At 38.8% G+C, this 144179-nt stretch overlaps 1 protein-coding gene across 1 annotated transcript; it reads right to left on the reverse strand.

The window, feature by feature from the left end:
• Positions 1-8595: 8595 nt before the first annotated feature.
• On the reverse strand, positions 8596-89126 carry LOC149203313 (uncharacterized). The gene is made up of 8 exons (XM_089403388.1): positions 88937-89126; positions 88414-88850; positions 86706-86926; positions 86218-86376; positions 85793-85823; positions 9460-9595; positions 9258-9341; positions 8596-9078 (listed from the first exon to the last, which is right to left on the reverse strand). Exons 1-8 carry the CDS (start codon positions 89044-89046, stop codon positions 9012-9014), a joined length of 1245 nt encoding a protein of 414 aa, XP_089259514.1. The 5' UTR covers positions 89047-89126; the 3' UTR covers positions 8596-9011.
• Positions 89127-144179: the final 55053 nt, after the last annotated feature.

A 144179-nucleotide genomic window follows, 5' to 3' on the forward strand; every position in this document is an offset into this window, starting at 1 on the left:
GTAGTTCCTTTGACACTTCAATGATTTAGAGGAATATGAAGGAATTTAGTGTGAGCGTTAAATGAACAACAATTATTAATGCCTGAGAAATAAATAAATAAAAATGAGCATAAAATATGAATCCCAATCTCATACTTTGTTTTCCAGACATGAGGAAATATAAAACAAAGCAAAAACAGACAAGGAAATATAGCACAAGAATTTCTGCAAATGCTCATAAAGATTGTTTTCATTAATGATCTACTCAAAAATACACAATGATGCTATATCTCAAATAAACACCAACCCTTTCTTCTTCTACAGTCTTTGCTTATATAAACAATACAATAACTAAAACATGTTTGTAGCTCAAAAATAATTACAGTGGTCCAATAATAGAATTATAAACCTCTAGGTACATGCATATGAAACTTTCCAAAGCTATCTGCATCTAAAGATCATGTTGTTTATGTAGTCATGGCTGGAGATAAGGATTAGCAAGTCAAATTTGGTGAGTTGGCATCCAAGTCAACAACTGTTCATGAGCTTTTTCCTCACGAAATCCTGAAAAGTAAGATCCAATGATCCCTTCGAAAATCCAAAACCGTGATCGCTGTTAGAAAACCGAGAGAATTTTTTTAAATGGGTTCGTTGCGGACAAAAACCTCTTCCAGTTTCGAAAATTTCATTCTCATTTGTTTGGAAAACATGCCCAAAATTAATGTGTTGTACAAGAAAAAACAAAGTTTTAACTTACCATTTTTACATAAATGTGTTGCTACTCTCGTTGTCACCGCATTTTCCTTTTTTGATTTTCAAACACATGATAATGCTAACACTCCTGTTGTCAGTGCAATTTTAAATTTACTAAACTCACAAAAGTGTTGATAGTTCACTTATCAACAAATACCGGATAACGCTGACACTCCCATTGTCAGCGTATTCCTCAAATAATTTTTTGAACTCAAAAAGCGTTGATAGTCCCATTATTAGCAATTTTTTCCTATTATTACAAATATTTCATTGACACTGTAACTGTTAGCATTAAAAAAAAAACAAACTTAAATAAATGTGATAACATGATCTTTAAGCTCTCTTTGATGAGCTTGCTCCAATTGTCGGTGCATACTCTATAGAACAAGCATGGCTTGATGGATCTCCATCTTGGAATATTTAATGATACTCTTGTTTTTCGTGATCTTCATATCCCTTTTGGCTTTATTTGATAAAATGGACTTCCAATTCACCGAGATGCAATGGATTTGTCTATTGCTAGAACCACCAAAATCTTATGGAGTGTTTGGTTGATGAGCAGATTTTTGGTTTTTACATTGGTTTCCGATATTGAAATTTTACTTTAATAAAGTATTCTCCTTACGAGCTTGCTCCTCTTTTATGTCACCCCACATTAGTTGAAAAATTGATCATATTTTAAGATTCATGGGAATTCTACTTGTCTAGTTGGATTTTGAAAACAAGAGGGAAGTTTTCTACAAGATTGAACTTCTCCCAAATAGTGGTCTTGCGTTTATTTGAAACAACACCTTTGAAATTCATCAAATTGCCATCACTAATACATATTTAGGATCAAAGTTCAAATTTGAAGAAAAAAAATCAATTTAAGCTTTAGTTTTCAATTACTTTTTGTGAAATCTCCCCAACACAACTCCACCCCGCCCTCAAATAAACCTTAAAAACAAAACAATAGACATTGCCTAAGTAGTTGTACATGGAACATTAATTAATCAACGTCATCAATATCTATTAATTGACAATTTTGTGTGGCTAATCAATTTTATAGCCGACTAATATTAAGGTTGTTAGATGGATCCCCGTAAAAGGGTGTGTAACATTGCGTTTTGTACGTGGGCGGCTTGGTGGGTTGGCGCGTGGCTTATTACCACCGCCATCCGGCCTCGCATGATGCCATTCTTTAAGTCTTCTACTAACATCTTCAATGTTGTGTTAATGCAGCTCGTCCCTCCACACCAGCCTGCAAGTTCATCTGTCATGGCTCTCCTCCAAGAATTCATTCATGCTCCTCCCCTGCACTCGTGTTGTTACCTTGCTGCCGCAGAGCCTCGCTCTTGGACCAGCCCAGGGAAACGTTGTGCTCTGGAATGCTGTGTTGATTTATCGTCGGGATTTCATGTTTCACAAAGCCCATTCTGCAAATTCAGTTATTGCTCATCCTCAGTCTTTCCCAGTGCTCCTCTGCGAGCTAAAGCTAGGCCCCTTTCAGTCCCCCCCTGCCTTCACAGTACTGCTGCCTGTTTAGCACCTCCTACTCTTTTCATTATGCCTAGATTGCGCCAGAGAATGCGCTACAGGAGGGGAAGTTCCCGTGGGCGAGTTATCCTCCAGCCCTCCTCCTCTACTTTGGACTCCTCGTCTTATTCCTCGGACTTCTGCTCTGACCGCTATCCCATTACCAGGAGTGGTCGTGGGCGGGGTCGAGGGCAGCATAATTCAACAGCGCGCTCTCATAATTCTCAATCTCACACCGCTCGTTTTCAGTTCCCCTATACACTTGGTAATTTCTCCTTCATAGCTTCAGTCACCATTGAGCTTCAAGACGATACTTCTGGTCTGGTTGCTGTGACACCAGGGGTGACTCTAGAGACAAGGGCGGAAGATAAGCATGGCACTTCTCAGATTGACAACAAGTAGAGTAAGGATCCTAGTGGCACTGCAACCCAGGGCATGAACATTCAAGTTGGTCCGAGCGCCCCTATTGGTGGCGATTCTTCAGGCAAAGAGGGCCATCCCTCTGAGGATGAAGATCCCTACAAATATGGGTGTCGCATCATTGAAGAGTCGCCTTCTACCTCTCATGAAACTTAATCAAGTCTGCGTTCAATAGTTTTTGATTCTCTGTTGCTCGAAGGTGCTCAATTCCTTCATGTTTTATAGTCATTATATGCTCTACAGTTCTCATGCATAGACCTTTTTTCTAAAGTTAAATTGTCGGTTTCCCCTACGTGGGCGGCATTCTTCTGACTGTGTCTTTGGGTCTCAGTTACGGTTACAGTTGTTTAATGGGTCAGATTTCAGTTTTGAATTGGGCAGCGCTTCCCTGTTTATTTGTATGGGCCCAGTGAACTTGTTTTGGTCTTTGAATTACCTCTGGTCAGTCTTCAGTTTCGATATTGGCATATTCTATTTCTATGAACTAGTCATGGTCATGGTCCTAGAAGCTCTTCTTGTCAATCTTCAGCAAGTCTTTTTGGTCAGTGTTCAGTTATGTAATGTGAGCATGCCGCATCTCTGGGCTAGATTTCTCGAGGGCACTGCCTCTTTGTAAAAATATTTTTGTATCAATATAGTAGACAATTCAGCAAAAAAAAAAAAGAGGAAAAAAAGGTTGTTAGATGGATCATGTTCAAATTGCTCAATGGTTTAAAGTTATGGTATATCAATGCATGTTTTATTTTAATGAGCACCAACCCTATGTAGCAGTGATGCCTTGTCTTTCAAATGTCAATTCCATCAAAATATTTGAAAGGGGTTTTTTAAGAAAAGATAAGTTGAGAAAAGTGAAAGATGTTATAATTATCATATCCATACAACTATTATTAACTTTGATTGATACCTCAATCAATACTTATTCCTTTACTTAAATATTGAAGGTCTTCCATTTATACATTGCAAAGAATCTTGATTTGATAAAAATATGGATAGAATAATGTGAATAAGTTAACCATAATTATTCATGCATGGGGTGGTAGATTTGATTAGAAAAAGCATATGTGAATAATGATATTAATCTTACATAAAAGGAAATTATTTATATATACTGCAAAAGATAAACAAACCAGCATTATCTATTGCTTTTTGGATATTATTTTCTCATTATTATGTTTGTGCATTTGTCCCTTTAATCAACTTGTATATACCATTATTAATTAGCAATGCTTGTTTAACATGCCAAATATGCAAGTGAAACATAACAAAGCTATGTGGTGTAATTATTTATTTCCATTTACATCACGTAGTCCACTTAACCAAAACCAATTACAAAATTGTTTTTTCATCATGACATAAGGATACTTCTCAAGGTTCAAAACATGTTTTGTTATTTATTTTTCTTGCTTAACATTAATATTTTTTATATATAAATCGTTTTTATATATAAATCGAATTATAATCAATGATGTTACGCATCTCATTAATATTTAAATTGATTTTTAAATATTATATTCAATATAATTAAAACATGTGTCATATAATTGTTAATTTAAAAATATATATTACACATTTCTCACACCTCGGACTCTAAAATTCATCAACTCTGAACTATAAAATACACCTCATTTCTCACACCTCGGACTCTAAAATTCATCAACTCTGAACTATAAAATACACCTCATTTCTCCCAGTAGAATTAACTTTTAAAAATAAACAATACCACTACCAAGTACAAAACCAAGTGACAAGGACCAATTACGAAACCAACATTTCATTATATGACATATTCTCAAGGTTCAAAACAAATTCATAAAACTATAACATAACAGTATGACTGGTGAGGTGTAGACTAGTTGGTTTTTGTGGGGTTGTCTCCAAATCTTATAGTTCAAATGTCATGGGAGGTGTTAAGAGTGGAAGCCAGTCGTTAGTGTTACATTGTTGCAAATGTCATGGGCAATGTTTAAAAACCTGAACCGGTGACTGGACCGATCCACCTAATGAACCAAGTAACTGACCGGAACCGGTCGAACCAAGACTGGTTAGGTCTAAACGAACTGGTTTTAGAAAAAATACATTAAATAATTAATTTTTAATGAAACAAAACTATTTTTAAGATTTAAAACCATGATTCCAAGCCAATAGAGACAAAATATGCAAAGTTTGCTCATTTATATAGCATGAAAAGGTGAATATATCAAAATGGCACCGAATGCAATACATATCATCGACAAAATACATAAGAAATGAAGCTCTAAATGGCCTCCAGAGTGCAAAAAAAAAGCATACAAACTATGGGGTCAATGGCCTACTACAAGACTCAAGTCTACATATATGATAATAGTAATCAACATTATCACTTGAAACTTCTCACGAGTCATCATGATCAAACTCAGTTGGTTGAGTCTTGACTCCCAAACTTTGCAGTCACAAACTTTTCTATTGGTTCAGTGACTTGAGTCTCAAACTTCTGAATATATTCTGCCCTAATATGCCCTATTACTTCATTTGGTGCTCCACATGGCTTTACATGGCCTCCTATCCCTAGTGAAGTGTTGCTTGACCCTGTTAATATCCCCTCCTTCAATGGATTTTTGGCAATATTTGCAAATCATTTTGCCATCAATCACATCACAATGAGCCATGCAGTATCTTTGGCTTTTTGGAGGCATGATGACTACTACTTAGCTTAAACTCTATGTTGTTCCACTACTTCAACAAAAACTCAACACTCTCCAAGCTCCCAATCAAACTCACAAATACTCCAAATGAGATGTGTGAGACAAATGACAGGGAGAAGGGCCTCTTAAAAGCTTGGAGAGGGTGTTTTTGGAGGGAAAGGACCCTTACTTTCCCTCCAAAACCCCTAAACCACCTTGGCTATGCCGCTGCGTGGGTCCTCCGCGGGCATGGCAGGTAATCGGCCAGTTTAAAACGGAACTGGCCAGTTTGACTACAAATCGGCCGGTTCCATCTTAAACCAGCCGGTTAGGGCCAAAGAGCCTTTCTGGCCGGGTTTTTCAGCCGGTTCTATCCTAAACCAGCCGGTTAGGGCCAAAGCGCCTTTCTGGCTGGCTTTTTCAGCTGGTTCCAACCAGTGGCCTTGCTGACCAGCCGGTTTTAAAAACACTAGTCATGGGAGGAGTTAAGAGTGGAAGCCAATTGTTATGGTTACATTGTTCCAAGGGGCATCTAGACTCGACCAACACTCACACAATTCTGGTAACAACACCCATGTTTGAGCAAATCGTTCTTCCATCCAACATGTGGACTAGCCTGAACCTAAACACAATTGTGTTTAGTAATGTTTTGTAATGGAATAAAAAAACAAATATGTAACAACACAATCTAGTAATGAAATAAAAAACAAATCATGTTATAGAGCCAAATTCATAATATTATCATGTATATTCTAAACTTACGACTTTCTTCACCCGGCAGGATTTCTGATTCTGTTCAGTTAACAGTTATAACGAACAAAATATGTGATACTTGAAAGTGGAATGATGAGTGCAGCCTCCAAAAATAACAGCAAACTCTGCACTAATGAGAGAATTTGCCCTTTAAACACCAAATTGTGGGTTCCAAACAGATTGCTGAAGCTCCAAATAGCAATAAACTGTGTACTCCAAACAGACTGCTGAAGCTCCAAATAGCAATGGCACTCCAAACACCACTCTGTACTCCAAACAGATTGCTAAAGCTCCAAATAGCAATGGCGAAGTCCACAAATTGGAGAAATCCTACCTTAAAATAACTGGTTCTCGGGGTACGTTTCATCCAAAAGAAACTCAGGAGCCAGGTTCTAAAAAGATAAAATCAGTTTTATTTACGGAACAGTCGCGAAGTAAATCTAGGGTCCATTTCCTTGGACACTCTAGAAACGAGCAAGAAATTTGCGGGGGACATTTAGCAGAAGACGAAAGATCTTGTTACTTCCCCCACAAAAGAAACACCGCTGAAATAACAGAAAATGAAACGCAATTGAGCGCATGGAAGCAGAGATGTGAAACGACACTTTTTCAAAAGGAGGATTAGGAAAGCAAATCATGATCATCATAAGATTGTTTATAAAGCAAAGGTGATTCTCGTCATAAAATTTTTTATTAATATTAAAAAAAGAGGGAGAGAGAGATAAAGATAACGACTTATCAGCATTTTAGACAAAATCCAAAATCAATACACATATCTCAATAATTGTTCCAAAAAAAATTCAAAATTTGAAAGTTTGGAGTCTGAACCAAACAGAGTGGACCAAAGTGTTTGACAGAAGGAAGATTAGGAAAATACATCATGACTCGTCATAAAGAAAAGTCAATACTCATTACTGGAAATTTATAAGGGGTGGCAAGTTGGGTTCAGGGGGGGGAGTTCTTCTCAATGCTAAAGGAAAACATGAAGTTAGCTTTAGCTTTGAATGAGCCCTATATAGTTCATATAACAACCAAGCTGTGGCATTAGTGCTTTACCAAGGGATGAAGCTAATATAGATGAAAGTGAATCAAAAGTCTAGACTCTAAAATGTCATCAGTGATTCAGCTATCATTATCAATCTGATGCATAGACCCTCATGTCCAACTGATGGTAAACCAATAAGGCTTATCAGGCAAATTCAGAAGGAAACCAGCAAATCCAGATCAATAGAATATTAACGCGTGTTAAGGAACTTAATCAACAGGTAGATCAATTGGCCAATATGGCCTCATCCGGATGGTATAGTTCTTAGAAACAAGAATGAGGTAACCTCTTCCAATACCTTAATTAATCAATCTTAGTTAAGACCAAATATTATCATGTGTTAAGGAACTTAATCCACAGGCAGATCAATTGGCTAATATGGCCTCATCTGGATGGTATAGTTCTTAGAAACAAGAATGAGGTAACCTCTTCCAATACCTTAATTAATCAATCTTAGTTATGACCAAACATTGCATGCAAGGCACAAGTGGGATTCAAGGTTCCAGAGCAGATTAAATATGGGATATCAGCATTCGAGGTTCATGGTTCCTACAGTACTTTCAAACATATGCAGTTTACTGTTGTTGTGAGTATATCAAATGCAAAGTGACATGGTCACAGATGCAAATGGGATAACGGTGCAGGATCGTGAGGTCACCAGTTTATTTGATGGTGGGTCTCGATGTTCCTGTTCTGGTTTGTAGTGAGTAGAGTTCTGACCAGCTAGGTTCTGTCTTTCTGGGTTATGAGGCTTATCTCTTGTATTGTGCCATCCCTTCAGCTTTGAATTTGAGATCCTGGTGCCTGGTGTTCTTGGATAAGGGAGTCTCTCTGGTGGAGGGTGAGTTTTGGCTTCATGATTCTAAACACCCTCCTAGTCTCTATGAAGATCCTCGGGAAATTCTCTTCATTGTGTCAAACACAAAATCCAAATCAATACATAACTTTGAATCTCACTACTTATATCCAAAATTTATCTACAAAACTTGAATGTCTGGAGACTTAAACAAACTCAAAATTTCTTCACTGAATTACTATGTTTTAGTTAAAAATGAGCTTTGAAGCAGTACCACAAAAGGTTTTCATTGTACCCTGTAACAATGGTGTAAAGCCTAAAAACTATCTGATCTACATGAAAATGGGATTCCAACAAATATAAAGTAATCGAATTTTGAAAAATTTAACATAAAGCATTGTAAAGAATTGAGAAAATTATTCCTAATTAAATAATTTTAACAATCTTCAAAAGCATTGTTCATAAATGGGTATGAAAATTCTTGCATTATACCCACTTTATAACATTATACCTGGTACATAGCACCAAATCTTAGAAATATTTTTTACATTAATTTACTCCTACAATGAAGCTCTTGACTACTTTGAACTTTGAACAACTAATTGACTTTCACTGTGCAGAGTTGCATTTCGGCCCTGGGTTTCACCAGCACAAAATTTGGAAAAAAAAACCAGTAAATTTTAAATGACTTTGATTAGCTCAATAACACCTACATGACAGAAAGAAGCAACTAGAAATGTGCCCTTTACCATGTCAAAACTACCGAATAATGACAGGTTTTTCAAGTAATAGCCAGAGCAGAAAACAATGGTTTCTTCAGTTGATACCTGCACCTGAAGTGCATCAGAGTTGCTTGCCGGCATCCCGAGGAACAAATAATATTTGCACAGATATGTGATGTCCAAAAAATTCCTTAAGTACTAAATCTGCCAATCAATCGGCATCAAACCTGATCATTCCAGAATTTTGTTTGCTTGTGACAAATGTCTGTCACACAACATCACAATGATTATTTGTTCCCGGTATCCCGAGGAACAAATAATATTTGCACAGATATGTAATGTCCAAAAAATTCTGTTCAAGCACAGATCTAAATCTGCCAATCAATCGGCATCAAACCTGATCGTTCCAGAATTTTGTTTGCTTGTGAAAAATGTCTGTCACACAACATCACAATGATTAAGAGCAAGACAGTAAAAAAGAAATAAGAAAGCATTTATATATGAACATTGAATATACAAGTTAAACAAACTAACCCCCACCATCGAGCCATTGTCTAAAAGATTCCACCCCTTGAAATGTAAAAGAACTATTATTTTCAAGGAATGCAACTAACCTGCACTGGAAGAATCCTCTGTGAGCAGAAAGTCCTGAAGGGTGTGCCGCTTTCAGTATGTGGTGCTTGTTTGTATCAATTATCCTTCATAGAAAGAAAGCACAGAACCAAAAACATAACAGATGTGCTTATGAGTTAAGCACAAAGTGGAGACTGCAAGGACTTCTTCGTGTGCATAAGATGGATAAAAGGCAAACACTACCTTATTTTTTCTTGAGCTGAGTTTCCCCAAAGAATGAAAATAACTCCAGATTTTTTCACAGAAAGGGCACGAATAACAGCATCAGTGAATACTTCCCACCCTCTTTTTGCATGTGAGTTTGCCTGATGTTCCCGCACTAAAGAGAACAGATTTCAGGAGTCAAAAGTTCTAAATGTTAGCAAATATGTTAGAAGCTAAGCCTGACAGTGTCATTAAATCATCTATACAAAATCATATTTTGTATATCCACAATAACATTCAATTAATTTTCTTCCAACATAATGCAAAGACCTCTAAATTGGTGATATAGGCTGCAATTTCAAAATTCATTCTCGACATATAGTCAGAAAAAAGTCAGATATATCATCCAGAAGTTCTTTTTTTCTTTCTCAGAAAAATCCACTATTCAAGGCCAAAATGATTCAATACGAGAAATTCTCTAAAGGAAAGAGACTGGTTATCGAGAAAGGGAGTTGTATTTACACATATAGGGAGGCAGCTGAAACAAAAAGGCATTCTGCAGGATAAAATGGCAGCTAAAAAGCAACATAGAAAGAGAAAATGCAAAAGGTCCTTCCAGTTGTTTAATTGCATATCTTAAACAATCTAACAAGATCATCTAAGTTTGAAACGTGTATTGTATGCTTTTCATCTCATTATATATCATAATCTACTACAGTCTTAAAATAAGCATGAAACATTTCTATACCAGTCTAATATTGCTATCTTCTGTAAAAGAATAGGTTGAAATCACAGGAATGTGGAGGAAAACCATCGCAAGTCCCTGTGAGTAGAGGAGAAGATGACCAAAAATTAATCGGTGCAGCGAGCTATGTAATCCATGGACTTGGAGATGATACATTCTTTGTTTAAGGCATGTATGTGTGTTTTCCTATGCAGATAAACCACTAACATCATCCAACAAAGCTTGAATATAGTATCATTTGCAATGCTTTAGTTGCCTCAGCCATGAGCACTGGCTTCTGAGAGAAACAAACAAATATTTAGATTGAAATATAAAATATCTAGTTCTTTGTAACTCTTATCTAGCTTCTAAGCTCCCAAGACACTTTTGTAACTGACAAATGTCAACATGAATGTTCTTTCACTTGGTTGTCAAAGTGGATGTTGGTCATTGAATTCGATGTCAATCATTGATGTTGATGTTGATATCAGTCACCACCATTGATGTCTCTTAGTCAGTTACTTCTACAATTGACAGGCATTGACATGACTGTTCTTCCAGTTGGTTGCGGAAGTTGAAGTCATTATTGAAGTGGATATCAGTCATTATGGTGGAGCCCAGTTGTCGAGTCAATGTAAATCACCAATGTTAGTGTATCTGATTGTTGATACCTCAACTGATCAATTTATCACCCATCAGGCCACTGCTCCCCCCTTTTAAGGATTATGGCCCTCCATTGTCTTAACCATCAAATATGGGAACTCTTTAAAGTCGGTTTTTAGTAGATCACTTGCCTCATCAAGCTGTTAGTCCTTGCCGCTTAACTTTGCACATTTTGTGTTTGCTTCTTGTTGTCTACTTCTCCTCGACTTGCCATATGGTCCCCTTCTCCAATGGTTTATCAGTCTTTAAAATCTAGTCTGTCATGATTTCTGGTTGATCCTGTTGGAAAATCTAACTATGTTCGGTCTTCAATAATGTACTTGAGTCATCATGTAATGTACATGTCAAAAGAATAAAGAAAATATTTTATTATTATTATTATTGTGACGTATTAAAGCATGTGTTTCATGCTTGGGTCACCATGTTTTAGGTCAAAGTCCCAAAATTATTCTGAGTCTATAAAATTATTGTACATTTAAAGAGACCCTTCTTGGGCTTTTGAATCGTGTAAGAAGGTTAAGTATTGAGTCAAATACGAATTATGGAACCTCCACACCATGTCGGCCTAAGGGAAGGTCAAGTCGGCCTGAGACCCTATTCGACCCCACAAGAAGCCCCATAAAAGGAGGACATCGAATTCATTTGGAGCATCACTACTCATCAAGTTCGAATTCTATCTACTGGGCAGAAGTGCGAAAAGCTCTTGTTGCTGGGCAGAAGTGTGAAGTTCTCTTGTTGCTGGGAAAATCTGTTGCCGGGAAGCTGAAGTGAATGCAAGTTTGGGTGAGTCTAAGGAGACAAGGAAAATCGAAATTTTGGTGGGGGTCTCTCTCTCTTTCGTGCTCTGGATTAGGAGATCGAAGTCTTCCAAGTTGAACTATTGTCGGACGTTGTTAGTTGGTGCATAGTCGAAGTTGTTGGGAAGAGGTCAAACTTCTAGACGCTGACTTGGTGTGGAGGGAAGGTCTAGTCTTGGTCTAGGGTGAAGAGTCTCAAAAAATACTATTGAAAGGAAGAATTACTTTGACTGGGTTTTCCCCTCGAAGGGGGTTTTGCCCTGGCATGTGCCTACATCTTGTGTTCATTGTTTTATGCAATACTGCTTTTGGTAATTGCTTGATGAACTAAAGAAAAAAGACATAAAGAATCGTAATAATAAGAAACATCACAAGTAATTATCAAGATCAAGAAAATCTTTACTGCCTTTTTGATTTTCCAACGTGGTGTCAAAGCTTTGGTGAAGAAAGAAGAAAAAGGCAGATCCATTCATAGGCACTATCTCAGGGAAAGAGTATTATATTCAAGGAAGATGCCTAACTCAATCAAGGGTGAGAACAAACTTGAAGGAGCATCTAACTTCAGATCTTGGAAGAAGAGGATTGACCTAATCCTTGAGAATAACAAGGTGTTGGATTTGGTAAAAGGAAATGTAAAGAAGCCTACAAAAGAAGCCAGTGATGCTGACAAAGCAAAACTCTGGGATATAGAATTGGCGGCTATGACTCTGATGGTGGAAGGGAAAAAAGACAATCTTGTCCCATTCATAGCTAACATCGAGATGTATGAAGCCTTGTCGAAGTTGTTTACTATTAAGAATATTGTTCAAGTAGCAAGTCTGAAGAATGAGCTAAGAACTAGAAGATCATACTGTGGCAACCTTCTTTGTGGAGATAACTTGACTCAAGGATGATCCCTTGGCCATTAATGAGATTGTTTCGAACAAAGAACTTGTCATCACTGCTCTATTAAGATTGCCACCCTCGTGGGGTGCATTTGCAACAAGTCTCAACAGTTGGAGGAAGCCCCCAACAACTCCCAAAGATAAGTATCTCATGTCTTTTCAGTTTTGGATTCATGTACTCATTTAGTTTTGATTATATTAAATACTAATCACCTTTCTCCCTCTGTTGTCTTGACAAGGGAAAACATATAAAAGGAGGAGGATCTCTCAAGACAAGGGAAAACATATGAAAGGTGGGGGATCTCTCAAGACAAGGGAAAACATCTGAAAGAAGGGGGATCTCTCAAGACAAGGTTAGTCAAGAAACAAAGGTATGCTTTGAATACATTGTTTCAAAGGATTATTCATTTGATGTCTATTACTAACTTTGCTATGACTAGCTATACTTTAAAAATTGGCAACTAGGGCAAACTCCATATGGGTCACCTTATTTATGATAGCTGATATTTTTCTTGGATTCCTCTCTCCGAGAGGTGTAGGATTGGTCTAAAGATCATCCGATTTCGTCATGTAAAAATGAAGATATGAATTTATTTGTATTATTGGCAAATTGTCAAGGTCGGCCAGCAATCAAAACAGGGATTTTTACCCCAATTCATCATCAACATTGCATATAAAAAGAGGAGACCTCAAGGCATCATTTCATCATCTCATCTCATCACATCTCTCTATCCTCACTTGATTGGGTACGCATATCTCACAGCTTTCTCTCATACGTGCGAAGGAAGGAGGATGTTTTCTGTTTTGAATGTTTGACTGCGTTTTTCTGGAGCTGCATTGACCAGCGTTGACCTCTCTTTGACTGCATTTTGGGTGAGGCATCTTTTCCTTGGCAGGCCGCAGATTTGGGCACGAAAACCAAGGTGATCTGACCTCTAGTTTGACCAGCATTGACTGCACTAGTTGCTGTCTGCAGTTTGACTTCAGTTGACCAAACTTTGACTGAGTTTTTTCGAACTGTTTTGGACTGTTTGGGTTTGTTGTTGGAGGCCAAAGTTGACTGGGTTTGACCAAGCCGCTTGAAGGAAGAATTCTGCCCTGTTTGACCAACGTTGACTTTTCTGGTTAGGGATTTACTGCTGCTGTCATAAATTATCAGATTTGTAAATTTGTACTATCTCTCTCTACTGAACTATTGAAGAATATATGAAGAATTGATCAAGGGTTCCCCCACATTGGGGTTTGTCCCTGGCTGATGCCACATCTTGTGTCCTCTTGTCTTAGCTTGTCTTCTACTGTTTATGTTTATGTTCTATCTATGTTTTACTATCATGCCGATGTGATTGCTAAACTGGATATTAATATTGGGCTAATAAAGAAATTGAAGTAAATTGCTCTTAACAATAGAACATACCAAAAATTAACATGGTATCAGAGGTGAGGTGAAGACAAAGCCCAAATAAGAGTTAAAGAGCAACACCGAAGACAGTTGGACAAGGACAAATGGCTCAATGGGTTCCACATCCCACTTCTTGGTTGAAGACAAGCTCCGTGAAAAGTCTGACTATCATGGATGGAGGATGTCTCTCGATCTAACCTTAGAAGAACAAGAAGTGTTGGATTATGTGAGGGGTAAAATCCCTTAGCCTCCCTTAAATGCATCAGCTGCTACAAAGAACAAGTATAACAAGGCTGAAGTCAAAGCGAAGAAGATTATCAGAGATTCCATTGACAAGCGTCTGGTGGCCTGCATCTTCGACCTAAACACCTCCAAGGAGATCTACGACAAGTTGGTCAGCATGTTCAAGAGTGATGCAAATCAAATTTTATTTCTCAAAAATAAGTTGAAGGATATTAAGAAGGGCAAGAGCAAGGATATTCAATCCTACTTCTTAAGGATCACTGAGATCAAGAATGATCTACTTTCGATTGGAGAGGTCATTCCTAACAGGGAACTTACTATCACTACCCTTGGAAGACTCCCACCCGCTTGGTATATATTTAGAACCACTATTCTCAATAATGATCGAATTCCAGGGTTTGAAGAATTGATGTCGAGATGCATTCAAGAAGAAACAAGAATGGTGGAGCAAGAAATGCCTTCCAATAGAGGAAACCCCACTGCTTTCTCCGCTCATGCCAAAAGGGGAAATAATGCAGGGTCTAAAGGTCATTTCAATGGAAAGCCCAGATCTAGGGGTGGAAGGAAGGGCAGGTGCTTTGTTTGCAATAAGTTTGGGGTCACTATGCAAGGGAGTGTCCAAATAGAAGGGACACATCACATGATAATGATCACAACCATTCCAAGGGCAATTTCAACAACAACAATCAAAGGAATAGCAGGTTCAATGGCAAAGGAAAAAGGAATGCGGGACATCAAGGAAATGGTCAACCCTCCAAGAAAGCAAGGAACTCCAGGTATGAAGAATCTAATGTTAACAATAAACAAAAGGAATACTATCTTATATCAGCCCTCTCCACTACCTCTCCTCCAGACTCTTTGGGGAATTGGCTAATTGATAGTGTGCCTCAAGGCACTTCACTAGATACAAGGAAGCTCTCTCTTATCTGATAGAGAAGGAGACAAACATGGAGATTATTCTTGGAGACGATGCCACTTATCCCATGAAGGGAATATGGAATGTTAGCCTTCAATTGAATCAAGGTAACACGATACAACGAGTTCTATATGTACCTAATCTCAGGAAGAACCTGGTGTCCATTTCGGCAATGGAAGACAAAGGATACAAGGTGGCATTCATTGATGGAAAGGTACGTATTTGGAAAAGGAATGTTAAAGATGCTTTTACTCTTGGGTTCTGGGTTGACACTTTGTATCAAGTTGGAGGAAGTCCATTGGGAGCCATGTTTTGCGACATGTCTCTTCAATCCAAGCTATGGCACCGGAGGTTTGCCCATCTTCATTATAAGGCTCTACCTGATGTGAGACAAATGGTGACAGGGATGCTCGAATTCAAAGTAGAGCATGAAGGTGTATATCTGGGATGTGCCAAAGGAAAACTTAGAAGGGGACCATTCCCCTCAAGTAATAGCAAGACCACAGATATATTGTAGTTGATCCACTTTGACATATCTGGTATGATGCCTGTAAACTCTTTGGGAGGATACTTGTATTATCTCACCTTTACAGATGATTATTCTCGCAAGACTTGGATCTACTACTTGAAAAAGAAGGATGAAGTGTTCACCTGGTTCTATCACTTCAAAGCCATGATCGAAAATCAATCCGAGAAAAGAATCAAGATATTGAGGACTGATAATGGGACCGAGTATGAATCCAATGAATTCCATGATTATTGCAGAGAAGCTGACATTAAGAGGGAGACTACAACACCATACACTCCCGAGCAAAATGGTGTTACTAAAAAGAAGAATCGTACTATTATAGAAGTTGTGCATGCCATGCTTCATGATCAAGGGCTTCCAAAGTTTCTATGGGCCGAAGCTGCGAATACCGCCATGTATGTTCAAAACTGATGCCCTCATCAAGCATTCACTGGTAAGAAACCCGATGTCTCCCATTTTAGAATTTTTGGAAGTCTCGTATATTTTCATGTGCCGAAAGAGAAGAGAAGCAAATTGGGTGCATCTACAAAGAAAGGAATCTTTGTGGGCTATAACGAAAATTCTAAGGGCTATAGAATTTATGTGGTTGGTCAAAGGAAAGTTGAGATAAGTCATGATGTCACTTTTGATGAAGATATGGCCCTCAGCAAGATCAGCAACCTTCCTATTCCAAGAAAGGGCAAAGAAGTTGTCATCAGAAAACAGGGTGAAAAAGAGGACGAGACAATGTCGGATGTTGATGAACCTATGGATCCTATTGATCCTCCTCCCCAAGAGCCCTCCTCCTCCAAGAGGAGACCCTCATGGCTTAGGGAGACTCTCGAAGATGCCGAGAGACATATTACACCAAGGGGGACTTTCTGTGAGAGCAAGAAACCGAACAAGTATCAAAGATACTTGACCGTCATGAGCACTATCATACAAAATAAACCTTCATCATTTGAAGAAGTTGTGAAGCAACAAGTATGGAAGATGTTATGAATGAAGAGTACGAGTCTATTATAAAGAATGATGTCTGGGATGTGGTTACTAGACCCCAGGACAAATCGGTTGTCACCTCTAAGTGGCTCTACAAAATCAAGCATGGAGCTGATGGAAGTGTAGTAAAGTTCAAAGCTCGCTTTGTTGCCCAAGGCTTCTCTCAAAAGGAAGGTGTAGATTACGATTAGATATTTGCACCTATTGCCCGATACACCACCATCCGCTCGATCATAGCCCTTGCTGCCTTGCAAGGATGGAACCTACATCAAATGGATGTCAATACCGCTTTCTTGCATGGTTCGATCAAAGAGGAAGTCGATGTGGAACACCTCGAGAGGTTTGAGGTTCATGACCGGGAATCTCATGTATGCAGGTTGAAGAAATCTCTCTATGGCTTGAAGCAAGCACCCCGAGCTTGGTATGAGAGGATTGATAGCTATCTGATGAAGGTGAAATTCACTAGAAGTGAAGCCAATCCGAACCTTTACTTTAAGGTTGAAGATGATAAACCTCTCATACTGGTACTTTATGTGGACAACCTCTTTCTAACAGGTGTAGACCCTCTCATTCACAAATGTAAGAGGCAGTTGGCTTCTGAAGAACAGCTGGCCTGGTTGTTACCGAGCCAATCATTGACTCGGTCGACTCGGTAACAACTCGGCCGACTTGGTAATGACTCGGCCAGCTCGGTAACAACTCAATCGGCTCGGCTCTTTGACAAAAATCCTGAAGCACATTTGTCAAAAGTTGTTCCGCCTCCTACATATCAATTATTGGGTTGTTGTTTATTGCATATTTATAGCCCTAAAGTAATCTATCACTGTGAGAAAGTTTTGAAAATTACAAGGCTGAAGTATGGTTATCCTAGTGGCATGAATTAGAAAACTGAAACAATGCATTGAGCCATACAATGTTTTTAAAAAAGCAAACGTTTTGGCAATGGACTAATTAATACATATTTACCTCTGATTGTTCTGGAGCTTGACCAAAATTAAATAAAGGGTTTCGAGACTTCATTAGGGGCAGAGAATTGGTATTATTTGAAAGAATAACTTCGACGAAAATCACATGTAGACAGACATTTGTCGACGCGTTTCGAACCAACTAGTGTTGTTCATCGTCAGAACAAGTTGAAGAAACAGATCCAGCTTAGCATGATAAATAGTCTAAGCAGAGTCTCCAACGGCTAAATTGACTAACGGCTAGTTTTGACCTTAGGACCCAGGTCAACTTATTATTTATTAATTTAATATTATTATTAATTTTATTATTATTATTATTATTTAAGTTAAATTAGGTAAAAATGGTTGGTTTTTAAAAAAGGAATTTATTTATTTATTTAAATTAAAATTAGTATATATATATAAAAAAGGAATTTATTTATTTATTTAAATTAAAATTAGTATATATATATATATATATATATATATATAATATATTAGGTTATTAAGATAAAAGTTAGGATTAATAATTTCAATGGTTAGTTTGAAAGGTAATCTATTTATTTATTCAAATTATTTAATAATCATTATTGATACTATATATATATATATATATATATATATATATATTAATTAAAATCATAATATTAGGTTGTTAAGTGACGAGTATTTTATTCAATAATAATTTAATGGTTAGTTTATTTTTATTATTATTATTTATGGAAAAATTAAAATAATTTTAAAGGTAGGTTAAAGAAGTAATTTATTTATTTATTTATTATAATATATATATATATATATTTAATTAAAGTTATAATATTAGGTTATTAAGATAAAAGTTAGGGTTAATAAGTAAAATAATTTTACTGGTTAGATTAAAAAGATAATTTATTTATTTATTTAAATTATTTAATAATTATTCTTATTATTATATATAAATTAATCCTAATATTAGGTTGAGAATAATAATTGTTAATGGTTAGTTTAAAAAAAGTAATTTCATAATATATTATTAAATTATTTATTTAATTGAACACTTGGATCTCCCATGTCTTAGGTCGGCCGCATGTTCACTCCATCCATCAAAGGATTTGCGAGCATGCGGCCGACCTAAGACATGGGAGATCCAAGTCTTCAGCATTAGCTAAGCATATGTGGAAAAGACCAAGCATCAGGTGTGGATTGAGGAGGCCAAGGTTGTTGCCAAAGTTGCTCAGTTCCACCATCGTAAATTGAGGGAAGCTATTGAGATTGAGAAGAGGCCGAGCAATCTCAATAGAGATGATGGTTGGAAAATCAGTAGGTGCTGGATTCCATCACTCTCTTCTTAGTCAGTTTTTCTGCCCCCTCCTTGTCTTTTGTGCTCTTTTTATATATATAGAATTTTTATTATTATTATTATTCTCTCTCATTTTATTTTTTTTAACATCCTAATATTCGAGGATGAAAACCACTTCCTCTTAGAGTGCCCCGCGTACAACCACATTAGATCTCAATTTCACAATCTTTGTAACAATACTGACCTTCCTAGTCTTTTACAATGTCAAAATTATAGTGAGCTTGGGAGGCTTCTCTCCAAGCTTTTTGAGCATAGGAATAAAATCTTAAATCAAAATAAATAATTTGTTTATTTAGGTCCGATAGATCATTGTTTGGTCTCAGCGGACGTTAACCACCACCATCATCATCATCATCATCATTATAATATATATGATATTAACAATATTTAATAAATAATTTAATTAAATAAATAAATTACCTTTTTAAACTAACCATAGATTAATTTATTTATTTTATCCTAACCTTAAAAATATATATATATTTTGATTATTAATAAATAAATTATGAAATTACTTTTTTAAAACTAACCATTAACCATTATTATTCTCAACCTAATATTAGGATTAATTTATATATATATATATATATATATATATATATATAAATAATTTAAATAAATAAATAAATTATCTTTTTAATTTAACCAGTAAAATTATTTTACTTATTAATCCTAACTTTTATCTTAATAACCTAATATTATAACTTTAATTAAAAAAAATATATATATATATATATATATATATAATTTAAATAAATAAATAAATAAATTACTTCTTTAACCTACCTTTAAAATTATTTTAATTTTTCCATAAATAATAATAATAAAAATAAACTAACCATTAAATTATTATTGAATAAAATACTCGTCACTTAACAACCTAATATTATGATTTTAATTAAAATATATATATATATATATATATATATATAATATCAATAATTATTAAATAATTTGAATAAATAAATAGATTACCTTTCAAACTAACCATTGAAATTATTAATCCTAACTTTTATCTTAATAACCTAATATTATAATTATATATATATATATATATATATACTAATTTTAATTTAAATAAATTCCTTTTTTAAAAACCAACCATTTTTACCTAATTTAACTTATTTCCAAAAAAAAAAATAATAATAATAATATTAATAAATAATTTATTATTTATTTATTTAATTGAAGACTTGGATCTCCCATGTCTTAGGTCGGCCGCATGTTCGCTCCATCCATCAAAGGATCTGCGAACATGCGGCCGACCTAAGACATGGGAGATCCAAGTCTTCAACATTAGCGGAGCATGTGGAAAAGACCAAGCATCAAGTGTGGATTGAGGAGGCCAAGGTTGTTGCCAAAGTTGCTCAGTTCCACCATCGTAAATTGAGGGAAGCTATTGAGATTGAGAAGAGGCCGAGCAATCTCAATAGAGATGATGGTTGGAAAATCAGTAGGTGCTGGATTCCAGCACTCTCTTCTTAGTCGGTTTTTCTGCCCCCTCCTTGTTTTTTGTGCTCTTTTTATATATATAGAATTTTTATTATTATTATTATTCTCTCTCATTTTTTTTTAACATCCTAATATTATAATATATATAATATTAACAATATTTAATAAATAATTTAATTGAATAAATAAATTACCTTTTTAAACTAACCATAGATTAATTTATTTATTTTATCCTAACCTTAAAAAAAATTATATATATATATATATATTTGATTATTAATAAATAAATTATGAATTTCTTTTTTAAAACTAACCATTAACAATTATTATTCTCAACCTAATATTAGGATTAATTTATATATATATATAATAATTATTAAATAATTTAAATAAATAAATAAATTATCTTTTTAATTTAACCAGTAAAATTATTTTACTTATTAATCCTAACTTTTATCTTAATAACCTAATATTATAACTTTAATTAAATATATATATATATATATATATATATAATTTAAATAAATAAATAAATTACTTCTTTAACCTAACTTTAAAATTATTTTAATTCTTCCATAAATAATAATAATAAAAATAAACTAACCATTAAATTATTATTGAATAAAATAATCGTCACTTAACAACCTAATATTATGATTTTAATTAAAATATATATATATAATATCAATAATAATTATGAAATAATTTGAATAAATAAATAGATTACCTTTCAAACTAACCATTGAAATTATTAATCCTAACTTTTATCTTAATAGCCTAATATTATAATTTTATATATATATATATATGCTAATTTTAATTTAAATAAATTCCTTTTTTAAAAACCAACCATTTTTACCTAATTTAACTTATTTCCAAAAAAAAAAATTAATAATAATAATAATAATATTAAATTAATAAATAATAAGTTGACCTGGGTCCTAAGGTCAAAACTAGCCGTTAGTCAATTTAGCCGTTGAAGACTCTGCTCAGACTATTTATCATGCTAAGCTGGATCTGTTTCTTCAACTTGTCCTGACGATGAACCACACTAGTTGGTTCGAAACGCGTCGACAAATGTCTGTCTACATGTGATTTTCGTCGAAGTTATTCTTTCAAATATTATGGATCACAGAAGCCTCAATTCAACAATTGGTATTATTGTTGTTGTAGTCTAGTGATTGTCGTTAGGCTGAGGCAGAATAGAATCCTGGCATTGGTGGCTAAGTATGAACTTTGTATTGGACATTGCACTGGGTGCCATTTTGATATAATGGAGATATTCATGAGCCTACTTTGATCATATGTTGTCTTCTCTCTATATTCTAAAGCTTTGTGTTTGGAAACATGAATGAAAATCTTTAAAATTATGTTTTTTATAAATAAATAAAATATTTAATGTATTTTTTACAACGACCGAGTCATTGAAATCAAACCAGCCGAGTCGATATCGAGTCGGAGTTGGAGTCGGAGTCGACCCTCGGCCATTTCTGAGTCGAAGTCGGAGTTTTAAAACATTGCTTCCTAGGGTTGGAGGTCTAGCAAAAGTAAGGAGAAATTTTCCCATCTCAAGGAAAATATGTTGTGAAGATATTGGAAAGATTTGGGATGGTGGACTGCAAACCTGTGACTACCTCGATGGAACTTAACTTCAAGAAGTTATGTGGTAGTGCTGTCAGACCTGAATTGGGAAACGCCTCTAAGTATCGTCAACTCATAGGAGCACTTATGTTCTTGGTGAACTCCCGTCCGGATATATGTTTTGCAGTTAATATGTTGAGCCAATATATGGTTAAACCTCATCATATACATTGGATTGGTGCCACGAATCTTCTGAGATATCTTCGAGGCACAATCACTCATGGACTGAGATACATTGCCGGGGATGTAAGACTGCATGGTTATTCAGATGTTGATTGGGTCGACAGTGTGGTGGATCGCAAGAGCACTTCTAGGTGTTGTTTCTCTTTGGGTTCTGCTTCGATATCCTAGATGAGAAGGAAGCAAAAGTCAGTTGCCTTGAGCACCGCTGAGGCCAAATACATCGCTGCAAGTATGGCCTCCTGTGAAGCTGTCTGGTTGAGGAAGCTCTTCAGTGAGTTATTTGGACATGTGTTGGATACCACCGTGATCCTCTCCGACAACCAGAGTGGGATTTGATTATCAAAGAATCTCGTATTTCATGATCGCTCCAAGCACATAGATATCAGGTACCACTTTATCCGGGATATGGTACAATGAGGAGCAATAAGGCTCCATCACATTGGGACTGATGAGCAAGTCGCCGACACTCTGACAAAGCCCCTGGTAAAGGTCAAATTCTTGACTTTCCGAGAACGACTATGAGTAGTGGAGAGACCCTCTTCTGAGGGTTCTGTATGATATGGACATTGAGCTCTGGGAGACCGGGGGGCTTGGGGTACTTCTTGGAGCGATGAGCAACCATAGGGTGAGTGGTTCAACATTCCCCTAGTGGTTTGTTGTGTACAAGGTGAGTGGTTCAGCCTTCCCTGTGATACCCTGTGTCAACATGTAGGCAGAATGAGTGGTTCATCCTTCTCCTGCTGAGACATCCTACCCATGCAGTCTGGGACTCATGGGAAGTACCTCGCATCTGGCCAATGAGTAGGGAAATGAGGATAGGGGCCATAGTACTACCGATGGACGCATCGTGTACTACCGTAATCCCTATGCAAGGATGATATTGATCTGGGATCAATTGGAACTAACTTCGGGTCAGTAAGAGTGGTATGACACACTCTCTTTTGATTGGAACTGACTTCGGGTCAGTAAGAGTGGTATGAGACACTCTCTTTTATCTGGGACTGACTTCGGGTCAATAGAGAATGGTATGATACATTCTCGATCACTTCTTCTTCTTCATAATTCAACATAGTAGAGCGGTGCAAAGCAGTGCATTGATGGCAGAGATAGTACCCACTGGCAGATGGATTAGCAGATGGAGTTCTCCCTAGTTGAGAGGGAGTGTTGAAATTGGCAACTAGGGCCAAACTCCATATCGATCACCTTATTTATGACAACTGATATTTTTCTTGGACTCCTCTCTCCGAGAGGTGTAGGATTGATCTAAAGATCATCCGATTTCGACATGTAAAAATGAAGATATGAATTTATTTGTATTATTGACAAATTGTCAAGGTCAACCAGCAATCAAAACATGCATTTTTACCCCCGGTCCATCCTCAACGTTGTATATAAAAGGAGGAGACCTCAAGGCATTATTTCATCATCTCATCTCATGACATCTCTCTCTCCTCACTTGATTGGGTACGCATATCTGGTAGCTTTCTCTCACACATGCGAAGGAAGGAAGACGTTTTCTGTTTTGACTGCGTTGACCAATATTGACCGAATTTCTGGCGTTGCATTTTGGGCTACATTGACCTCCCTTTGACTGCACTTTGGGTGAGGCATCTTCTCCTTGGTAAGCCGCATATTTGGGCATGAAAATTGAGGTGATCTGACCTCTGGTTTGACCAACGTTGACTACTCTAGTTGCTAGCTGCAGTTTAACTTCAGTTGACCAGAGTTTGACTGAGTTTTTTCGAACTGTTTTGCACTGTTTGGGTTTGTTGTTGGAGGCCGAAGTTGACTGGGTTTGACCAAGCTGCTTGAAGGAAGGATTCTGCCCTATTTGACCAGCGTTGACTTTTCTGGTTAGGGCTTTACTGCAGCTGTCATAAATTATCAGATTTGTAAATTTGCACTATCTCCCTCTGTTGAACTATTGAAGAATATATGAAGAATTGATCAAGGGTTCCCCACATTGGGGTTTGTCCCTGGCTGGTGCCACATCTTGTGTCCTCTTGTCTTGGCTTGTCTTCTATTTTTTATGTTTATGTTATATCTGCATTTTACTATCATGTTGATGTGATTGTTAAACTGGATATTGATATTGGGCTAATAAAGAAATTGAAGTAAATTGCTCTTAAGCATAGAACATACCAAAAATTAACATATATTTAATCCTAGTGATTCTTGTTTGGGTGATTCATCTCTTGATAAATCTACCCACCCCACTCATATAATTGATAGACTATGTAGAACCCTAGACAAGTTCTAGAAAACCCTAACCGACGGGTATGCTATTGTGAATGTCTGAAATCCTAAAAGCTAATTAGGGATATTGTGAAATGCTAGTTGGAAATTTTATTGATGATGTCATGTTTAGTATTTTGGTATGATCGAAAATCCTAACTTGTTAGGGTTGAGTGATAAGGTCTAAAATCCCAAAACCTTTGAAGTTTTGGTAATATAGGGTTTGTTATGTTTCTACCTTGGAACCCTAGCACATTAAGGTTTGGTGGAATGTGTGTTCTACATTGGAACCCTAGCTCATTAGGGTTTAGTGGAATGTGTGAGCAAGACCCTTACATTGTCTAAGAAATGGCTTTCTTGGTAAGAATGTGTTTGTTGGATCAAACCCTAGTATAATCAAAATCATTGTGTGTCTATCTCTTATTTGATATTGTTGTGAAGTTGGGTTTGATAAATACATGATATGAAATGTATTTTTCATGATGATAAAATCCAAGCATATATGTAGATATGTCCTTTTGGTTGAAGTCCTAGGTTGATCTAGGTCAAATGTATTTATGGACATATGATATGCTTATGTATGGTTAGAATTCCTAGATATGAGTGTTGACCTAGTCATTGATGGTCATGTGTCTTAGGATTTAATAAAAGTCCTTGCCTGAAATTCTAAGATGATGACCTCTGGAATTCTGGGGTTTTGGAGTTAAACCTTAGTCAAAGTAAAATCTCTAGAATATGTTGATTTGAGATTTGTATAAGATTATTCAATTTGTGAAAATGGAACTCTAGGGTTTTGGAATTGAACCATAGTCGAAGTAGAAATCTCTGATGAATGTTGACTATATGATTTGTGAAGAAATTGTTGAAATTTTGAATTTTTGGTTGAGTATGATGATTACTCGGAAATCTAGGGTTTGCAAATTAATCCTAGTAGTAGTTGGTCATGTTAGTGACTGATTGATGGTTGATTGAAAAAACTAGGGGTTTGGAACTAACCCTAGTGAAAGTTGGTCAGGTTAACAACTAAGCTGTGATTGACTTTGATTGATTCTTTTGTATGAAATCTAGGATTTGTAGAATCCCTAGTGAGAAGTATGACATATGTATTTTGAAAGAATGATAGATGTTTTGTAGATCTATATGTATTTTGAATTGCTTCTAGGGTTTTCTGTATGTTGTGGTAAGGTATGACATACCTCTGGAAGACACATTGAAACCCTAGATGGAATGAATGTTTTATGTAGTCTAGGGTGTATAAAGTCCCTAGCAAGATGTTGAAGAGTATATATTTATGGGTATCTGATATGAATAAAGTTTAAATGCTTCCGTGTTTTTGATATGGCTAACATCATGCTTCTATAGATTTGGTTGTACTTGCTATCTAAGCTATGCAGGTGCACAATCTTCAACTTGGTGAAGATGCTCGATGTGACAAGCATGATGAGGGTGATAATAACTCTGATAAAATGGCTGGAAGCCACGAAAGATTCTTCGATGACAAAAAGAAGTAGAACTCCCTAAGTTAAGGGGAAGCTCGAATGGAAGGAATCTCCCTAGGATACGAAGATGGTTGAGAATATTCATTATACAGGAATGATTAGATCCTTTTTGTTCAAGAGGGAGTGACAGATATGATTCTCTACTCCATGTGTCATGCACTAGACCAGTACTAACAGCGATAAGTCTTAGTGAGGACCATGAGTAGGAGAAGGAAATTGGAGAATGCATTTTGAGGTGTTGTTGAAAGAAGGAAAGAAAGATCTGATTGAAGAATATGTTGTTGCATATGAAGTAGGAAGAATAATGTATGATTGAGGAATCTTCTGTCAAAGATTCGGTTGATAGTCCTACTATGGAAAGTTGAGAAGCAACATTTGTTGCCTAAAAGACCCCAGAGGTTTGTATTTGATTATGTACTTATGAAAGTATATTATTGATTGGGGTTGTGTTTGTACAGGTGAATCTCTCGAAGGATTTGATAGCATTCTGGATACTAATCAGTTTGATTGGGAGAGAATGGTCATTCTTGATCTGCTGGATCAAGGGGTGTTGAGGCTTTGCAAGTGAAGCATTGCCTGGGGAGACATCAGGCCGGCACTCTGTGTTGATGTCCGGAATCCCGAAATTGAAAAGGTGGTGTTGTTTATTGAGCTCTGTTTTGGATACACACCAGTATGTTTGGGTTGGTGGTTAGCAAGTAAACCTGATGGTACCTAGAGGGGCTGAAAGCTGGCGTCCACCTTAGTCCCACTTGGATAGATTGCCCTGGTCAAGAATCTAGTCCATGGCATTGCAGTGCCTAAACTATTGAATGATTGTTTGGATAGATTGCCCTAGTCAGGAATCTAGTCCATTGTATAAGTACATTATGAATACCTCCCTAGTTAAAAGGGAGTGTTGGAAAATGTAACTATGTCCAGTCTTCAATAATGTACTTGAGTCATCATGTAATGTACTTGTCAAAAGAATAAACAAAAGAATTTTTATTATTATTATTGTGACTTATTAAAGCATGGGTTTCATGCTTGGGTCACCATGTTTTAGGTCAAAATCCCCATTGAGGACTTCTAAGAATTATTCTGAGTCTATAAAATTATTGTACATTTAAAGAGACCCTTCTTGGGCTTTTGAATCATGTAAAAAGGTTAAGTATTGAGTCAAATATGAATTATGGAACCTCGACACCATGTTGGCCTAAGGGAAGATCAAGTCGGCCTAAGACCCTATTTGACCCCACAAGAAGCCTATAAAAGGAAGGACATCAAATTCATTTGGAGCATCACTACTCATCAAGTTCAAATTTTATCTACTAGGCAGAAGTGCAAAAATCTCTTATTGTTGGGCAGAAGTGCAAAGTTCTCTTGTTGCTGGGAAAGTCTATTGTTGGAAAGCCGAAGTGAATGCGAGTTTGGGTGAGTCTAAGGAGACAAGGAAAATTGAAATTTTGGTGGTGGTCTCTCTCTGTTTCGTGCTCTGGATTGGGAGATCGAAGTCTTCCAAGTTGAACTGCTGCCAGAAGTTGTTAGTTGTTGCAAGTTGTTGGGAAGAGGTCAAACTTCTAGAGGCTAACTTGGTATGGAGGGAAGGTCTAGTCTTGGTCTAGGGTGACGAGTCTCAAAGAATACTATTGAAAGGAAGAATTACTTTGACTAGGTTTTCCCCTCGAAGGGGGTTTTGCCTTGGCATGTGCCTACATATTGTGTTCATTGTTTTATGTATTGTTGCTTTTGGTAATTGCTTGAAGAACTAAAGAAAGAAGATACAAAGAATCATAATAATAAGAAACATCACAAGTAATTATCAAGATCAAGATAATCTTTACTGCCTCTGATTTTCCAACAAATCCAACGATCTTCCTCATATAGCATTGATGGCTCATAGAGCTTGAGCTTATCCATATTAGATACTAGATAGATATCTAAAGTAAAATGGCAAATCTAATTTTATGACATTACTATCAACCTCTTCTCCACAATATTGAATGGCACATATCCAATGTCGCAGCAAGTTTAGAGGGGAGAACAGAAATGAGGAAACAACTTTCATGGACGACTAGAAGGTACCCCCAATATCTAGGGGAAGGGGGCGCAGCAATAGCAAAAAGTGTTTTAAAAAAAAAAAATCTATTTTTTAAAGCAACCTTGGAGATCAAAATAATTGCTTTTTGAGAAAGTGGTAATATTCCTCAATGGAATAGAATAAATGTCCATGAAGCCAGTTGGTCTATGGGACAAAAAACTTCCATCTCATTGCAGCATTCCTCTACAAAAGTACAATAGCTGGAATGTCAAAGCTTCCATCTCATTGCTGCATTGCTATACAAAAGTAAGATTGTAAGAGAGTTGGAATGTGAAACAAGAGATGGTTGCAAGAATGGAGACCACTTAAGGCCCACTTTATTATGAATGTATCTTGCCCGAAAAATCAAAGTTGTTTGAATGTGGAAACTTTTACCTGGCCTCAAAGGTGGGGATGGGCTAGATTGTTTGGTGGGAAGTCATCATATCAACCATTTATTAAAGGGATATGGGTGACAGATTGCCACAAAGAACACAACCCAAGGAGAAGCTGACATAAACAAGTCTCATATGTTAGGGCATAGGGGTAATCAAACTCAACAATGATGTGGGCAGAGATGAAGGGGGGAGGGGTTGCTTGTGCAGGACAAAGATTGGAAAGGTCAAACACCATGTACACATGATCTGCAATGGGGAGGCAACCAAAGACCCTAAAAAGTTATGAATGGATAGGATGAAGAAAAGAGTGCCCAAAACATAGTCAATCACACTAGTACCCCCTTTCTATAGGAAATGAGTAAATTTAACAAAATCTGGAAAACAAGAGATCCCATTTAAGATTTAAAGGTCGTTTGACTCACTCAATTCCAATAATGCCTTCCATATGCAAAAGAAAAATCAAACTATCAGTTGAAGTCCATAATCGGCAAGGTCCAACTCATGAATGTGTAGTTTGTCTTTAGTGATATCATAGACTAGGAACCATCAAGCCCTAATATATAGATTGAAGTCTCCCAAGGTAATCGCGTCCCCAAAGGAAGAGTATTTGAAAAATCTTGTGATAGAGGTCATGGTAGAGATCCTTCTCAACTTGCATGACAAATTCTAAAGAAGTGGAGGAGAAGTGGTAAACAACCACAAATATGACTTAAGAAGGAGATTCTCTCTTGATTCAAAGCCACAATGATCCGGATTGGATTGTCATATTATTTTCCATCCATCTGGATGCTATTAGAGTCAAAAAATTGGAGAAATAAGCTTGCAAGATCATTTTTATTGATGGTCCTAGTTTAGACATTTTGGGGTGAAAAACTTTAGGAGCCATTTTGAGGTTTTAAAAGATCACCATTTTTGTGGTTCTAATATTACTATGGACCTAGATTCCACAATCTGCACACCAATACCTGTCCAACGACACAAGAATTGCCTCAATCAGAATTCGTATGAGGAAGTTATGCCTCCCAAAATTTGAATTATCATGCTTGACCACCATAATACGAGAGGATGCAACATTAGCCCTTGTTACTCATGGAAAATGGGCTAGCCACATGGGGATTGTTGCCACAAAATCTAGCATGCCTAGTGCAAAGCCACACTAGGCAAATCCAGACCTTAGGGCAACAAGAGATTAACTACCATTGTCACCTTAGCGACCTTTCTCCAACTATGGAGGCTTCCCTGTAAATCACCTAAAGGGGGTATTCAATAAGCAAGGTTCAAGGTGATCGATATGGTCTAATGATTGGGATAAAGTACTGATGAAGCCTAGAGAGCCAATGTAATATTCACCAAAGTTCAAGCACTCTATCCTTAGACCAATTAAGTAAATTATAGGGTTGTTATAAGTTAAGGCTATTATAAGCAAGTGTCAAATGGGTTAATGAGCACTCCATACTCCAAGAAGTAACTCCAGGATCATGGACATGCCTCCAAAGTGCCTCCATACCAAGATGTCATCACCATAATGACCTATGTCACCCTCTAAAGGGCAAGAAGGGTGATGTGGCACCAATCTACTCAAGCATTGGGGTCAAAAAGTGATGTACAAGGCCTCCCCTATCATCTTAAGGATAACCATCATCATCCGAGCTTTGGAACAAACAACACCCATCAAACAGTGTCCAGGGAAACCTTGGGGTGTCTTGGGTCCACTAAGCACATCATAAATATATCCAACACCAAGCTTCATGGACTCAGCATTTTAGAGTATGGGGATACCTCAGAGTGTCAAGTGCCATGCAAAAACATCAAGTAGCCCAACACTCTGCTCTAAGTGGGCAACGCTACATCAACAATGTCATGTCCACTTTTTGGAATGTGTAAAATGGCCTCTGTAATGCTACTAACGAGGAGCATAATCGTGTCTCTGAAGGCCTTTGCTATTGCGACAATACCACCTGAAAAAACCTTATACAAAATCAAGTAAAATCACCACTCATTAGGGATGTAAAATTTTCTGTTTTCCCACCCCGGTTTTCAGTTTCTCCTTATTTCTCCCATGTAGTTAAATGCCCATTCCCATAACCATATATTTAACAGACTGAAAGAACAAAGAAAATAAAATAAAATAAAATAAAAAAATATATATATATATATATATTGCTGAGAATACAAATTCTGGAAATTTTTCAGAATGCTGGAAATTGCAGAATTAAAAATCAGCAATCAAAAACAGCCATTAAAACCAATGTTGTTAAAAGCGCGATCGGGATTAAATCGGCGCCGGGAATAAAGCGGAAAAAATCGGCAAAAGCGGGAAAAAAGCGGAAAAAAGCGTTTGGCACAAAAATATTCATTTTTTTTCAATTTTTTTAATATCTAAACCATCTACAACATAAAATAAATACATTGACACATAAATATGATAAAAAAACTAATATATAAGATGTTTAATATCATTTCTAGCGCTAAAATCACACATAACATTGAATCATGTCCTGAATAGTAAGTCCTGAGTCCCAACTCAGCCTCAAAATATCAACAAAAAATATGATAATGTATCTCATCATGTCATAATGTCATATACAATAAAATGAAAGTCTAATCCTATTGATTTCCTCTGCCCCTCTTGCGAGAAAATGGCACAACTTTCTCTTTCCCTCTAGATGTAGAAGTTGGTGCCTGTGCTGGTGGAAATGGCAGTGGAGTCTGACGTGCTCTAGAAGCTGAAGAACTAGTAGTAGCAGCTACAGGAGGCTGAGGTAGACGGAGACCACGTCCTCTACTGGTGGTAGTGGTAGCCCGGGTAGGCGGTGTCACCTCCTCCTCCTGCTCCTGCTCCTCCTCCTCCCCCTCATCCTGCACTAACCAATCATCAGTGGGATCCATGAGAGGCCTCTCGGTCTCAACCCTCCATTCAGCAGTGGTGTCAATCCATCCAATGAGATGGCTTCCGTATCAGGTGTCCTCTCTAGTTGTCTCACCCACAATCGAAGATTGTAGTAGACATAGACCATGTCATTAAGTCTATGGGACTCCAACCTGTACAAAGTTCATGAAATAATAATTAATAATTAATATTATAAAAAAAATATTGTTTAAAACTTTAATGAATTCAAAAATTTATTTGGAAATTTGCAATATTTTAAATGTTTAAGTGTTAACCTATTGCGCTTCTTGTTGTGTATTTTTTCAAATACACTCCAATTGCGCTCACATCCTGAGGAGCTGCATGTTTGGCTGAGGATGCGTACGGCAAGCTTTTGCAAAAGGGGTACTCTGCCACCATACATCTTCCACCATGCGTCTACAACAAAATTACAAATAAAATTTTAAATAAACATAAGAAAAAAATGGAATTTGAAGAGACAATGAAATTTGAAACAAAGTTACAAAGTACAAACTAAAAAATACCTGGCATTTGAATCGTCCTATCAGTGACAGCCATCTCAAAGCCAAATGTGCCACCTGACATCTTATATGTCTCAATTTGTCTAGAGATCTCTATACGTTGTTCTGGAGATCTCGCCATCTTCTGGACACAGTTTAATAATCCTTCCACGACCTCAGCATCAAAATCAAACCCACATGCATAAGAAAATGCAGGGTTCAGGAAAAGCCCAGCAGCATGAATGGGACGATGGAGTGTGTTGTTCCATCGCTCATCAATCACTTCCCATAGAAGGAGTTGTTTCTGAAACCCATCATCTCCCTTATCATCATAGTAGGACCGAATGGCTTCTTTGGCCCTGTCCATGGCTTCATACAAATAGCCCATTGCGGGCTTCTCACCATCAACCAACCGAAGAACCTTTACCAAAGGTTCAGTAACGGCGCACACCTCCTGCACTCCCGCCCAGAAGTCTTCCTGGTATGAAACTAGTCTGCATACCGCCTCTCCTTCTGGTTTGCGGCTCATTGACGAAGCACGCCACTCCTCTGAAAGAAACATTCTCTTCAAATCCCACATAGAATTCAAAAGGGATTGAAGAGATATGAAACTCGTCGCAAACCGTGTAATGGCGGGGCGCACCAACTCTTTGTTGTTGGTGCATCTTCTCATCAAGCTAAGCACAGATGTATGATTGTAAATAAATTTTGTGATGCTTTTTGATGAGTCAACAATATCTTTGACAAAAGGAATTTTCCCTATGTCCTCTAACATCAAATCAATACAATGGGCAGCACAAGGTGTCCAAAATAAAGTAGGATGCCTGTCCATAAGCATTCTACCAGCAGCAACATAATTTGCAGCATTGTCCGTTATGACTTGGACAACATTTTCTGCACCCACCTCCAAAATAAACACATCCAGCAAATCACATAAAGTTCTTGCATCTTTGATTTGATGAGTTGCATCAATAGATTTGATAAACATAGTCCCCTTGGGACAACTAACCAAGAAGTTTATAAGGGTTCTCCCCTTTTGGTCAGTGCAACCATCTGACATAACAGTGCATCCTGTTTGTGCCCATGATGCCCTAAAATCCTCCAATCTTTGGGTGCAGTCACGCTTTTCCTCTTGAAGAATCCGGCCTCTGAAATCATGATAAGAAGGGATTTTGTACCCCGGGCCAACACTGGCAATAGCATCAACAGCAGGTTGGAAAAATGGATTATTCCTTACAACGCTGAAAGGAATATCACTCCAGAGGAGAAATTTTGCCATCAACCTATCAGCTTGTTCTTTTTCAGTTCTTTTTAGCATTGAACCGATAGTTGGTTGTGAACCAGGTGTGGTTCGAGGAACAAAAAATGATGATGCAGCTACCGGATTGACTGACGCTGCAGTAGAACCAGTGCCACTTGGTCCACTTCCTTCAGCTGACCTTCTTAGTTGCCTTTTGAGTTCTTCTTTGGCCTCTCTAGTTTGCTCTAATTCTCCCAATGCTCTCATGGCTCTTTGGATAAATTCAGGATTTGTATTTATACAGGGCCCCACATCACGTCCAGGGATTTGTGCAAGGTGGTACTTCAACCTGTACACCCCCCCGCTTATCTCCTTTCCACACAACTTGCAATTCAAGTTTTGTCTATCATTCGGAGCTTTAGGTTCACCATATTCCCAGAAAGGATCCAATTTCCTTGGCATGTTTGTTTTTGAATTTTGAATTTGCAAACCTATGGAAAAATAAGGATTAGGAAATAGGAATTTAGGATTACATAATACAAATTACAATTTAGCATTTACAAAATTACAAAATACAAATTTCCAAAATCCAAAGTTCCAAACCCAAGTTACCCAACCAAATGGCAATGCCAAAAAACAATGAAAAAACATAAACAATGTTTAAAAAAAATGAAAAATAAAATAAAATTGGTTCCCATACTCATACCAAGTTACCCATCCCAAATCAATGAAAAAATACAATAAATTCTTTAAAAACAAAAGGAAAATGGTGCCCACTGCCCATATGAAATTTGCCAACCAAAAACAATGAAAAACAAAGTTTTTAAACAAGGAAAACAAAAAAAAAATAATCTACATACCGTTTTTATGGAGAAATTTGTGATCTCCTCTTGAAATTCTCCAACAAGCACTTGGATTTGCTTCCAAACCCTTCAGCTCCTCTCTCCCAACACTTCTCCTCCTCCAACGCGCGCCCAAGTCAAAAATGACATAAAAAAAAAAATCGCATTTTGCCTATTATAACCCGCTGCCCCGCGCCTCGACGATTTTTATGGAAAAAATCGCGCTTTTTTCGAAAAAAAAAAAAACGCGATTTTTTGAAAAAATCGCGCTATAAAAAAAATCTGCCGATTTTTTGGGATAAAAAGCGCGATTTTAACAACACTGATTAAAACACAATAAAACACTGATATTTTTGGTCAACTTGACCCTAGAAAAACCCCCTACAACTCTTGGGGAAAACCAGTTTGAGAGCTCTTCTTTATTTCTGGAAAATGCCTTTTTACAGAGAGAAAAATTTTCAGCAAAAATCAGCAAAACAGAAATTTTTCCAGCAAGCAAACTTATCTGTTTTTCAGCTAACAGACAATCTGGAAAATGGCTGAACGTGTTGTACGGATCGTACTGATGTACGAACTGTACGGACGTACGGACCATGCGGACTGTGCTGACGGCCGTACGGACTTGTACGGACAGTCCTCGAAAATCGTGCAGAAAATCGCCTCCTCGATATTCGTGTTGAAAATCAATTTTTCCACTGTTTTGCTCACAAAAACTACCTTTTTCTGCTTGTTCTTTGAGCTGTACGGATTTGCTGAAGTGCTGCCTTGGTATGTGTGCCAAACTGCTGCCTGTTTCTCCTCCTTGTCCAGAAATCTCCTTTGCTCTCTTGCTCTCCTTCTCCCAATCTGCTCATGAAAGAATGAATGATCTTTTCCTCCTTTTCCTCCCTTAACCCAACCCTAAATGACTTTTGGGTGATCCCTAAATCCAATGGCTGAAATAGATTTAGATCAATGGCTGAGATTAAATGCTCATTTAAATCTCACTTTCTATTTTTTAATTCACCCCACTTTAATAAAGACCCACTTAGTCATTTATTTCCAAAGTCACTTTTCCTTTCTAATTTTTCATTGACTTTATAAAAGTCACTTTAAAATTAGACTTAGTAACTTTATCACTTAAAGTCACTTTCAAATTAGATTTAACTTTATAAAAATTATAAAGTTACTTTAGGAGAAAAAATTAAATTCTTTTGGACACTTTTCCCTAGGCCAAAGATCAAAGCCTTAGGGAACCACCTGTCCTCCGGTACCAAATTTCAACACTCCCTCTTACCGAGGAAGGTGTTCCTCACCACACCCATCTTGTCTCTGAAGTAGACATGCTTGCCCCGTGGTAAGGCTTTGGTAAGAATATTTGCAACCTGCTCATCAGTGAAAATATACTCAAGCTTCACAGCTCCCTTCTGAACATAGTCTCTGATGAAATGATATCTGATCCCGATATGCTTTGACCTGTCATGAAATACTGGATTCTCCGTGAGTTTAATGCAACTCTGATTATCACAGTAAATCACTGAAGGTCTCAACGGCTGACCAAATAAGCCAAACAACATCTTGCGAAGCCAGATGGCCTCACAACTAGCTAGACTGGCTGCCATATACTCTGCTTCCGCTGAACTCAGTGCTACTGACTGTTGCTTCCGGCTGAACCATGACACTACTGCTGAACCCAACCCAAAACAACACCCTGAAGTGCTCTTCCTATCAGAAGCACAACCTGCCCAATCAAAATCAGTGTATCCTGCCAATCTCACTCCATCTCCCTGCCTGTAGTCCAGACCATAATCCACTGTCCCCTGCAAGTACCGCAAAATGTGTTTTGCAGCCACCCAGTGAACCTTCCTAGGCTCACACATAAACTGACTCATCGTGTTGACTGCAAAACAGATGTCTGGTCTAGTGTTGACCAAATACATCAAGGAACCAATCAGTTGCCTGTACAATGTGGGATCCACCAACTCGGAATCCGAAGCATGAAGCTTCTTCCAGTTGGTGATCATCAGTGTCGACATGGGTCTACAATCCTCCATGTGGAATCTGTTAAGGATGTCCACAATATACTTCCCCTGCCCCAGGAAGAAATGCCCCTCCTCCTGCCACACCTCCAAACCCAAAAAGTAATGCATCAAGCCGATGTCCTTCATCTCAAACTCCGCCGCAAGATCTCTCTTGCAGTGCTCTATGAGTCTCTCTGCACTTGTAATGATCAAGTCATCCACATACAGCACCAGAATGAGAGGCTCCTCACCAATCACAATAAAGTAAAGGTTTGGATCTGCCTCACTCTTTGTGAAACCCATCCCCTGCAAGTATGCATCTATCCTGGAGTACCAAGCTCTAGGAGCTTGCTTCAGGCCATAAAGGGCCTTCTTCAATCTGCACACATGGGACTCCTTCCCATGCACCTCAAAGCCCTGTGGCTGCTCAATGTACACCTCCTCCTGTATGAAGCCATTGAGAAATGCGGTCTTCACATCCATCTGGTGGATCTTCCAACCCATCTCTGCTGCTATCGATATAATGGAGCGGATCGAAGTATATCGAGCCACGGGAGCGAAAGTCTCCTCATAATCAACTCCCTCTACCTGGGAGAACCCTCTAGCCACAAACCTCGCTTTGAATTTCTCAATGCTGCCATCTGCAGCATGCTTTACCTTGTAAAGCCATCTGGAAGTAACCACGGATTTGCCCTCAGGCCTCGGCACCACCTCCCAAACATCATTCTTCATGATAGAAGAATACTCCTCCTGCATGGCCTCTCTCCAGACCTGCTGGCTAGCTGCCTCCTCATAGCTAGAAGACTTAGAGTCAAGGATGTTGGTAACCATCGCCATATAGCTACAAAACCTCTCAGGTGGTCTACTCTCTCTGACCGGCCTCTTCGGCTCAGCAACAGATGTGGCATCTCTCAAGGTGTCTTGAAGCCACTTGGGCTTCCTCTTCCCTGAGCATGCTTCTCCCATAGGAGAATGAAACTCCTCCTCCTCATCACCATCAGTAGCCTGAACTCCTGACTGTCTGTCTGTTGTCCTCCTGCCTGCACCTGAACCTGTAGAAGCTGAGGTACCGTGTGAACTATCCATCAGTGGACTCCCTAGTGAACTGCTCTGTGAACTGCTCGGAGCACCACCCCTCTGGCTCGGCGAGCCACTGCTCACTGATGGACCTAACATCCTCATAGATGTACCTCCGGATCCTCCTAATCCCTGCCCACTGGATCCCTGCGACTGACTCAACTGCTGCTGAGGGTCTGGCTGATCCAGATACTCTAACTCTCGTGACCTCCTAAAAGCCCTGTCCTCCTCGAATTTCACATCCCGTCTGACAACAACTCTCCTCTGTGCAGGAATGTAAAGCCGAAAGGCCTTTGAGGTCTCACTGTAGCCCACAAAGATACTCTTCTCTGCGGTGGGCTCTAGTTTGGTCCTCTTCTCCTTGGGTATATAGGAGTATGTAATGCATCCAAAGATATGAAGATGACCAAGATCAGGCTTCTTCCCAGAGAAAGCCTCCTCCGGAGTCATGTGCCCCAAGGCACGATGCGGACTCCTGTTTTGCAAGTAAACAGCTGTGTTGCAGGCCTCTACCCACAAAAACAATGGCAACCCCTGATCATGTAACATGGCTTTGGCAGCCCCTATGATGGATCTGTTCTTCCTCTCCACAACCCCGTTCTGCTGGGGGTTGTAAGGAACAGTGAACTCCCTCCTAATGCCTGCCTCCGCACAATAGTCAACAAACTCTCCAAAGGTGTACTCTCCTCCATTGTCCGACCTCAGGGACTTGATCTTTCGACCTGTCTGAGTCTCCACAAGAGCTCTGAACTCCTGAAACCGCTTGAAGACCTCACTCTTGGTCTTCAAGAAATAAATCCAGGTCCTCCTGGAGTGATCATCAATGAATAAGACATAGTACTCATATCCACTCAAGGAAACATGAGACATCCGACCGCTCACATCGGAATGAATCAAATCAAGTATCCCCGTCGCTCTGCTGTCACTGCTGGGAAAAGGGGATTTGGCAAACTTGCCCATTGCACAACCTCTGCAAGTATCAAAGTGATCAGTACTGAAATCTGGTACACCTGTGGTGATCTCCCGCAATGTCCTCAAGGCTCTATGATACATGTGTCCCATCCTGCGGTGCCAAATCTCACACAGCTCAGAACTGCTAGCTCTGCTGTCGGTACTACTGCTCAATGCCAAAAGGGGCTGGAATGCAAACTTGTACACCTTTGCATGGCGTACACCTATCACTCTAGCTGAATCAGCTGGAGTGCCCCTGGGATACATCAACACCTGTCCTCCCCTGAACAGTACCTCATATCCTCTGTCCTCCAAAGCTGAGACGGATATGAGGTTCTTCCTCATCCCTGGCACATAAAAAACATCTGACACTTTCAAAGGAGGTCTGGACTCCCTCTGAAATGTCAGTGTACCCACCCCGACTGCTCTAACAACTCTGTCATCACCGAGTACTACCTCAATATCAGTGCCACTCTCTGAAAGCTCTGAGAAGTACTCCCGGACTCCTGTCATGTGACGTGAAGCCCCACTGTCCACATACCAGATACCTGTAGATGCTCCGCTAATTGAGGGAAAAGCATGCTCCCTCTGAACCTGTGTGGCAGGTGATCCTGCACTAGAGGACTCACATGTAGTGAATGCAAACTCCCGGTCAAAACGACCTGCAAAGTCCTCAATCTCAGCTGAAGCTGCCACAACCTGGTTCTTCCCCTTCTTCTTCTTCTCCGGACACACAACTACATAGTGTCCCATCTTCTGACAATTCCAACACTTCACTTTGGAATAGTCCTTCTGTGAGTTACCCTGTTTACCTTTACCTTTGCCTTTGCCTCCACCACCGCTTGTGGAAGCCTGCTTCTTCCCTTTGCCTTTCTTGCCTCCTGCCACTAGTGCTACGTCCTCATCCTGCTCAACTGGCTTGGCTGCCCCAAGCTGTCCTTTCCTGATCTCTGCCTGAATACAATCATCCCAAAACCTCTCCCATGTGGGAAGGGTCTCACGTGCACAAACCCCATCAGCAAAGTTCAACCATGAACGGGGGAGGCCATTCACTGCAATACGCACCAACTCAGTGGATGGAATGGCCTCTCCAATCGCTGCCAACTCATCTCTCACATTGGTAATCTTTGTGAGATATCCAGCTGCACTATCATTCCCCATCTTAATGTTCTTCAGCTTCTCCTTCAAGACCATTTTCCGGTTCTCATTGGTACTCTGGTAGAGATTGGACAATGCTGTCCACATCTCATGGGCATTGCTCTTTCCTCTCACATGAGGAATGCAATGGTCTTTGATTCCGTCTAGAATCAGCCTCTTACCCTTGTTGTTCTTTATATTATAAGCTGCCAACTGAGTAGCATCAGTAGGCACAACAACAGGGTGTTGTGCTGTATGCACCATGATATCCCAGACTTCTGCCTCCTCAAAGATACTCTGCATTCTCTCCTTCCAAACGTTGTAATTTGTATGCCCATCCAACCTATCCTCCACCCTCAATCCCAATGACATCTTGTTGTCCTAAAACTGAAAAATAGCACTGTTGTGGTAAAGATAAAACTGCTGTTTATGAAAAATCAGCTTGCTGGAATTTTCTGAGTGAAAAAATCAGCAGCTGTATTTTAAATTTTTTTCTTTTGCTGTCCCAAACTGCCCTTCATCACTCAAGCTCTGATACCATGTAAAATTTTCTGTTTTCCCACCCCGGTTTTCAGTTTCTCCTTATTTCTCCCATGTAGTTAAATGCCCATTCCCATAACCTACATTTAACAGACTGAAAAAAAAAAAAAATATATATATATATATATATATATATATATATATTGCTGAAAACACAAATTCTGGAATTTTTCAGAATGCTGGAAATTGCAGAATTAAAAATCAGCAATCAAAAACAACCATTAAAACACTGATATTTTTTGTCAACTTGACCCTGGAAAAACCCCCTACAACTCTTGGGGAAAACCAGTTTGAGAGCTCTTCTTTATTTCTGGAAAATGCCTTTTTACAGAGAGAAAATTTTTCAGCAAAAATCAGCAAAACAGAAATTTTTCCAGCAAGCAAACTTATCTGTTTTTCAGCTAACAGACAATCTGGAAAATGGCTGAACGTGCTGTACGGACCGTACTGATGTACGGACTGTACGAACGTACGGACTGTACTGACGGCCGTACGGACTTGTACGGACAGTCCTCGAAAATCGTGCAGAAAATCGCCTCCTCGATATTCGTGCTGAAAATCAATTTTTCCACTGTTTTGCTCACAAAAACTGCCTTTTTCTGCTTGTTCTTTGAGTTGTACGGATTTGCTGAAGTGCTGCCTTGATATGTGTGTCAAACTGCTGTCTCTTTCTCCTCCTTGTCCAGAAATCTCCTTTGCTCTCTTGCTCTCCTTCTCCCAATCTGCTTATGAAAGAATGAATGATCTTTTCCTCCTTTTCCTCCCTTAACCCAACCCTAAATGACTTTTGGGTGATCCCTAAATCCAATGGCTGAAATAGATTTAGATCAATGGCTGAGATTAAATGCTCATTTAAATCTCACTTTCTATTTTTTAATTCACCCCACTTTAATAAAGACCCACTTAGTCATTTATTTCCAAAGTCACTTTTCCTTTCTAATTTTTCATTGACTTTATAAAAGTCACTTTAAAATTAGACTTAGTAACTTTATCACTTAAAGTCACTTTCAAATTAGATTTAACTTTATAAAAATTATAAAGTTACTTTAGGAGAAAAAATTAAATTCTTTTGGACACTTTTCCCTAGGCCAAAGATCAAAGCCTTAGGGAACCACCTGTCCTCCGGTACCAAATTTCAACAAGGGATAATAGCCATAAATGCATCATAGTAGACAATACCTAATGTTGGAGACACAATAATACTTCACACAAAATTCACCTTCAAATGTCTAACTATATCAAGTCCCATTAACAAGTTACCTTCTTATGTTAGGGATGGTTAGATGGATAACCCTATTAGGTGCTTCCAGCCCCTAAGGGGAAGTGGCATGTCCCAAGTTGGCCCACCGATTCATGGGTGTGTGCGCGAGTGTTAGCTGCGGAGTGGGAGACTTCAGTGCAAGATGCCATAGCCAAGTGACCAACTAATGGAGGTCCAACATCCTGAGTGTATAGATGTAAGGAGGGAGGAATTGTGCAGGCATGAGTTACACCTTTCCTCAACCTACTTTTTCCACCCCTTTAGTGTGTCTTTTACTTCTTTATGATTTGCTTTGATTTGGGTGCATAAATTAGGAGCCCAATCTTGCTTTGAAATTTTCCATTATTGCCCCTTAAGGATGAGTTAGTTTATTGCTCATCAAGGTCAACATAATACAAGAGTTCCTTTTATAGGTGAAGCATCATGTGCTTGAGGAGTTGGGTGATGGCTACTGAGGGGGGTAGTACTCATGCTAGGATTTTTCCCACGCGCTAATTAAATGTCCCAACCATCTTTTGCATTTTATCTCTTTCTTTTAGTGTGGCTTTCTTATGCTTTTACCTTTCTTTTAGTTGCATGAACCTCCAAGGCAAAGTTTTCTGGCCCACACTCAAGGATGAGAATGAAAGGGTGCCAATCCCCATGACCAATGACCAGTGGCCCGAGGAATGGAAATGAATACAAGGAAAGATGGAAAGTTGTAAGTATGGAACATCATGGACATGCTACTTCAATCAAAGCCTCCACAGCAGTGTCCTTCCTAAAGCCCTAAGGCCTCAGAGAGATGCCACTAGACTAGAGTCAAAGACAAACCTCCCAAGGAAAATGAGTGAACAAGAATACAATCAAGATCGATCAATGATCCAGTTTTCCCCTTGATCTATATTAGTATGCCCATAGCATTAAGTGAAAGCACATGATTGCAAAATGGTTAAAGTACCTGTCCATGGATGACCCCCCTTTAGAATTTCCTTGAAATTTTGCAACTGTTGTAGTGAACAAATCTAAAACTAATCATTACACCAAGACATAGAATTTTTCTACCAATTTGCAGTGGAATAGAACAAAGATAAAACACAGTCACGCAATAGCAAAAACACAAGATTTTTCTAGGGAAACCCAACTCGGAAAACCCTCTACTAGTTGTAGATTTTATTGAGATAATTTGAGCAATTGATCTCTTACAAGGAAATACAATTTTACTAGAAAACACATATTTTCCCTGCTTAAACTAAGCTTGAACACCCTGCACACAATCTTGATCCAACTCCTCTTGCTTACGTTGTTTCACTGCTCCTATATTCTAGCGCAAGAAGTCTCCTATTTCCTAGTGCAGATTTGGGCATCTATTATTTAAGATCCTCCTAAATCCTAACGCACACCTGCAAGCAAAAATCCTCTCCTTCTCTTGCTGCGTATAGGCTTCTCCTTACACGCTCTCCTAGCAAGCTTCTCACACACAGAATCTCGTGCAGAAAACAACAATAATCCAATTTTGTGCCTTCGTCCTCATACACAATTTGCATTAGCTAAATATGGCCAGTTTATTTTGGGAGCTCAAACCTGTGATTACTAAGTTAACTGAGTCTAACTGACTCATGTAACTCATCATGCCTCAATTAGAAACTAAAGCTCACTTGCTTGTTCTTTTCCAAAGATAACTCGCACTAGGAGACAAACAACTGAGCCTCCAACTATACGCATGAGTGAAATTGCCTCATGAACTCATCCTAACTTTTAGGAACTCGTTTTAAGTTCTAACTTATAGGAACTTGTGCATGCTAAAGAAAGATTGCTTGCAGTCTCTTTGACTAACGCACAAGTCAAAGAAGACCTTACTCGCTACTATTTTCAACACTCCCTCTTAGCGAGGAAGATGCTTCTGGAGGAACCTCGTCCACCTGGATCTGTCTCCAACACTACCACATTCTTCGTCGCTACAGCTGCTCCCTTTGAACTAGAAGACTTCCCTGCTTTCTTTTGTGGAACCTGCTCTGAAGACCTTTTCTTTCCCACATGCTCTGCGAGTCTATTATCACTTCAATCATAAGTCCCATGTACCCTATGTACCTCTATGGTTGCTTCCTCTAGTTGAAGGTGACACTGGAAGGTCCAACTCTATCCTAATCTCCCTTAAACAAATCCTCTGCCCACTTAGCTTGAACTCTCCCTATATTGAGAGTCACTGACTAAGTGGTTGCCTCCACTCGTCTTGGGCTATGCTCATCATCTTGCTAGTCAGCCCAACTGCTAATTAGCTTAGACTCAAACTAAGATACTAGTTGAGGCTCCATCTTGAGTAGCTTTTTCTCAGGTACTCCAATGTGCTCTTGCTCTAAGGACTCCCTCTGAGTTCTACTCTCCTCAATCATCACTTCTCTACTCTAAGCTCTCCCTGCCTTGTTGCTCAAGGCTGCACCTGTCTCTACCTGGAACTTGTAGAGATTCTTCATCCTCACACCTATCTGCTTCTTACATCCAAAAGTTAAAGTTAGAGTTAAGCCTTACCTCTGCTAAGGATGACATCATGACCCTTGTCCTCAAGGGTAGCTACCGAAACAAGATTTCGCTTTAATCCTGGAACATAGAGGACATCTCTAAGATGAAGAGAATTACCTAACTCCCTCTTAAAATTGTTAGTACCAATTCCTCTAGTTGCATACATGCCATCATCTCCTAGCTCAATCTGAAACTACATGTCCTTCTCCTTCAAGTGGTTGAAACTCTTCTTGTTCCCGGTCATGTGGAAGGATGCTCCTAAATCAATATACCATACATTGTTGTTTGTTGAGCTTGCCATGCAAGCTATCAATGAGAAATCTTTCTCGAACTAGGCAAAAAATGCATCTACCTCCGCTAATGCAACTACATGATCCTCACTGGACTCCTTCCACTTAGGACACTTAGTGGCATAGTGTCCAAACTCATGGCAATGGAAGCACTTAATCTTGCTTAGATCCTTCTTCTTGTCCTTCTAACTGTACTCTTTGCCTTAATATCATTGTAATTATGTTGGGCCAATTGTTGGGGATCTTGAGATGGTGCTATCGCTTACTTGATAGACTCTCCCACCCCATTATCTTCCAACATTATCGTGATCCTCCCTTTCCATGGAAAGAAGTTAGATGCTCCCTCTAAACAATGATCTGCTCTTAATCCTTGGTACACCATCTTGCTTCCCCAAAGAGCTCTCCAACACCTACCCACTAACGGCCTAGTAGTCCTTCACAAGAGGTTGTACTTAGGGCACAATAGGGAAACTTCTAATAGCCCTCCAACCTGTACTTAAGTTGTCCACACAAATTGTCCAATAGGACCTCATCCACTTAGCAAAACATCAACTTGAGAATAACATTCATGTTAAATTTGGTTACTAGCGCCAAACTCCACCTTGGACAACTCATATGATGCAGTCAATATTTTTATTGGATTCCTCTTTCCGAGAGGTGTAGGATTGATCTAAAGATCATCTCATTTTGACTTGTACAAATGGAATTATGAATTTATTTCTTCTATGGACGAATTGTCAAGGTCAACCAGCAAACTAATGTAGGCTCAAAAGCCCAAAAGACATGTCTCTTCACCCTCAACGTTGCATATGAATAGGAGCATCTACCTCATTTGGACATCATTCATCATTCACATATCTCTCTCTCCTCATTTGATTAGGTGTACAGATTTTTGGGCAGCCTCTCTCCTCCACACGTGCGAAGGACAGTGTATGATTTTCTATTTCATGCGTTGACCAAATTGCAAAAGGTTTGACCAACATTGACCGGGCAACACTTGACCTTGTTTGACTGTGATTTTTTTGGAGAAAATTCTATTTGGGCAGGCCTCATTTCTACGCATAAATTTCGAGGCATTCTAAACTATTTGACCAATGTTGACTACAGGGAAGTTGACCACAGGTTTGACTCTGCATTGACCAAGTTTGACTGATATTTTCAAGACTGTTTTGCACTGATTCGGAATGTCCTTGGAGACTGAATTGACTGGGTTTGACCGAGCTGATTTGGAGGTGTAATTTTGCTAAGTTGACTAGCATTGATTGTTTGGTTAGGGAATCCTATTGACTGCAATTTGACTGGACAGATTTGACTGTGATTGGGCAAGTGAATTTTGTATATTGTACTCTCTCTCTCTGCTGAACTTTTGAAGAATAATAAGAATAATTGATCAAAGGGTTTCCCCACATTGGGGTTTGTCCCTAGCATGCGCCACATCTTGTGTCCTCTTGTCTTGGCTTGTCTTCTGCTTTTTATATATGTTCTATCTGCATTTACTACCATGTGAATGTGATTGCTAATCTGGAAATTGATATTGGGCTAATAAGAAAAATTGAAGTAAATTGCTCTTAAGCATAGAACATACCATTGTTATCTAAAATTAACATGGTATCAGCGCTGAGGTGAAGACAAAACCCAAGCAAGAGTGAAAAGAGCAATCGCTGAGATTTGTTGGACAAGGACAAGAGTCAATGGCCTCCTCATCTTACTTCAAGCCTGATGACAAGTTCAATGATAAGTCTAATTTTCATGAATGGAAGATGTCCCTTGATTTGACTTTGGAAGAGCAAGATGTTACTGATTATGTGCAGGGAAAGATTACCAAACCTCCTTCAAATGCATCGGTTGCCGCTAAGGCAAAGTACAAGAAAGGTGAAGTCAAGCAAAGAAGATCATCAATGATTCTATTAACAAGCATTTGGTGTTGAAGAATCAAGGGCTAGTATGTATATTAGGATTCTTCTTGACTTGATAACGATTTGTGAAGCACTTTTACAATTATCTTAGCTTGATATTCTTCTTATTATTAGTGTGTGTTTCATCAAACTGCTACCAAAAACATAAAGACAAGAACACAAATGTTGGCTCTCTTCCAGGGCCAAAACCTCTCTCTCTTAGAGAGGAAAACCCTTTGGTAAGTTTCTCTTATTGAAGCTTCTTTATTGATCAATGCCAAACCTAGACCCTTGACTAGGATGTCCTCCAAGCACAATCAAGTCCTTCCTCCTTTCTACACTTTGTTCTCGAAACATAGACTTCCTACTTCCGACACTTTGCTCCCTAGCACTTCATCCTCCTTGCTTATGTGAGCTTCTTGATGAGATATTCTTCTTCTTTACTTAGAGATGATCTTCACTTATGAATACACCCTTCCCTTGATCCAACGAGGTTCTTCTTGAGATAGGTCTGCAAACTGATGTAACTGAACAGCAGCCCTAGTTTTGTCATGTGTGATAGGAACCCCAGAGAATTATGGTCATTTTCCTTCGCTAGAGAGAGAGACTCCTTCGCTAGGCTTGGGAGGCCTTGTAGACTTAATTTCTCACCCAAACAATGATAATTCATGGACTGTTCTCTAGCTGATGTTATGTCGCAAACTTGACCTCCTTTTCTTTGCACATGTGACTGTTTCTAGCCCTAGAAACATTCCTCTTCACTTCGGTCTTCTTCCTCCTTCATTCGTTGCACTAGAAAACCCTTAACCTCATCCTTTTTGTCACTTCTTTCGGTTTATGTACTTCGTTGATTTCAGAGATGATTCGTTTACTTTTGAGGGAGTGGACAGCCTCTATTTATAGAGGATTGTCCCTCCTTTAAGCTGACTTCAGATCGACATCATGACTGTTGGCTGACTTGTCAATTTTCATTGTTTAACTTCTTTTTGGAGGATGTTGTTGCATGGAGAGGACTTGCACTTGTCTTGGAGGTATTCCTTTGACCTTATACAAACATATACATGGAGTAACATTCCCTTAAGGTCTTCAACATTTTCTTTTGACCATTTGACTCACCTATAGCACTTTAACATGTGCTAGACCTATTTCAATGAGAAAGAAACTCATTGACATATATTATAAAAATAATATTTATTTTCCTGAATAAATATCAAAAGTACATTTACGAAGACCGAACCTAGTTACGTTTCCTTCAACACTCCCTCTTAACTAGGGAGGTATTCATACAACATTACAAAGTGTTTGGCTATGTTTCAATCTTGAAGAATTCACATAACAGAAATCGGATTTGCAATCCATCTGTTATAGCATCATAATAATCAACATTGTTTTCCACAGCAAGGCCTTCACTGACAGCACTATCTCTCAATAGATCAAAGCACAATGTTGGTGAGACCAATGACTTATAGACACCTTAGGCATTGTCTCTCAAGGTACAAACCCACCCGGGTGTTCACTAAGTATGACCTACTAGGACTATTCTTGTCTTGGGTTCCCAACCCTCAAAGAATATTGGTTCTCTTGCCTACCCTTGTCCTGGATGCCCTACACATCCTCAACGAGTATCGGACGCCAAATGATTACCCAATCCTCCCATTCTTTCTTCCCAAGTGAAGACAAGAATGTTGTGTCTATCACTTCTTCTCAATTGAGGAAGACATGCCCAAGTATCTTCTGACAAGGTACTTGTCCAAGTTCCTTTGTAATTGGGAACTTGTTATAACTCCCTCTTAGCTAGGGACTTGTCCATTCATCAGCAACTTCTTCTTCGTGGGTCCTCCAGTTGCTTGATCTCCTTCCTTCCTTTGATGTCATGAAGTCTTTGGTTGAACTTCTTCCTGGTAGGGCACCACCCATCGATCACTTTCTTTCCTGGTTTGTCATGTCATTGCTTCCTTCGTGGAAAGTCGCCTTCTTATCATATATCAGGTTCTCTTATCATCTAGTTATTCCTTGTCATCTTGTCTATGCTTCGGGCTACTCTTCACATGGATGCTTCTTTGTACTTGTTTGTTCCCATGCTTTGATCTAGTAGCCCTTCATGACTTCATTTTGATATCGCTTCAACATTAAATGGTGCTTTTGTTGGATGGCTTCTTCATCATGACATCTTCGTAGAGTAGAATCACTTATCTGCACCTTCATGTCTCCAAGGCCTTCACAGGTGTCAAGGGTCCTTTGATCTTTCACTTCCTTTGTCAGAGTTATCATACCTTCTTTTGGGAGATTTTTTCAAAGTATCTTGTCATATAGTGATTCTTGATGATCATGGTGTTCTTCATATGCTTGATCTCTTTCTTCACTTGCTTCTTCTTGGATAGATTGGTCAACCACCTTATGCTCCTTGTGAGAACACTTCTTCATTGCTTGCTTCTAGGACTAGTCAGTGTTCCTTCTTCACTTGCTTCTTAGTCAGCAATCTTATACTTACTCCTTATGTGAGTATTTATTTTGTTGACCTTCATTGCATTGTAGTACATGCCTTCGAGCATGTCATTGGTGAAAGAGATTCTTTCATACTCGATCATGTCATAGAACTATTCCCATGACTCAATAATATACATATAATAACATGACTAAACTTGATGCATACATACCTCATCTTGATTCTCCTTTGATCATCTTAGCTTCATTTGGTTGTCCTTGGTGTGGCCCTTCTTGCTTCATCTTAGCTTGTCGGCATATCATCCTTTTCTTGAATCCCATGAATTGGATTCCCAATGAGACATCTGCCTTTGTTTATGAAACTTCTTTTAAAGATTCCATCATAGGATCTTGAAGACCCTTACCCTACAAATGTTTCTTTCCTTTTGATGATGAAGGTCTTCTAAGATTCTTAATCATGATCAATTTTCTTTAATTGTGGATGAGGTCCTATACTAGGTATGCTCCTTCTACATGAATATCTTGAGCTATATCTACCATGCTCCTATATTCTAGAAGATATTTCTAACCATGCATTTTGTTATTATTTATAAATGCTCTTTCTACATGTGTTAAAATTGGACAACTAGGTCCAAACTCCATGTTCTGATGCTCAGATTAAGAGGCTAATATTTTTGTTGGATTCCTCTTTCTGAGAGGTGTAAAATCCATATAAAAATAGTCTTAATCCGATGAGCAGAACTTATATTTTGAATTTATTATTCTTAATAAATTATATGTGCAAGGTCAGCCAGTTTTGTAATGTAGGCTCACATGCCCAACAGATGTGTCACACACCCTCGTTGATGGATATATATACAAGAAAAGTTGGAGAGAATTTGTACACAACTCCTCTCCACGTCTTGGGTTGACTCATCTACTGGTTGGAGGGTTGTTGTGACACATGCTGGGCTGGCTGACCAAAGGAGACTTTGCTGGTTGAAGCATCCTGTTGACTGCCGAAACGAACACATTCATTTTTCTTGTTTCTGATTTGTCTTCTGTAAGATCTGCTTATATGTTCTATCTGCATTTTGCTTATCTACTTGTATGATTGCTGTGAGAAAAGTGAAATTGCTCTTAGCATAGATCATCTACAAAACTTTACATGGTATCAGAGCTGAGGTGAAGACAAACTCACTTCAAGTGATCTCCTCTCCACATCTTGGGTTTTTGGAGAAGGAGATACACTATGGATTACGCTGGCCTATGGTGCCCTAACTGCTTTGATGCCCTAATTGTTGTAATGCCCTAGCCAGCCGCAGGCCTATGAGGATGAAAACAAACCTTATACGCTGTCCATGGAAACTTTTATACACAGTTTATGAAGCCGTAGTAAGACCCTATGTGAAATGACGGAAACATTCATACGATGTCATGTATACGCAGAATAACGCAGCCATGGTCAACGTTGTTATGTATACGCAGTATAACGGTCGTGGAAACTCAACGATGTCCATCGCTCTGATTTCCAGCAAAAGATGGCGCAGTTCTAATGCGCACAGTTCGGGTGTGTTGCAGGATTGAATGCGCTATAACTAAGGCGGAAGTCTGTTATCTAGTGGAGGTATTCGGTGGACGTAACTGGGTGCTGGTTTATGAAGCAGGATTCGCTGAGATAAACAGCGCACAGGTTTATGTATATAGTGGACGGTCGGATCGACAAGACCGTTCACATGTATAAAGGCAGTAGGTTCGAAGATCGGGTTCGGTGATAGAAACAGATTCTGGACTGTATGTTACATCGAAGGGTCAGCGAACGACGAAGTCTCTTGATATTCTGAGTGGTCGATTATGTGCAGATCTCATGCGCGTTGCATGACAAAAGCGCAGAGATTGATACTCGGAGTACAGTCAGATTAGGCGGGGTTAAGAGACGGTTTTTATCAGAACTGAGGCAGTGGTTCGAACATATGATTGCGCGGTGTTTGGGTGTCCTCTCTTGGACCGATGCGCAGAAGCTTATGTGAGAACAAATTGTCGGGTTCTGGCTTGTGCGGGTTCGTTGGTAGTCTGTCACGGGGACAGAGACCTGCAGCAGAACGCAGGAAGACTGTCACGGGATAGAGTATACAGAACAGCGCAGAGATCTACATGACTGTCACGTGGCAGAAAGTAGACAACAGAGCTCAGGTTAGAGTTGCGTAGATCTACCTGAGGACAATACGTGGACCGAGGTATACAATACGACTGCGCAGGTTTTGGACGCTCACGCAACAGCGCAGAAGTGTATACGTGTCGGGTTTGAGTTAACAAAGTCAGACAGCAGGGTTTGAGTTAACAAAGGCAAGGCCGCAGTTAAGTGCAAGGGTGCCACGTAACTAAGGTGAGCCGCAGTTTTGATAAAGACTTATTAACGCGCTGTTAATAAAGGGTTTATACAGTTATGAAACGACATCCTCACAGTTCATACGCTGTCCAGATACCCTAGACGCAGTAATGCCCTAGCCGCAGTAAGCACCAGGCTTATGAAGAAATATAAACACAGTCAATGGGTCAATAAGACACAGTGAGTCAACAAGACCTGTTCACGCATTCCTCTCTGCCATTCTATACATATATACGTTATATATATACGGTATACAGGTATGGCTATTCTACGTGAAGCCTGGAACATGTGTGGCCTTTCTACGTGATACATATATACGCTGTATATGGAAATTATAACCGCGATAGCTGCAGTCAAGGAAAGGGGTAGCCGCAGTTGAGGAATAACGAAGCCGCAGTAAATGAAGTAGCTGTAGTCAAGTGAAAATGACGAAGCCGTTGGAAATGAATACGCTGCAGTCATGAATATACGCTGGGCAGTCATCATATACAGTAAATAGATATGATGTACGCAAGCTATGATACAACGCTGCAATATATTTATATATGCAGGCAAACAATGCAGAGATATGTATATACACGATGGCAACATATATATATATACATGTAGTCAATTTATATACATGCAGAACTACAGTCAAGATTTGGTGAGTACAGGTTCAATATGTCTCGGTTTAAGACCACTTCGGACCTACCTTATAAACAACCTAATCACATGGATATAAATGTATATGGGTAAGCATGCTCTAACACTGTCTCAACTAAATGATTATCTCAGTGTTACATATCTATATATATATATGACTGTCTTGGCATAATAGTCATAATGATGAACAGCAACAATGATAGAACTATGATGGTCAAGAGATCCTTCGTATGCCTGTAAAAGGACTCAACATAATGGAAATAATAAGGATGAACAATCTCAGATCATAATGATAGAAGCAGCATCATGGGCATGTCAGTAAAGGGCAGCACGATGATGAATGAGACAGCTTGATGTATGGGCAGCACAGTGATCATGAGCAGCATGAAGATGCATGATGCAGCATGATGGTGCTACATGGTAAGGTGTAACAGATGAACGAAATGGATAGGTGAAGTCGTCACCTTAGAGAAGAAGAATGTCTTCAACTGATCTCATCATTATAAGAAATGATCTATGCACAGATCCAGACAAGTCAAAGTGTTGACTTCTGTTGTAATTACTGATGACTTCTCTCGCAAAACCTGGATATACTTCTTGAAGAAGAAGGATGAGGCTTTCATGTGGTTCCGTACCTTCAAAGCCTTGGTGGAAAATATGACCGGAAAGAAGATCAAGATTTTGAGGACTGACAATGGCACTGAATATGAGTCAAATGAGTTCAAAGACTTTTGCAGAGAAGCTGGCATTAAGAGGGAGACTACCACTGCATATACTCCTGAGCAGAATGGTGTTGTTGAACGCAAGAATAGGACTATTGTGGAAGCTGCCCGTGCCATGCTATGTGACCAGGGTCTTCCAAAGTTTCTGTGGGGAGAAGCTGCAAATACTGCTGTGTACATTCAAAACCGATACCCTCATTCCGCTTTGGACTCCAAAACTCCCGAAGAGGTTTTCTCTGGTAAGAAACCTGATGTCTCACATTTTAGAATTTTTGGATGTCCTGTCTATTTTCATGTGCCGAAAGAAAAGAGAAGTAAGCTGGATGCTACTGGGAAGAAAGGAATGTTTGTGGGCTACAGTGAGACTTCTAAGGCATATAGAGTCTATGTACCTGGTCAAAGGGAAGTAGAGATAAGCCATGATGTCACTTTTGACGAAGATGCTTCCCTGAAGAAAGTAGTAGATCTTCCTAGATCTGAAGAAAACCATGAAGAAAGACCTGGAAATCTGGAAGAACCCCAGGATGAGACTATGCCTGATGTTGAAGGGCCAATGGACCCTATTGATCCTTCCCCTTCTCTAGGAAAGAGGCCATCATGGCTCAGGGACACCCTCGAAGATGCTAAGGGTCATGCTGCCCCAAGGGGAACATTCCGAGAAAGCAAGAAGCCGTGTAGATACCAAGGGTATCTAGCTGCCATGAGTACTATTATACAATCTGAACCTGGATCTTTTGAGGAAGCCATCAAGCATCAAGTCTGGAAGGATGCTATGCATGAAGAATATGAGGCTATTATGAAGAATGATGTCTGGGATGTGGTCCCGAGACCGAAGGACAAATCTGTTGTCACCGCTAAATGGCTCTACAAGATTAAACATGGATCTGATGGGAGTGCTGAAAAGTTTAAGGCAAGATTTGTTGCCCGTGGCTTCTCTCAAAAGGAAGGAATTGACTATGACGATATATTTGCACCTGTGGCTCGATATACCACCATCCGATCCATCATAGCCCTTGCTGCTACGCAAGGATGGAGTCTTCATCAGATGGATGTCAAGACCGTTTTTCTGCATGGTGCAATAAAGGAAGAGGTGTATGTAGAACAACCTCTGGGATTTGAAGTTCAAGATCGAGACACTTATGTCTGCAGGTTGAAGAAAGCCCTCTATGGGTTAAAGCAAGCACCCAGAGCTTGGTATGAGAGGATGGATAGTTACTTGATGAAGCTGGGCTTCACTCGAAGCAATGCTGATCCAAACCTTTACTTTAAGGTTGAGGAAGGAAAGCCTCTCATTCTAGTGCTGTATGTGGACGACCTCTTCCTGACAGGTGATGACCCTCTCATTCATCAATGTAAGAGGGAGCTTGCTGCTGAGTTCGAGATGAAAGACCTAGGACTGATGCACTATTTCCTAGGCCTGGAGGTCTGGCAGAGACCTGGAGAGATTTTCCTTTCTCAAGGAAAGTATATTGTGAAGCTTCTGGAAAGATTTGGGATGGTGGACTGTAAGTCCGTGTCGACACCAATGGAACTCAACTTCAAGAAGTTGAGTGGCAGTGCTGCAGGGCCTATCTTGGCCAATCCTACTGAGTATCGTCAACTCATAGGAGCTTTGATGTTCTTAGTGAACACCCGTCCGGACATATGTTTTGCAGTGAATACTTTGAGTCAACAGATGGTTGAGCCTCATCATTTTCACTGGGTTGGTGCCAAGAATCTTTTGAGATATCTTCGGGGCACGATAAACCATGGGCTGAGATACACTACCGGGAGTGTGATACTCCGGGGATATACTGATGCCGATTGGGCTGGCAGTGTGGTGGATCGTAAGAGCACATCTGGATGCTGTTTCAATCTTGGTTCTGCTTCGATCTCATGGATGAGCAGGAAGCAGAAGTCGGTGGCTTTGAGCACCGCGGAGGCCGAATACATTGCTGCTAGTATGGCCTGTTGTGAAGCAGTTTGGTTGAGGAAGCTCTTTAGTGAGTTGTTCCAACATGTGCTAGATACCACTGTAATACTCTGTGATAATCAGAGTGGGATTCGTATGACTGAGAATCCTGTGTTCCACGACCGATCCAAGCATATTGATATCAGGTACCATTTTATCCGGGATATGGTACAGCGAGGCGCCGTAAGGCTCGATCATATAGGAACTGATGAGCAGGTCGCGGATATTCTCACTAAGCCCCTGGGGAAGGTCAAGTTCCTAACCTTCCGTGAGAGTCTTGGTGTCGTGGAAAGACCCTATGATGTGGGTCATGTTGGACGATGAGCTCTGGGAGCTCTGGGGGGCTTTGGGGATAGCTTCTCGGAGCTATAAGCACTCATAATGCTTCTACCCCACCCTTGTGATTATTGAGCTGGTTCGCCACTCATTTAATCTGTGCCCCGTATGCATCCTACCCATTGAGTTCAGGGCTCATGGGAAGTACCTCTCATTTGGCCAATGAGGTGTGGAAAAGCTAGAGACTATTAGCAAAGACTGATGGACGCATCAGAGATTGCCGTACTCTCTATCTAGGATGGCATGGTCCAACCACTTGATCTGGGATCAAGATTTGTGAGGTCTGGGACCTCTGGACTGATTATGTCAGTCGGGGAATGATGTCTTTGTGACTGACCCACTTCTGTTCTGAAATAAAGAAGCCAGCAAAGCAAGTTTCGGCGGGATGACTCACGATGTTAATTGCACTAATAGATGGAGTTCTCCCTAGTTGAGAGGGAGTGTTAAAATTGGACAACTAGGTCCAAACTCCATGTTCTGATGCTCAGATTAAGAGGCTAATATTTTTGTTGGATTCCTCTTTCTGAGAGGTGTAAAATCCATATAAAAATAGTCTTAATCCGATGAGCAGAACTTATATTTTGAATTTATTATTCTTAATAAATTATATGTGCAAGGTCAGCCAGTTTTGTAATGTAGGCTCACATGCCCAACAGATGTGTCACACACCCTCATTGATGGATATATATACAGGAAAAGTTGGAGAGAATTTGAACACAACTCCTCTCCACGTCTTGGGTTGACTCATCTACTGGTTGGAGGGTTGTTGTGACACATGCTGGGCTGGCTGACCAAAGGAGACTTTGCTGGTTGAAGCATCCTGTTGACCGCCGAAACGAACACATTCATTTTTCTTGTTTCTGATTTGTCTTCTGTAAGATCTGCTTATATGTTCTATCTGCATTTTGCTTATCTACTTGTATGATTGCTGTGAGAAAAGTGAAATTGCTCTTAGCATAGAACATCTACAAAACTTTACAACATGAGTATTTAGAACTCTATGTACATCATGCTTCTAGATTCTAGAAGATGTTTCTAGCCATGCAATTTTATTCTATTCCTACATGCTCCTTCCCTACTCAAAACTTTGAAAGAAGCTTTAAGTAAAGAGTTTGGCTTAGTCATAGTAGAGATCTAGAGTCTTCCTTCTTTTGCTTCTTTTCTTCTTCTTTCACCTCTTAAGTCATGTGAGCTTCTTCCCTTTTTCTTTTGTTGTTGTTGTCCTTATTTAGTTTAGGACAATTCCTTTTGTAGTGTCCATATTCTTGGCATCCATAGCATTGGATTTTGGACATATCTTTGTTGTTTGTTCTTCGTGGACCAAATTTGCCAAATTTTCCCTTTCTCTTGGCCATGGTAGCAAATGCTTGCTCCTTTGATCCCACATCCTATTTTGCTTTGAGTCTTGTTTCCTCTATCTTGCATAGAGACCACATTTCATTTAGTGGGGTGGCTTCCTTCTTTGCATATATGCTTGATGTGAAGTTGCCCCAATCATCAGGTAGAGCATTGAGTACTACAGTAGTCATTTCTTTGTCAGACATGACTTCCCCTAACTCTTGAAGTTGATCCCTCATCTCAAAGATCTTCATGACGTAGGGAGCTATTCCTTCCTTTGATATCTTCATCTTGTACAATTCATTTCGTAGAGATATCACGTCTCCAGTGGTGCTTACCGAGAATAGCTCTACTAGTTTATCATAGATTTCTTGTGATGTTTCAAGTTTAGAGACATAAGAAATGAGAGAGTCTTTGATGGATTCTATTAGAATCCTTTGAGCTCTTGTCTCATCCTTATTGTACTTGGCTAAGGCTTGAGTTTGTTCCTTAGCAAGAATAGTAACATTCCCTTTGATGTGTTCTAGGAATTCATTCTCCTTAAGACCTTGACAAGTAAATCAATCCTATTCTTCCATGCAAGAAAGTTATTGGTACCTACCAATTTATTGTTTTCCTTGCAAAAAGACATTGATGTATATTCAGAAGGGGACATATACTTACTTGACAAATTTTGAGATGTAGTAGACTTGCTTTCTCCTTGAACACTTGATGGCTTGCCTTCCTTGGATCTTGATGTTCTTCAAGTTGCTTTCTCCAAGTGGGCTTGCTTGATGATGAGATTTGCTTGATGACTTGTAGCTTGATGTAGGTCCCTCTTTGATATGCTCTTCTTGTAGGTGCCTTTGTGTAAGGCTCTTTTTTTTGCTTTGTAGTCTTCCTTGATGAAAGATAGATTGTAGAACTTCTTGTCCTTGATGTGATAGAGACTTCTTGGCTAGATGCTTCAACTTTTATAGTTTTCCTTGATGAGTGTTTTTGAGATGCCCTTTCCTTGATGTGTTACCTTAGCTCCGATACCATGTTGAAGAATCAAGGGCTAGTATGTATATTAGGATTCTTCTTGACTTTATAACAATTTCTTAAGCACTTTTACAGTTATCTTAGCTTGATCTTCTTCTTATTATTAGAGTGTGTGTTTCATCAAACTGCTACCAAAAACATAAAGACAAAAACACAAAGTTGGCTCTTTGCCAAGGCCAAAACCTCTCTCTTAGAGAGGAAAACCCTTTGGTAAGTTTCTCTTATTGAAGTTTCTTTATTGATCAATGCCAAACCCTAGACCATTGACTAGGATGTCCTCCAAGCACAAGTCCAGTCCTTGCTCCTTTCTTCACTTTGTTCCCAGCACATAGACTTCCTACTTCCGACATTTTTCTCCCTAGCACTTCATCCTCCTTCTTCCATCTTTGTCTAGAGATAGACCTTGCTTATGTGAGCTTCTTGATGAGATATGCTTCTTCTTTACTTAGAGATGATCTTCACTTAAGAAGACACCCTTCCCTTGATCCAACAAGGTTCTTCTTGAGATAGGTTTGCAAACTGATGTACCTGAACAGCAACCCTAGTTTTGTCACGTGTGATAGGAACCCTAGAGAATTAGGGTCCTCTTCCTTCACTAGAAAGAGAGACTCCTTCGCTAGGTTTGGGAGGCCTTGTAAACTTAATTTCTCACCCAAACAATGATAATTCATGGATTGTTCTCTAGTTGATGTTATGCCGCAAACTTGCCCTCCTTTTCTTCGCACGTGTCACTATTTCTAGCCCTAGAAATAGTGTTCTTCACTTCGGTCTTCTTCTTCCTTCCTTTGCTACACTAGAAGACCCTTAACCTCGTCATTTTTGTCACTTCTTCTCAGTTTATGTACTTCATTGATTTCAGAGATGATTCGTTTACTTTTGAGGGAGTGGACAACCTCTATTTATAGAGGATTATCCCTCCTTTAGGCCGACATCATGACTGTAAGCTGACTTGTCAATTTTCATCATTTAACTTCTTTTTGGAGGACGTTGTTGCATGGAGAGGACTTGCACTTGTCTTGGAGGTATTCCTTTGACCTTATACAAACATATACATGGAGTAACATGCCTTTAAGGTCTTCAGTGTTTTCTTTTGATCATTTGACTCACTTATAGCACTTTGACATGTGTTAGACCCATTTCAATGAGCAAGAAACTCATTGACATATATTATAAAAATAATATCTCTTTTCTTGAATAAATACAAATATCAAAAGTATATTTATGAAGACCGAACCTAATTACATTTCCTTCAACATTTGGTTGCATACGTCTCCGATTTGAACACATCTAAGGAGATGTATGACAAATTGGTTGGCATGTTCAAAGTTAGTAATGCAAACCAAGTTCTCTTCCTCAAGAACAAGTTGAAGGACATAAAGAAGGGAAGAGGTGAAGATATCCAATCCTACTTCATGAGGATTACCAAGATCAAAAATGATATTCTTTCAATTGGAGAAGTTATTGCTGATAGGGAGCTCACTTTCATTGCCATTGGAGGACTCCCTCGTGAATGGAATGTGTTCAACACTACTATCCTCAACAATGACAGGATTCCAGGTTTTGATGAATTGTTGACTAGATGCACTCAAGAAGAGACAAGGATGATGGAGAGAGACATGCCTTCAAATAGGAATGATCCTACTGCATTCTTCGCTCATGCTAAAAAGAAGAACAATGCAGGTTCAAAGAAGCAATGTCAAGGAAGACCAGGATTCAAAGATGGAAGGAAGGGAAGATGCTTCATTTGTAACAGGTTTGGCCACTATGCTAGGGAGTGTCCTAATAGAAGGGATACACCTCATGATGATGACAACCACAACCACAACAATTTCAGGGGCAACAACAATCAAAGGAATGGCAGATTCAACAACAAAGGAAAAAGGAATGCTCCTGCTACTCAACATGGAAATGGTCGACCTCCCAAAAGATCAAGAAACTCCAGGTATGATGAATCTAATGTTGTAGATAACAAGCAAAAAGAATTTTATCTTATATCTGCCCTCTCTATTGCCTCTCCTTCGAATACCTTGGGAAATTGGTTGATTGATAATGGTGCCTCAAGGCACTTTACTGGGTATAAGGAAGCTCTTACAAATCTGATAGAAAAGGATACAAATTTGGAGATCATTCTTGGAGACAATGCCACCTATACCCTGAAGGGAGTTGGAAATGTTACTCTTCAATTAAATCAAGGTAGCACCACTCATCTACAAGAAGTACTCTATGTACCCGATCTAAAGAAGAACTTGGTATCTATCTCGGCGATGGAAGACAAAGGATACAAGGTGGCATTCATCGATGGAAAGGTACGTGTTTGGAAAAAGGAATTTCAAAGAAGCATTTACTCTTGGGTTCAAGGTTCATAGCCTATATCAAGTTAGAGGAAGTCCATTGGGAGCTATGTATTGTGACACAACTCTTCAATCCGAATTATGGCATTAGAGGTTTGCTCATCTACATTATAAGCCTCTGCCCGATGCAAGGAAGATGGTGACAGGTATGCTTGAATTTAAAGTAGAACATGAAGGTGTTTGTCAGTTATGTGCCGAAGGAAAACATACAAGGGGGCCATTCCCCTCAAGTGATAGCAAGACTACTGACATTTTGCAATTGGTTCATTCTGATCTATCTAGTATGTTGCATGTGACATCTTTGGGTGGATGTTTGTATTATGCTATCTTTGTGGATGATTTCTCTCACAAAACTTGGATATATTTCTTGAAGAAGAAGGATGAAGTATTCTCATGGTTCAGTTCTTTCAAAGCCTTGGTCGAAAATCAAACCGGGAAGAAGATCAAAATATGAGGACCGATAATGGAACTAAATATGAATCAAATGAGTTCAATGACTATTTTAGAGAACTTGGCATTAAGAGGGAGACTACTACTGTATATACTCCTGAGCAAAATGGAGTTGCTAAAAGGAAGAATCGAACGATCATGGAAGCCACCCGTGCCATGCTCCATGATCTCGGTCTACCAAAGTTCTTATGGGGAGAAGCTGCCAATACTGTCATGTATGTTCAAAATAGGTGTCCACATCAAGCATTGGATTTCAAGACACTCGAAGAAGTTTTCACTGGTAAGAAACTTGATATTTCTCACTTTAGAATTTTAGGTAGCCCCGTATATTTTCATGTGCGAAAAGAAAAGAGAAGCAAATTGGATGCATCTAGGAAGAAAGGAACATTTGTGGGCTACAGTGAAACTTCAAAAGCATATAGAATCTATGTACCTGGTCAAAGAGAAGTGGAGATAAGTCATGATGTCACCTTCGATGAAGATGCTACCCTTGGAAAGATTAGTAACCTTCCTATTCCAAGGAAGGACAAAGAAGGATGAGTCGATGTCCGATGTTGAAGGACCAATGGATCCCATTAATCCACCTCCTAATGAGGCCTCTTCCTCAAAAAGGAGACCCTCATGGCTTAGGGAAACTCTCGAAGATGTCGAGAATCATATTGCTCCCAAGGGAACTTTTCACTAAAGTAAGAAGTCAAATAGGTACCAAGGGTACTTAGCTGCAATGAGCACCATTGTTCAAACTAAGCCTTGCACATTCGAAGAAGCTGTGAAGCAAGTTTGGAAGGGATGTTATGAACGAAGAGTATGAGTCGATTATGAAGAATGATGTCTGGGATGTGGTCCCTAGACCCAAGGACAAATTCGTTGTCACCTCGAAATGGCTCTACAAGATCAAGCATGGAGTTGATGGAAGCGCTGAAAAGTTCAAGGCCAAGTTTGTTGCTCGAGGCTTCTCTCAAAAGGAAGGTGTGGACTATGATGAGATATTTGCACCAGTTGCCTGATATACCACCATCTGTTCGATTATAGCCCTTGTTGCCTTGCAAGGATGGAACCTACACCAAATGGATGTCAAAACCGCCTTCTTGCATGGTTCAATTAAAGAGGAAGTCTATATAGAACAACTCGAGGGGTTTGAAGTTCAAGATCATCAGACTCATGTATGCAGGTTGAAGAAAGCCCTCTATGGGTTGAAGCAAGCTCCCCAAGCTTGGTATGAGAGGATCAACAACTATCTGATGAAGTTGGGATTTACAAGAAGTGAAGCTGATCTGAACCTTTACTTTAAGGTTAAGAATGACAGACCTCTCATCTTGGTACTTTATGTGGAAGATGCATTATTTCCTATGCTTGGAGGTCTGGCAAAAGCCAAGTGAGATTTTCCTTCTCAACAAAAATGCATTGTGAAGCTACTTGAAAGATTTGGGATGGTGGATTGTAAGTTCGTGACTACTCCGATGGAGCTTAACTTCAAGAAGTTATGCGGAAGTGTTGTTGGGCCCGAATTGGGAAATCCTTCTGAGTATCGTCAACTTGTGGGGGGCCTAATGTTGTTGGTGAACTCCTGTCCGAACATATGCTTTGCAGTGAATACATTGAGTCAGTTTATGGTCGAGCCTCATCACATACATTGGATTGCTGCCAAGAATCTCTTGAGATATCTCCAGGGCACAATCACTTATGGACTAAGATACACTGCTAGGAATGTGAGTCTCGATTATTATTCTGATGCTGACTGGGTTGGCAGTGTGGTGGATCGTAAAAGCACATCGGGATGTTGTTTCTCTCTAGGTTCTGCTTCGATATCCTGAATGAGCAAGAAGCAGAAGTCCGTTGCTTTGAGCACCACCGACACTGAATATAGCACTGCTAGTATGGCCTCTTGTGAAGCTGTTTTGTTGAGGAAGCTCTTTAGTGAGTTGTTTGGACGTGTTGGATACCATCATGATCTATTGCGACAACCAAAGTGGGATTCGTCTTTCTAAGAATCTTGTGTTTCATGACCACTCCAAGCATATTGATATCAGGTACCACTTTATCCAAGATATAGCACAAAGGGGAGCAACAAGGCTCCATCATATTGGGACTAATGATCAAGTCACAGATATTCTTACGAAGCCCCTTGGGAAGGTCAAATTCTTAACCTTTCGTGAACGACTTGGAGTCATGGAGAGACCCTCTTATGGGGGTCCCGTTTGATTTGGATATTGGGTTCTGGAAGCTCCAAGGGGCTTAGGGTACTTCTTGGAGCGATGAGCGACCATAAGGTGAGTGGTTCACCTTCCCCTAGTGACGCACGATGTACAGGGTGAATGCTTCACCTTCCCCTGTGATACCCCATGATGATTGAGATATGCATAGGATGAGTGGTTCACTTTCTCCTATGGCATATGAGCAGGATGAGTGATTCACCTTCTCCTACCGATACATCCTACCCATGCAATCTGGAACTCATGGGAAGTACCTCTCATCTGGCTAATGAGTAGGGAAATGAGGATAGGGACCATAGTACTATCGATGGACACATCGTGTACTACCGTACTCCCTATGCTAGGATGTTTGATATTGATCTGGGATCAATGGAGACTGACTTCGGGTCAGTGGAGAGTGGTATGATACACTCTCGATTATTGGAGACTGACTTCGGGTCAGTGGAGAATGGTATGACACATTCTCGATCATTTCTTCTTCATTATTTCTTCATGGTTTGGCAAAGCAGAGCAAAGCAAAACAGAGTATAACAGGGATGTCAGAGATGGTACAGATTGACAGATGATTTGTGGAGTTCTCCCTAGTTGAGAGGGAGTGTTAAATTTGGCAACTAGGGCCAAACTCCACCTTGGACAGCTCATATGATGCAGCTGATATTTTTATTGGATTCCTCTTTCCGAGAGGTGTAGGATTGATCTAAAGATCATCTCATTCTAACATGTACAAATAGAATTATGAATTTATTTCTTCGATGGACAAGTTGTCAAGGTCGGCCAGCAAACTAATGTAGGCTCAAAAGCCCAAAAGACATGTCTCTTCACCCTCAACGTTGCATATAAATAGAAGGAGCATCTACCTCATTTGGACATCATTCATCACTCACATATCTCTCTCTCCTCATTTGATTGGGTGTACGGATTTCTGGGCAGCCTCTCTCCTCCACACGTGTGAAGGACAATCTATGATTTTTTGTTTCATGCGTTGACCAAATTGCAAAAGGTTTGACCAGCGTTGACTGGGCAACAGTTGACCTTGTTTGATTGCAATTTTCTTGGAGAAAATTTTGTTTGGGCAGGCCGCATTTCTGGGCACAAATTTCGAGGCATTTTGAATTGTTTGACCAGCATTGACCACAAGTTTGACTCTACATTGATCAAGTTTGACTGATGTTTTCGGGACAGTTTTGCGCTGATTCGACTGTCCTTGGAGGCCGAATTGACTGGGTTTAACCAAGCTGATCTGGAGGTGTAATTCTGCTAAGTTGACCAACATTGACTTTCTGGTTAGGGAATCCTGTTGACTACAATTTGACTGGACATATTTGACTGTGATTAGGCAAGTGAATTTTGTATATTGTACTCTCTCTCTGTTGAACTTTTGAAGAATAATAAGAAGAATTGATCAAAGTGTTTCAAAAACTTGTCCTATTTTGCAAGGTGTTTGCACCACAAATAGTGCACAAAAACACTGCCCAAAATTCTCCTCTTCCATGCTTCCTGCTCCTGCCTATCTCGACCTAATCATTCACAAGAAAAAACAAACCAAAACCAGTGCTCTTCTCCACTTCGCTAGGCTCTTTTAGGCTGCAGCTATTTCAGAGAGATTCTCCTTATGATGTTGCACTTGGATGTGCCAAGCAACTTGTGTTGGTCTTTATTCTGTTCCTTGCTCTGATACCATGTAGAATTTCCTTGAAATTCTGCACCTGTTGTAGTGAACAAATCTAAAACTAATTGTTGCACCAAGACAGAGGAATTTTCTACCAATTTGCAATGGAATAGAACAGAAATAAAACATAGTCACACGATAGCAAAAACACAAGATTTTTCTAGGGAAAACCCTCTACTAGTTGTAGATTTTATTGAGATAATTTGAGCAATGGATCTCTTACAAGGGAATACAGTCTTACTAGAAACACACATGTTTTCCCTGCTTAAACTAAACTTGAACACCCTGCACACAATCCTGATCCAGCTCTTGCTTGCATTGTTTCTCTTCCCTTATCTTCTAGCACAGAAAGTCTCTTATATCCTAGCATAGATTTGGGCTCCTATTATTTAGGATCCTCCTAAATCCTAGATCTGCAAGCAAAAATTCTCTCCTTCACTTTTTGCATATAGGATTCTGCTTACACACTCTCCTAACAAGCCTCTCACGCACACAATCTCGTGCATACAAGAACAATAATTCAATTATGTGCCTTCATCCTCATAAGCAATTTCCATCAGCTAAATCTAGCAGGTTTATTTTGGGAACTCAGACTTGTGATTGCTAAGTTAACTTAGACTCATGTAACTCTTCCTGCCTCAATTAGAAATTAAAGCTCACTTGCTTGTCCTTTTCCAAAGATAACTCGCACTAGGAGACAAACAACTGAGCCTCCAACTATACACGTGATTTAAACTACCTCATGAACTCATCCTAAATTTTAGAAACTCGTCCTTACTTATAGGAACTTGTGCATGCTAAAGAAAGAGTGCTTACGGTCTTTTTGACTAAGGCACAAGTCAAAGATGACCTTACTTGCTACTACTGTCAACACTACCTTCCTTTAAGAAGGAATTCCAAATGGGAGAGAGAGATTTGACCAAAGCAAGAAGTGGAGGATATTAGCATTGTGTTGTGTTGATCAAATAGGGTCGTTGATTGGTCGGTTGGTTGTCCAAGGAGGAGAAAAAAAATTCTCCTATGGGTTACCCACAATTTGGGGGGTAACAATCCCATCAAATGATCAAAATCCAATAAGGGAAGGGGTTTCAAGAAGGTGTATATTCCCCAAGTTCATCAAAATCTCCAAGGTACTACTAGCAAGCTCCACTACTGTGATGCAAATCACAATGTGGAAATGCAATATAAGGCGTAACACTACCTAAAAACATAACAACAAAAGCTTGATAGCCAAAGATAAACCAGAGAATATAATTTAGTGAATTTGCCATTAACAAAAGAGCAAAGAAGGATGGCACAACAATTTTGTCATTGCACAAATTCTTGCCAATCCTAAAAACATGCCCATTTCATAGTCACCCATCTCAAATACACGAACTTGTTTGTGTTGAGATTTGTAGCTTGGGAAGTAATTAAAGCCATAGGTTTTGAGGTTTTAAAGTAATTAGCACCACAAATGGCTTTGTGGGCTAAGAACCCAAGCATGTGGGCTTTGCACCCAAGCTTGTGGGTGTGGAACCGCTAGGAGTTTTGGACATGTAACCCTTGGAGATTGTAGAGGACCCTGAAAGGAGCTAGGGGCCGCAAAGAAGAGCAAGAAAAGACATATAGTTTGGGAGATAATAGTTTTTTATGTGTTTCCAAGAGGGTTGGTGGCACAAAAGACAAGTCGGTTGACTTAGAAGAGTGCCCTAAAGCAATTTGTTGAGGCCCAAGGAGAAACATATAAAAGAATGAGTCATTGAGGTCATTAGCACACATCCAAAGAGCAACAAACATAGAAACATATCATCTCATGTGGACGCGGATCTAAGGAGACCTTAGCGAAAGAGAAGAGAGCTTGTTTGGGTGTCTTTTCATGATTGTTTGAGGGTTAAGTGATCAAAAGTGAAGCCAAGTATCCTAGGAAAACTTCTAGGTTGGTTGGGCAAGTTTTGAGTGGTTCTTTCTCTGTTTATATAGGCCACATATCCCTGAAGTGACTACAAAAGGTGTCAAGGTTTGAAGGAGGTTGTTTGGAGGGGCCGAAAGGCTTAAAACTAAGAGCAGATCACCCTTAGAGCCAGTGTATGGGCGCAGTGAGTTAATGGAGGAAGGTCGCAATTGTAGGAGGGTTTTGAGGCAAAAAAATTAGGGTTGACATGGACAGATATCAGCCCTAATCAAGCAACAGAACCTACAACAGATGCACCAACTCAAGAAGGTATGTGTTGAGGTGTCGAGTTGTTTTGTTGCTACAGGGTCCAGATTGGACAAATTGTGATTGGGCATCTTAAGGTTGTTGGAGGGCAACAAGTAGGTGCTCAAGGTAGCCCTAGATCAGTTGCCAAGAAGGACATCGACAGTTGTAAGGAGGGTGAAGGTTGGAGGCTCTAGTGTTGACAGCTTGAAGGACAAAGAATAGCTAAGAGAGTCAGCCCAAGTTCATTGTTGGAGAAGGACATCTTGCAATGATAGGTAGCATCCCTCCAACTTAAAGTTTGTCTTCATTGGAGCAGCGTAGGAAGGCATTAGAGGGAAGAAGTCCCAAAGGAGCTAAGGAGCAGCAGTGGGCAGTTGAGAGTTGTTCACAAACGGAGTTGTGAACAACTCAACAAGAGTCTCTATGTGTTGATGCATTGAAGGACTAACAATCAATTAGAGAGCAGTTGGAGAAGCCATGTTCAGTGAACTAAAGGAGCGAGACCATTGATAGAGGCAAGTGCTGCGAATTGGGAGCAGATGGACCAACAGTTGTGTTCAAGGTATGATCAAGGAAACTTGGACTAAGATCTACATCAGCTAGACAATTAGTGTTTATTGTTCTTGTATTCTTGTATTAGTGGATGTATGAGGGCCATTATCCATCGTATGGGAGCCCTAAACAATTGTATTACAGTTTGTTAATATAACGAAGTTGGGTTGTTGAAAATTGCAAAAAGTTGCCTATATTTTGTGCACTAGTAGATTTATTGTTGTATTTTGTTCTATTGTGCAAAGTAGTTTGTTGTGGTATTTGGATTGGTAGTGTTAGTGGTTCTGAGACCCTAGCCTAGATTCCAGTACCGTGGAAAAACAACATGGTATTAGAGCTACTTTGAAGGGCCAGTGAATCAAAGTGTGCACAACGAAGTACAGCTTAAGAGGGAGTTGGTTACATTGTTGTTGAAGAGCTCACAGCAATATCGAAGTTGTCGGTTGGTCTACGATATGAGGATAGGTTGGAAGGGTTGTCCAACTATAGTACATGGAAGGAAAGGATCAAGTGTGTTCTGATGGTGAACAAGATCTGGGACTTTTCTGAGAAAGCGCTCAAGAAGTTGATTGACCCTAAGGAGTTGGAAGTGTACGAAGAGTTGGATACGAAGGCAAAGTTGATCATCTTAGATGGTGTCAAGGATTCCTTAATACCTCATATGTCTGGGAAGAACACTACCCATGAAATGTGGGAAGCTCTTCAAAATCTGTTCCAGAATAAAAACGAGAACCATGTATTGTTGTTACAGGATAAGTTGAAGGCCACCAAAATGATACAAGGTGAAGAGGTGACTTCGTATCTAACGAGGTTATCTCAGATTCGAGATGAGCTTGCCGCCATCGGTGAGACTGTTTCAAATTTTGAGATGGTGAGGATTGCCTTGAAGGGGTTTACTCCAGAGTGGAAGTCGTTCATCAAGGGGATCATTGCTAGGGACAAGTTGTCAGACTGGAACAGGTTGTGGGATGACTTCATTCAGGAAGAATTGTGAGATGAGGATCTTCATCCGAACAAGAAGGCTTTTGATGATGACATGGCTCTTGCAGCGAGAATGAAGGGCAAGCAAAAGAAGGACTTGAGTAAGATTAAGTGTTTCAACTGCGGCAAGTATGGTCATTATTCGATGAAGTGTCCGAGGAAGAAGCAGGGAGATGATGAGAAGAAGAAGGGGAAGCAAGTTGTAGGTGTCGCCACTTCTACCGAGATTGATGATCTCTCCAGGAGATTGGAGAGTGAGGACTTTGCTTTGATCTCTCATTTCTCTCAGGGTACCATCGACAAGGCTGCATGGTACATGGACAGTGGTGCGTCAAAGCACATGACAGGTTCGCAGGATGTGTTCGAGACTCTAGCTGAGTGGGACTCAAAGTTGCACATGGTGTTGGGCATTAGAAAGAGATCAAGGGATCAAGTGTCATGCCATTCAGGATGGAGTCAAGCCAGTTGATGTGAGTTTAGGATGTATTGTTTGTACCAAAGCTCAGATATAATGTGTTGTCTGTCTCAGGGATCAAGCAAAAAGGATTTGAGGCGTTGTTCCAAGGTGGAAAGGCGAGACTCAGGCCCAGAGGCTCTAGCTCCACAGGTGTTGTGATTGGAGTTAGGGAGCATGGTCTATATAGGTTAACGAGCAAGCCTATAGATCATGAAAAGAAGAAGGAAGAGAAGGTCCAAATTCCAGGGGTTGAAAGGGAGTCGAGTTCTAAAAGGATTTTGCAAGTTCAGAGGGAGAATGTGCAGCCCAAGAAGAGTGTGTGGTCAGTGGGGAGCAAGGGTGCTTCTACAACTAGCAAGAAGGAATCATGGAATGGCCTGAAAACATTTCAGGAGAAGAAGAAGCAAGAGGCTCCTAGTGGCAATAACATTTCTGAGGAGGGCACAATCCATGTTTCAAGGTTTGCTAGAGTTGGGCTAGTGTCACCAGCAGTGATAGTGATGACGAGTTACTTCATAGTCTTGGAGGTACGTCCCTCACTAAGAGTGTTGAAACTTGTAGCTTGGGAGGTACTCCAAGCCCTAGGGTTCAGGGTTTTGGAGGAATTGGGGCCACAAATGGCTTTGTGGGGTAAGAACCCCAGCATGTTGGCTTTGCACCCAAGCTTGTGCCAAGGTCTAAAGGAGGTTGTTAGCAGGGTTCGAAAGGCCTAAAACCAAGAGTGGGTCACCCTTGGAGCTAGCGTATGGGAGCAGCAAGTTAATGGAGGAAGCTCGCAGCTATAGGAGTGTTTTGAGGCAAGAAAATTAGGGTTGACGTGGACTAATCTCAGCTCTAACCAGGCAGTAGAACCTACAGCAAATGCACCAGCTCAAGAAGGTATGTGTTGATGTGTTGTTATTTTGTTGCTAGTGGATAGAAGGTCCAAGTTGGGCAGATTGTGATTGGGTATCTTAAGGTTGTCGGAGGGCAACAAGTAGGTGCTCAAAGTAGCCCTAGATCAATTTCCAAGAAGGACATTGTGTTGGAAATACTGAGAGGGGGGTGAATCAGTATTTATTTTCAATTGTTATTTTTACCAGTTAGATTCTTCACAATTTAATCAGAGAAATGTATAATAATGATTTTATTAAGTATAGAAAAGATTGAATACAATAAATGATGAATGTTTGTCAAGCACCAACTTGGACTTGATGAGGCTTCGACCCTATCTTAACCCAGGCTCCAACCTTGCGTTTAGGAGCACCAACTCCAAGGACGCCAATCATGTTGCCTTGTCTTATTTTAATTGAAAATGCAAAATGTACTTACTTGATTGCCATCAATGAGATCATCTTACTATGTTGTCGATTTCAATCTTCAATGTCAACTTCATTTGTCCACTTGCTTTACTTCACTTAATCCATCACTACTTGTGCCACTGCTTGTTGCTTACTGAGGTGGAGGAATCTGCTATTGTCCAAAGTTTTATCCCAGAGATCAAGGTCTCCAATGCATGCCACAGTTCTGGTCTTCAAAACATTTTATAGTTCGAACTTCAACACTGCCCAGTCCAAGAGGATATACCAACACCCACAGTCGAAGATACACTACTACCCGGTTCACAAAGGATATAATAGACAGCACTTGTCTTAGAACACCCCACAGTCCGAAGTGTCAATTGCCACAGTCTCAAACTTTGAGAGCACCCTATGCGAAAGCACCACTGCCTAGTTCACAATGCAACAATTGATACACTACCCAATCTGAGATTCTTTTATACAGTCATCGTATAGAAAGAGATGCCCAATCTAAGGTATAAAGCCACAGACCCGAGGTACAGGCCTTGCCACCAATCCGAGAGATCACTGTAATGATCCTGCAATGAGACACAGTCACAGGTCCGAAGTTCACTTTAATGAGCCACAATCACAAGTCCAAAGTTCTCTACAATGAGACACAGTCACAGATCCGAAAAGGGAATTTTGTTGCTACCTGCGGTGAGAATTACTGTGGTTCAGTGCAAGAAATCTGAGCTTTTACAAAAGGTTTGAGCCATAAAAGGACTGCACCTGATCCGAGTTATGCGTTGCTAAGTGTGGTTGCCTGTACGAGCTCCTACAGCCTTGTCTGCTTCAGATATCAAGTAAACTCGTCCTTTTTCTAACCCAAGTCTCCTATACTTTATTCCTCCAAGTTCACGAGTTGTGAGCTATAGTTATGTTTCATTGTATTTTTCACCAAATTCTTGATGAGAAAAGTCATGTCCGAGCATCCATATATATAGTGATTTTGGTGCCAATGTGAAAAGACATGACTCCTATAGGCAAGCCGACATGAGAGACTAAGTACAGGTCAACTCCATAAATAAATAATTATATTTTGTCTTAAAAAAATCGATTTCTCTCTAACCACCAAGATTTTTGAGTCGTGTGAGGGCTTGTTGGAAAGGGGAAACAATCCTCTTTCAAATGGTTTATAGTTCATTTTGAGAGGATGCCTTCAAGGTGTCCAGATTTAATTGTTTTGTTGACTATGCATGAATATTTGTGCAGACAATCCTCATCATAGTGTGTCATATCATCATGGCTCCAAGTTTTCATGTGATCCTTGGTGACTTCCATCCATGACATCATATGTCATCAAATCAATATCCATCAAGAGAGTTATATTTCATCAATGACAATTATTGACCAACAGTCTCCCTCTTTGTCATTCATGGAAATATCTCGACATCCTCTCCCCCTTTGACATCAATGGCAAATGGGGTGGCCAAGTACTCCCCCTATCAAACTGATTTCTTTGTCGTGATGCTCCCCCCTGACATCCTGTCCTACTCCTATGAAGAAAATTTAATGTGATGTAAGAGCAATAACCCCCATCTTTTGGCGAAGGTGTTCAAATGCTTCTCGTGGAAGAGGCTTTGTGAAGATATCTGCAATTTGTTCTTTTGTATTGATGTACTCCAACTTGATGTTTTATTTAGCGACCTGTTCACAGAGAAAGTGATATTTGATTGGAATATGTTTGGTCTTTGAGTGCATGATTGGATTCTTTGAGAGACTGATGGCACTAGTGTTGTCACAATAGATGGTGATTGGTTGTTTAGTTTCTATGTTGACATCCTTCAAAGCTTCCTTCATCCATAGTATCTGTGTACAACAATCTGCAGCAACTATATATTCGGCTTCAGCTGTGGAAAGAGATATAGATGATTGTTTTTCGCTAAGCCAAGATATTAGACAATCTCCCATGAACAATGCATTTCCACTGGTACTTTTTTGATCATCCACGCTTCTAGCCCAATCAGCATCGGTGTAAGTTGTCACTATAAGAGTTGTGCTTTTGGGATACCAAAGACCAAAGTCAGGAGTTCCTTTCAAGTATTTGAGAATTCTTTTCACATCCAACAAATGGGATTGCTTAAGAGCTTATTGAAATCTTCCCATCATTCCTACTGCTTGCATAATGTCGGGTCTTGTAGCAGTTAAGTATAGGAGAGCTCCAATTATTGACCTGTAAAGAGTTCCATCTACAGAGGGGGATTCAACATCTTTGCTCAATTTGCAGCCTGTGGTCATTGGTGTGCTCATAAGTGCACATTCTTCCATCCCATATCTTTTAAGCATGTCTTTAAGATATTTTGGTTGAGATATGAACATGCCTGTTGTGGTTTGAGATACTTGTAGTCCAAGGAAGTAAGATAACTCACCAATCATTGACATTTTGAACACTTTTGACATATTTTAAGCAAACTCATGGCTCATTTCATCATCAATGCTAGCAAAAATCAGATCATCAACATATACAAGAGTGACTAGTAATTTATCCTTGTCCATCTTCATGTAGAGATTACTTGTTGGCACCCCCTTTTTGAAGCCTTGTTGTTGTAGATAGTGATCCAATCTTGCGTACCAAGCTCTAAGAGCTTGTTTCAACCCATATAATGCCTTTTTCAACTTACATACAAAGTCTTTTCCTTCTGCTAGATTAAACCCTTTTGGTCGCTCCATGTAGACTTCTTCCTTGAGTTCACCATTCAGAAATGTTTATTTTACATCCATTTGATAGATTTTGAATCCTTTTGAGCAAGCAAATGCGAAAAACATCCTTATAGCTTCCATACGAGCTACTGGTGCAAAGGTTTCTTCAAAGTCGATTCCTTCAATTTGTGAATAACCTTTACAAACAAGCCTTGCCTTATTTATGATGATTTTTCCATCTTCATTCATTTTGTTTTTGAACACCCACTTGGTTCCAATTATATTTTATCTTTTGGACGAGGTACTAGCTCCCATGTCTCATTCTTCTCGATTTGAGACATTTCTTCTTCCATGGCTTCCACCCAATGAGTATCCTTGCTTGAGTAGATGTTTCTAGTTATACCATAGATAAGAGAGCAACATCATCTTTCCTTGGTGTACTTGTTATCCTTCTTCGGGTTTGTATTCCCTCATCTACATTGCCAATAATCTTCTCTTCTAGATGATGTTTTTGAAGGAATTTCACTTTTCAAGGAGTTTGAGATGGTTCTTTTTTTTCTTGATCTTTTTCCTCTTTTGCTGACTATTCTTCTTCGAATTCTTCAAGGATAGGATCTTCTTCATGGACTTCAATTTCTTTTTCTGGAAGGGCTTTGTCAATTTTTACATCAATGTTTTCTACTATTTTTCGTAGTCGATTATTGTAGCATTTGTAAGCTTTGCTTCTTGTAGAATATCCAAGGAGTATTCCTTCATCAACCCGAGAATCAAATTTTCCTGGTGAGTCATCATTGATCTTCATAAAACATTTGCTTCCAAAGATTCTGAAGTACTTAACCGAAGAAGGTCTCCCTTTCCTTAGTTCGTATGGTGTCTTGTCGTTATTTGGTCTTAGTTGAGTTCGATTCAAGGTATAAACTATTGTCCCGACTACTTCTTTCCAAAACTTGGGCTACAAATCAGTTGCTAGTAGAATTGTTCTTGCCATCTCTTGTACAGTTCGGTTTCTTCTTTCTACTACTCCATTTTGTTTGGGAGTTCTAGCAACAGAGAGCTCTCTTTTGATTCCATGCACTTTACAAAATTCATCAAATTCTTTTGAAGTAAATTCTCCTCCTCTATCTGTTCTAAGGCATTTAATCTTTGATTCTTTCTCATTTTCTACTAGAGCTTTAAAAATTTTGAAACATTCAAAAGCTTTGGATTTGAATTTTATAAAGTATACCCACATCATTCTAGTATAGTCATCAACAAATAAAGCAAAATACATTTCACCTTGTAGAGTTGGAGTTCTGGTTGGTCCACATAAATCTGCATGTATGATTTCCAAAAGTTTTGATGCAGAGACCTCCTTAGTTTTGAAATTGATTCTTGTTTGTTTTCCATGTTGACATGGTCCACAAACAACTTGATCCGACTTGATGATTTTTGGAATGTCCCTTACTGCATTTGTTTTGTTGATATTGATCAAGTTATCAAAGCTTATATGTCCCAATCGTTTGTGCCATAGCCAACTTTCATCTACTCGACTTACATAACATTTATTTTCTTGAATTTTGTTCAAAATGTATACATTATCTGGTGTTCTTATTCCTTTAGCTATAAGTTCACCTGAGGAGGAGCTCCTTATCTCACAATCTTTCGTACTAAAGACAACCTTGTGTCCTTGATCACAAAGTTGGCTCACACTCAAAAGATTGTGTTTGAGTCCTTCCACCAACAATGCATTTTGGGCTTTTCCTTTTCCATTGATGAGAGCAACAGTTCCTTTTCCAACTATCTTGGCAGATCCACTTCCAAAAGACACATTTCCATCTTTCTTGATTAAGGAGGTAAATTTCTTTCGGTCACCTGACATGTGTCTTGAACATCCACTGTCTACGAACCATTGATTTTCATCACTATGAGCACATAGGGCTAGGCCACATTTATCAATAGCGGGTTCATCCTTTTGTAGATCTTCCCTTTTGAATGGACAATTTTGTTCATCATGACCATAATCATTACATAATGAGCAACTTGGATCATACTTAGCCAAAGGATCAAAAGAGTTGTAAGTCTTGATTTGTCCTTGTTCTTTGAGGCCAAGTGGCTTTCTTTGTTGATTCTTATTTCTTGAAGCATTGTCCTTACGAGCCTTGCAATGCTTGGCTTGATGACCAAAGTTTTTACAATAAAAACAATAACCAAGAAAGATTGTTTGGTACCTGTTAGAATAGCCTTGACTTGAGGTAGTATTCTTCCTTGGAGTTGTCCTTCCTTCATTCCTTGGATTGATAAAGGTGAACTTTTGTTCTTGGTGAGATGACTTCTCTTCTTTTGGATGACTAGAAAGAATGTCAGCATAGCTTCTTTGGATTTCCTTATTCACATTCTCCTTTGTACTTGATGATTCTCCTTTGAAGCCAATCCCAGATTTGTCATATTGAGGTCTTTGAGCATTAAGGATGTTATCAAGTGTTTGAGAGCTTTGCCAACTCCTTTTAACTTGATCCAATTCTTTTCTTAGTGAAACAATTTCAGTTTCACATTTTTCGCAAATCTCTTCTTTCTCTTTTAGTTTATTGTTCAATAAATCTTCCCTCCTTTTTGCTTCCTCCTTTTCTACTTTGAGAGAAATAATATTCTTTCGTAATTTCTCATTTTCTTCAATGGCACTCATTAGTAACTCATCCACATTTCCTTCGCCTTCTTGTTCGGAGTATAGCAGCCTTATGCACAAGAATAGCTCAGCTATTTATATTGGGGATGCAACAAGTTGTTTATGCCAATCCAATAAAAGATTCATTGTTTTTCAATGTAAAAACTTATACACCTTGTGTGTGAAAAGGTAGAGAAAGATGGAGTTGAGGATAGTCATTGAACCCTTAGAAGGTCACTGAAGATGTTTCAAGAATCATGTACCTACCCAATGAACTGTAAGCAACCACGAATGACCAAAATTACGATAAAGTTTGAAACTTGGGAAGACGTAACCTTGACAAAATTGGGACAAAGAAAGCCCCATCTCACAAATATCATAGGGGCATAAGAACTCACAATGTAGACAAGTCTAAATTTAGGAAAACCAATAGATTTATGGAAAAAAATGCCATCAACTTAACCAAAAGAGAAATAAAGGACCTTCATTGTGATAGGCTCATGTGCATATACTACAACTAAATGCAATTAAAGTCAAAGAATGTCAATTGATAGTATGTTTAGCCTTGTTGGCCTATGATCAAATTAAAATAGTGTCCATGTGAATTTTAGGAAACAATGGTATCTTCTATGCTTTAGGGCAATTTTACTTCAATTTCTTTATTAGCCCGGTATCAATATTCATATTAGCAATCACATCAACATGATAGTAAAAGCATATATAACACGAACATAAGCAGCAAAAGGCAAGCCAAGACAAGAGAACACAAGATGTGGCACCAGCCAAGGACAAACCCCAATGTGGGGAAACCCTTGATCAAATCTTTTTTGAGTCTTCAATAGTTCAGTAGAGAGAGATAGTACAATTTACAAATCTGATAATTTATAATAGCAACAAAAGAGCCCTAACCAAAAACGTCAATGCTGGTCAACAGGGCAGATTTGACCCTCAGAAAATCAGTCAACTTCAGCCTCCAAACAACAAGATAAAACAGCCCTCAAAACGATGAAATTCAGCCCAATCAACGTCTGGTCAAACAGCCCACCTGCGGTCAACCCTAGCTACAATCAACGTTGGTCAATAGTCAACATTTAGCCTCGATTTTTGTGCCCAAAAATGTGGCCTGTACAAACAAAGATAGCCCTCACAAAAACGCAATCAAAGGAGGTCAACGCTTGGTCAAACTATCCAAAAATTCAGTCTTCTAAGATTTTGCTCTCCTAAAATTTCAGCGTCCTGAAATTTCGGACATGTGGAGAGAGAGAAGCCCAGAAATCCATACCCAATTAATGAGGAGAGAGAGAGAGAGAGAGTGTGAAGATGAATGTGTCCAAATGAGGCTAAGTCACCTTCTATTTATATGCAACATTGAGGATGAATAGACATGATTGTTAGGCTTCTGAGCCTACATAAGTTTGTTGGCCAACCTTGACAATTTGACCATAATCAAAATAAATTCATAACTTCATTTGTACATGTCAAAATCGGATATCTTTAGATCAATCCTACACCTCTCGGAGAGAGGAATCCAAGAAAAATATAAGATATCATAAATAAGATGACCCACGTGGAGTTTGGCCCTAGTTGCCAATTTTAACACTCCCTCTCAAATAGGGAGAACTCCATCTGCTAATCCATCTGCCAATCTGTAATATCTCTGCCATCAATGCACTGCTCTGCTCTACTCTGTTGAACTATGAAGAAGAAGTGATTGAGAATGTATCATACCATTCTCTACTGACCCGAAGTCAATCCCAATCAAAGGAGAGTGTGTCAGACCACTCTTACTGACCCGAAGTCAGTTCCAATCAAAAGAGACTGTCTCATACCACTCTTACTGACCCGAAGTCAGTTCCAATTGATCGATAATCCTAGCATAGGGAGTACGATAGTACACAATGCGTCCATCGGTAGTACTATGGTCCCTATCCGCATTTCCCTACTCATTAGCCAAATGAGAGGAACTTCCCATGAGTCCCAAACTGCATGGGTAGGATGTCTCAGCAAGAGAAGGATGAACCACTCATATTGCCTACATGTCGCCAAGAGGTATCGCAGGGGAAGGCCGAACCACTCACCTGTACACAACAAACCACTAGGGGAAGGCTAAACCACTCACCCTATGGTTTCTCATCGCTCCAAGAAGTACCCCAAGCCCCCCAGAGCTCCCAGAGCTCAATGTCCATCTCATACTGCACCCTCATAAGAGGGTCTCTCCACGACTCCAAGTCGTTCTCAGAAGGCCAAGAACTTGACCTTCCCCAGGGGCTTTGTCAAAATATCAGCGACCTGCTCATCAGTCCCAATGTGATGGAGCCTTATTGCTCCTCGTTGTACCATATCTCGGATAAAGTGGTACCTGATATCTATATGCTTGGAGCGATCATGAAACACAGGATTCTCTGATAATCGGATCCCACTCTAGTTGTCGCAGAGGATCACAATGTTATCCAACACATGTCGAAACAACTCACAAAAGAGCTTACTCAACCAAACAGCTTCACAAGAGGCCATACTAGCAGCTATGTATTCGGCCTCGACGGTGCTCAAGGCAACCGATTTCTGCTTCCTGCTCATCCAGGATATCAAAGCAGAACCCAAAGAAAAACAACATCCAAAAGTGCTCTTGCGATCCACCACACTACCAACCCAATCAGCATCAAAATAACCATGTAGCCTCACATCTCCAGCAATGTATCTCAGTCCATGAGTGATTGTGCCTCGAAGATATCTCAGAAGATTCTTGGCACCAATCCAATGTATATGATGAGGCTCAACCATATATTGGCTCAATGTGTTAACTGCAAGGCATATGTCTGAACGAGAGTTCACCAAGAACATCAATGCTCCTATGAGTTGACGATACTCGGAAGCATTTCCCAATTCAGGTCCAACAGCACTACCACATAACTTCTTAAAGTTAAGTTCCATCGAAGTAGTCACAGGCTTGTAGTCCACCATCCCAAATCTTTCCAATATCTTCACAACATATTTTCCTTGAGAGAGGAAAATTTCACCTAGCTTTTGCCAAACCTCCAACCCTAGGAAATAGTGCATCGGTCCTAGGTCCTTCATCTCAAATTGAGAAGCCAACTCCTTCTTACATTTGTGAATGACAGGGCCTACACTTCCATCAGCTCCATGCTTGATTTTGTAGAGGCACTTAGAGGTGACAACCGATTTGTCCTGGGGTCTAGGGACCACATCCCAAACATCATTTTTCATAATTGACTCGTATTCTTCATTCATAGCATCCTTCCATACTTGATGCTTCACGGCTTCTTCGAATGATGAAGGCTTATTTTGAATGATAGTGCTCATGGTGGTCAAATACCCTTGATACCTGTTCGACTTCTTGCTTTCACAGAAAGTCCCCCTTGGCACAATGTGTCTCTCGGCATCTTCGAGAGTCTCCCTAAGCCATGAGGGTCTCCTTTTTGAGGAGGGCTCATGAGGAGGATCAATAGGATCCATAGGTTCATCAACATCATCCATTGTTTTGTCTTCTTTTGCACCCTGATTTCCGGTGTCAACTTCTTCTTAGGATAGGAAGGTTGTTGGTCTTCCTGAGCGCGATATCTTCGTCGAAGGTGACATCATGACTTATCTCAACTTCCTTTTGATCAGCCACATAAATTCTATATCCCTTAGAATTTTCACTATAGCCCACAAAGATTCCTTTCTTCCCAGATGCACCCAATTTGCTTCTTTTCTCTTTCGGCACATGAAAATATATGGGACTTCCAAAAATTCTAAAATGAGAGACATCGGGTTTCTTACCAGTGAACATTTCTTCGAGAGCCTTGGAGTCCAATGCTTGATGAGGGCATCGGTTTTGAACATACACAGCAGTATTTGCAGCTTCAGCCCATAGGAAATTCGGGAGGCCTTGATCATGAAGTATGGCGTTGTAGTCTCCCTCTTAATGCCAGCTTCCCTGAAATAATCTTGGAATTCATTGGATTCGAACTCAATCCCATTATTAGTCCTCAATATCTTGATTTTCTTCTCGAATTGATTTTCAATAAAGGCTTTAAAGTGTCGGAACCAGGTGAACACTTCATCCTTCTTCTTCAAGAAGTAGATCCAGGTCTTGCGAGAATAATCATCCGTAAAGGTGAGATAATATAAGTATCCTCCCAAAGAGTTTACAGGCATCATACCAAATACGTCAGAGTGGATCAATTGCAATATATTTGTGGTTTTGTTATTACTTGAGGGGAATGGTCCCCTTGTAAGTTTTCCTTCGGCACATCCCAAACATACACCATCATGCTCTACTTTGAACTCGGGCATACCTGTCACCATCTGTCTCACATCAGGTAGGGCCTTGAAGATGGGCAAACATCTGGTGCCATAGTTCAGATTGTATAGATGTGTCGCAAGACATGGCTCCCAATGGACTTCCTCCAACTTGATACAAAGTGTCAACCCTGAACCCAAGAGTAAAAGCATCTTTAAAATCTTCTTTCCAAACACGTACCTTTCCATCGATGAATGCCACCTTGAATCCTTTGTCCTCCATGGCTGAAATGGACACCGGGTTCTTCTTGAGATCAGGTACATATAGTACTTCTTGCAAATGAATAGTGTTACCTTGATTCAATTGAAGGGTAACATTCCCTACTCCCTTCACGGAATATGTGGCATCGTCTCCAAGGATGATCTCCAAGTTTGTCTCATTTTCTATCAAATTAGAGAGGGCTTCCTTGTATTCGGTGAAGTACCTTGAGGCACCACTATCAATCAGCCAATTTCCCAAAGTGTCTGGAGGAGAGGCAATGGAGAGGGTCGACATAAGATAGTACTCTTTTTGCTTATTGTTAACAGCATTTGATTCTTCATACCTGGAGTTCCTTGATTTCTTGGAGGGTCGACCATTTCCTTGATGTCCCACATTCCTTTTTCCTTTGCCATTGGACCTACCATTCATTTGATCGTTGTTGTTAAAGTTGCCCTTGGAATGATTGTGATCATCATCATGCGATGTATCCCTTCTATTTGGACACCGCCTTGCATAATGGCCAAACTTATTGCAAACAAAGCACCTGCCCTTCCTTCCTCTCTTAGATCCAGGCTTTCCATGGAAATGACCTTTAGACCCTGCATCATTTCTCCTTTTGGCATGAGCGGAGAATGCAGTGGGGTTGTTTCTATTAGAAGGCATTTTTTGCTCCACCATTCTTGTTTCTTCTTGAATGCATCTCCACATCAATTCTTCAAACCCTGGAATTCGATCATTATTGAGGACGATGTTTCTAAATACATTACCACTCAGGTGGGAGTCCTCTAAGGGTGGTGAGAGTAAGTTCCCTGTCGGGAATGACTTCTCCAATCGAGAGTAGATCATTCTTGATCTCAGTAATCCTCAAGAAATAGGATTGAATATCCTCGTCCTTGCCCTTCAACTTATTCTTGAGAAATAGAATTTGATTAGCATTAATAACCTTGAACATGTCGACCAACCTGTCGTAGATCTCCTTGGAGGTCTTCAATTCGGAGATGTAGGCCACCAGATGCTTGTCAATGGAATCCCTGATAATCTTCTTTGCTTTAACTTCAGCCCTATTGTACTTGGTCTTTGTAGCAGTCGGTGCATTTGAGGAAGGTTCAAGGATTTTACCCTGCACATAGTCCATCGCTTCTTTTTCTTCCAAGGTCAAATCAAGGGACATCTTCCATCCATGATAGTCAGATTTATCACGGAGCTTGTCTTCAGCCGGGAAGTAGGATGAGGAACCCATTGAACCTTGAGTCCCTGTCCAACTGTCTTTCGTGATTGCTCTTTCACTCCTGCTTGGGCTTTGCCTTCACCTCAACGCTGATACCATGTGAATTTTAGGCAACAATGGTATGTTCTATGCTTTAGAGCAATTTTAGTTCAATTTCTTTATTAGCCCAATATCAATATTCAGATTAGCAATCACATCAACATGATAGTAAAATGTAGATAGAACATAAACATAAACAGTAGAAGACAAGCCAAGACAAGAGGACACAAGATGTGGCACCAGCCAAGGACAAACCCCAATGTGGGGAAACCCTTGATCAAATCTTATTTTAGTCTTCAATAGTTCAACAGAGAGAGATAGTACAATTTACAAATCTGATAATTTATAACAGTAGCAAAAGAGCCCTAACCAAAAAAGTCATGTTGGTCAGCGGAGCAGATATGACCCTCAGCAAATCGATCAACTTCGGCCTCCAAACAGCAAGATAAAACAGTCCTCAAAACAGTGAAATTCAGCACAGTAAAAGTATGGTCAAATAGCGCACCTGCAAACAGCCCTAGTTGCAGTGAACAATCAACATTTAGCCTCGATTTTTGTGCCCATAAATGTGGCCTACCCAAACAAATATGGCCCTCACAAAAACACATTCAAAGGAGGTCAACGCATGCTAGTCAATGCTTGGTCAAACTGTCCAAAAATTCAATCTCCTGAAATTTCGACCTCCTGAAATTTCGCTCTCTTGAAATTTCGAACGTGTGGAGAGAGAGAGGCCCAAAAATCCGTACCCAATCAATGAGGAAAGAGAGAGAGAGAAGTGTGAAGATGAGTGTGTCCAAATGAGGCTAAGTCACCTTCTATTTATATGCAATGTTGAGGATGAATAGACGTGACTATTGGGCTTCTGAGCCTATATAATTTTGTTGGTCGACCTTAATAATTTGACCATAATCAAAATAAATTCATAACTTCATTTGTACATGGCAAAATCAGATGATATTTAGATCAATCTTACACCTCTCGAAGAGAGAAATCCAAGAAAAATATCAGTTGTCATAAATAAGATGACCCATGTGGAGTTTGGCCCTAGTTGCCAATTTTAACAGTCCAACTACTTGTAAACAACAAAGAAGATATTTTGCATTACTAAAACTTCAATAAAGCATATTGTTTTTTAGAAGAGGTTATTTCTATTTCATTAACTATTGTATTCTATAATAAGTACCATGACTAGAAGAATTACATCTTATTATGGTGGGCAAAAGCAAGTTGTACTTTACAACTTTAATATGAAGACCTATAAACCATAATTGATGTCATAAGAATGTTCCAATAGTTATTTCAATTGACTGGTCACAACAAGGCAAGCGCACCCTTCCTCGATATGGGACTCTTACAATGAAGCATAGCCAACTTACAATATTCAACAAAGAATCCTTCAACTAAGAAGTCATGGGTGTGGAGTATTTATTTATATTCCACCCAAACTTGGATATAGCGCTGTTACCACAAAATCTAGCAGGTCCTAAGGAGGGAAAGCCTATAGGACAAAGAGCTAGACTAGGTGATAACAATGGGACAATGGCCCACTGTCACCTCAACCAATGTCCCCTGCTCTTTATGGACTTTCATCGATGGGAGTCCTAGTGGGATGATAATCACCTTTTGATAGATGTTCTAAGGTTTATGGTGCTAAGTGATGAAGTAGGACCTCTCAAGAGAGGCTCTATGTGATAATATGACACTTCTAAAGGAACTTTACTCCCTCTAAGAGACCTAGAAAGCACTTGTGCAAGACCTAGGGTTTTATGAATTATCATGGACAAAGGTACTCCCAAGATCAAGACAAGGAGAAAGGGCTTCTTATGATTTACTCCACCGAGTACTATGCTCATACAACCCTCAAAAAAGTTCCTAAGCCAAGGAAATACAAGCTAGGGTTTCCCTCTTAGGGCACACCTAAGGCAAGAGAATTTATGGATGGAAACTTAAGGCATGCTTGCCAAACTTTAAGGTCTTATAGATAGGACCCCAGGCTTGGTGTACGTGCTCCCATAATCCACCAATTCTTCCTCAAATGCAATTCACACTATGCCCTAGCCTAGCCATCCTATTCAAGGGGACCAAAATTTAGAAGAGAAAAATTGTGGAGAAGGTTTGAAGTTGATCACCAAAGGCTTGGACCAATGCATTGTCCTTTGGGAACGTGGAATCCTAAATGCTTTAGATTAGCCAAATTTGTCCTTAAGGATGTCAAGAATTGATGCCCTAGGTACCAACCTTCAACAATTACCTACTCAACAATTATGGATTTTTATCGAGAAAAACAATATTTTCACCACTAGGAACATTCATCACATGTCATACTATGAGTAACATATGCAATTGCCAACCAAATAGCTTTCAAAAATTAATCTTCAACAATTAGGGCACAATATAGCATTAATCTAGTTGCAACAATTCCATACATTAGACATTATTTCAAGAGTAAACTTCAACAAAAAGCACTTACAAGATGACAACGTGATATATCCATCCACAATTCAAGAGATAGCTCCAAAGAAGATCAAAATTCAGCTCCAAATATCGAAATGCATCCAAGATCATCCAATAGCCAATCCAAGAATAAGTGCAAATTTGCCAAGAAGGCCAAAATTCCCAAGTGTGATGATGATCCACTACAAATGAAGTTCTATTTATATGAGTCCTACTAGGTCAAATTATTAGCCTAAGCCCCTCAACATTATTAAAAAAGGGAAAGGTACATCCCTTGGTCACAAGTCGACCAAGTAGCTTTACAAAATTATGAATTAGCCATCCAAATGCAAGCCGAAATGATGACATCATGCTCATGTAGGGTCATTGGAGGGCCACGTTGAGTCCTCTTTGTGCCAAAACATGTGAGAGGGCTCCATAAATCTCAAACAATGGGATGACCCCTTAGTCTCCATGTAAGTCATCATGTGGGGCCCCAATTTGTGTTTGGGGCACAAGAACATGTCTCATGGGTTTCCTGATGATAGAATAGCCTGTAATGCTCCAATACTAAGGGCTCTAGCAATGGTGTTTTCCCTGCCATGTCTCAAGGGGTGAGACAAACCTCCTCTAGGCCTTAAATCAATGGCCAAATCACGTGATGCATGCTAGGTCGTCCAAGGCACGCTAGTCCAAGTGCATCATCTCATGAATAGTGTGGGGAAATGAGCAAATTGTTGAGGGTGTTGAAGGTACCCATTGCATGAAATGATGCTCTGCACATGATGGGAGTTCTATGGCTCTCAACGCTTCCCCTGGGGTGTCAATATGATCCTCTAGTGGACATGGGCCCCAATTAAGTTGCCCAACCCATGATGAAACCACCTGCCAATCACAATTAATGTCCAATATTGCATCCTCACCATCGGGTACAATAATTTATTATTGCATCTAAGTGAACCAAGCTTGTTAATCAAGGGCACATTGAAACTTCATATTGGGCTTCCCTTCCAAATTTGGGGTTTTAATCTTGTAATAGTGTTACCTCCCTAGGTAGGAGTGGCTAATAAACAACTCTATTAGGTGTTCCCAGCCCCTAAGGGGAAAGACAGGTCCTTAGTACACCCTTCAATTGATAAGTGGCATGTGAATTATGATGAAACGGATGGGGTTACAGGGGTCTCAAGTTCAAATGCCATGAGTACAAGGATAGCAATAATGAGGGATGTCCACATATTAGGTGTATAAATGTAGGAGGGAGCAATTGTGGATACATGAGTTACCTCAGCCTTTAATTTTCCACCCCTCTTTATTTGCCTTTTGCCATTTTCTTGATTTTTTTTTGTATTACTGCTCGAGGCTCCAAGAAATTAGAGCATGTTGTGTATGATGTGAAGTAGTTACTACCCCATTAAGGTGGGGCAGTTCATCGCCCACCAGGGGTTGGGATGTGTATGGGTTCCATAATGATGTGGGGGCACTCATGGGACCCTAGGAATGAGGGTGATGGCCATGATAAGGGGTAGATCTCATGTTTGGTTTTTTCCCACATCCTATATTAAATGTCTCGGCCATCTTTTGCATTTTATAATGTTCTTTCTTTTGCTTCTTGCTTGTGGCCATGATATGCTTTTAACGTTCTTTTAGCTGCATCAACCTCCGGGGCAACATTTCCAAGCCCAACCCAGTTATGCGGACAAAGGGGAGGGACAAGGCCAATGCCTTGTGGACCCAGAGAAGGAAAGTGATGAAATATGGCTTGTCATGAGAAGAGGGAAGTGAAAGTGTGGAATGGGAGAATGCAACCACGCTACCAAAATTAGGGTTTCCCAAGTAATGCTCTTCCTGAAACCATAGGTCAATAGGGGTGATCCCATGGGACTAGGATTGAGAATTAACCCCCCCCATTGAAGGTGAGGGAACAAAACCACAGTCAAAGCCCTTTCTTCTTCCAAGTCACCAAATAATCCATGCCCAAGATGCCCAAGAAAAACAAGCATAAGCACCCATTTGCACAATGAAACACATACATTTTGGGTTTGATTGCCCCCCTTCTAACATATGCTTTCGACAGATGGGCGAGAGGGCATATGACTGATCAAGGGCTACACTAGTGGCTATCAAGGGCTATTGGTTGTCGGCTGAAGAGATAACTAGGAGAAAATTTCTCTTATGGGGTCACCCACTTTTGGTGGGTAACAAGCCCCAACCACTTGGAATGCCCTATTTACACAGCAAGGCAATTTACATGGGGCATAACATGTCTCTCGTGGATTTGGACCTTGGCAATAGCAATATGACTCCACAAGCTTAACCATCAAATCAAGAACCCATTAACTTGAATGGTCGTGTAGCTTCCATCATGGTAACAAAATATACATGCCAACTTAACAAAAAGAGAAACAAAGGATTTGCATTGAGATAGGTTCATGTGAACGGACTATGGATAAATGCAATTCACTTAGTAATAAATTCATTAAAGGAAAGAGAACTAAAGGACCTACATCATGATGGTTTCGTGCACATGTATTGCAATCAAATACAATTAAAGTCAAAAAATGCCCATTACAATGCATTGGACCTCATTGGCTTATAATATGATTAGACGAAGAAGCTATTATATAATATTCAAATTTCATTAGAGCTCACTGCGTTTTATAAGATATTATTTTTATTTTAGTCATTGGGTGGCCTATAATGTGTACGTGACCAAAAGAATTTTGTGTTTCCAAAGGATGTGTAACCCTAGGAGACATATCCCTATGCCTCCCAATCCCAAAGATGTGTCCTCATCCCAAAGATGCATCTCCCCATCCCAAGGGTTGCCTGTCCCAATCTCAAAGGATGCGGAATCCCAATCTTAGGGGATGTATTCCACATTCGGGTGCAAGGTGCCTTCAACTAAACTTGAGGGGTGCTCTATCAAAACAATCTAAAATCATGATTGTATGGTTTAATCCCATGCTTAGTACTCTCATTTTCAAGGTCTGATCTAGGATCTAAATTAAGTCCAAATTTGCATTTTCTACTATGTGTGATCTATTATAAGAACCTTTCCAAGAACTTATCCATAGAGTCTAACCAACATATAACATGCCCAATCTATTACAAGAATCTTTCCAAGAAGTTATCCATAGACTCTAACCAACATATAACATGGCCAACTAGTTAATATGGAGGTTTAATCTAGATTCTAGACATTTTATGTCGAGTGGCCATAAAAAGGTCAGATCCTAACAACCTATTACAGTGATCCACCCTATGTGTCTAGTGCCAAAATATAGATTGTGCACCTACTAACCTTCTTTAAGATTCACCTAGTGCCAAAACACAGACTATACAACTAATATTCCTCAAGATTCCTACTTCCCATAACCATGTACCCTTCCCTTGAGTTTCCTTTGAGTTTCGGCATAGCCATATAAATTGTAGAGTGTTTAGTGGTATAAAGTTTGCTTTTATAACTCATGTCACAGGTTCCAGCGCCTTTAGTTTTCACTATTTTGCCTAACTTTGTGCACACACCTCCCTCATACCCTACTGTACCCTGATTTCAAACTTTGGCATCCCCGCACCCCCACACACAAATCCTAGCTATTTAGGATACAAAGAATGCTATACCATATAACTGTGATTTGACGACCTATAAACCAAAATTGGTGACATAAGAACATTCCAACAACTAATTCAGTTGATCATTCTTTGAAATGCCTTGTAATTTCCATAATGGTAACAAAATAATAAATATATATTATTCATTTGATCTGCTCTCCTCACCACATGTGCATCTTCTATATTTCTTGACTTTTGTGTGGATAGGGAGTAACTTGTAAGAAACAGCAACGGTCTATATAAAAGAAAAAAGTTCTGAACATACCAGTAAGCACAGTATTGAGCAAAAGAACCCCCTGTCAAAAGAGACAAACTACATGTCATGGGCTAGTCCTTCAACGTAATCTACCTGTTTGTATTGAGTACTGCAAAAGACAATCCTATTTCTCATGTGAAGAAATGGCATGCAAAGGAGAGAAAACAAATTTCTACATTCAAGCAAAATGGAGCATATCTAAACGCACATCTGCAATGCAGTAATTCAAAATCTCAAGGATTGGCAAAAACTATTTTGACATAAGAGTTGATGATAATACCAGATATTAAAGCTCACAATTCTACATAAAAGATAAAAATATAAGAATTTGAACAGTTTACAAATCCCTCTCTTGAGAGGTAGCCTCAGAAAATCATCCTAACACGTGAATTAAAAATAAAGACTTGAAAAGAAATCAAACCATCTACACATACTTGTATGGCCCATCTTTCCAAGTTTCCATGTGTAGGAAGAGGGCAGCCCACGTCCTGTTGAATCTCCTTGAATATATTTACTAGGCTTGAAGGCATCTTTATACCCTTTGGAACTGAGAAACAAAGACCCATCGCTTGGCCTGGACCATGGTAAGGATCCTGAAACAGCCAAAAAAAGAAAATTGCTATAGACTATTACAATAATAATGGACAGTGATTGGACGCTCTATTTCCAAGCCAGCACAGACTCTCATTGATGTTGGGGAATACACTGGACATGCCATTGGCAGCTCTTTAAGAATAAAATTTTGCAGTCGCTGATAGCAGATACTAACCAGCAAGCATTACACTAAACCTACTTTATAAATGACAAGCATACAAAAGAATCTCTTAGTAAGCAGCTTTTTTCAGCCAAGTGCACACCTGTCAGGAATTTCATTTAAAGACTAAAATATCTCTAGTAGAAGAGAGATGGATATAAAACATACTTGACCGATGATGACAACCTTAACTTTGTCAAATGGGCATATGTTCAAAGCATTGAATATTAAAGCAGGAGGGGGATAGATGTGAATCCTTCCTCTAGCTTCTTGTGTCACGAACTCTGAAAGCTTTTCCATGTAAGGCTTTTGAAGCTCGCCAGGAAGTGCATCCAACCAAGTCCGTTCAACAAGAAGGTCTTCTAGCTTTGGAAGAGGCATGCCTTTTTCTGAAATCCACAACAAAAATTCCACGACGGTAAGCTTAAGCTCGAGAGAGTAATAAGAAATGGATTTCCATTTAGGCTTAAGCTCCAGAGAGTGATAAGAAATAGATTTGCATTTAGAGAATATGCTGTGCATGAAAGTGAAATAACTCAAAAGGATGTGACATCTTAAGCAATGGCTTTCAAATGCCACCCAAAAAACCAATGGGAAAAAAAACCCACCTTGTCTCCATAAAGATTTAATGCGTGTGTGGGGAGAATATTAAAAGATAGAATTTTATTGCATTCATTAATATGATATCAATACAGATTTTTGAGATTAGGGCGTATGGCCTCTCCGTCTGTGACCAAACTATGCCAAAGACTGGTTCATGAAACATGGAAAGCACATTACAACTTGGCAGATTATGGTTGATCCCTTTTGTCCGTGAGCAGAACTGCAGTTAGTATTATTGGTGCTGATTGATTTCACCCTCAAGTTGGCTGAGGGGCATATGTAGCACATGGCAGCCGTTTGTGCCTTGGTAGTGTCATTTTGGTAAATTCAGGGCAAGCTCAACACTTAATCAGACCCCAATAAGATATAAAATGGGAAAGTGGACCCTTCTTAGCGTGTATATTACCATGGCTTATCGTATTCCCCCAACTTGAAGCTGATTTTCCAAATCCAGTGAAATCACGTTTACAACAAGGAATGTTGAATATCTCGAAATTAACAAGGATATATTTGAGCACAAAGGATCATACTTGCTCCCTGGTTAAAGGAGCATATGAATTTGCTCATTTTGATAAATAAAAAAATCTCAAGATTTGTAATTTTATCTTTAAATTCTATTATACTCGTAATTCCTATCTCTATCTTCTTAAAAACAACAGCACGCTAGCATCTTCTCGAAATAGAAAATCTAAATAACCTTTCTTTCTTGTAAGAGATGCTTCATTGTTGCACAGGAAGAAAAATGTATGACCAAGCCACTTTTTAAAGCATCACCACCCATAGAGTCAACCATCATACATTGTCAACAGCCCAGAAAGGATCAGAAATTTGTTTTGTTAGGAATCCACAATTGAGAATATGTGTTCCGCCAAAATCAACCACGACTTGCCCTGACCAAACCACCGGGGGCAGGGGAACCTTCCCTGGATTGGGAGCTCTGCTAGATGGCGTAACAAGCCACCGTTCTCACCATTGAACCAATATCCCATTGGCAATAAAATTAAGTGATAAAAAGTCTTCCAAGAAAACATTTTATGAGCATAGAATATTGGCAGCAAGGGTGCAAGCTAACTGACATATAGCGAGGTTAATGGTGTTTTCAACATGACTACAACCATCCCTCCTTGGTAGATTTGAAAGAGCTCTCAAATAGTTTTGAGGTATGAATATGATATCATTAGTGCAACAAATTCAAACAACCACTAACTTGCATGTCCATTCTAAGCATTTTTAAATTGTATCAAGCACATTTAAAGAAATAACCTCAATTTACCTCTAGATTCTGCAACTTTCTCTTCGCAAATCTTCTGAACGAGCTTAGCTTTGGCTATTGCCTTATTAGTTTCCATGCGCATAGTTTGTTGAGGACTTAGCTGTATTTGGGCATCCTTCTTCACCTCCCCATTGACATTGTCTTCACAATTACTAGAAAAACCCTCGTGGGTACACGTCTTCGAAGGTGATACTTCATGGTCCGTCTTTGAATCAACCTCCAGTCCAGAGACCTTCAATATTTGCTCTGAATGCATCTTCCATCCATCGGAATGGATTCCGTTCCCCACATTAGTTATCGCTGAGTCAAATCCAGTGTTGGCAGATTGTGATGGGGAAGAAGAAGAACCGATCCAGACTGCGTTCCCACCAGAATCCACTGTTCTGAGCCTCTTGCTATCACGTACAGCACTCGTGTTGGTTCTGGAAGGCAGCATTCTGCAAAATTGTGCAAAGACTAAATTAACATCAGAATTATAGTAATCCTTGTGGCGGATAATCACTGAAATCAAGTAGAAATTTACGTTTTGTAGCGGAGGATTCGCGTAGCGATGAACGGGAGATTGAATTGAATAGATATTCCGCCGGAAATAGACATAGCTTCTTCACCGATGGAGGGAGGGAAGGCAGGCATGAAGTGGGAGAGGAATTGGCGCGAAGGAGCTTTTGCACAAATCCCATGAGTTACATAAACCCTTGGTAAACCCACGAAAGAACGAACCTATGTTGCACTTTTAACGTTAAAATTGGTGAGTATGATAGGGTTATGGAGTTAAAAATGTAAAAGTAGGTTGTTTTTTTGGTTAAGAGTTTGTTTTTTTTAAGATAATTTAATGATCCAAGATTTATAGTAGAAATGAAAGTTTGCTCTATTAAATAAAATGTTCAAAATGTTTATATTCAAAAGGACTTTATCTTTATATTTCTTACATGTATAAATTTGGACAAATTGTTCACATGGTAAAACATAAAAATATTGCATGACTAAACTAGGGTATGAGCCTCATTACAATTGGTTGAGCTACTTGAAGGAACTTTTTTCTTCTTTACTATTGTTGTTCATGCCTCCTTTGCCTTTGATAAGGTCATTTCCATGCCTTCCATTTTTTATTAGCCTTACACTCGGGGGGGTTAATTTCTCTTGTATCTCATCTTATTCAACCTTCTAGAATATACCTCCTTGATGTATCAATCTATGCATAGATGAAGAGCCCTCCTTTGTAGGAGGATTTCTAGTTTGCCCATAAATCACTAGCATCTCTTCAATATCATTTAACTTTCGACTCATCCAAGGGAGGATCCCAAATAGGTGCATCCTTCGTGGTAGGCATTCCATTTACTTTCAAAGGGGCATCTTTGGACCCTTCCTCGAGTGAGTGTGAATCAAGATCTTCCTTGTAAATAGGATAATGTTTTGTCCTTGAGTCAACCCACAAGATTGATGTACACTAGTGCTTTTTGACCTTCATAAGACCTTTAGGGCATTGTGTTGCAAGATGTCCTATATCAAAACAAGTTGTGTATCATAAAGAAAAATTTCATAGTCCAATTGTTGAGCCCACAAGTAGTTTTCACCTGTCAAATTTATTTCAGTAAGAAACCCTTTGTTGAAGTCCATTTCTATACACATTTGAGCATGTATTTAAATATTGAAAATCCATATTTTAGGGTTTCTAAAATGAAACATTTTAAGGGAATTACTAGTAGCTTTGAGAGAGGGTAAACCCCAATAATGTGAAGACAAATTTGGGAGTGTAACCTAAATAGGAGCCAATGAAAATAAATTACTCAATGTGTTAGGCTCCTATAATTTATAGGATCAAGTGATGATTGGATGTTTTCTTTCAGTATTTCAAATTGTAAATAATATTGCATATTGCAAATGATTTCCAAAAAAAGATATATAAATTAAATAAAAAATGAAAAGAGAGTATATAAAAAGAATCAAATAGAAAAAGAAAAAGAAATGATAAAAGAAACCCAAAAAAGAAAAAAATGTGAAAGTGATGTCAGTTGAAGTGCCATTGATAGTACAATAATTTTAAAGAATAAATTCATGAAATTGTGTGCAGCTTTTTCAAAATGCCACAATACTTCCTTTTGCTTGAAACACATTGTTTAATCATGTTCAAGCAAATTTCAATTTATGTTAATTAGATTAGAATGAATAACTTAGCCAAACAGTGTAATCTTGGTTAAGATTAGATTATGTAGATTAGGTGAATAAATTGATCCAACAGTATAATCTGGATTAATGAAATTGGTAGATTAGTTTAGTTGTTTGAATAGATGTTTTTAGTCCTTTAAAAATGGCAAAATAAATGAGGGTTTGCACTCCTAAATGCACCCTAATTGGTTTTAGTTAGATTAGCTTAGGGGAAAATGGAATTTATCTTAAGGAAGGCTATATGTAATAGTGTGATTTGTTCAAAGTCCGGACCTTAGTGTATAAAAATATATGCACGACATAACATTTTGTGTCGTTGGCGTTAAACCTCGCACTTTTCCCTACTCCTGATCGCGACTACTCTCCATCCGACGGCTCCTAGGCCTTTTCACCAACCCCCCCCCCCCCCCCCCCCGCCATGTTTCCCTCACATCTTTTCGCGCACACACACACACCCCCCCCACTTACCACAAGCCACTCACATCCCCCCTCCGAAAACCGTTCAACCCTCGTGTTTTTCCCGCCAATAGTCCCACGCCCCCGTCCGCCTATCACATGTCGCCACGTCAACTAATCGTTATGAATTTCCATTGTCTTCCTTCCCATTGCGATTTTTCTCATTGTTGAGTAAATGCTCCTCCCAAAACAGTCGTTTAGCCAAACGGTCTTGCTCCATTTGCGAACCTATAAATCTTTGTTCTCTCCCTCAATCACACTCTTTCTGCATTTTTATATTGTCACCGTGCTATCAATCCCTGCTTTCTCTTACCTGTCAACTATTGCTCACAAAGGAATTTCCTCCAAGCTCTCTTCCCACACAATTAACAGTCGTCCTCTACAATTCCGTCCTACTATCACAATGGCCCCCAAAACCAAAACTGATGCCACTATGATAAAAAAACATGCTCTCTCCCTCTGTGGATTTAGACCACATTCCCTTAGCCGACATAGACTATAAAATCACCGAAACATAGTGTGAATTTGACCTCTTCGAATTACAATGTTGGTTTTGTGACACCTATCTTGACTAGTCTGACGAAATTGGGCTATGGCAATCTAGACTACCCCTGTTTGTTTTTCCCCAATCTTATTATTTCCCTAAATTATACCTGAAATGCCATGCCTCTTATCTCTCAAGAAAAAGAGCCATCATTTCCCCTAATGGTGAAATCCTTTTCACCATTACCCCTGAGAATATAAACCAGATGTTGCAGGTCCCACATAGTGAATCCTTGACTCCCTTTTCAATTGATGCCCTTAAAGAAATTTATCAAAATCTCACTTTTCCCCAGAGAGCCAGGATTTTTGAAGTCTTCCTGCTAGAAGATTCTCAACTACCAAAGAAAAACCCCCTTATCCCTCTTCTATTTCCCCCAAAGAACCAAACAGATCATTTCTGACTTGTCTTGCTTACTTGGGTACTTCTTAGATGAATGGGTAGATGAGCATATTTTAGGCTTTATATCCACCCTTTCCATAGAGGAAGGATTATTAGACATCTTTGACTATGGTCACTTTCTATCAAATGTAATACGTGAACAATTCCTTCAGTTTCTAACTGAAGGAATGTTCAGGTACTCTTCCATTCTTATGCACATGTTTATTTTCTTCCAGACAGATAGGTTTCCATTTGCAATTCAGAAACTCATGCAACAGGGTGAACCTCAGTCCATAATCTATTGGACCTCAATTATCAGAAGACATTCACAGGAATACAGTTTCAAATATTTTATAGATCAATTTGTATATCCAACAACTTGTATATTGAGTGGCCAGCAGATTCCCAGGATCAAGGAGGACATTCAAAAAGTGTTGCATCTCAGTGAGCAGGTGAAGACGGGAGATTGGTATTTATACCAGTCATTTATAGAAATTAGGGTTTATGGCTCCGAGCTGCCACCCTATAAACTATCAAAGTACCTTCCTATGAGGATATTTGCCTTGGAGTACATAAGGAAAATATTCCAGTCGGACAACATTCACTTTGTGGCAGTTAAGAAGAAGTCCCAATTAAGAATCAAAACACGGATAGGGCCATTCATCTGTAACGGAAAAGTAGTGGGAGAGGATGCAAACCTCCTACTGAAACAAATGAATTTTCCCCTTAACTTTACATGGTCTTATGACCCCTTTGGGGTAATTTCTAAGCTGAGGTTGGAACAAAAGACAACTCCCTATGTACATACCCAAAGACCAGAAATTGAGAAATACATGAATCAACAGGATTGGGTAGAGAACACATTGCAGGAGGTCGAAGAGCAGGTGATGTACAAAACCGCTTCAGAGACTCCTACCCCTAGAGAGAAGACTGAGAAAAGGTTGAGAGAGGAGGACTCCCCTTCAGTTACAGAAGTCTCAGCCAAGGAGTTCAAGATTTATTCCAAAAAGACAATGACAAGCTCCATGGTAGATTTCCCACCATTGGAGGAAACACAAGGTACTATTGTACTCTCTGGCCTTCAGAGTTTAAAGTTTGGTAGCAGCACCACTAATTCTCCGTCATCTTCAACCACTAAAGAGAATCCAACTACAACACCTCATACACCAGTGTGATTTACAGAACAGAGGTAGCTTGATATATTTCAGAGGTACAAAGAAATTAAATAGAGGAATGAAGCCCTCCTTGATAACATTTATGCTCAATTCAACATAGGCTCATTTCAACCTATGACACAGAGAAAGGAATAATGCATATGGCATTCTTACAGGCACGGGTTCCTTAACCTAAATCAATAACTGATTTCAAGCAGACTACATTTCAGTTTGAGGCAAAGGATGTCCATCCTTTGGATCAGATGGACATGCACAGGCAAACATGAGAGATGGTTTATTCAACCTTCACACAGACTTCCCTTACTGCTTCTAAGCTGCAGCTGTCTTTCAACAATGTTCAATCACAACTCAAACTCGAGAAAATTTCCTCTCTGGCCAAAGACAACATAATTAAATATTTGGAGGAAATGGTGATGAAAGCAGGCTTTGATCCAAGTGATTATCAGGCCATGGAAGAGATTATTAAAAAGAAGAATGCTGACATAGCATCCCTGAGGAAGAAATTGAAGTTGCCTACCACTGAAGATCCCCAAGCAAAGGAATTAGGAGAAACAGAGATACAGAAATAAGAAATGTTGAAGCTACTGGTGGAACAAAGTGCACAGATTAAGGAAATGGAGGTAGAGATGGATAAGTTGATCAAAGAGAAAGAACAAAGTTCTCAACTTGCTATGGTTCCTCTTGATGCAGTGCCTATTACATCACTACTTCAAATAGGCATTCCTACAACAACTACAATAGCAAGAACATCCTCCTCTACAACACCTCCTTCTTCTTCAACTACATATGATTCAATCAAATTGGCTCAATCAATGGAAAACATGTCGATACAAGGAGAAGAAATTAAAAAACTGAGAGAAGATGTAAAGATCCTACATGAACAAAACACTAGATGTGAGAAGTCTCTCCTGACAGAGATGCATAAATCTCAAACGCTTTCCCAGAGATTGCAGTAGATGGAAAAGGAGACTGCCATGGGTAATACCCTAGCATGGTTAAGGAGAACATTTGGAAAAGGATAAATGAAGCCATGATATAAATTTGGCCATCTATACAAAATATATTTGAGCAGAAGAAATTGATTGAGAGATCCCTCTTTGAAGTTGTCAGGGCTAGATTCCAGCTTCCAAAGTGGTTTGTGGTTACCTCTATGGTTCTCTTTTGCAACCTTGGTAAATTGCAGAGTGCTAACATTCTGGCGACCATGCTAGGGAAAAAAAATCCTTCATCTCATTCTTACAAAATTAACTTCCCTAGTTCATAAAACTTTATTTCAGGAAGAGTAATGATCCAAATTTTAGAAATAAAGGATTAGAGGTTGTTTCTTACATTTAAGATCTAGCTCCGAAAAGAATTTACACCAGATCTCATCCTGATCCAGAACCTCCTGAAATTTTAGATGATCTTGAAAAGTTAGTAAGGAAAAGAAGTTTAGCTGAAAGTCAAGGAAGTAATAGCCCCCTTTCTAGGGAAAATTATCTTCCAGAAAAGTTTGATACCATACAAGATATTCAATTTAACTTACCATTCGAACACAATCTATTTAGGACCAAATCTGAAAGTTTTGTCAATCAAACAACGATTGATAAATCTTTTTTGCAACCCTATAGATCTGTAGGACCATCTTTTGAACCCGATTTTGATCAGCAAGCCCTCCAAAGCTTTGACAAATTACGGGATCTTGTGTCAGTGCTTGATCAAGTTGTACATCAAGCATATATTCAATAATTTGTTGCTTTCTACACTCACTATTGCAACATCATCTCATTCTTCCCAATCGGTTCATCCTACACCAATATGCCCCACCCCTTCTGTAATCTCTACTACTTCTCCAACAGTATCACAGACAGGAACCCAGCCTATCCCAACAAATCTTATTTATATACCTCCCATAAGACCACACATTATTCAACCCAACATGGCTGCTCGTTATGCTCCCTTGGTTTTACCTAGGCATTTGCATCCTATGCCCCAATATTATCAAACTAGAATTCCTCAATTTGATGCCACTAGTGTTAACAATGCACAACAACCTATCGATAAAATGAACGATTTATTTGATCTCCAGAAAGTGGAATAAAGTGACATAAATATGAGACTTTTTGCCCAAAGTTTGGGTGGAGAGGTAAGAAAACCAAAAAGAATCCTCTTCAAATCCTGAATGAATATAAAAACCTAAAGAAATGACCTAATGAGACTGTGGAAGAATATTGTGATAGGTTTAATAAAGTTTATAATGCAATCCCAGATGCTATTATACCTCCCCCGGGCTTCGCCCTTATACATTTCCCTGAAGGATTTGATGTTGATATGGCATATCAGCTAAAAGAAAGAGACCCTACTACCTTAGAGGAAATGCAAGCCAATGCCCTTAAAGTCAAGGCTAATTTGTTAGCCAAAAAAGCAAAATTAAAAACTGAAAGAGGGGTTACTATCAAAGAGGAACCTTCCTCTTCTTCTCCATCTGATTATAAAATAGAAAGACTGCTTAAAACTATGGAGAAAATGATGGATAGAATAAGCATAACTGATAGGGCTCCTCCTAGAGAAAACCAAACTGCTCCCCAGATCAGAAATCCAAATTTTAGAAGAAACCAACCCCAAATCAAACAAACGGACCCCAAAAGGTCCAGATTAGCAAGTGAGACCTCCTTTTCAAGAGAATTATATAGATGAGGAGGGAGAAATAGTTGAATACACGAATGATTCTCAAATCAATTTAATGGGAGTAAATGGCAATGATTCTACATTTCTTACTCAAGAAGAACAAGACCTTTTTCTACTATCCCAATATGAGATAGACCTCGACGAATTAGAAGAATATAATAAATGTTTTGAAAATGCAATTATGGAAGTCCATAAACAATATAATCTGAGGAGTAGGAAAACACCTGATACTCCAACGAAAAATCCAACTGATACACCTAGTAAGAAAAACATTGAGATTCTTGCTATCTTGCTAGAAAGAATACTAAGGTTCCAACCCAAAAAATACCTGATACTGCATTCAAACCAATTCAAACTAATGATCCCTCCACTAGCCAATGAAGAGATATTTCCCAAAAGGACTTGGCTGAAAAAATAGAGGCCATCAATTTAAACAAAACTCAAACATCATTCAGTATGGAACACGAATTAGCAAAGCTTAAAATATCCATCCCTTTAACAGAATTGATGAACAAAACTGCATACAAATCACAAGTAATGAAAGCCTTAAGTATAGGACAAGATACATATATAGTCAATGTATCTGATGATTAACCAAAAATATTGTTCGAACTCGAAGTCAATGGTAAACTCCAAGATGGAGATGTACCTCCTTTTTACATTAGCTTGAACATTCATGATAAGATGTTACATAATGCAATGCATGACTCAAGGACCTCTCACAATCTTATGCCTAAGGTTATCATGGAAAAATTGGGACTATATATCACTAGACAATATAAAGATCTGTATTTGTTTGATTCAAGTAAAGTAAAATGCCTTGGACTTATTCAGGATTTGTGTGTCAACTTGGTGCAAATACCAGCCAAGAGCGTAGTAATGGACATAGTTGTTGTTGACATACCCCCTAAATATGGCATACTACTGTCACGTTCACGGGGAGCTAAACTCCTGGGAACCCTCCAAATGGATATGACCTATGCTACAATTCCAGTGTTTGGTCAGAATAGGAGACTATATAGGGAAAAACTCATGAAATTTATGGTTACTACTCAGGATAGACCTCATAATTATCCCTTATATTCAGTCCATTCAGACCTTGATTCTTTTATTTTGTATAATGATGGAAATATACAAGAACAAGTTCCTAATCAAAAAACTGAGTTATGTCACACCAAGGATGAATGCCAAACAGATATCAGGGAACATGATGATCCAAATGAACCTTGTGGAATTTAAGTTTTGATGGAGGTGTTAGTAAAGAAGGATCAGGGGCAAGCATATGGGTTTCAAATTCACAAACTAATCACTCAAAAGGCCATTCATATAAATTAAATTTCCAATGTTCCAACAACGTAGCCGAGTATGAAGCCTTAATTTTAGGGTTACAACTTTTAAAGAAGCTAGGTGCTAAGCGAATTGCAATTCATGGAGATTCTGAACTGATAATAAAACAAATTAAAGGGGAATATTATGCTAAACACCCAAGGATGAGGGCCTATAGGAATGTTGTTTTGGATTTTTTGGAATCATTTATTGAGTATAGCCTGTCTGTGGTCCCTAGAGATCAAAATATCTTACCTGATGGTCTTGCTACTTCAGCTAGTACCTGTAAAATGCCATATCGGCCTAGTCACCAATATATTGTTGAAGTAAAGAACAGACCTATTGTACCAGATAATATTAGATACTGGCAGGTTTTTGGAAATGATGCCTAGATTGAAAGTTTTTTGCAGTCAAAAGATGAGTTTGAGTATGCTAATATAGATATAGAAGTTGACCTAGAAGATTGTGTACATAACGATGTGACTAAAGAAATAGATCAAGAAAAAGAAGAATAAGAAATTTTACAATTGAAAGACAATGTTTTGCCTAGAGGATTAGTCCCCTTAGAAGATTTGTTTGACTTTAATGACGTAGCCAAAAAGCCTAAAATCGAACCTACTAGACCTGGAGTTGAAGAATATAACATTGGAACTGAACAAGAACCTAAGATGATTAAATTGTCCAAATTTATACCCCAAAAAAAAAAGCTAAAGTACATAGACTTGTTCAAAGAATTCATAGATGTGTTTGCATGGAGTTATGAGGATTTGAAATCCTATGACACCGGCATTATACATCATAAAATTCCCTTAAAAGAAGACCACAAGCATTTTAAGCAGAAATTAAGGAGAATCAATCCAATGCTTATGCCTCTAATTGAAAAAGAGGTCAAAAGAATGTATATCATAGTGCCATTATGATATTCTAAATGGGTGTCTAATCTAGTTCCAACTAGGAAGAATACTAGAGAAATCTGACTTTGTATTGATTTCTGAAATCTTAATAAAGCCTCTTTGAAAGATAAATACCCTTTGCCTAAGATGGATCACATTTTGCAGAAGGTGGTTGGATCTACTAGAATTTCTCTTTTAGATGGCTTCTCGAGTTATAATCAAGTCTTGGTACATCCTAAAGACCAAGAAAAGACGACATTTACTACACCTTGGGGGTGCTTTCATGTATGTGAAGATGCTTTTTGGTCTAATGAATGCTGGTGCCACTTTCCAAAGAGCCATGGACTTCACCTTTGCAGATGAAATGGGTCGATTTAGAGTCATATATCTTGATGACATCATCGTTTTTTCGAAAACAAATGAGGAACACTTACTTCACCTAAGGAGAGTCTTTGAAAAAAGTAGGAGATTTGGTATTTCCCTCAACCCAAAGAAAACATTGTTTGGTTTAGAAGAAGGAAACTTGTTGGGACATATCATTTCAAAGGAAGGAATAAAAATAGATCCTAGCATAATTGAAGCTATATTAAAAATAAATCCTGCTAGATTCATTCCTAATCTAGTAGAGCTTTTAAAGAACATATCAAACATCGTGAGAAAAGATACAAAAGTAAAGTGGAACATTGAGGCTAAACAAGCCTTAACCGAGGCTCCAATGTTGATTAGCCCAGATTTTACAAAAGATTTTCTCATTTTCTCATTTTCTTCTGAGCATACATTGTTGCAGTTCTCTTATAGAAAAATAATGAAGGATATGAACAGTGTTATGAAACCATCTCACAAAAAGATAAAAAAGATAGATTATCGACTTCAAAATCAGGCTCTTCAAGGGGGCAACCTCCTTTACATTACACAAATGAACAATTCTTGGATGATACAAATGACAAAACCTCCTTTCTATATATAGGAGTCTAAGGGGTCGCAATATAATCAAAGACGACATAACAATAATAATATAAGGGCACAACAATAACAATAGTGGGATTTTATGGGGCACAATAATAACAATAGGGTACAACAATAAGAATAAGGGCTACAATGACAATAGTAATGGGGGAATCACTAGTATTATAGGGACCTAACATGCCCCTCTCCTTCAAAAAAAGTGTTGTCCTCAATGCTTGAGTAGTTATGGATGCTTATGTATAAAATTTTCATCCTCCCGTGTGCAATCTTCAATGGGTAAGTTCTTCTACTTGATGAGATTCTCCGAAGTTGATCAATTTCGTAGCTGTCGAGTTCTTGTTTCTGTGACTGCTTCAGGTTCCAATATGATTCTTCCTTCCTCGTCAAGTTATGGTAATATTATTTGAACTGGGAGCTTGTCACTTATAACCTTCTTTAAGAATGAAGCATGGAAAACTGGGTGCACTCAGGAAGCAGTAGGAAGCTCCAATTTGTATGCCATAGCACCAACAATTTGCAACACCTTGTATAGACCATAATACTTTGGTGATGATTTATTATCCTTCTTAGCTTGCTTGAGGGACATTTGTTTATATGGTTGTAGCCATAGAAACAGCCAGTCACATACATCAAAACTTCTTTCCCTGCGATGTTGATTTGCCTGTTGTTTCATTCTATTCTGTGCCAAAGTGAGGTTATCCTTTAAGAGTTGGAGAATTTGTTCTTGAGGCTCGATGTGATCTTCCACTACTCGAACCTTTAGAATTTTCTCTTAAATATGATGTGATGGATGGTGGATGATATCCATAAAGTGCCATAAATGGGGTCATTTTTGCTGCAGTATGGAAGGAAGTGTTATACCACCATTCAGCTAGAGGCAACCATTTAACCCATTGTGTTTGTTTATCATATACAAATCAACGACGATATCCTTCCAAACATTTGTTTACTATCTTAGTTTACTCATCAGATTGAGGATGATAAGATGAGCTATGAGCTAACTGAGTACCATGACAAGAAAATAATTTTGTCAAAAAATTTCCGGTCAAAACATGATCTCTATCACTTACAATAATCTTTGGGTTTCCATGTAGCTTTTGAATTGTTTCCATAAATGCAGTAGAAACTGTACTGGCTTTAAATGGATGAGATAATGCACAAAAGTGAATTCTGTCAACTACCACCATGATGACACTCTTTCCTTCAGACTTGGGTAAACTTGTGATACAATCCATTGAAACCTCCTCCCAACGTTGACTTGGAATGGACAAGGTTGTAATAGACTTAGGGTCTTAATTGTTTCAACTTTATTTTGTTGGCAAACCAAACATTCCACCACAAACTTTTGAATATCAGATTTAAGACCATACAAAAAAAAATCCTTCTTAACCCTATGGTAAATTTTTAAAAATCGTGAGTGCCCTCCTAAGGGAGATGTGTGCCATTCCATAAGAATCTTTTGTGTGAGTTGGGAATTCTTACATAGGTATAACCGATCTTTGTACCATAACAAATCACTTTTCCAGTTAAATGTATCAGATGTACTGGGATCTTGTTGTAAATTCTGAACGAGTGCCCACACTTCTTTATTATTCCTCCATTCATCCCTTGCTTCATTTATCCAATCTAGTTGGATAACAGAAATTGCGCAAAGCAATGCTTCCACATCCTCATCCTGTCTTGAGAGAGCATCTACCACAACATTTTGCTTCCCTTTTTTGAAGATGATTTCAAAGTCACAACCCAACATCTTTGTAACCCCTTTTTGTTGCTCTTCTGAAGATAATCTTTGTTCTAAAAGCATTTAAGACTATCATGATTCGTTTTTACCTTGAAGTGTCTTCCCATTAGGTAGGGTCACCATTTCCTAAGTGCATGTAGTATTGCCAACATTTACTTCTCATAAATAGCTTTGTGTAAATACTTTCCTTTTATTAGACGAATTTCGAAAGCAATGGGTCTTTCTTTTTGCATTAAAACAACACCAATTCCATTTCCTGAGGCATCACATTCCAAAATAAAGGTTTTTGTGAAGTCCGACGTAGCTAAGACCGGTGCTTGGCACATTGCCTCTTTAAGATGTTCAAAAGTATTCGTTGCTTCTAAAGTCCATGAAAATGCATCTTTCTTCAATAATGTTGTTAGAGGTGCTACTATTCTTCCATAATTCTTAACAAACTTGCGATAATACCATGTCAACCTGAGAAATCCTCGTAAATGCTTTATGGATGTGGGCATATTCCACCTCTTGTACTCCAAAGAAACATTTGGAGCTTTTTGCATATAATTGTTTCTCCTCCAATAGTTTGAGCACCCTGTCAACATGTAGAACATGATCCTTCCAAGACTTGTTGTAGATTAGTACATCATCAAAAAATACTAACACAATTTTTCTAAGGAAGGGTTTGAAAATGGAATTCATCAAACCTTGAAATGTAGAAGGTGTATTGGTAAGGCCAAAAGGCATGACCAAAAATTCATAATGACCCTCGTGAGTTCTAAATATTGTTTTCGGAATGTCTTCAGTATTCTTTATGATTTGATGATATCCTGAACGAAGATCCAACTTGGTGAAGCAAATTGATCAATGAAATTCATCCAATAATTCATCAATGACAAGAATGGGAAATTTATCTTTAATAGTGAGCTTGTTGAGCTCCCTATAATCCAGACACATGCGCCATGATCCATCCATCTTGTGCACCAATCCTATTGGAGCAGAGAAAACACTTTGACTAGGTTGAATTATACCAGCCTCTAGCATTCTTGCAACCATACGTTCAATTTCACTATTTTGGGCATAGGGATACTTGTAAGGCCTAATGTTTGGAGGAACACTTCCTGGAATCAAATGAATAGCATGATCATGGTCACATATAGGTGGGAGTCTCAAATACCTTGGAATGATTGTCCAAGACTTTTTGGAGACCTGGAGAAATAGATGATTCCGATGTAAGAACCTCTAGTGAACATAATTGTGCAATTACGCCTCGTTATTATTTCTTTAGAAGCTTTTTCATTCCATTAGAGTTGATTATCTTTCCCGATTTCCCTGCAATACCCCTTAATTAAACTTTCTTTCCTTAAGATTGTAGCCATTGGACTCCCAGTACAACATCAGCACCACCCATTGAAATGGAAAGCATTGGGATATTCAATACATATTCTCCCATGGATAGCTTGATATTATGGCACTTTCTAGAGCAATTTATGGTTCCTCCACTTGCAACCATCACTTGACACTTTAGTGCTGGATATAGGAAGTAATTCAATTCCTTGGCTATCTTACGAAGAATAAAATTATGGGTACTGGCCGAATCAATCAACGTTATTACCTTTTTCTTCTTGATATGTCCTTCTATCTTGATAGTTTGAGGAGTGGTAATTTCAGCCAATGCATTACAAGATATGGTCAGATCCATTTCTTCTTTCTCTAGGGTTTGTTCTTGGTGTATATCCTCTTCTTTTGACGTTTCTTGTTCATTTTCTTCATCCTCTTCACGATCTATGTAAAATAATTTCTTCTCAGCACACTTATGACCTTTAATGTATTTGCTATCACAACTGTAACAAAGCCCTTTTACTCTTTTTTCTTCCAATTGTTGTGGTGTCAACCTTGTAGGTTGTGGAAAGTTAGGAGCAAAACGTTTCCATCTTTATAGTTGTGAGTGGTAGGCTTCCTTGTTGCCATAATTTTGCTTTCCATTTTTCTTGCCAACTTGAATGCCTTCTCCAATGAATCAGGTTCCCAAAGGCGAACCTCATGTTGGATGTTATCCGTTAAAGTCCCTATGAACACATCAATCCTATGCTCCTGTGGAATATATTTTACCCTTATATTCAATTTTTGGAAATCCTCAATGTGCTCCATCATTGAACCCTTTTGTTTGAGATTTATCAATTGGCTAAAAATGGTGTTGCTTTTTGTATCCTCATAATGCGCTATCATTTCTTCCATAAAAATTGCCCAAGTGACAATTTGTTTATGAGAGCAAAGCCATCGATACCATACAAAATAATTTGGTTCCAAATATAAAGTTGCAATGTGTGCCTTTTGTGTGTGTTTTCACATTATGGAGATCGAAATATTGCTCCATCTGCAGTATCCATGTTATGGAATCCTTGCCATCAAACTTCCTCATATCGATCTTTGGAACATGGTGGGTCTTCAATCCAACGTTAGAGTCTATGAAATCATGATTAACATTTCTTTTGTTCTCATCATGAATTTCCTTTACTACCCTTTCGCCATTAGTAAGCATTTCTTGTAGCAACTTTGTCAAATCTATCTTCAAATCTCCCATGTTGCCTTTAAGTTTTTCTTCTATACCATCCATCTTAACTTCCACGTTTTCTATACCATCCATCTTAACTTCCACTCCATTCATGTTAGCTTACATGCCATCCATCTTAGCTTCCATGTCATCCATCTTAGCTTTCACGTTATTCATATTAGCTTCCATGCCTTTCTATAAACCATCCATCTTAGCTTCTGTTACTTTTTGTGAGAGTGAAAATTGTTGCACTTGATCTCATAATTTTGATATATCATGTTGCATTTCTTCCTCTTCTTCATGAGTCATGCTAGCGCTTTCAGGTTGCTTACTAGGTGTTTCCATTTTCTTTCTTCAGGGCATCAATTACTAATAAATATGCTTCACTATGCCCTTTGAATTCCTTCAAACTAATGTTTTCAAACCAAAATTATGCAAAAAAAAAAAAAAACCTATACACTTTTTTTCACTTTGTATAGTCTCAATATTGAAAATGTTTTATCTCTGTAATTTCAGATCTCCAAAGTCTAAAATTGTGTCTTGTGGTAGGCCTATGAGTCCTCTTTCCAACCTCGCAAGTCTAATCAAGATTGGATTCTCCAAGGAAGAGTTATGCCAAATCTCCCACAATGACATGATTATAGAATGGTTCAGTAGAGAGAACTTGTACGAAGTGCCACGTGTCATTGTTTCGACCTTGGGACCTGAAACCGATACACAGAAAACTATAGGTCGTCCTCTTTCTGTAACTTTTTGTGAAATTTCAATCTAATGCTCAGAGAGAAGGTTATGACGATTTTTCCAAGGTTACCTATTTGGGATGTAATTCAGGAGCCTGCAAAAACCCTAAATGTCTTGGACCATATCTCAAAAAATAGCGAAAGGAGATCTAAAAATTGGGCTCGAGCTTCATTAAGATTTCGGTCAAATGGGTTTTAATTTCAGTGTCTGAACCTTCGTAGAAAAATAATTATAGTGAAAATTCCATGATGGTCTGTTTGAGATGAAATTCTGGAGCTTGCAAAAACCCTAACTTCCTCAGATCATATCTCAGAAAATATAGTGAGACAAGATATGAAATTTGGACCCGAGGTTCAAAACAATTTCGGCTCAAATGGGTTTTTTCTTATAGCTTCTGAAACTTCGTATAAAAAAAGTTATAGCGAAAATTCCACGATGCCCTGTTTAGAGTAGCGAAACCCTAGAATCCAAAGGCTCTTATACCAAATGTTATGAAACCAACTCACAAAAAGATAAAAGATAGAAAAGATAGATTAACGACTTCAAAATTAGTCTCTTCAGGGGGAAACCTCCTTTACATTACACAAATGAACAATTCTTGGATGATACAAATAACAAAACCTCCTTTCTATATGTAAGAGTCTAAGGGGTCACAATATAATCAAAGCCAACATAACAATAATAATATAAGGGCACAATGATAACAATAGTGGGCTTCTATGGGGCACAATAATACCAATATGGTGACAAGAGGGGCACAACAATAATAATAAGGGATACACTGACAATAGTAATGGGGGAATCACTAGTGTTATAGGGACCTAACAAACAACCTATTACTTTCTTTAGTAAAGCCTTAAGAGATGTTGCATTAAAATACGATATCATGGAAAAACAGGCTTTTGCCTTGGTAAAAACAATAAAAGATTTTAGAGTTTATATCCTCCATTCACATATAATTGCCTTTGTTCCAAATGCTGTGGTAAAGGACATACTAACCCAAAATGATCGTGATGGGAAAAGAGGTAAATGGATTACCATTATCTTAGAATATGACATTGAAATCAAACCCACCAAGCTCATTAAAGGCCAGGTGTTAGTTAAATTGATGGCTGAATCTAATTTACATGCTTTGGATATAAATTTTCTAGTTATACTCAATGAACCAGAAGAGCTGACGACTCCACAAGTAGTAGAGGATTTTGCTACCTCTTCTTGTTATGCAGACCTTATTTTAGTTCTATATCATTTGCAAGATCCTCCTGGTTTGACCAAAATGACGTCTAGATTTGTTAAACTCAAAGCTATGAAATTTTGTATTTTGGATAATAACCTTTATTGGAAAGATACTATTGGAATTTTACTAAATTTCTTGTTGAGAGATGATGCAGATAAAGTGATGCAAGAATTTCATGATGGAAACTATGGCGAACATCTGTATTGGAAGACTACCACCAACAAGATCCTAAGAGCAGGTTTTTATTGGCCAACCTTATTTTCCGATGTCCAAAACAAAGTCACCTCATGCCATAAATGCTAGATATTTGAAGGTAAAAGGAAACTATAGTCTTTACCCTTAAAACCCATATCAGCCGAAACTCCTTTTCAACAATGGGTTATGAATTTTATAGGAGAAATTCACCCTTCCTCTTTTGCCCAACATAAGTGGATTCTTACAGCCACTGATTATTTTACCAAATGGATAGAAGCCATACCTGCTAGACAAGCCTATGATGCAGTAATCATTAAATTCCTAGAGAATAATATTCCTTCAAGATTTGGATGCACTAGTAAAATCATTACAGATAATGTTGCAGCATTCAGATCAAAGAGGATGGTGGAAGTTTGCAACAAATATCAAATAACTTTGGGGCATTCCAAACCCTATTACCCTCATGGAAACGGGCTAGCATAATCTTCCAACAAAATTTTGGTTAATATTATCAAAAAATTGTTGCAAGATAACAAGAAATCATGGCACAACAAGCTTGTAAATGCATTATGGGCAGACAAACTTACAACTAAGAAGTCAATTGGTATGTCTCCATACCAATTAGTTTATGGGATGGATGTTGTTTTTCCAACTTCGTTGGGCGTTCCTGTTTTGAAAATCCTGCAAGAATTGGAGCCTGAATCGAATGATATACAAAGAAGAATAAATCAAACAATTCACCTGCAGCAGTCAAGAGAGGAAGTCCACAACAAAACTTAGTTGATCCAGGAAAGTATTAAGAAGATATACGACAGAAGAACTAAGGCCAATGATTTTTAGATAGGAAACAATGTTCTGAAATGGGATTCCAAAAGAGAAGAAAAAGGCAAGCATGGTAAGTTTGATAATATGTGGATGGGACCTTACATAATCCATGCTTACAGGGGAAATAATGCATTTTTTTTTTTTTTGAAGGACATAGATGGAACAAATCCACCTAGAGAACCTGTCAATGGCAGGATGTTGAAACATTATGTTTCTCAGGAATAGAAGCAGTTTTTATCACATTCATTATAGATACCATTTTACTTATACTGTTATGATTGGGTAGCTTATGTCTGAAAGTGAAGCCCGTGGACAAGGCCCTGAGCTTTTAGTCATTTTTCCACCATAACTACAATAACTACAATAAATCAGATGCAATAAAATACTGAAGATAAGGGTTCAAGTCTACTAGTCTATTGTTCTTAACACCTCACCAGGGGAGCGCCATCCCCAGCTGGAGCCACTGTTAGGGTCCTATAATTTATAGGATCAACTAATGATTGGATGTTTTCTTTCAGTATTTCAAATTGTAAATAATATTGCATTTGCAAATGATTTCCAAAAAAATATATATAAATTAAAAAAAATGAAAAGGGGGTATATAAAAAAAATCAAATAGAAAAAGAAATGATAAAAAAACCCCACAAAAAAAGAAAAAATGTGAAAGTGATGCCAGTTGAAGTGTCAGCGATAGCACAATAATTTTGAAGAATAAATTCATGAAATTGTGTGTAGCTTGTTCAAAATGCCATAATACTTCCTTTTGTTTGAAACATACTGTTTAATCATGTTCAAGCAAATTTCAATTTATGTTAATTAGATTAGAATGAATAACTTAGCCAAATAGTGTAATCTTGGCTAAGATTAGATTAGGTAGATTAGGTGAATAAATGTATCCAACAGTATAATCTGGATTAATGAAATTGGCATATTAGTTTAAATGTTTGAATAGATGTTTTTAGTCCTTTAAAAATGGCAAAATAAATGAGCGTTTGCACTCCTAAATGCACCCTAGTTGGTTTTAGTTAGATTAGCTTAGGGGAAAATGGAATTTATCTTAAGGAAGGCTATATGTAATAGTGTGATTCATTCAAAGTTCTGACCTTAGTGTATAAAAATATATGTGTGACATGATAGTTTGTGTCGTTGGCGTTAAACCTTTTCCCTGCTCCCGATCATGACCACTCTCCATCTCATGGCACCTATGCCTTTTCGATCCCCCTCGCCATGTTTCCATTTACCGGCGAGGGAAGGGGGTGAGGGGAGGGGAGTGGTCTGAAAAGGCAATTTTCCCGCCAGGCCCCTCCGCTATGTGTCCTCCTCACATCTTCCCCTCCCCCCCACTTACCGCAAACCACTCACACCCCCTTCCAAAAACCGCTCATCCCTCATGTTTTTCCTGCCAACGGTCTCGTGCCATCGTTTGCCTATCACATGCCACCACGTCAACCGACCATTACTCCTTCTTGTTGCGATTATTCTCATTGGTGAGTAAATTCTCCTCCCAAACAATCGTTTAGCCAAATGGTCCCGCTCCATTTGCGAACCTATAATTCCTCGATCTCTCCCTCAATCACACTCTTTCCGCATTTTTATATTGTCACCATGCTATCGCTCCTTGCTTTCTCTTGCCTATCAGCTATTTCTCATAGAGGAATTGCCTCGAAGTTCTCTTCCCGCACAATTAACAATTATCCTTTGCAATTTCGTCTTGCTATCATGATGGCCCCCAAAACCAAAACTGATGTCACTATGATAAACCCATGCTCTCTCCCTCTATGGATTTAGACCACATTCCCTTAAGACAACAGAGACTATAAAATTGCCGAAACATAGTGTGAATTTTACCTCTTCGAATTACACTGTTGGTTTTGTGATAATTATCTTAACAAATCCAACGAAATTGGGCTATAGCAATCTAGACTACCCCTGTTCATTTTTCCCCAACCTTATTATTTCCCTGAATTCTTCCTGAAATTACATGCCTCTTATCTCTCAAGCAAAAGAGCCATCATTTTCCCTAATGGTGAAATCCTTTTCACCATTACCCCTGAGAATATAAATCAGATGTTGCAGGTCCCACACAGTGAATCCCTGACCCCCTTTTCAATTGATGCCCTTAAAGAAATTTATCAAAAGCTCACTTTTCCCCAGAGAGCCAGGATTTTTTAAATCTTCCTGCCAGAAGATTCTCAAATGCCAAAGAAAAAACCCCCTTATCCCTCTTCTATTTCCCCCAAAGAACCAGACAGACCATTTTTGTATTGTCTTGCTTACTTGGGTACTTCTCAGATGAATGGATAGATCAACCTATTTTAGGCTTTCTATCCACCCTTTCCATAGAAGAAGGTATGTTAGTCATATTTGACTATGGTCACTTTCTTGCAGATGTAATACATGAACAATTCCTTTAATATCTTTTTGAAGGAATGCTTAGGTGCTCTTCCATTCTTATGCACATGCTTATTTTCTTCCAGACAGACAGGTTTCCGTTCGCAGTTCAGAAACTCAATTAGCAGGGTGAACCTCAGTCCATAATCTGTTGGACCTCAATTATCAGAAGACATTCACAGGAATTCAGTTTCAAAGATTTTATAGATCAATTTGTATATCCAACAACTTGTATGCTAAGTGGCCAAAATATTCCCAAGATCAGTGAGGACATTCAAAAAGTGTTGCATCTCAGTGAGTAGGTGAAGATAAGAGATTGGTATTTATACCAGTCATCTATAGAAATCAGGGTTTATGGCTTCGAGTTGCCACCCTATAAACTTCCAAAGGACCTTCCTATGAGGATATTTTCCTTGGAGTACATCAGGCAAATAATCCAATTAGACAACATTCACTTTGTGGAAACTAAGAAGAAGTCCCAATTCATAATCAAAACACAAATAGGGCCATTCATCTGTAACAACAGAGCAGTGGGAGAGTATGCAAACCTCCTACTGAAACAAATGAATTTTCCCCTTAGCTTTACATGGTCTTATGACCCCTTTAGGGTAATTTCTAAGCTGAGGTTGGAACAAAAGACAACTCCCTATGTACATACCCAGAGACCAGAAATTGAGAAATACATGAATTAACACGATTGGGTAGAGAACACATTACAGGAGGCTGAAGAGAAGGTGTTGTCCATAACCGCTTCAGAGACTCCTACCCCTAGAGAGAAGACTAAGAAAAGGCTAAGAGAGGAGGACTCCCCTTCAGTTACAAAAGTCTCAGCCAAGGAGTTCAAGATTTATTCCAAAAGGACAAAGACAAGCTACAAGGTAGATTTCCCACCATTGGAGGAAACACAAGGTACTATTGTACTCCCTGGCCTTCAGACTTTAAATTTTGGTATCAACACCACTAATTCTCCATCATATTCAACCACTAAAGAGAATCCAGCTACAACACCTCATACACCATTGTCACTTATAGAACAAAGATAGCTTGATATATTTCAGAGGTACAAAGAAATTAAACAAAGGAATGAATCCCTCCATGATAAAATTTATGCTCAATTTAGGAAGCAATCTTCCTCAATTCAACACAGGCTCATTTCGGCCTATGACACAGAGAAAGGAAGAATGCATATGGCATTCTTACAAGAACGGGTTCCTCAACCTAAATCAACAACTGATTTCAAGCATACTACATTTGAGTTTGAGGCAAAGGATGTCCATCCTTTGGATCAGATGGACATGCACAGGCAAACGGGAGAGATGGTTTATTCAACTTTCACACACACTTCCCTTATTGCTTCTAAGTTGCAGTTGTCTTTGAACAATGTTTAATCACAACTCAAACTCGAGAAAATTTCCTCTCTGGCCAAAGACAACATAATTAAATATTTGGAGGAAATGGTGATGAAAGCAGGTTTTGATCCACGTGATTCAAAGGCCATGGAAGAGATTACTAGAAAGAAGAACGTTGACATAGCATCCTTGAGGAAGAAATTGAAGCTGCATGCCACTAAAGATCCCCAGGGAAAGGAATTAGGAGAAACGTAGATACATAAAGAAGAAATGTTGAGGCTACTGGTGGAATAGAGTGCACAGATTAAGGAAATGGAGGTAGAGATGGATATGTTGATCAAAGAGAAAGAAAAGAGTTCTCAACTTGCTATGGTTCCTCTTGATGCAATACCTATTGCATCACTACTTCAAACATGCATTCATACAACAACTACAATTGCAGGAACATCCTCCTCAACAACACCTCCTTCTTCTTCAACTGCAGATATTCAATCAAATTGGCTCAATCAATGGAAAATGTGTTGATACAAGGAGAAGAAATTAAAAAACCGAGGGAAGATGTAAAGGTCCTACATGAACAAAACACTAGATATGAGAATTATGTCCTGACATAGATGCAAAAATCCCAGACCCTTTCCCATAGATTGCAGCAGGTGGAAAAGGAGATTGCCATGTGTAATACCCTAGCACAGGTTAAGGAGAACATTTTGAAAAGTATAAATGAAGCCATGATATAATTCTATCCATATATACAAATTATATTTGAGCAAAAGGAATTGACTGAGAGATCCCTCTTTGAAGCTGTCAGGGCCAGATTCCAACTTCCAAAGTGGTTTGCGGTTACCTCTGTGGTTCTCTTTTGCAACCTTGGAAAATTACAGAGTGTTAACACAATGGATTGAAGGAGGGAGTCAAAGGCTTCATGCATAAACCAAGGAACTTCCCCAATAGGGGCCAAAAGTAAAGATCAAATCATTAATTTCAAGAAGGTTGAACTCAATGATAAAAAACATTTTAGCACAAGGGTCAATAAAAGTTTCAACTTTCAGATATGGCTTCGAAAATCTTGATATTCAATTATGAAGATGAATGAGTTAAGGTGATAAACCATTGAAACAACATATTATGGCATTAGATCTATAAAGGTGTTCCTCTATAATAGCATCCCTCACCATGGGAAAGCGAGGAAGGTAGCTCACTTAACCATGTGTTGGAAGGAAGTACCTTGAATGCTACCCAAACAGGAGTAAAATCCCTCAAAAGGGTATACGTGACTTTCCATAAAGCTCAAATTGAGAAGTCCCACAACTCTAAACACTTACAACCCTTGTTAGAGAACCTACCATGACCGAAAGGGAGCTACAAAACTTGAAGAATCATTTAAAACAGACCCTAACATACCTTTGCAAGTGGCCAAAGTTAAACCTTAATTGTCACTACTATACATAAAGAAAGTACAAGCATATTGAATTTTTAAAATTTTCTTAATTATATAATATAATATGTATTATTTTATTTTAAATAGTTTATATTAATATTTTAAAAATATTTATAAATATAATATTTATATTTATATTTATTTTAAATATTTAATAAAATCAAAATTAAGCTATAATAATTACACCGAAGGTGTTCCTCTATGAAGTTGGTTGGGCAAACACTATTCATCCCAGCCAATCATAGAGGTCTATTTTCGTCATCCTCCTTCCTGTTAAAATTCGACACCTGGAAAACTCATCAGGTTCACATGTCGAGAGGAAAAATTGCCTTTGCTCGTACAGGTGAGCTAGCCTGTGAGGAAAAATTGCATTTGCTCATATAGGCGAGTGAGTCAGAATTTCTTGCCTCTGTCATTTCTTCTTCGACTGAGCTCGAATTACCTGCGCCTATTGTTGCTTCTTCGACTGGTTATTCATCAAGATTTTGGTCATCTACCTCTGGCTATTGAATTGTTGAAAGGGAGCCTATTGGTTTGCCACTGTCTCTAGACAAGTCCATCAAGGTCAAGGGTTCAAACCATATACTGACGCTCTCTACCATGGAATACCAACTACAGTGGCTAATGAAAGCACCCATGGAAGGATGAGAAAGGATGAGAAGTTGCGGTGCTTTATGAATTTTTAATTAGAGTGATAGAGGAATTATTACAACCCCCTTCTCATTTCCAAGTTGTGCCACATGTGTTTGGTAGCTCATCTAGATTGTGATATGGTAGTAAGATACCTAACATTTGCTTACTTGGAGACTCGAACCCTGCAAATTTTAATTTATTGGCAATTTTGTAAGATTGTAAACTCGGCAAAAAAAACACACTTTGGGGGCATAACAAAAGTACTTTGGCTGAAAGATATAAAAGAGAATAAAAAAGAAGAGACTTGCACTCATAATGCATAAGTCCATGTAGCTATTTCAATTGCTGGTGTAGTTTTGCAGTTGCAGCTGCAATTGCTACATCTTCTAGTAGTGGTGAGAGTAGTCAATCAAAGACAAGTATGGCAGTTGTAGATAGAGAAAAAATGGCATCCATGGTAAGCTCTATTATCAACATTAAAAACCTTGGAGATATTATAACCCTAATTGTCAGGGCACCCACGACTAGAGGTACTTATATGTTCATGAAGAACAAACCTTTCAAGCAACTAGCATCCATTTCGGAAAACTGAATAGAGGAGCCTTCCTAGTTAAAATGCAGCCATTGATTACATTAGTCATTGCTTCCACTATCACTTTCGAGTTTATATTTGCACAACGAAATTATATTCTATTAATTCTAGCCAAAATTTCACTTCCATAATATGTTGTTAGATCTTGCACACAATATTCTTACAAGTTTGTCGGTTGTTGTGCCTAATTTTTATTAAATTCTATCTTCCGCTATGCAATCAATGTCTGATCACCTTTGAAGGGGTAGATGACTTGACACTGGGACTTTTTGTATGGAGTTAATAACTTGGGTATTTAAGAGATGGATATTTCATATGTTTTTGGAATATCTCATAAATTCTTATCCTGTCCAACCAGCACTGCGTGGAGCAGCCAACTCTGAAGGCAAGAGCACAGAGAGAATTATGGAACCATGCAGCTATTTTTCCATATGAAAAGGGGCCCAATCCGGTAGTTGGGTTCAGTGAAGTGTTAGCTTCTGAGGATAATGAATCAGAGATCTTCTCCCAGGATTTTCTCTGAAAGAGGAGCGAAACTTCTAAAGTACACAAGAAAAGGTAGTGTTATTATTCAAGCTAATGGTTGTTTGGGAAGTTTCAATAAATTTGGGTTTTAACTGATTAGTTATGTTTCTTGGTGTTAGGAGAAAATCATTGGAAACAAGTTGTCGTTTATGTCAACAAGAGGTCACAGGTGAATACATCAATCTTTTGTTTATATTCTCTTTAAATGTCATATTTGAGTCTTGCATAGTAGCAAGTATACATTGTGTCTCGAGGAATTTTTGTCTCATTTTTTTTGTTTGTTACTTGATTTGGATCCTAGTTAGTGAGAAATTTGTTTGTGTGGAAATTTGGGTAATAGCCTTCCTTTGATAGTGGATATATGTTTTCTTAAATGTCCAAAATATGATGTAGGTGGTGGTGAAACTTAAGAGCAAGCACATCGGTGGTACATTCTCAAAGAAGAAAAAGAGTGAGTAAGGAAGCTAGATGTGCCCTTTTAAAGTATAGTGTAATCATTCAAAAATCTATTTTCCTCCCGGGCTAGTGATTTTAGGAAATTATCTGCCATGTCTTCTAAGAACTAGGCACTCGTTGAACATGTGGCTAGGTATTGTCTACAATGTATGCAAAGACATACCAGCATGGCCTAGCATAGACTTATCAGAGGGAGGAGAACAAAGGTGTTATTCTGGTCTTAAAACAGCTCGTGGACTTATTGAGTTTGAGCACATAAATGATAAAGTACAACATATGTGGATTGAAGGGATATGCGATTAATTTATTTGGCATGAACTCAAAAGAAACAATAAGGTTGTGTTAATCGTCATGGGTTGCATTTGGTGTAGCCATATAAAATATTACTCAGTTTTGAGGATGAGAAGTAGGGAATTCCAATGTGTTTTTATCAACATACAAGTATAAAGTGTATATGTTGTACCTTGGGTTTGGACCTTTTTGGAAGACATGGAGAAGTAGAGAAGAACTGTGTTAGGTTGATATTTTCTATAAGCCATCCTAGCTTTTTTATGTGCTTCAAGTAAGGACCTTGAGTTTTTCAAGCCTTGTTAAGATTTAATATTACAAACAATCGAGAGGAAGAGTCATTATAAGGTGGAAAAAAAAATCATTCTAGAAGGGATAGGCTTTTTTATTAATTAAAAGTTGTTAAAATGGCCATTCAGTTGTACTTTTACCAAATTAACTCCTACAAATTGTGTCGATTAGAAGGGGGAATCATATTGTTTGTGGGCATTCATCTATCTTAAGAGTATTACATAACCAAATTATTTTTATTTCTACCTTAATCACGTTTCCAATATGATTTGCATAATTTGACTATGCATTTGGTCATGCTACCTTTGACTATGGAAAAATGGTAGAATACCTCCTATATAAAACAAAAATATTTTACACGAAAAAAGTAAATGGTAGATCTTGGCATAAGAAGATGTTGATTATCGTTGAAGGTTGCTTGCTCTCGATGATAGATATTGTATCTAAGCTTGCTCCAGTCAAAATATAAAGTCCAAAGTTTGTATTTCTGAGCTAAAGATCATATGGATTCATGTTTTTCCATCCAACGCTCTCTACTCAATTTTCTCCCACCTTTACTAAATACCCTCCTAGGGTTTCCTTGTGCATTCTTCCCCTAATTCTATTGGTTGCTTCTAGTATCACAAAGTCTTTCACTTCATTATTGGATAAGGCATTTGCTGCCATCACTCCATTGTAGGATAAGGCCTTTGTTGCCATTATTCCTGCAAACAAATACATTAGAACATGTTCAGTGAACTTACTTTTACAAGGAGGAGCCTATTTAGATTTGGTCATATGATGAAGCCGGGATAACATATTAAGAGTACCCAAAATGCCTGCTCCCACTGCGATTGTGGTGGTAGGAGAAACTGACTAAGAGAAGGAAACTATGCATAATAACATTAATATGAGAGAGCACAGATGGCTGTAATTCATGAAGGCGGAGGATAGAAGTAATCAACACTCTTAACATTCCCAGCTAAAACAAGAAGATGAAGTTGATTATCAATTGTTGTTTAGGGGAAGTATATATATATAGAAGGTCAGTGTAATTGTTGGATTCTGAATTGCCAATAGATGTGTGATGTGGCATATTTTAACACGTGTAGTCATAATGGAATTCAAATTAATTAGATTTAATGATTTCATCTGGTTTTCCACATACTCCTCTATGCGACATCTCCAAAACATGCTAAACCTATTGTCCACAATCTGCTTTCCACATATCCAAATGTGCTTAAGAAAAAGGAATCCACAACGAAGCTTGGACATTGTAATAATGACACCCTTCGACCATTTATATTGCCAACTCGGCTGAACAAGAGGCATGCAAACCTCACTCGGACATGGTACTTATATATAAAGAAAGGGCATAGGTTAATGAGGAATATATATATATATATATATATATATATATATTCTAGAATTTAGTGATATTATTTTTTGTGATATATTGATGGGTATAGTTTATTTATAGAGGAAATGGTTTTTTTATTTGTTTGAATCTGTCTAATATAATTTCTAACAATATTATGATTTCTTGTTGCTTAAAAAGCACTTTTGAATACATAAATATATTTTTCACAAAACCCAATCTTAAGTTTTTTTTTAAATCTATAATCGAAAAATTGTTGAGAAAATAGGTCATTTTGTCTATCATTTAGACTATAACTATCCTAATGTTATATTAAATTGTTACAAATTATATTTTTGAAATATAGAAAGAGATTTAGTTGTTTATTGAAACATTTGACACACTTAGCCTCAATCTTGAAGTAGTGTCGACTGAATTAGTGAAATCTTGCAAGAGGACCCATTGTGTGAACAAGTCGTTGGGCTATAGGACTTAGAAGCGGATCGATCTTGATCTTTATATAATATTTATTCTATTAAAAACAAATACAAGTTTTTAGATTTAGTAATTAAATTTTTCAAAATGTTGTTCCCAAATCTTCTATTCCTTCGGTGTATCTTTGCACCTTTAGGGGCAATTGCTAGTATATAATAATATTATTATGATGTATCTACTAAATTTATCATTCACAATGAAATTTGATAGTTACCAAAAGTGTGTATTTTAGAAGGTTTTGTCATTTTCAATGAGCCTAAAAAGGAAACTAACATAACATATCTTAGGATAAGTGAAATGTGTGTGATGTCTCTTACCATTATCAAGTGAAATGAGTATAATGTCTCTCTCCATTTTCAATGCTTTTTTAAGTGTTCTCCTATCTTGTCAAAATGGAAAAAGTGCAAAAAAATTATAAAGGAAGGATTGAATATTATTCCTTCTTTTAAATGTTTTATTGTTTGATTAAATGTAAATGAATATAGTTTTCAATCTTTAAATGGCCATTTATATTTATATATATAAATGGGGTGATGTGTGTGTGTAATGTCATTTTATGATAATTATTAGAGATTTTTTTTAATAATTTGTTCATCTTATCTTATTTTAAATTTTTTCTTTTTATATGATTTTCAACTATTGTTTGATTAAATGTAAATGGATATAGTTTTCAATCCTTAAAGGACCATTTATTTATATATATATAAATGGGGTGATTTTTGTGTGTGTGTGTGTGTATATATAATATCATTTTATGATAATTATTAGAGGTTTTTTTAATAATTTGTTCATCTTATCTTATTTTAATTTTAATTTTTTTTTATATGATTTTCAACTATGTAAGTTTGTGACTAACAAATTCTTCTTGTATTTTCAAATAAGGTCCATCAATCGACACAATCTCTACTGAGTGTTTAGTTGAACTCAACCATAATATTTATTAACCCTCTATGTTATTCATTCTTTCCTCCAATTCAACTCAATCCATCTACTATTTTTATTGCACTTTTGTGTTATCTTTGCTTTCATCTATGTGCCACTTCTACATGTCATACTTCAATGTCTACATCCATTACTCACCCCTACACATTATCTCCATTTATAATTGTGTTTCCCTAGTACTAATTGCACTTCATTTGTTCACTTACCATTTACTTTTGCCACCTCTTTGAATATTTTCATTGGATCTTGCCTCCATAGCGGTTGCGTAATGCCACATTCCACAATCACCTTCACATTCACTTTGATAATGTCGTAATAAGTAGGTACTTTGTCTTTTTTTTTTCCATTTTGTGGTTTTATCTTTTTCCCTCTTTGCATTTATTACAAATAGGCATATACTCGAAGGTCATTCTAATGAGGTTTAAATGGCAAGTCTTTAGGGTTGGCCTATGACCAATGTGAAGTGAACCTAATGGTTCACATCATAAATTCACCATGAATACATAAATAAATTGCATATATCCATATTAAATCATATTTATTTATTATATGAAATATGAGATAGTTGACTACATGAATGCAATCGACACGTGTATAAATAAATATAAGGAGTGATAACCCATGTTCTTTAATAAAAGGGCGTGCTTATCATTAATAATAATTGTTACATTATAACTATGTTTGTAATATACCCTATGTGGGTGAAAAATTTATTGCGATGACCTAAATGACTAAGGAAACTTTCCTCTGCATTGACCTTTAATAGCTCTTTGAACTACTTTGACTTCATGCAAGGAATCCTCTACTTTTGTGCCTTGGTTGTAGCAATTTGACAAGCTCCCAATCATGGACTAATGAGAGGTCCTTCAAGGATGCAATTTTAAAGCAATTGTCAACCATTTTGACCTAAAAAGGAACAAGTGGTGTAGGAAAGGAGCCTATGAGTGATTTGAGCCCTAATATCGATGAATCCAATGATAAAAACTTGGGAAGCAAGCTCCCAAGTTGATTTGACTATACTCTTTCCCTAAGGAATTTTGTAATAAAGAAATCCTCAAAGATATTGGAAGCACCCTAAGCTCCTTTGTAAAGGTATTAGAGATCACCAAACAAGGGAAATATACTTCCTATGTTTGGATCTGTATGTAAATGAATGTTACTAGAGCCCTCCTAGATTCTATAGTTATTTGTTATTAAGACTTGGAATGGATATAAACATTAGATTATGAACACATCCCTTTCCATTGTAGGAAATTCCACAAGCATGGTATTTTATTCTGAGATTTCTCGCTAAATATACAATGCAACAAGGAAAATGGTAGAGAAGCTCCTAATATTGAGGGTTTTGTCATGGTTCCTAAAAAGAGAAAATAAATGAAGAAGCCTTCAAATCTAGGCCTCTCCAACCCCAAATCCAGTACCAATAATAGTTTTAAGGCATTGGACAATGAATATAAAGGCCCTAATCATTACGAGGAGACATCTAGTTACCCCAGTTGAAGATGACTCCAAGCGCCAAAAAATAGATCCAAAAACCTATGCTCTTGGACTACAAAATAAGACTATAGGTGATCAAACAATGGAGGTAGAAGAGGAAGAACTCCTTGACTTGGAGGAAAAACTTCAACATGCAAATATGGAGATTGAATATTTGGATATTGACATCCCAACCCTCATAACAGAACATGTAGAATCAAATCTAGTTGACGACGAATGTTACAACCATAATATATGCATAAGGAACTGCTAAGGAAGAAGCCAAAAGAAATAAATATATTTTAAACCATAATCATTTTGAAGGTTTAGGAGTTAGAACCTCATTTAAGACTCAAAGGAAGCTAAGTGTTGAAGAAAGGAAAATAGGTCACAAATCAACGAAGTGGGAGCTAGATGAAGCAAGGCAGGGCAGAGTAATAGCTTAATGGATAAGTACCTATCCTCCCAACCCATATATTAAAATGAAAGTCCTTTTGTGGAATATAAGAGGCCTCAATGCACCAAGAAAACATTGCATGCTAGATAAAAGAATAAACCAAGGGAATCCCATGAGAGATTCACCTTGTTAATCAATATCTTATTGAGTTCATTCATAAAGGGGATTTAATATTTATGAAAAATAAAGTCAATATATTGCAAGTAATGGTCGAGGGGGAGGTGCGTGGTATTGGGGGTGTAAAAAGGGGTATATGATAAAAATAAATGGTTTTTTATTAGAAAGATGTATTGGGATGGCGATACAACAAAAGGACTCTCGAAAATATTTATCAATATCTAGTGAAATTATGAGTATATTTAATATTCCATGAACACAAGTGTTATGTCATAGGTCCACTAAGTGAAGACCCTGTGGAGAAACCCACTGTAATTTATTCTAAGAATAGACCTATAACACACCCTCCCACCCCCCTGGGTTGTTCTCGGGTCATGGAAAGGGGTTACATTAAAACTAACCCAACCTCCATGGTCTCATCATGGAAATGGGGTTACAAAATTCCCTCTCACCTAAAGTGTGTGGCACTCACTTTGGATAACACCATTGCATCCAACTCATTGAGAACTTTATGGCAATATAAATTTCATTTTAATATGAAACCTGGACTAAAAGTTATGCCCATTGGAAAGTTTGCTCATTAATTCCTTGCCACATCGACATCTACCACCACATGGCTCTGCCAAGTGGCGTACGTGACTCCACCACGTACCCATAAATCAATGTGGCTCTCGCCATGTCTCTGTTGGCATTATGATTCTGGTTTGGCTCTCTGGTACAGGTGTTGTACTTGATGGCAACTCAATCAAGAGGCAAAACTCTGTTTCAGGCTCTCAAAATGATGGAAAATAAGAGGTTCGCAGGTGCATCGTTCAAAAGGTGCGGACCCGCAGGTTCGCCGTCCAGGAAGTGCAGACATACCCGCAGGTTATCCGTTCATAAGGTGCGGTCCCCCAGTTCACTCACTCCAATGCAGAGAAGCGCGCTCACGTGGGGTTTCTTATGTTTGGCCCTTGGTATTTAGCCCGTCGTTCATGATCCTATGGTTTTGGCCTGTGGTATAGGATCTAAATTATTTGAACCCCTGTTTGGATCCCTTGTATTGGTTTTCGATGGTTTTGTCCCATGGTTTGAATAAGGGCTTGCCTATAAAAAGGAAAAGAGATCACTTGGCTAGACACTTGTGAAATTTGAATATCTTAAGATCTGAAATTTTGGGTGATTGGTTTTAAAAGCTAGATCTAAATCAAGGAGAAAACTTAAGGCGAATCTATTGATAAGTCGTGATCTCTCGGGTGCATGATCAGATCTGTGGATCTGACTGTCTGTGGCACATTGGAAGACTGTTAATTTGGCGCTAATCAGAGGTTCGCAGGCGATCCACTGGATGAGTGCGGGGGTACGCAGCGCAGGAGAAGGCGCAGTGTGGGGGTATGCAGCGCAACAGAAGGCGCAGTGTGAGGTACGCACTGCAGAAGAAGGCACAGTGCGGAGGTTCACAGGGAAACAGAAGAACAAGTTGCAGAGGTACGCTGTCAGACGGACAGTGCAGGTGCGAATCTGAGCAGAGGTACGCAGAGCAGTAGACCGACCGGGAGCGGATCTGCGCAGTTTAGACACAGAAGAGCTGCGGGTATTCGCAGGCCATTATTGGTGAAGTTGCGGACCTATCTTGAAACATTTGTTGGTTGTCTTTTATCTATTGCTGCAGAGTTTTGGGTTTAGATTTCTAGTAGTACTTTTCTGCTTACAGCATTCTGAGAAGTTGGGTGTATAAGGAGATTGGGTGATTTGCATGTACTTGATGATTATTTGATCTTCTTGGATCCAGTTTGAAAATTAATGAAACGTGGTCCTTAAAGAAGTAAAAGAGCAAAGGGGGTTGTAGCTCCCTTCCAGGAGAGACTGGAAAACGAGAGGGAGTTGTAGCTCTCTGCAGGTTGCAGCCTGCGTACTGGTAAAGGACTGTACCAGTACAAAATCCTTGTAAAAGAAGTTTCTAATTAAAAGAAGATAGAGACATATTACAGCAGGTGGTTTTCACCCACATTGGCTTTCCACCTTATATCTGGTGTTCTTTGGTGTGCCTATCTATTTTTCTTGTTCTTGTTCATTATTATATGGCACTGACATACAAATTAATGATCAATATCTGAAGAATAAATTGAAGTATAAATATGGAAGGTATATTGAAAAGAATTTGATAATACTGATTCACCCCCCCTCTCAGTATTATTTCCAACAGTCTTCACGTCGTAATGACTTCACGCCAACGCACCCTTCCTTTGGGGAAACTACCCTACTCAGCATTCAGAACACACCAGGACATAAAAATATTACATTATATACCCAGAAATTTCTCATTCTATGGCTTCCATCTACAATGGCTTCTGTTACAATGAACATTGTAAACATTGTCGGGGTCCATAGTCCACGATGGCATGTCACCCAATCACGTCAACTTCCATGTTGATTCTATGTGGCATTCCCCAAGCCAGTTGGTGCCACAAAACCATCGCCACATATCTCTTAGATACCACATCAACCAAACCTCCATATTGTCTACTCCTACATGTCTTGCTAACATCATTTTCATGTCAGGGTGACATCATCTTACCATGTGGTATCTTCTAACGTGACATCACCTTGTCATGCGACATCTTTTGACGGTGCCACGTGTCACCTAAAAATGGACCATTTGGCCATCCAACAAGGGCGATTCCACCTGCCACGTGTCACGCCTCGTAGCTGCCACATCAACAATGTTCCAATTCACCTACCTCATAGCATCCATGTAGCCTTACCTGGCCTATGTGGCACCTGTGACCACAACCATTGCCAAGGATCTGATAAGGCCAAACCCCTACATGCAAAACTAATATTTTACGTTATAATCGAATTGAGGTTTGTGGCACAATTTTTCCATCAGACATCAAATTCATTTCTCCGTCCCTTGAGATGGAGATATTTTTGTTCCGCCTCTGTGCCGCAACAATATAGCACCACTACTAGGCCTTAATCCCATCAAGCATGACACGATGATAAATTTTACGATAAGTGACAGAGGGGAGACTCTATCTCGCCCTTATGTCAATAACGCTTAGGCCATCACATGTTATATTTTAAGGGTGGAAGGGTGTGACACAATGTGAATATTCACATTGAGTAGTGATGATATTCCCATTCCCCCATACATACTTTTTCCCATCTCACAAAGCACACTTTTTCCCATCCCATAGGACATACTTTTTCTTGTTTGATAATAGGAAATATTTCCCAATGTACCATACGCCTCTTGTCAATAGTGCCACAATACAACAAGATCTTACCCTGAACTTGATACGGTGCAATATGAACTCTCACGTCAGATAACAAAAATACTCTCATCCCATGCCCGTATACAAGCTTGACTCTATGCGATACTTATACTTGGAAGGTTTAAGAGTTTCAATGGCTTGCCAAGTCTTCCTCGCAGTCGGGCATCGCTCATGATCCGGATTTAAACAGGAACGCAACAAAATACAGAGATAACCATATACACAAAGATGTAGCGAAAATAATACTTCATTTCATTAATGGAAAATACTGAAATATGCTCACAACCGGAAATAGAAATAAACCAGCTAGGGCGATGGTAGCTTATCTCTGAGAAGAGATGTGGCAGCTACATGCCTCTGAACTGTTCTGAACTGTGTTACAATGAGGCTCGAAGGCCTATTTATTATTGAGAAACAATGGAAAACCCTTCACATTCCAAAACTTATCCCTAGAAGATGAAACGCCAAATTGTGGGCCCCGTTTTGGGGTGAGTTGGACAACCAACTTCCCGAGGTCGCGAATTGGTCGTATTATCTCCGTTTGACGCGCATGATAGCTCGTTGGAAAGATCTCTCCAAGGACTACGATGGAAAAGATGATTTTTTGACAGAAAAAGTCACTGGCGGTAGATTTCCCAAAAAACGTTGTTTAGGGCCTCAAAACGGCTCCGGAAGTTTAGGACCCGAAAAAACTGCTAAAAATAGTAAACTGCGCTATAATTAAGGAAACTGAAAAACTGAAAGAGACAGTTGTGGGGGTCCAAATGGGATAGGTGGGTGGCCACCAACATCCACCTGGATCATTCCCCCCCCCCCCTTAGGAAGCAATGGTCCCCATTGCGTTGAGTTCCTCCTTGAGATGAGGAAGCTTCTGCTGAGTTGGGTCTCTGGTGAGCTGTTCTGCAATCTCTGTTGTGTCCAAAAATGGTGGGAAGCATGGTCGACGATGGTCCACATTGAACACTCGGTGCAAGCAAAGGAATGGAGGAATGTTGTGCTTCAAAGCATTGTTTCTTGTAGCCTTGGTACTAGTGTAAGGACCATGTCGGAGTGGTCTGAGTTTCTGATGGGTTCTAGTAAGGCGTTCTTTCTGCAGATGTAACCAAACTTTGTCACCCACCTGAAACTTGTGTGGTACCCCTGTGGGTGAGGAGAAGTTGTTCCTGTGTTCTGTCATGACTGTATCCCTTTGCTGCTGTTGCTGCATAGAGGAACCCTTTGTGGGGGTCATGGATGTAGCAACGAACTTCCCCTTACTTTGGGAGCGAACCAAATAGGAAATAAATTTCCTAATATGTGATATGAGCTTGCTGCCTTTCTTGGTAGTGATCAAAGAGGTGGCGGTAGGTGGGGCTACCTCCTGTATCCTGTATAATGACTTATCCAAAGAAATAATAACAGTGCGAGGCCTTGACTCATACACAGCATGTCGCCTCCACAAGTATGGTCGGCCTAATAAAACATCACACACATCTAGAGGTGTAACATCACACAATACCTCATCTGTGAAAGGCTTGATGCTATAGGGAAGGCGACACTGCTGGAGAACTTTGAGATCTTGTCCTTCATGAAGCCACCCGATACTGTACGGCTGCGGGTGTGGTGTAGTCGGTAGGCCCAACTGCTTCACAACTTCTGCTGAAACGAGGTTCTTCTGGCTCCCACTATCAACAATGAATTGTAGCGACGAACCCTTCACCCACATTTTGTGAGTGGAAAAGGCGCTCCCCCTCCTCTGGGTCTTTTGGCTCATTCTTCTGGATCTTGGCAGTGGCAATAGTGGCGCTGGGCTCCACATCAATGATCTACTTCCCTTTGCCATTCCCCTTGTCGGGTTCTGGCTCAGGGTCGGAACATGCATCTGATTTGGAAACCTTCAACTCGGCCACCAGCGACTGCTTGGTCCGACACCCACTTGTGTTATGAGTGGGACTCTTGTGGAACTCACACCACTTTCCTGTGTCCTTCAACTTCGTGGTGTTGTTCTTTTCTTGTGGCTTCAACGGGTTGTCTTGGGTCACCCCGCCTTGGCTTTGTCCTTTGGGCTTCGGATTTGCAGATCCAAAGTCTCGCTTCTTCTGTTTGAACTTTTGCTCGATTTTGACAGCGTATCGGTATGATGTGTCGAGTGAGGAGATGTTTAAGAACTCCATCTCTTTTTGGATGTATCTGTGTAGGCAACCGCAGTATTTGAGTACCAGATGCAGCTCAGAATCTTTGATACCTAACTGTGTGCGAAGGGTATGAAAAATGTTTGTGAACTCCGGCACATCTTGGTCTTGTCCCTGCCGCAGTGTCGTCCATTTGATGTATTTGTCCTCATAGCTTTTGATAGGGTAGTACTGCTCCTTGATGGCATCCCGGAAGTCATTCCAAGTGGGTGCGGCTGAAAACAGTGAACCTGTACTTTCATCCTTCTGCTCACAGTAGGTTTCCCACCAGTCCTTGATGTGGGGGGCTGCTTTGAGAAGAGCGAAAACAATCTTTTCCTGACTTGAAAATTTATGAACAGAAAAATACCCATTTAGGAGATTTAACCATTTATCTACGGCATTTGCGTCTATTTGACCCTCGAAGGTGGGGATTTCAAAATTAACTTGTACCTTAAATCGTGTGGCGTTTCCAGAGTAGCTGTTGGAACCGATGCATCGCCTCTGGGTAGCCGCTGAAGGATCTGCATAAAGCTATCCATCATCGCGTTCCTTTGCTGCTCGAGCGCTTCTTCGAGCAAGATTTTGATAGGATCTCATGCCCCCTCGTCTTTCTTCTCATCTTCCATGGGAGGTCGCCGAGATTTGCGAGGCTGGTCTTGCAAAGGTTTGACCAGTTCAAGCCCTAACTCCTTATATCCCGACCTCGTTGGGGACATGCAAAGAAAAACAGAGAAAAAGCAGACCGCTCTGATACCACTGATCTGGATTTGAACAGGAACGCAACAAAATACAGAGATAACCATATACACAAAGATGCAGCGGAAATAATACTTCATTTCATTAATGGAAAATACTGAAATATGCTCACAACCGGAAACAAAAATAAACCAGCTAGGGCAATGGTAGCTTATCTCTGAGAAGAGATGTGGCGGCTACATGCCTCTGAACTGTGTTACAATGAGGCTCGAAGGCCTATTTATTATTGAGAAACAATGGAAAACCCTTCACATTCCAAAACCTAACCCTAGAAGATGAAACGCCAAATTGTGGGCCCCGTTTTGGGGTGAGTTGGACAACCAACTTCCTGGGGTCGCGAATTGGTCGTATTATCTCCGTTTGACACGCATGATAGCCCATTGGAAAGATCTCTCCGAGGACTACGACGGAAAAGGCGATTTTTTGATAGAAAAATTGCTAGCGGTAGATTTCCCAAAAAACGTCGTTTAGGGCCTCAAAACGGCTCCGGAAGTTTAGGACCCGAAAAAATGCTAAAAATAGTAAACTTCGCTATAATTAAGGAAACTGAAAAACTGGAAGAGACAATTGTGGGGGTCCAAATGGGATAGGTGGGTGGCCACCAACATCCACCTGGATCAGCTCAATCCATGACCATGACAATAATGAAACTTGCATCCCATTGCCAACATTTTAGGCATATAAATGACCATAATACTTAAAAGAAGTCAACATCATGCTTGCTAACAAGAATTCAACATGCCTAAGCCATAGAAAACACGGCTCAGTAACTCTCAAACACAGCACCAACATATGTATCCTGACCCACTCTATCTAGTCTACTATTATACTACACAACACACACACATTCAATAGTCCTTATTAGTCAAATGTCCAAAACCATGCCAAATAAAGGAAATTTACATATTGTAGTAGTTAATTAAGTACATTAAGCCACCATGCTTATTCCTACAATAGATCTACCATACAAGAGCACATCAGTAAACACAAGGATCTGTCAATCTTCAAAACCACGAGAACATTCATTTCAGCATCTCATTATAAACAACAAGAATACCACATTCCCTCATTAGTAATGTTTAATAGGTTAGATGAAACATATTAGAAAACCATGCACATTCATGAAAAAAACTTGTAATCATACAAAGATCTTAACAACCTTTATGGCCAGAGCCATTCCATATACTTCCGAGGAAACGCCTGATGCATCTATGATCCCAATGAGTATGTACGTGATCTTGTGAAACCAATTCACTTTCCAATTTTGGTATCCCCTTCTTTGCTTCATCAGTGCCTCGAGTGATTCCTGTTTTGTGCAGTCACACACCTTCCAAGTTCAAGCATCCCTTACTCTGCTTCCTCGGCCCCTCAAGCAATCCATCCCTTGGCAAGGCTTCCTCATGTAGGAAGAGTCTTCTCAGCCAAGGCATACCTCTCCCTCGCTTTAATAACACAACACATGTGTCATGGCATCTCATATCAATAAATACATATCATAAATCATGGTATCATTGCAATGTCTTAGATCTTGAGGTCTTTAGATGCTACTGTGCATTATGATATTACCATGTTGATGTTGCTTGTAGTTAACCTCATATATTTAAGTTGGACATTTCAATAGTTCACCTGCATCAAAAGTGCATGATTCTTATTAAATCAATCACAATAACTTTAAATCATATTAAATCATAACTTAAACATAATCTTCTTTAAATTGAGAAATAATACTTATCTGTGTGGCTTCCTATAAGTTGCTTTTTGTATATGCTCCACACAATATTCAACCAACTCCATCTTCAAATCCGTCTCACTGAGTGGTTCTCAACTGAAGCAAGCACTCTATGGTATTTATACTACTCCACGCAGTATTTTCGTATAGGTCCTAATAAACCCCCCTCCTCACTTGCCTCAGTGTAGGCACTACCATCTAGGTAGTATTATGTCAATAAGAATATTATTTACCATCACACATCCGTAATCATCACACCTACATCACACTTCCAATGCCATCACACCGCCATGAGGTAGGTGTTGTTGTTCAACATTTATACAAGTGGCTAACTAGCACTTTAGCGGTGGTAATAGCTAAATTGTGTGCATTGAGTGGTATATGTGCCTCATGATGTGACCAAGGAATCAAATTAGTTGTTAGCATACTTGTTGATACAATTTTCAACATTTCCTTGTCATAGACATAATATAAACATGAGCATGTAAGTGTCATAGGCACATGAGCTTAATAATAATTAATATCAATAGTTTATTTTTGGACAATTGCTTGATGGATACCTTACATGGCAGAGGATATTAATGGGCAACCTCATCATGTTATCCCAAACATACCATTCACATAGTCATCATATTTTTAAGAACATTAATTAATCATCCTTCCACTGGGATGATTCTCAATCAAATGACTTGTTAAATGAAATGGCAACATATACATTCATTTCATCACTGACACATTCATGAAATATAACACATACACATGTTAAATAGTGTTAAGGTTAGGACAAATTCCTTCGTATGCTACTTTCATAATTGTCATATCACTGTCTGTTTTTTCATGTGGACCCAACTAGGTCCACCTAGTTGTTCTATCACCTTCTTCTACCTTCCACTGTCATTTTTCTGATGTACAGGTCTTAATTAGGGTATTGCACTTCTAGATAGGTTTTATTTAGCTCTTCTCTTTTAATTCCTCCCCTTTCCTTTGCCACACCCAACAATCAACCTATACCAAACCACAAAAAGGTAAGAAGAAAGAAATGAAAAACAAAGAAATACCACAAAGGGAACACATGTCAATAACACAAAGTAGCATGGTGATGCTCAAAGTCGACAAACACAAGCAATAAGAAAATTTCAAGCCAATGATGACAACAAAGACATGCACAACCTTCCCTTTCATATTATCCTTTAATTCCCATCAAACTCAATCCCATGAGTTCTCATCTCTTTCTACATTACAAGTTGTTTGTTCATGTGCTTGTAAATTGCATGGGATTTTCTTCCTCTCCATTCTTATGAGACTTCTCTCTCGCCTTGTTAGTATGACATTCTTCTATATCTTCAGGCTTAGGTAACCCCCATTTCGGGCAGTCTACTTATCCCATGGTTCATCTATATGGGTTAGTTATTAGAGTCTTGCATCCAACACCCTTCTGGCATGTTCCATTGCACCACTCATGGAGTCTTATAGTCAATGTGGTGGTCATGACTCTCTCCCATGAGAAAATAAGGTGCCACAGTTTGTAATGCCATCATGACAGTCTTCTTTCTAAGCTCCCAACTCCATCATTCCACTTGTGTCACGACATTTAAGCTATTGTAACAAACTTGGGTTAAAGCTTCATGTAATAAAGGATATTAAAGGTAAAGAAAAATAAGACCAAGGTCATGGGACACATATTCCAAGCTAAATGTTGGGCAAACATTATAGTGGACATCACTTGTGGTTTAATAATGGATATGGAAATTGGAAAAGGGAAAGAGGCAATAAATGACATTTAATTATGAAAATAAAGGAAAATAGGAGAAAAGGAAGGTAAAGAGACACAAATTTGCATGCAAGGGCAATTAGAGGAAAAATGAAGCAAAATGAAGAAAAAGGGAGATCAATGATAAAAAGGCATGAAAGAATGAGCTCACAACTTTTGCCAATTCAGTTTTGGATCTTTCCTTTCATTCTCTCTCTCTCTCTCATACACTCTTTCACACTTAGAGTATTCTTGGAGCATTTTAGCTTTCACTTGGGTTTGGATAAGGAAAGCAAAGGAAAAGCAAAAGGAAGCAAGGGAGCACAAGGAGAAGGTTGGATAAGTAGCTTCAACAGGAAGATTTTGCAGATAACAGGTTGCATGTGTCGTTTCCTTGCTGGGGTGTGAATGCATGGTACGTTCATTTGTTTATTTGGTTCATTTGTTGTCATTGTGATGGGTTTTGCTTGGTTTGACAGTGGTTTTAACCTTGCCTTGCCATTTCCTGGATAACCATGGTGTGATGGGATTCATTCTTAGTTGAGCTTTGGATTTCTAAAAGGTTTTGTAATTGGGTGAGGTGGTCTCACGAAAATCCAAAGGGTAGGGGGTGGAGATGGTTTTCTTCGAGAAGCCCTTGACAGGTGGGTGGAGATAGGAAAATTCCTCAAGGTGTGGTGAAGAAATTCTGAGGCATCCATGCTTGGTTTGGTTTTGTGATCTCAGGACTGGTCTAGGTGAGATCAAAGTAGCTTGAAGGTGGAGGTGGTTTAATATCTAGATTCCTTGGTTTATTATGTCTTGGTTTATCTCATGAGATGCCACATTCATGCTTGGAATATGGCACAGGGGGTGATCGGCTGAAATAAATATTTGGTTTAACCCAATCTATGGTCAGGTGGTACGTGTAAGTCCTTGGTTTGGTTGATTTTTGCACAAGTTAATGTGAGTTATTCTTCTAATGTAATTAATGAGCACATGTACTTTTTATTATGTGGATTTTATAGCTGATTGGTCATGGTTATGGTTATATGCTAGTTATAAGCATGGTTCTATGATGTGCTCTAGTTATGTCTCTTGTTCATGATTTGATAATTTATTGAATGGTTGATGAATGCATGGGATAACAAGTGTTGTTGCAACTAGCTTGAGAGGGAATTGAGCCTTCTTGGATATTATTAGATGAAGTTCAGAAGTTTACGATCAGATATGCATTCATGACCTATAGATTTCATGTTTACCATATGTTTGATAAAATGTTTATAAGGAAAAACGTTTGGTAGAAATCACATGGGAGAATTTTTGCCGACATGTTCTGGGCATGTTCTAGTCAAGATCTTGCTCAAGTATTGGTTGTTTAGCATTATTATCATCATTGTCATGATTCGGGAAAGTTACAGTCAGTTCTTGGTAGTATTCTAGAGGCTATCCTAAAAAAAGTGGCATAGATCTTGCGACCGCATGCACATAACAGGGGATTTTGGGTTATAACCGCTGGGCGACAAGCTTGTGGGTGCGGTTATAGCCTCATAACTGCATGCAGGAAGTGTCAAGGGTGTGGTTGTCAAGTTAGGTAAGTGAAAAAGAGTTTTATCTCATGGATTGATCACTTGGGGTGGTCCTCAGGCTCCTGAGCGATTTATAATCCCTAAGAGATGCGAATAAGTTGTCAGTTTGTAGGCCCCATTTCCATCATTGGAACTTGGAGGTCGAGTCATGTCATAGTATAACTGGACTCATGTTTACGCTAGAGAGCTTGTAAAAGCAAGTACATGTGGGGTGGGGGTTACATATTGGTACCAGAGCTTCCGGGTTCAAACACTTGTACTGGATGGGCTAAATGCATGCATAATAAAATGCATTGTGATGGTTATGGTTATCATGCGTGTTGTTGATATGTTGATGTCATTATATATATATATATATATATATATATATATATATATATATATATATGAAATGAGGGTTTGATAATTTGTTATGCTTACAAGAACCTCCCACTCCAAAGCTTAACAAATATATGTTCTAGCTTATGTTGACATTCGCGGAATTAATTACTTGAAACAGGTGTATGTGTAATTTCTTTTAACTATTTAAGTGCTTTAAGTCCATTTGTTTATGCTGATATTAAACACACATAGCAAGCATATAATGCAGCAAATAAACATCAACACATAACAACAAATTTAATCTAGGAGTTCACCCGAATATCATGGGTTACGTCTCCTAGAGCTTTTGTCATCTTGACTTGGCTCTTTGGGATTATGGCAAAGTTTATTTTACAAGTTCCACACTTAACTCCAAAGGTTACTGAACTGAACCAATGGGCTTAGAATACTATCTATATCCCTGTCATGGCTATCCTCACTCTACAAACAGATCTAGGCTCCCTTGGACTTGATTCCTTCAATCAGTGCTCTGAGCTTCCCTGAGCTTCTTGATGGCATTAACTCCTTCAAAATTCTTTAATTGTCACTAAAATATCTTCTACTATCTTTAGCACATATCAGACAACAACAATAGACTGATAATTTGCTCAAAATGAGCACTGCATCCCCAAACTGGACCTTCCTCCATGGTTGGCACTAGGTTTCTTGAAACTTCCCTGTAGCATCTCGCCCTTTAGAAGTCTCCAAATGCTTTTGCAAACCCCTGCAATGGATTCAGAAAGCTCATTACAGTCATGAATGACTGTTGGTTCGCTGAGAATGAGTACTGGTAGCTGCTACAACTGCCTCCAACCCCTGGTGGCCCTAAGTTTCAAAATCTCCCTGGATGAAAATCTCTATGAAGATGACTTCTTTAGTTTCTCTGGACTATTCCATTGGCTTCAGAAGGCTCCAATTAGCCTAGCTAGCCTCTTATTTCACTCTCCCTGGTCGAAATCTGCTCTTGGAGTGCATTTAGTCAGTGTCCCCTAGGGATACTTCACTAAATCTGGTGAACTGGCACTTAAACTCCAATTATATTTGGCAAAATTTGCCTTTTTTAGCATTCTGCCAAGCAAACCGTCGAAGATGACCGTTAGCTTAATTTTTGGGTGTACATGTGATGGGTATACCCCGATGGTTAGGGATAATGCCGCGTAGTTCTGGCAGTCAGGTTAACGCTGGCGGTATAACCGTTTCAGTCAGTGGTTAATTCGGCATGTGAGCAACTTTCGGGACAGCTGGCGGGTAAGACCGTTGGCGGTCCTAACCCCTAAATCCGTAATGGTTACAACATAAATATACACCGCAACCTTTGTATGTTAAGAAACACATCAAGCGGAGTTGGTTAGGGCGTTGGTTTGTCTTGCCAGAGGTCATGGGCTCGATTCCGTCGGACCCTGACAAAATTTTACAATACCGTTCCAGGGCCACGTGGCGGCCTCCGGGCTTGCCACATGTCAGCACCTGATTGGTCAGCCAAAAAAGAATATTCTCTTTTGTTTTAATATTTTCAAAAATCAATTTATTCTTGGTCAAATGTCAATAAATTGCAGTTTACTGGACTTTTCAAATTGCAATAACTCCTTCATACGGTGTCGGTTTTTCGAACCGTTCATGACGCCAGAATTAGGAAGACGAGATCTATTTGGTTGCTTAGGTTTGATACTCTTTCGAACACTTTGAAATTTGAGCTATCATTAAGGTCCTAGATCAATATCTGATCACTCGTCCCATTGGGAACTTTTGGACCCCAAAAGACTGATATACTGATTTGAACAGTAGATGAGTGTACAACACCCTCTTCTTCCGGCCTCCATACACTTTTCTTGCATGGCTAGTGCCTTTGAACCAAAACTCGATGGTTGTCGACACTTCCCTTCCTGTATGTGCCTGTCCTCCTGTTAAGAACTGTCTTCCTTGAACTCATTTAGAATTTACAGAAGGTAGTTAAACATCGCTTCCTTGACCATTGATCCAAGGTGGTTCAACAAACATGATGTAATCTCATGTTTTCAACACAAATTTTCCCGAGCAACATTCAGAATTTCTGTTACAAATTTTCTTTTGACATGTTGTCAAAATACAAGAAAATAACTTGATGACATAAATTCTTGCTCCATAAAAAGAAACAAATTTCACATCATGTGAATCATCATCATGTCTTTACATCTTGTGTACAAATAATTGACTAAATCATAAGCTGACTAAAAACATGCCTTTTCAAACATTTGACCCTTCAAGTCAAGCATGTACAAAAAGAATTTTAACGATTCTTTTAAAAAGATGAAACACTTCATCATTATCTCCCTTTTACAATCTTGGAGACGAAATCAACTTTTCCAAGTTGACATGACATTGCATGCATTTTTAAACAAAACGATCGACCATCAAGTCAATTACACATACATGTTCAAATACAAGGAAATCATCAACATCGTTGTGCTCACACATACGATTCTCATGTATGTATTCGATTCTTCAACTTTCTGTTACGCACAATCATAAGTACAAGATCCTCGATCATATGTACATGTACTTCCAAAGCTGAAATGAATATAATTTTGTTGCAATAAAGTGAGTCTACATACTCAACTTTTCCATCCTCCAACTTGCATTCCATTAGCAAAGAAATGCATCACATCAAAAGACATGCAACTTTAATTGGATAAGAACTCTAACCATTTCTTACCAATCCACATTAAAGGTGCTTCCTTTAACTGCACATCGACATCAATATGTGAATCATCCTGACACACATTAATTATGGAAACTTCCTTTCCATTCTTGCCATTCCCTTTTTTCGCCTTATTCAAATTTCGTGGAAGCATTGTTGGATTCAAAGTCCAACGCTTTTAAGCAATATGTCCTTGCTTATGGCAATAAGTAAAACACATGTTCATCCTCTTTAGAGCATAATTTGCTTTGTCCAATGGACCTTTGGCTTCTTGCCTCCTTTTCTTCAAAAGTTTCCTATCTGTGGCCATTCTCTTCCAACATCTAGAAACATTATAGTTAACCAAACCACAAAAGGAACATGCAATTTTTTTCCAATGCTTATGTGGAAATTTACCATGCTTAACATAATCAAAAGAAGTGTGATTGAAATCAGATTTATACCTTTCTCTTTCACCTTTATTACCTTCATGAGGAGGTGAATCAAATGAAGGAGTAGCTCCCTTCAGAACACTATCAATCCCTTCAATGGTTTTAGAGCTTTCATAACTCTCTGGTTCGAGTGCATGCTTATGAACACCTTCTTTACGCAAATGATGTTTCAAACAATTTCAATCCCCATGAATACAATCTTTACAAACTTGAGTTAGGGAACCTGAAATGAAACTCCTTCTAGGAATGGTTTCGATTGCCTTCATGGCTACTTTGGAACTTTCTCCATAAGATTGTCCATGGCCAAGACTCAAATACTTAGGCCTTTCCTCAATTATTATTGGCTCAACAATGCCCTGTGCATGTTTGCCCAATCCTTTTACTTCATAGCCCATTTTTGACATCAACTTGGACCCTATGCCTCTTATATGTTTTTCAAAATAACTGACATAAACATGATTAGAGGATATTGAAGACAAACTAGAATTGTTTACCTCTTCTTCAAGCTGATACTTGACTAAAGCTTCTTTGGCAGCAAGGAGCTGTGTCTCCAACTCATGCATCCTTTCCAGATTCATATTTGCAAAATGAAGTTGACTCACCATTTCCTGCAATTTGTCAAAAAGCAACTGCTTCTCTTCCTTCATGGAATTCAATTGCTCTTGAAGTCTGGTGCTCTTCCTTTCATCCTCATACATTTCTCTCACCATATCCATCATGATGAACAAGTCTCGCTTCATGTCTTCATCAAAGAATCTTGTGAAAGAGGAGGATTTGGAAAACTCACTTGTAGAAGTTGTCATTATAAAAATGAACAAAAGAACTTCAACAAAATTCACAAAGCTTTCAAAATCTATTGACAAATTTTTGAACTAAATGGCAGTAGAATCAAATTCTTATTCAAGCAGCCTTTTGCAAACAAACCCTCTTATGCTTCAAGGGTTTCCTTGAGGTCCTTTGGGTAAGGAGAATGCCTTCATCCCTTCTTCCTTCTTGTCCTCTCCTAGACTTAGCTATCAATAGCTTTCCCTTCACCTTTGCAAACTCAAACAATAGTTAGTTTACAAACAATCAAATAGTAGGATTTGACTATTTGAACACCTTTCAAGTCAAACAAGCAATCTTTTGCTCTGTCAATCAAGCATCCTGCTCTGATACCACCTGATCTGAAATGAGGGTTTGATAACTTGTTATGGTTACAAGAACCTCCCACTCCAAATCTTAACAAATATATGATCTAGCTTTTGTTGACATTCGCGAAATTAATTACTTGAAATAGGTGTATGTGTAATTTCTTTTAATTGTTTAAGTGCTTTAAATCCATTTGTTTCTGATGATATTAAACACACATAACAGCCATATAATGCATCAAAGAAACATCAACACATAACAACAAATTTAATCTAGGAGTTCACCCGAATATCGTGGGCTACATCTCCTTGAGCTTTTGTCATCTTGACTTGGCTCTTTGGGATTATGGAAAAGTTTCTTTAACAAGTTCCACACTTAACTCCAAAGGTTACTGAACTAAACCAATGGGCTTAGAATACCATCTATGTCCCTTTCATGGTTGTCCTCACCCTGCAAACAGAGCTAGGGTCCCTTGGACTTGATTCCTTCAATTAGTGCTCTAAGCTTCCTTGAGCTTCTTGATGGCACTAACTCCCTCTGAATTCTTTAACTGTCATTGAAACCGCTTCTATTATCTCCAGCACATATCAGACATCAACAATATACTGATCATTTTCTCAAAATGAGCACTGCATCCCCAAACTGGACCTTCCTCCACGGTTGGCACTGGGCTGCCTGAAACTTCCCTATGGCATCTCGGCCTTTAGAAGTCTCCAAATGCTTTTGAAAACCCCTGAAATGGATTTAGAAGGCTCATTACAGTCAAGAATGATTGTTTGTTCACTGAGAACGAGTATTGGTAGCTCCTACAATGCCTCCAACCCCTGGTGGCCTTAAGCTCCAAAATCTCCCTGGATGAAAATCTCTATGAAGATGACTTCTTCAGCGTCTCTGGACTATTCCATTGGCGTCAGAAGGCTCCTATTAGCCTAGCTAGCCTCTTTTTTCACTCTCCCTGGTCGAAGTCTACTCCTGGAGTGCATTTAGTTAGTGTCCCCTAGGGATACTCCACTAAATCTGGTGAACTGGCACTTAACTCCAGTTATATTTGGCAAAATACGCCTTTTTTAGTGCTCCGCCAAGCCAAACTATCGGAGCTAACCGTTAGCTTAATCGTCGAGCATGCATGTGATGGGTATACCCTGGCAGTTAGGGATAACGCCGCGTAGTTGTGGCGGTCAGGTTAACACTGGTGGTATAACCGTTTTAGTCGGCGGTTAATTTGGCACGTGAACAGCTTTCAGGATCGCTGGTGGTCCTAACCGCCAAATCCGTAATGGTTTCAACATAAATATACACCGCAACCTTTGTATGTTAAGAAACACGTCGAGCAAAGTTGGTTAGGGTGTTGGTTTGTCTTGTCAGAGGTCACAGGTTCGATTCTGTTGGACCCCAACAAAATTTTACAATACTGTTCCAAGGCTACGTGGTGGCCTCCGGGCTTGCCACGTGTCAGCACTTAATTGGTCAGCGAAAAAGGAATATTTTGGGGAATACTCCAAGGAATATTATTTTTTTAATATTTTCAAAAATCAATTTATTCTTGGTCAAATGTCCATAAATTGCAGTTTACTGGACTTTTCAAATTGCGATAACTCCTTCGTACGGTGATATATGCAAAAAGATCCAAATGTTTCTTTGAAGTACAAGAGGGGAATATCTGGGTCATATTGTATCTCATGAAGGAGTTAAGGTAGACCCATGAAATACTTCTTAGGCATTGAAATTCACCAATCTGCAAATGGAATTTTTGTCGGTCAACAAAAATATGCGAGTCCTGCAAAGGAGAAGTTTGCATAGCTATAAGCACAAGTCATAGATATAAATCATAATGTCAGCGTCCTCATAGAATCCCTAATGAATACGCATGAGCTATTTGGAGAAGACATAGGTTCTAATGCAAAGGTTAGATCAAAGGAGAAATTGGTAGATTAAGAAGAACTAGAGAGGGAATCAAAGAAGGAATCAGAGCATAGTTCCTTGTCTTGTGTCAAGCTCGTTAAAAATGAAACAAGGAATCAGAGCATAGTTCCTTGTCTTGTGTCATGCTCATTTAAAAAATGAAATAAGGTCCCCTGGAGCAAAGTTCCAAGTCAAGTCTTTGATTAGATCTTGTAAAATCCCAATCGATTCTTTCACTTGATCTCGTAAATGAACCTTCCAGATGGAAGAGCGGTTAGGGGCTTAGATTAATGTTGAGAATACCTCGTACACTGCCTCGATCAAACCACACGATCTGTGGTCCATCTGACTTAAACCAACCGTCGGTCAAACCCACTCTCTGAAAGTGAATCCTATGAGTCTATACCCGACCCAAACCAACAGGTCGAGCTAACAATTGACCCCACCACCTTTTTGACCACCTCAAATTCTTGCACAACTGGTACTAAACCTAAATAATAAAGTGGTGCAAATGATCCATTCTATCAGACCACTTCCTTTCCTTGTTTATCAGACTGTGCCGATTGGGGTTAATGACCTTCGATTTTGTTCACGGCACCGAAATCAGGAAGACGAGATCTATCCAGTCGCTTAGGTTTGACAATCTTTCGAACACTTTGAAATTTGAGCTATCATTAAGGTCCTAGATCAATATCTGATCATATATCATGCTAATCTAGACTAATTTGTGCAGACAAGAAAGCCTCCCGTGAAATGCATTGAGGTGCGATTTTTATTATGTTTCTATTTGGTTTATTTAACATGGAATGTTTGCAGGAAAGAGAAGGTTAAAGATGAAGAGAAAAATGGTGGACTACAATTCACTTGACTCCCCTTACAGCCATGATATGAATTCTATAGAATGGGAAAAGTTGGTCGAGCAATAAGGAGAAGAGTATTATCCTAATATAGCAGATACATTGAGGAGTTTTAGGGCAAAGATCAGAATTTGCAAGGTAGATAATAACAAGTTGATTAAGGCATATGAAAGGCTCACCAGAGCTTAGGAAAAGCAAGCAGAGGTTAATGCAGTGATTCTACAAGTCTTTTAGAGTTGCAAAAGCAAGGACAGATGAGGAACAATAATGGAAATACGCAGGAGGAGAAGCCTAATAGGGCAAATGGTAGCAGGTCTTAGAGGAGACATAGGTTGGATAGGGAGGATACAATGAAGAGTGGCAGATTCTTGGATACACTTGATAAGGGGAATGGTACATATGGGTTCTATTCTAGTCCTTTTTCCAGGAGACATCATCATCATCACCGCCAATACCATGGCAGGAGTGACTGCTTTCTAGAGGAGTTCAAGAAAGTCAAGCCTCCTACTTTTGATAGAGAGATGAAGAAGTCAGAAGATGCAAAAGCATGACTACTTGGGATGAAGAAGTTCTTTAGATTTCATGAATATTCAGAGAACATGAAAGGCCAAGATAGCCACTTTCAGTCTCAAAGGGAGAGAAAATATTTGGTGGGAGGATGTGAATAATGTCAGAAGAATTAGAGAAGAGGAGCTCATTTGGGATGAGTTTGAGAGAATTTTCAAGGAGAAATACCTATCCAAAAGATACTATGATGACAAGGCTAAGGAGTTCTATGAGTTGAAGATGGGTTCTATGACATATTACGAGTACACAAGTAGATTTCTGGAGTTGTTGAGGTATGTACCTTACCTCAAGGATGAGAAAGCAAAGATTAAAAGGTTCATTAGTGGGTTTCCAGTAGCATTCAAAGACCAGATTGAGTTTGATTAGCCCCGGTCATTGGAGGAGGCCATCAGGAAATTGAAGCATTGTTATTAGCAGTCAACGCGTAAGCTTGAGAACAAATGTGATAGGAAAGGGAATGAGAAGACTAAGGGAAAATGGCCTCAGATGTGGGGAAGATCTTAGGATGTAGGTGAGAAATAGAATGTGGCTCCTTACAAGAAGTTTAATGTAGCTGAGAAAGGACATGGATATCAACCTAGAGAGAAACATAATAAAGGTAGCAGCATATAACCATTTCAGTGTTGGATTTGTGGCAAGGATAATTGCAAGAAGGTTTGTCCATTATGCAAGGATGGTAGGCCTGAGATATACAGTGCTCTGGAGGTGCAGACAACTGGGGATGTTGGTCAGAGCATTCCTCAGATCTATGCAACACTTGATAATAGGCAAACAGATCATCAAGCATCCATTATTGAGATTGAAGATAAGTTTTGTGATCGATTTGTTTCCATTTTGATTGATCCTGAATCTAATTATAGTTATGTTAGTCCTGACCTGGTGGGTCAATGTCGTTTGAGTAAAGAAGTTCATGCGTAATCTTGGTTGGTGCAGTTTTCTATAGGGACCAAGAGAAGAGTTCATCATTGGGTGAGAGCTTGTGCATTCGAGCTTAATGTTATGCCTACATCAACACATCTAAATGTGCTTCGTTTGTATTCATATAGCATGATTTTTGGTATGGATTGGTTGTTTACTCATAGGTCCAAGGTAGATTATTATGAGAAAGCTATTGAGTGCCTGAATGATTGTGGAGAAAAGAGAATCTTACAAGGAAAGAAGAAGCCCACATCAGTGAGAATGGTTACAACTATGCAAGCTAAGCGTAATTGCAGGAAGGGGTGTGTACTGTCTACAATGCATATTTCTAGTGACAAAGGGAAGGATGTTGAGGATGAAGAATTTTTGAAGAAGTACCTCATATTGCAAAAATTTTGAGATGTGTTTCATGTAGAGATTTCAGAGTTACCACCTCATAGGGAAGTGGATTTCTCTATTGAGTTGATGCCAGGAGTAACACCGTCATCAAAGGCACCTTATAAGATGATCACTCCAGGGTTGGCGGAATAGAAGTATCGTAAGGAAATGCTTTATAAGGGATACATAAGGCCAAGTGTGTCACCTTGGGATGCACCAGTGTTGTTTGTAAAGAAGAAGGATGGCACTCTTAGATTGTGCATTAATTATAGGCTGTTGAACAAGGTTACGATCAAGAACAGGTATCCATTGTCGAGGATTGATGACTTGTTTGATCATCTAAAGGGAGAAACAATATTCTCAAAGATTGATATGAGATTAGGATATCATCAAGTGCACATCAAAGACGAAGATATCTACAAGACCACATTTTGTACAAAGTATTGGCATTATGAGTTTGTAGTGGTTCCTTTTGGTCTTACTAATGCTCCAATCACTTGTCCTTTTACTGGAGCATTAGTAAGACCAAATTTGTGTAATATTTGTTGATGTTATATTGATATAATCTAAGAATGAGGAGGAGCATGCAGAGCACCTGGTAGTAGTGTTGAGATTGTTGAGAGAGCATCAGTTATATGCCAAGCTCAGAAAGTGCAGTTTCTTTCAGTCTCAGATTCATTACTTGCGACATGCTGTTTCCAAGGAAGGGATAGCAGTGGATCTAGAAAATATTAAGGCTATCATGGAGTGGACAACACCTAGGAATGTGGATGAGGTCAAATCATTCATGGGACTAGCATGTTACTACATGAGGTTCATCATAAACTTCTCAAGGATTGGCTATCCTATTACATCATTGTAGAGAAAAAGGAAGAAGTTTGAATGGATTAAGGAGTGTGCAATTAGGTTTGAGCAGTTGAATCATTTTCTTATAAATGTTTTAGTGTTGAAGATGCTTGCAAGAAATGACTTGGTGGAGTTTTGATACAAGAAGGACAAGTGGTATACTATAATTCAAGGAAGTTGAATGAACACGAGCATAACTATGTGACTCATGATCTCGAGTTATCAACTATCATTCATGCAATAAAGACATGGAAACATTATCTCCTTGGCATGAGGATTATTCTCATGAGTGATGATAGTGGACTGAAGTACTTGTTTGACTAACCTAATCTAAATTTCAGGTAAGCTAGATGGTTGTCTACCATCAATGAATTTGAATTTTAGATTAGATACATTAAGGGAAAGGAGAATCAGGTTGCAAATTCTCTCAGTAGGAGATTGCAGGTAAATCATATTTCAGTTGTGAGCTCTTATGGGACATATTTACAAGAGTGAATCTTGCATGCATGGCAACATGTACTAGAAACTGACGTAGATATTGTAGCAACAGGGTGAAGGTGATAGGGATCAGGAGTATCACTTCACGACAAATGGCTTGGTGAGATTCAACAACATGATTTATGTGCCAGATAACAACGAATTGAAGAAGCTTATCTTGAAGGAGTTTCACGTCAAGCCATATTTATGTCACCCAGGATATCAAAAGACTTTGACAATTGTTAAGAAGTTATATCATTGGCTGAAATTGAAAAAGGAAGTGACTAAGCTTGTTGCTAGATGTTTGGATTGTTAGTAGGTGAAACCTGAGGGTAAGCACCCAGCTAGTCTATTAAAACCTATTATGATTCCAGAATGGAAATGGGAGGTCATTTCCATGGAATTCATTATAGGTTTGTTGAGGACATCGAAGCAACATAATTCCATAATGGTTGTGGTTAATAGGTTGAGCAATGTAGCTCACTTCATTACAATGAAGTATACAAATTCAGTTAGTGAGGTAGCTCAAATATTCATCAGGGAGATAGTGAGGTTGCATGGTGTTCCCAAGAAGATCATATCAGACAGAGATGCCAAGTTCACTTCCAGGCTTTGGAAGGAGTTGTTTGAAGGCTTGGGGACATAGTTGGCTTTCAACCTAACTTATCATCTGCAAATAAATGGACAAACAGAGTGGGTTAACAAGATTCTTGAGGATGTATGCCATGCATCAAAAAAGGAAGTGGGAGGAGTATCTTCCACTGGTAGAGTTTACATATAATAATGGATATTAGGAATCCTTTAAGACGAGTCCATTTGTGGCTCTCCATGAGCGAAGTTGTAATACTCCTATCAGTTTGAGTGATCTAGTTAACATGGTATTGATTGGATCAAATATGTTGCTGAGATGGAACAAGAAATGCAAGTTATTAAGAGGAATTTAAAGGCAACACATGATAAGCAACAGAATTATGCGGATCAATATAAAGCATTCAAGGAGTTTCGAATTGGGGAGCATGTGTACTTGCGCATCAAGCCTAAGGTGAGCTCCTTGAGGATTTGATCATATGCCAAACTTACACCTCACTATTGCGGGCCTTTTGAGATCCTTGAGAGGATTGGACCAGTGGCCTACAGACTTGTAGTGCCGCCAACAGTGAAAGTCCATGATATTTTCCATGTTTCATTGCTTAAGAGATATGTTTAGGATGTTGATCATGTGATTGATTGGTCTATATTGTGGGTGGAACCAAAGGGAGAGTTCCAACTAGAGCTATAATGCATTATACAGAGGAAACAACTCATGCTAACCATGCAATAGAGCAAGTTAAAGCGCAATGGAAGCACTTTGGGCCCAATGAAGATACATGGGATATGGTTGATTAGATGTGGGCTTTGTATCGTTCATTATTTGTAGGTTCAAGCAGATGAGTTTTTGGTGTCTATATATAATATATATAGTTGTAAATACTGCAATGAGTTGTGTTATAATGCTCCAATAAGCAATATGTTTGTTTTGTTTTTCAATAGGATGTCATTGTAAATACTGCATCGAGCTATGTTATAATGCTCCATAGGCAGTATATTTTGTTTCAATGGTTTGTTGGTCATATGCGTCATAGAACACTGAGGATGGTGTTTCCCCAAGGGGAAGGGGTTTGTAACAACCCCGAGTTAAAGTTTTATGTAATAAAGTATATTAAAGGCAGAGAAAAATAAAACCAAGGTCATGGGACACATATTCCAAGTTGAATGTTGGGAAAACATTATAGTGGGACTCACTTGTGGTTTAATAATGGCTATGGAAATTGGCAAAGGCATTGGCAAAGGCAAAGAGGCAATAAATGGCATTCAATTATGAAAAAAAAAGGAAAATAGGAGAAAAGGAATGTGAAGAGACACAAATTTGCATGCAAGGGAAATTAGAGGGAAAATGAAGGAAAATGAAGAAAAAGGGAGATCAATGATAAAAATTCATCAAAGAATTAGTTCACAACTTTTGTCAGTTCAGTTTTGGTTCTCTCCTTTCATTCTCTCTCTCTCATACACTCTTGCACACTCAGAGTATTCTTGGAGAATTTTAGTATTCACTTGGATTTGGAGAAGGAAAACACAGGAAAAGCAAAGGGAAGCAAACGAAAGCAAGGGAGCATAAGGAGAAGGTTGGATCATAAGCTTCAACATGAAAATTTTGCAGGTAACACATTGTATGTGTGATTTCCTTGTTGGGATGTGAATGTATGAAACATGCATTTGTTTATTTGGTTCATTTACTATCATTGGCATGGGTTTTTCCTAGTTTGACAGTGATTTTATCCTTGCCTTTCCATTTCATGGATAACCATGGTATGATGGGATTTATTCTTGTTTGAGATTTGCATTGCCAAAGGTTTTGGAACCATATGAAGTTGTCTCAGAAAAATCCCAAGGGTTGGGGTTGGAGATGGTTTTCTCTGGGAAGCCCTCGACAGGTGGGTGGAGATAGGAAAATTCCTCAAGGTATGGTGAAGAAATTTTATGGCATCCAAGCTTGGTTTAGTTTTGTGATCTTGGGACCGGTCTAAGTGATATCATGGTATCTTGAGGGTGGAGGTGGCTTAACCTCTGGAGTCGCTGGTTTATTATCTCTTGGTTTATCCCATGAGATACCACATTCATGCTTGGAATATGGCATGGGGGTGATTGGATGAAAGAAATATTTGGTTCAACCCAATCTATGGTCGGGTGGTATGTGGAAGTCCCTGACTTGGTTGGCTTTTGCATAAGTTAATATGAGTTATTCTTCTAATGTAATTAATGAGCACATGTACTTGTTATTATGTGGATTTTATGGTTGATTTGTCATGGTTTCTATTATGGTTATATGTTGGTTATAAGCATGGTTCTATGATGTGCTCTAGTTATGGATCTTGTTCATGATTTGATAATTTATTGAATGGTTGATCAATGCATGGGATAACAAGTGTTGTTGTTTCTAGCTTGAGAGTTCAGTGAACCTTCTTGGTGATTCTCAGATGAAGTTCAGAAGTTTACGATCAGATATGCATTCATGACCTATAGCATTCATGTTTACCATATGTTTGACAAAATGTTTGTCATGTACTAGGCATGTTCTGGTCAAGATCTTGCTTAAGTATTAGTTGTTTAGCATTATTATCATCATTGTCATGATTATGGAAAGTTACAGGTAGTTCTAGTAGTGGTCTGGAGGCTATCCTAAAAAAGTGGCATAGATCTCGTGACCCCATGCATATAACAGGGGATTTTGGGTCATAACCACTAGGAGAAAGGCTTGTGGGTGTGTTATAGCCTCATAATCACATGCATGAAGTTTCAAGGGTGTGATTTTGGAGTTAGGTCATTGAAGAATAAATCCATCT

The sequence above is a fragment of the Pinus tabuliformis genome, chromosome 2_1 (assembly GCF_031772625.1).
Source record: "Pinus tabuliformis cultivar Carrire ecotype Pingquan chromosome 2_1, CPIR1, whole genome shotgun sequence".
Classification (NCBI taxonomy): Eukaryota; Viridiplantae; Streptophyta; class Pinopsida; order Pinales; family Pinaceae; genus Pinus; species Pinus tabuliformis.

Bases quoted from the DNA above. Each gene is read 5' to 3' on its own strand.
- LOC149203313 (XM_089403388.1), bottom strand. From the start codon at position 89,046: ATGCCTGCCTTCCCTCCCTCCATCGGTGAAGAAGCTATGTCTATTTCC. The intron at 86,927-88,413 runs GTAAATTGAGGT...TGTGGATTTCAG, and splicing joins GAAAGTTGCAGAATCTAGAG to AAAAAGGCATGCCTCTTCCA. The intron at 85,824-86,217 runs GTATGTGTAGAT...CTCTTTTGACAG, and splicing joins TGGAAAGATGGGCCATACAA to GGGGTTCTTTTGCTCAATAC.